Here is a 137,907-nt window from a genome sequence, read left to right as displayed (position 1 = left end):
CACAGAGCAGAAACCTGCCTAGTAACTTGACCTATCTGTCTTCTATTAGGAGTAACAATACCCCAGGGTTGCTCTCGAACTGGTGGATCAGTAACTCAAGCAATTCATTCGAATTCTTGGAACTTTTACTGTGAAAAGCCCACTCCAGGGGCTTTCGGACACTTTAATTAGTTCCTGATCTATTCTCATGAGGCACAGGAGTTTTTAAAGCAGGTTAAGTATGTGTGCAGGAGTGCTCCAAGGCCCTGCGCAATAACCTAGTGGCTTAAGTCCTCACCTTGCATGCGCCAAGATCCCACATGGGTGCCGGTTCTTATCCTAGCAGCCCCATTTCCCATATGTATCCTGGGAAAGCAGGAAATGGTTGTATCCTGGGAAAGCAGTCAAGGACTGCCCAAAGCCTTGGGACCCTGCACCCATATAGGAGACCCAGAAGCTCCTGGCTCCTGGCTTTAGATTGGCTCTGCTCTGGCCATTGCAGACACTTGGGGAGCATATCAGTAAACAGAAGATCTTTCTCTCTGTATCTCATTCTCTCTGTAAATCTCTCTTCCCAATAAAAATAAATACATCTTTAAAAAATCATTTCATGCTCATCAAAAAGTTAAAAAAAAAAAGTGCTCCCAACAATCACAAAAAACTTCAAAATTGTTTGTATCTTTGGCTGCCACATGCACAAAGAGCAGTCACAGAGTTCTTTATGAAAGTTCTTTATGCCTTCATTATTCAGTCCATATAAGGCTTTTACCCTACCCAAGCCTACAATCCTCTTTGTCCAAAGTCACTTTGTCCAATTCCTCTGGAAGCATCTGTCCCACTTACCCGAATATCTCCTAAGCTGCCCAATATCATAGAATCAAAAAATTTTGGAGTGACAGGAAACTTAAAGAATTAATAAGCTAGCATGTCTGTTACACATACATTCTTGTGAGGAATACAAATAAAAGGAACACATAATCATGCCTCTCAAAGAAAATATAAAGCAAGTCTTCCCATGGACAATTTTTCTTACTTATATATATACACCCACCTTCTCCAGCTCTGAATATGTGATCTCCCTTGGATTTAACTGGACTTTTGATTCAGCACTATTAAAAAAGTTACATACTTCTGGCACAAATTATAAATAACTGCAGGCAAAATAACATTCCTAGCAGCTATTCTCCTGGAAATGGTAAACAAACTCGGAGAAAACAGCCTTTTTAATATCTTAAAAGTAGGCAATATATCTTAGAAATTAGCTAAATTTCATTAGCTAAAAATGAAGCAATTAAGCCCTAAGGAATGATCCAGGGCTTCCACGGACTTCCATGGCTTAATTAGATCTGCATAACTGGCAAACCCCACACTGCAAATAATTCGGTTTTGAGGCAAATAAGGAATTTAGAGACATAAACCGTAATGCTTGGGCCTTTGAGTACACACTAAATCTTAGGCCTTGGGAATAAAACATAGTCCTTGCTCTCAAAACATTTGTAATCTAATGAGACACAAAAGCACACAGAAAATGACACTACAGAGCCGTGAAGACAGGAACAATCACTAGACACTGCATAAATTAAGAAGGATATTACCTAGTTGATATGGAGGCAATACTCTCTGACCTGAAAACTGTAAGGATGCGTGTGCCACTCAGGAAAAAGAAAAACTTTCAAACGGAAGCTCCTGGCTCCTCTTTCTGAGATGATGCTATACAGCCCAGAAACTCCTTGGGAAGGCTGAAGATACTGTGTTCACAAACGCATAGGAGGGAAAGTTGTTCAAGCCCCAGCTGCCTCACTTCTGATCTAGCTCCTGCTGATCCATCTGGGAAAGCAGTGGAGAACAACTCAAATGTTTGTGCTCCTGTAGCCACATGGGAACCCTGGATGAAACTCCTGCTCCTGGCTTCAGGCCCACGGGCTCCGCCCATTGCTGTTTTGTGGGAAGTGAACCAGGATAATTCTCTCTCTCTCTATAACTGATTTTCAGATAAATAAATCAAGAAAGAAAGAAAGAAAGAAAGAAAGAAAGAAAGAAAGAAAGAAAGAAAGAAAGAAAGAAAGAAAGAAAGAAAGAAAGAAAGAAAGAAAGAAAGAAAGAAAGAAAGAAAGAAAGAAAGAAAGAAAGAAAGAAAGAAGGAAAGAAAGGAAGGAAGGAAGGAAGGAAGGAAGGAAGGAAGGAAGGAAAGAAAGAAAGAAAGAAAGAAAGAAAGAAAGAAAGAAAGAAAGAAAGAAAGAAAGAAAGAAAGAAAGAAAGAAAGAAAGAAAGAAAGAAAGAAAGAAAGGGGACTGGCGCGGTGGCACAAGTGGTTAAAGGTCCTCGCCTTGCACGCCCGGGATCCAATATGGGCGCCGGTTCTAATCCCGGCAGCCCCGCTTCCCATCCAGCTCCCTGCCTGTGGCCTGGGAAAGCAGTCAAGGACAGCCCAAAGCTTTGGGAACCTGCACCCGCGTGGGAGACCTGGAAGAGGCTCCTGGCTTCAGATCGGCATAGTATCGGCCCGTTGCGGCTCACTTGGGGAGTGAATCATCGGACGGAAGATCTTCCTCTCTGTCTCTCCTCTCTCTGTATATCCGCCTTTCCAATGAAAAAATAATAAAAATAAATCTTTAAAAAAAAAAAGAAAGAAAGAAAGAAAGAGAAAGAAGGGGAGGGTGGGAGAGAGGAACCCTGGCATAATAGGTTAGGCTTCTGCCTGCAGTGCCAGCATCACTGTGGGTGCCAGTTCATGTCCTAGCTGCTCCACTTCCCTTCCACCTCTCTGCTTATGGCCTGGGAAAGCAGTTGAAAAAGCAGTACAGGATGGCCCAAGGCTTGGGACCCTGCACCCACCCACATAGGAGTCCTGGAAGAAGCTTTTGTTTCCTGGCTTCAGATCAGCTCAGCTCCAGTCAATGCGGCCATCTGGGGAATTAACCAGTGGATGGAAGATCTTTCTCTTTGAGTCTTTGCTCTCTGAAAATCTGCTTTTTCAATAAATGTTTTTTAAAAGCAAAATGATTGGGCCTGGCATGGTAGCCTAGCGGCTAAAGTCCTCACCTTGCACGTGCCTGAATCCCATATGGATGCCAGTTCTAATCCCAGCAGTCCTGCTTCCCATCTAGCTCTCTCCTTGTGGCCTGGGAAAGCAGTGGAAGATGGCCCAAAGCTTTGGGACCCTGCACCCGCATGGGAGACTCGAAGGAGGCTCTGGCCTCCTGGCTTTGGACTGGCGCAGCACTGGCCATTGCGGCCACTTGGGGAGTGAACCATCGGATGGCAGATCTTTGTCTCTCCTCTTCTTGGTATATCTGACTTCCCAATAAAAATGAAAATAAATCTTTAAAAAATAAATACGTAGATAAATAAAAGTGATTGTAACTGCGGTCAGGTTCCAGTGCTCACTTGTTCCCTTTAAAAAATTAAAAATTAAAAAAATAAGCAAAAATACTACCATCTTAATAGATGCAGAAAAAAAAGTCAACAAACTCCAACAGCTGTTCTTAAAAAAAGATTTGAACAAACTAGTTAAAGGTGAAGATATCTATGAAATCCACAGTTGACATAATTATAGAGACCAGGAATGACTGAACGAATTCTCTCTAAAATCAGCAAAGAGACAATGGTTTCTGTTCTCATCACCTCAATTTAATGTTGCCCTGGAAATTCAAGGAAATCTAGCTAAGCAAAAAAAATGGAAGAAATGGTCTCCGTACTGGAAAGGAAGAAGTGAAGCTGTCTCTATCTCAGCTCACCCTCACAGAACAAATGAGTTTAGTAAGATCACCAGACTCAAATACATGAGAATGAATTTAATTTCTAAATTCCAGTAGCAGACAATCTAAAAATGAAATTAAGAAAACAATTCCAAGGAACTGACCAAAATAAATATGAGAGCTTTACATAAAATATTGCTAAGAGAAAAACATAAATGCATGGAGAGACAGATCAGAAGAACAAAGATTACTTAAATAGCCATTTTCTTCAGCTCCACCAATACAGCAAAAGTAACCCCTGTTAACATGTAAGCTGCCTACAGCTTTTCATGAGAGATTTATATTAAATTTTATATGAAAATGCATAGGGTCCAAAATAGGTTTAAAAAAAAAAAAGCTTGAATTGGACTAGCTAACTCCCCTTCCTGGTTGTAAAAGTTAACACAAAGCTATAGTGGCCAACATGACATGACAATGTAATAAGGACGGTCACACAGAATGAGCAAATGGAGAGGCTAAAAGTAAATCCTGATTTCTGAAAAAGGCATTAAGGTGATTCGATGTGGAATGGATCGTCCTATCAACAATGGAGCCAGGACAATGGGATATACACATGCAAAAGATGAATTAATATCCTCATCTCATTCAAGACTCAAAAATTAATTCAATATGAATCATAGACCTAACTGTGCAAGTTAAAGCTATCAAGCTTACAGAGAATGAGACAGGCATGTGGACTGGCAGCTAAGCCGGCATTGGGAGACTATATTGGAGTGCCTGTCTCTGGCTCCTAATTATTTTTTAAGGTTTATTTATTTATTTGAAAGGTACAGTTAGAAAAAGAGAAAAAGAGAGAGAATCTTCCTCTGCTAGTTCACTTCTCAAATAGCTGCAATGGTCAGAACTGGGCCAGATTAAAGCCAGAAGCCTGGAGCTTCTTCAAAGTCTTCCATACAGGTGCAGGGCCCCAAGCAATTGGGCCAAGTTCCACTGCTTTCCCAGGTACATTAATAGGCAGCTGTGTTAAAAGTGGAGCAACTGGCAGCCATATGGGATGGTGACATCACAGGCAGTGGCTCTACCCACCACGCCACAATGCCAGACCCTATGGATCTTAATTCTAGCTTCCTGCTAATGCAGACCTTCAGAGGTGGCAATGATTGAGTCCCAGTCACTCACGCAGGAGACCAACTTTGGCCTGGCCCAGCCCTAACCACTGCCGGCACAGGGAGGGTAAACCAGCAGATAGCAATTCTCCATCTCTTTCTATTCACTCCTACCCAGACCACCTCTCAAATAAACCAATTTTTGAAACTTACAGAAGAAAATCTTCATAAATCAGGCAAATGTTTTTAAAAATGCAATCATAATAATATAACATCATCAAAAATATAATGTATGGGATCACTGCTGTGGCACAGCACATTAATTCACCACTTTCAATGCTGGCAACCCACATCAGAGCACTGGTTCATATCCCAGGTGCCTTGCTGCTCAGCTCTCCGCTGTTGCACCTGGGAAAGCAGTGCAAGATGGCCCAGCTGCTCAGGCCTCTGCCCCACAGCCATGTTTAAAAAGTATGACACTAAAAAATAATGATATTATAAGCCACAAGATAGAGAAAACACTGGCAGATCATGTACCTAATAAAAGACTAATGTCCAGAATTTTTAAATTATTAATTATTTTTTAACATAGTTGATTAGGGTGATTAGGGTCAAGGGCTACAGGAAGATGGGTGAGATCACAATTTCCATATTCTCTTTTTTTCCTTCCTGTATCTGTGGGAAACAGGGAGACAAGGAGAGAAGCCAAACCCAGCCTCCCAAACACCTCTGCAACCTGGAATGGAGGACAGCCACCCAACACCATCCCAGGATCCCCAATGTAGGGCATGCTCTGAGGGTCCTGCTCATGAGGAGGTTTCGATAGCTCAACAGTTCCAAAGTACTGCCACTCCAAAGCATGAAGAAATCTCTCCAAAATCCACTGACTGACATAGTGCACCTTACAGTCTCCATTTGCCCACATATTCACTGCCAACACATGGCTGGGGTTGTTGAATGATTTGTTTTGTCCTCCGTCCTCTGTTGTGGTACCAGGTACCAGGTGCCCTCTGCAGACTCCAATGTACTGCCATATCCTCCATGTGCACCTGGATATGCTGTCCACTGCTCCATCTGAGCCACCAAGGAAGCCCAGCTCTGACACATGCACTCCATGGTCAGACCACGGAATCTACAATTCTCTCCATGGTTGGGGTTCTGAGTCCAGCAATTCAGTTGGGAGGATCCCCACTGAAACTCCATCTGAGGTGATCCCAGAATTGATTTTTGTGTGTGCTTGCCAATTTAGGGTCCAGCACAGTCCATTGCCCCAATCAGTTCATGCATATGCTGGTGGTTGCAATTCCTGGGTCAGTTCTTTCTCCAGCCCTGTTTGCAATTACAGTGGCCCTGTTGCTGAGTGTCCCTCAGGATTCATTTCTCACCTACACATACTGTGGGCTTACCCATGAATGTCCCTAGGCAGTCATTTCAGAGCCCCCAAGACCCCAGAGCTCGCCACTGGACTGTTGTTGCTCTGGCAGCCCACAAGCCCAGGATTCATCCACTGTTTGGCAGTGGCGGATGGGGAGCTAGGATCCCCAGCAGGAAGCCTTGCCCGGCATGGGTTCTGCCAGCCACAGCCACATGGCTGAGAAATTCAGATGCCCTCACCTCTGAGCAGACTTACCTGGACTTCATCCACAAACATGGCCAGAATTTATCTTTAAAAAAAAAAAACTAATAGTTTAACAATAAAAACATCAGAATTTGGACCCGGCACAATGGCTCAACTGGCTAATCCTCCACCTCCAAGTGGCAGAATCCCACATGGGTGATGGTTTGCATCTGATTGCTCCTGTTCCCAACCAGCTCCCTGGTTATGGCCTCAGAAAGCAGTAAATGATGACCTAAAGCTTTGGGACCATGCACTTACATGGGAGATCCAGAAGAAGCTTCTAGTTCCTGGCTCCAGATCAGCTCAGCTCTGGCCATTGTAGCCATTTAGGGAATGAACCAGTGAGTGGAAGATTTTTCTGTCTGTGTCTCACTTGATCTTAGCCAAAAGGCCAAGAAGTGATTTCTCTCTGTGTCTCTTTCTCTCTGTAGATTTGCCTTTCCAAAAATAATAATAATAATAATAATAATAAATGAATCTTAAAAAAAATAAGCAGCACAATTTAAAATAGAAAAAATTGGTTATTTTTTCAAAGATATGTACATATAACCAATTACCACATAAAAAGATTCTCAGCATCTTTGGACATTAGGAAAATGGAAATTTACCTTCAAAGTTTACAATATAAGACACTCACTATTCATTAAGATGTCTATAATTAAAAATACAAAGTGTTGGAGAGTATGTGGAAAACCTGGAACCCTCTCACACATTCCCACTTAAAAAACAGTTTCATCACATGGCCCGGAAATACTAGTCCTTAGTATCTATCCAGGAGGAATGAAAACATATCCCCACAAACACTGTATGTAAATGTTCAATGCAGTTAATAACTAAGCCCTGAAAACAAGTCAGGTGTCCTCTTGTTAGTAAATGGACAAACAAAATGTACATCCATATAGTGGATGCTATTTTTTTTTAGTCATGCAGGTGGCCAACCCTCAGTTACAGATTGATGGTATTAAGGGGGTAGAAATTTGATCTAGTTATGGTGATGAAGAGAGAGCACAGTGGAAATTTCTAATGTTATTGGGGACATGGTCTTAGTTCTCTATGACTGGTAGAGAATTGGCTATAACACCTGAGCTAGTGGGGGCCTGGTGTAATAGCCTAGTGGCTAGATCCTTGCCTTTCCATGCACTGGGATCCCATATGGGCACTGGTTCATGTCCCAGCTGCTCCACTTCCCTTTCAGCTCCCTGCTTGTGGCCTAAGAAAGCAGTTGAGTATGGCCCAAAATCTTCAGACCCTGCATCCACATGGGAGACCTGGAAGAAGCTCCTGGCTCTTAGCTTCAGATTGGCTTAGCTCTGGCCATTTGGGGAGTGAACCAGCAGAGTAATGATCTTTCTCCCTGTTTCTCCTTCTCTCTGTATATCTGCCTTTCCAATAAAAATAAATAAATCTTTAACAAACAAACAAACAAACAAAAAAACCCCGAGCTAGGCCCTGTTGCTCCATCAGCATCCTATTTGTCATTAGATCCTTCCTCCTAACTTGTCCTACCACTATCATCCTCCAGCCTCACTACATAGCAATATCACAGGACCCTCCTGGTCTCATACAGTGAACCCTCAAAACTAGGAGCCCAGAATAGACCTTTTCCCTTTACAAGTAGCTTTTCTTGGGCTTTTGTGGCTAATACAATGGACTTTTATTAAGCAAGAAAAAGGAAAGCATTGATGCATACTACAACAAGGATGAGCCATAATACAATGATGAAAAGGCAAGATATAAGGTGAATATATGGCTTGATTTCATCTCTATGAACTGCTCGGAAAGGACAGGCTGTACAGATAGCGAGTACATCTGTAGCTGCCTCGGAACTGACACGGGAAGTAACTAAGTGGGCAGAAAAAGAAAACTTCTTCAGCGATAAAGCTATTCAGAAACCGAATTGTAGTGATGGTTGAACAACTCTACAAACTTACTAAAATCTTTGTTTTAAACTGTATACTTCAAGGGGGTATAGAATTATCAATAAAGGTGCTAAAAATAATTGCTGGATAACTGAATAAGGGACAGGAAATAGAGGAAGAGTCCTAAATCTACATATCAATAGTATAACCGCATCGACTGAAGCAGACATTGTCATATTGGGTTTAAAAATAACTATATGATATACATATAAGAAAACTACTTCAACAAAATACAGATCAATTACAGTTAAAATATGGGAAAATAAATACCACTGAAACTCTAGTCTAAAGAAAGCTGGAGGAGAGGGCCCTCAGCCTGGCAGTGGGATATCTGCACCTCACACTGAGGTGCCTCAGGTCCATTCCTAAACCCCAGCTCCTGACTCCAACTTGCTGTCGGTGCAGATCCTGGCAGAGAGGAAGATGGCTCAGGTAACTGTATTCCTGACACCTCATGGGAAACCCAGGTTGCATTCCTGACTCATGAGCTTCAGCCATTGCAGGCATATGCATCAGTACATGGAAACATTCCATTCCTCTCCTCTCTTCTCCTCTCCTCTCCCACCTCCCCTCCCCACCCCTCCCTTCTCCCCTTCTCTCTCTCTCTCCCTCCCCCCACCTCCCTCCTCCAACCCTCTCTGCTCCCATCCCTTTCTCTCCTTCAAACAAAAACTGACAAAGTAAGCCATAATGATTATATTAATATCAAAGTAGACTGCAGAACAAAGCCTATCACTACATTATAAAATAATAAGTAACTAGCAACACACTCCATATACATCTGACTATACAGATGCTTGAAAGTCATAAGTAAAAAACAGATTTAAAAAATAGTGTTACTGGAATCAGTGCTGTAGTGTGGTCAGTTAAGCCCCTGCCACTCATGGTGCCAGCATGCTATATGGACACCGATTCAAGTCCTGGACACTATACTTTTGATCCAGTGCCCTGCTAATGCTCCTGGGAAGTCAGTAAAGGTTGGCCCAAGTGCTTGGGTCTCTGAATCCACTCGGCAGACCCAAAGGTAGTTCCTGGCTCCTGGCTTCTACCTGGCTCAGCCCTGGTCATTGAAGCCAGTTGGGGAGTGAACTCGCAGATAGAAGATCTGCCTCTCTCTTCTCTCAGTGGCTCCGCCTTTCAAATCAATAAATAAATCTTCAAAAAGAAAAAAAGGGCAGTATTTTCAAAGTTCACAAGTGTGCTCGGAGACTAAATACTCCTCTCTCGGTAATCAGTAGAAAAAACAGAATATCAGTAAAAATATGGAAAACCTGAACCTGTTGGCCAATGTGACTAACAGCAGTCCCCTGCTTATGCTGTTTCATCATTTTTTAAAGATTTATTTCAAAGGCAGTTTCAGAGACAGACAGATCTTCCATCTGCTGGTTCACTCCCCAAATGGCTGCAGCAGCTGAAACTGAGCCAGGCCAGGAGCTTCTTCTGAGTCTCCCAAGTGCGTACAGGGTCCCAAGGACTTGAGCCATACTCTGCTGCTTCCCAGGCACATTACCAGGGAGTTGGATAGAAAATGGAGCAGCCAGGACTTAAAACTGGTGCCGATATGGGATGCTAGCTGCTGCAGACTGAGGCTTTTTGTGCTATGCCATGGTGTTGGCCCCTCTGTTTCACTATCAATTTACCCACAGTCAACCTTGATTTTAAAAATATAAAATTAAAAATTTCAGAAGTATTTAAATTTTGAATTGTACACTGGTATGACAGTGCATAATACATCACTTGGGCTTCCTCTATCCCATGTCAGAGTGCCTGGGTTCAACACCCAGCTCCACCCAACTCCAGCTTCCTGCTGATGTGCATCCTGAGAGGTAACAGGGAATTTGGTGCCTTCCACTCACCCTGGCTCCCAGCATCATCCTGGCCCAACCCCACCTGTTGTGGATATCTGAGAAGTGAGCCAGTGAATGAGAGATTTGAGACTCCCTCTGCATTTCAAACAAATGTTCACTCACATGAGAAATACAGATGGAGTTCCTGGCTCCTGCCTTCAGCCTGGCTGTTAAGGGCATTTGGGGATTGAACCAGCAGATGGAAGATCGATTTCTCTCTCTCTCAGTCTCTTTCCACTGGTTGGCACAGAGAGCTGAGGACAGTGAAGGGCCAAGACAGGCTGGACCACGAAACTCATGTAACAGGAGCCCACTTGACACTCGGAGGGGCTGTGGCTGGGAGAAGGCTGGGTAGGGCCAGGCTGCAGCATCTGACAGGGAAAAGGCTGAGGGTAGACTGTGTCAAGCAGGGCTGCTGCCTCCGCTAGCACACATAAGATCTGTGGCTGGGAGAGGCCTGGTAGGAGAATTTGGGGAATTCCTCTGCTAGACCACACTTCCCTCTGAGGAACACGGGAGCCAGGACTGGGTGGGTTGGGGGTGGAGGGCCCTGACCTTAGTACCTGATGGTAAGTACAAGAGCCAGGACAGGGTGTGGGTCATGCCCGGCTGGGCTGGGCTGGGCTGCAACACCCACCACTGAGAGCTGAGACTGCAGGTATGCCATACCAGGCTGAGTCAAAGCACCCATCAGCACACACAAGACCCAGGGTTGGGGATGAGCCTGGCATGGCAACTCTAGGGATGGCCCTACTGGGCAGCAGCTCTCACTGGAGAGTGTGGCAGGGAGGGGTACCAGGCCAGAACAAGCTGCCTTCACCCTGGATCTCACCATGGCATGTGATACGAGGCGGCTACCAGGTCTGGAGAAGAGGGTCTGGAAACATATTGCAATAAGGGCCATTGAGGGGATGTTTGACAGATGAATTGCTTCTGAGGGTATATTCATTTGAAAGGCAGATTTACAGAGAGAGGAGAGACAGAAAAATCTTCCATCTGCTGGTTCATTCTCCCAGTGCTCACAATGGAGCTGAGCCAATCCGAAGCCAGGAGCCAGGAGCCAAGAGCTTCTTCTAAGTCTCCCACATGAGTGTAGGGTCCCAAGGCTCTGGGCCATCCTCTACTGCTTTCTCAGGCCACAATCAGGAAACTGGATGAGAAATTGAGCAGCTGGGACATGAACCAGTGCCTATACGGGATCTCAGTCCTTGAAAGTGGAGGATTAGCCAATTGAGCCATTGTTCAGAGTCTCTTCTGAACCTGAGAACTTACTGCATTAAAAAAAAGAATTTGATTAATTTTGATAGTTTATAAAATGTAAATAGCTATGATAAGTTAAACAGTCACTATGCATTTTCCTTAACCAGGTACCCCCCTCCATGAAGTAATTTCTCTCCCTTTTAAGAACTTCCATGTTTTCATTCCTCTACTGAGAACAACTCATTTTCCGCTTTGTATTATAATTACGGTTCTCTGTCAGTGCCTGCCTCCTCTCTGAGATTATAGCTCCAGGAGCAAAAAGGACCAAGGCCCACGCATACTCACCCCTCCTTGTTCTTACAGCCATGTTTGGCATACTATAAATGCACAATAACCCCCCCCCCTTTTTTTAATGAAAGACGGTATTAGCCATCAGATTCCCATTGTGTTATATTACAGCCTCCTCTTGCAGCAGAAGCCTGTCAAACAGCCTAGAAACAAACACTTCTCACACCCCAGAGAACTCCATGAAACTGTCGGTGTGAAGTCATATTAGAGATTAGAGGGCCCTCAGATTATAAGGAAATCGGCCTTCTCTTTACTGTTAACGTCACACAAGACAAGTAAAGGACATCGGCTCCCAAGAAATACGCACACATCTTTGGAACACCATATATTGATTAACATCCTCTCCCTCTGCAGGGCCAGTATAATAAATAGGATCTTGGGTTTGAGGACAAAGCACCAGCTTTCATGTATCTTCCATCACACGTTAGTTTCAGGACCTCAGGGAAGTTAGGGAGGCTCTCTGTACCAGTAGCAGCAAAATGGAGTTGCCAACAGTGCAGGACTTTTGCAAGAATGGCGTGAAACAGTGACAACAAACACAATTAAGGCCTGGGGAAATGGCGTCTAGCACTTGGTATTGGGACGTGACGGCAATCCATAGTGCATTTACCGTACACGCACCACTGCACATGCCAGGACAAGCGCAAAAGACATTCCTTCCAAATCCCTGATAGCATCTAGCACAGTGGATGGCAAATGCTAGCTGTTCTGACAAGAGCAATGATGCTTGCGCTATAGAAACCGAGCCAGCACAAGAAAATGAACATAGTTAAAAAGTAAATGCGATGCATTTAAACGAAAAGGCCCTCTGGTCCTGCACCTATCCTCAGTTATTTTCTTCGAATCAGTTGCTAGGTGCCTTATGATTTGATCTCTGTTTTCTTGCTCTCTTCAAAACATGTTCTGTAGTTTGCTGTAACACGCGGTACAGCCCTGACAAGCTACAAGCTAGTCTCCTGACAAACTAGCTGTCTGGAGGCTGGGGGAGTTGAAGTTGCTGCAGCAAGAAGCGGGTTAGGCGACTTGCGGCTGGCGTGGGAAGGCTAATAGTTTCAGAGAACCGCACAGCGTATGGGGCAGCCTAGCACTTGCTGCAGGCTCATCTAGGCATTCCGGAGGCCAGTGAGGTGCGACCAAGGTGAGCGCCCCAACACCAGGGTCGGGAGCCTGCAGACCGGCTTGGGCAGCTGCTAGGGCCGGCCGGATGACTCATTCTCTCTACCCGGGGAATGCGCAGCTAGTGACCGAATCCACCTGGACCCTGCCTGCGCCGCGGCTCTAGCCCCAGCACCGGGCGGCCGCAGCATCCCCGGGGCGCCTCCGCGAGGCCAGCACTGACCTTCTCGCAGGAGGCCAGCAATGGCGCAGTCCCCGCGCCGCAGTGCCTCGGCGCCTCAGACCGCGGCTCCTCCGAGCCGGCTGCCGCCCCCCGGGCGAGGGGAAGCCGACCCGGGGCTGCCGCGGCCGGGCGCCGTGAGGGCGCGGGGTGCGGGCGCACGCGCGGCCGCCGCGCGCTGGGGGCGGGGCGGTGGGTGTGCTCCGGGCGCGCGCGCCGCCGCCTCAGCCGCCCGCGCCGCCCGCTGCCGGCGCTCGGCCCTGCACCTCGGCTCCAGAGCCGCCGTGGGCAGCGCGGGGCCGGCGGCGTAGAGTCCGCTAGCCCCAGACCCGCGTCCCGCACGCAGACTGTCCGGGTAAGCGGGGCCGCGGAGGGCGGGAAGCGGGCCGGCGCCCTAAGGTCAGGGGCTGCAGACAGTCCCTTTGGGGACTCCGGGGTGTTGATGTGTGGGGAATACTCCCCCCAAAGGGATCCCTGTATGTGTGGATGAATCCCGAATGACAGCTTCCTCCGTCTCCCCGCCCCGGGCGCCCACTGAGGCGGTGCGGGGAGCCGCCGCGTTGGGAGACCCCGGGTGTGGATGGAGACGCCCGGGGCGCTGCCTGCAGTGTTTAGGGCGCCGTCCCCAGGGAGACGTTCTGCGCGGCTCCCGGAGCCAGCGCGGAGGTGGTCGCTGGAGTTGGCTCAGTAGAAGGACCATCCCAGAACCTGTGGGAGACGCAGGAGCCTGTGTGGTGATGATGCACACCTCCCACTCAGGGAGACCCGCTAGATAACAGAGGACCTTGGCTTGTGCTCCAGCACCTCTGCCTGGGGACAGGGGATCCTGCTGCGGGCTGCAGGTTGCCAAATCCAAGTTCGTTGGACTTGACCTCCTGGGAGGGTTTCCTGTGCCCTGGCTTGTGTCTCCTCAGAAGAGTCAAGAGTGGGTGCCTTGTGGCTCCCTTTCCCCCTCCCTCCCTGTTAGGGCTTCCCTTCTCCAGTCTGGGAAGTGCAGTGGATGTACAGGGTTCAGGGGAGGGCTAGAATGGCAAGGCCTCTGAAGCACAGAGGAGATTTGAACCCTCATGTTTCATAACACACAAGGAAGCAGTAAGATGAAGTGAAATGACTGACTGGAAGGGAACTCCTTTGAAGGAAGGAATGCATGTGTGGGATTCCTGAGCAGCAGTGTGCCAGGCACTGGGTTTGCTGGAGTCCTCTGTGCAGCCCTTAAAACTGCCTTGTGAAATGATCCCTCTTTCACACAACGAAGTTCTTCAGATTCAGGGAGGTTCAGTGATTTGTTCAAGATCACAAAGATTAGAACGATGGAATTTGTTCTCCTTATTTCATCTGGGAAAATAGAGTATCCAGGCGAGGCAGCTGATAGAGTGGATGTCTGTTGATGGATGGCATTGAGGTGCCAGGCCTAGGACTTTGATTCAGGATATGCTCAATGAATGTGCTGATTAAACAGGGCAATGGGAACAGCTTAACTGGAGAGGAGAGCACCGCACCGGTTGCAGAGTGTCGCTGCTTGCCCTGGAAGCCCCAGTACAATGATGCCTTAGGGTGGTGGCTCTGGACCTACCTGAGGCCAGAGGAGTGGTGTTGGACAGGACTTACCCTGGTGAATCTGAGGGACATGTCAGGGAGCAGAGTGTCTGGAGCCCACATTCCCACCAGAGATGTTGAGAGAGAACCAGAACCGCTGGTAGGAAGCGTGATGCCAGCTGTCTTTATAGCCCACTGACTCTGTGCACCAGGCGACCCCAGTAATGGCCATGGTGATGACACTGAGGACACTCTGGCCTGCCTTGGCCCAAGGAGGAAGAGGACAGGAAAGGTGCAGGGCCAGAGCAGCCTTCCCAGGAGTGCAGTAGGTCTGTGCCTAACACGGTGAGGCCCTCTGGCCTAGCCCCACGTTTTCTTTACAGATGAATCCCGGGAGTTCAGCTTGTGGCCCAAGTGCTGACTTCCTGTCCAAAAATACAGCCGTGAGAAGGCCAAGCAATGGAAGCCACCATAGAACCATCCTGGAAGGGTTTTCCTTGTCCCCTTCCTCCCTTCATTGACACAGCCAAACCTAACGGAACCTTCGTTTAATAGAAGTACCCTCCTTGGGATCCCAGAGCTGCATTGTGATGAGAGAAACAAAGCTAGTTGACAATTGGCTAAATATTTTTAATTCGGTGATGGCTGGCTGAAGGATGGGTGTGGTACTTCAAGCTCAGCGGAGTAAACTGTGAGGAAGGCTTGTATTGGTTAACACATCCGTTGCAAAGGTGTTGATAATCCTCTCTCAACTCAAGCCCTTGTCCACCTCCATAACAGACTAAATCCAACCGGGGTCTAGATGAGTCTTAAAGAAGTCAGAAGAATCAAGCCTGCGAATAGAATCTCTGCTCCAATTCAGAGGTTGGCTGTTGAAGTTTTATTCCTTTTCATTGAGGGCTCTTGGCATCACACTCTCATCACGCTGGAAGGTCATGCTATGTGTATCTAGATGCTCTCCATTTCTTGGACCCTGAATATCATTTATTTGATGTCCAGCACTAGATGAAAACATTAAGGTTTCAGAAATCATAAGAATACTGCTTGTCTTGTCCCTTATCACAATATGAGCCTGAAAATCAAATTATTCCCGAATGTGCATAAAGGCATTTTACCAGGTGGCTTTAATCTAAAAAATGCTCTCCCAAGTGAAAGGAGAGGATGGCTTGCCCTGTTTGACTGGAATGTGTGAATGTGTCTAGATTTTACTGTCTGGATTTTCCAGCCTTTGATCTTGCACTTATTCTCTGATTACATTCCTGTGATTTTTCATCTTCCAATATTTGCCATGTTTTTTCCAGTGCTTCCTTTTCCTAGAACAGGAATTGTAAGACCCTCCCAAGCTCATTTTTTTCCAGTGCACCTGTTCATAAGTGGATCATATTTATGCAAATAGTTGCCTTCTTTTTAGCTACAGAATAGATTATCTTTCAATCCCACATGCTTCTCTCCAGTAGCGCTGCTCAGTTGCTGCTATCTTCATTCCCCAAAAGGATGTGTTCATTTCTGATGGGAATGTCATTATCTTAATAACCGGGAATTGCTTAGCAGCTTTGGACCAAGAAACCGAGACCATCAGAGTCCAGCTGGAGACATGTTTATTTCCCCCATTAGAGCATCCTGCTCCACTCCCCCCTCCCTTCCAGCAATCTCCTCAGAGACCCACATACATTTACTAAGTGTGCTTACTTGGCAGACACTATGCTGGCTAAATATGAGAGTTTCTTGCCCTTGAGGCATTCATATGGAATCAGTCTGCATTTCTTTAGACATTTATTGTAAAGCTTAGGAAAAGTAATAGGAAATGTACAGCGCTACAGCAAAATCAGTGTAGGATCTGCTTTTTCCCAAGCATCATTGGAACTCAACTGCTGGCCTGTGCCACCTTTGGCAGTCGTATGTAGGTAGCCCCCATGCCATTGCCCTGCCAACATTGTTTGTGCTCATATCTTTTGGGTGAACAAGCCACACACTTGCCTTCCTGTGATAGTAATAGAATTTGTGTTCTTCTATCTCTTTATGGAATATTATAGTTTGTGAAGCCTTTTACATCCATGATATGTTTGATTTGAGAATGTTTCGTCTTGCTAAGGTTTCACTGAAATGGCATTACACATGGCCCCTGGCGTTCTCTCTCTCTCCCTCTTCTCTCTCTCTCTCTCTCCCTCCCTCCCCCCTCTCTCTCTCTCTCCCTCTTCTCTCTCTCTCTCTCTCTCTCTGATTTTTGAGGTTTGTGAATCTCCCATAGGGAAAACCCCAGTGATTCACTGCAGGCACACCTACCAATGCCTGGGCTGTGGAGTAGAGTCTTCTCCTGGGTCATAAGGCCAAGCAATGCAGTCATCATCCCAGGACTTGTCAGGGCTTCCCCTCATCTTGGCTTCAGAACACAATTTTCTGGATTTTTTTTTCTTCCCTGAAATTCAAATACAAATTCCCTTTTAAACACAGGTTTAAGTGTACTATCTCAAACCAGTTCTTTGGGCTGATGCTAACTCAGATTTCCTCACCTATTTCTATCCAGCATCCAGGCTGGCTTCATACCATCTAAATTATGACGAAGTCTCCATATAGCTCTCTGCCTTGGCATGTGCTTTTACCTCTTCCTGGAATGCCTTTTTTCCCCTTATCTACTGGGGTAACTCCCACTCACATTCAAAATTTAGCTCAAGCAACACATTTTTTTTTCAATCCTACACTTATGCCCCCTACACATGAACATACTCACTGCTTTCTCACAGGCTGGGTGGGGTTCCATTTGTTCATTCTGCCAACAGATATTAAGCACCTGATTGTGCCCAACACACAGTAGGGTGAATTCAGCAAATGTTTGTAGACTCAACCAGCAAGTAAATGGAGGTGATTAAAATATAATAGCTGCCTTAAATGGGGCTGCATCTGTGCTTCAGGGTGCCAGAGCAGAAAAGAGGAGTGCCCTTCCATCTTGCTGAAGAGCTCTGTTTACTCAGTGCAATCACAACAGCCAGTCACGGCTGGCATTGATGTGCCTTCGCTGTCGCTCTGCTTCTGTGGGAGCTCAGCACTGTAGCTCTTAATGAAGACTCAGCCTGGGCCCCCCTGAGGCCAAAGATGATGCCATAATTTTGTTCTCATGTATATTAGAATCTTTTGAGCATTCTGTAAATATGAAACAGCAGCAGGACCTTCCTCATGCCTCAGGAGTCTTGAGCTGAAGCCAGGAAGACAGTTTTATTCCATCCTTAGTCCTGCTGCTCCTTGGAAAAACCCAGGAAAGCCATGTGCGGTTGATGTGACTGTGTCTTCCCATATAAACAGAGGTGAAGGGGCATGGGGAGGTACCAAGTAGAACCCCTGAAGAGGTTTAGACTTGAAAACTAAAAGTAGTCCATAAGCTACTGCTGGGTGACAAAATGGCTGCATAGGAACAAGCACCCAAGAACTCTGTAGTGAGACACTGCCAACAGCCAACTGCTGGAAAACAGTAGGACTGCTGGAGGCTTGGGCTTACTCAAAGGACGGTAGAGGATGAGAGGGTTCTTCTTGACTTTACAGTCCCAGGATTAATAGTGATGTGCACAGTGGACTCAAAGCCTGTGCTACGGAGTCTGCCTGTTTCACAGAACCCTGGTTCTGCTGACTTTCCATGGCCTTTGGCTGGTCACTGTCTCTTTTAGGGGCGTTCCCTAATGCCTTGAGATAATCCTTTAGACACATATTTTCAGGAGCCAGTTAGTGACCATATTGAACATTTTCACCTGCATGTACTGGTGCTGCTCATTCTAAGTTTCTCCAGTTCAAACCCAACACAGAGCAGATGAATTTTCAAGTTTCCTATTTGTGCCCTTGAGGGAGCCACCCTACTGTAGAGCCAGGACACATTCCACAGCCCAGTGTAAATGTAGGGGACTCTTGATTCGAGTAATATTGGTCCCTCTTATCATTGTGATTGAGGACACTGATTGAGTTTGAAGTTTCATTTCACAACTCCCCAGCAGATTGAGAAATCACCCATATTTATGGTATGGCTATCTGTTTTTATCCATAGGAAATGAGATGAAAACATAGTAGCTGAGGTGATGATGACTGTGGAGTTTCTAGAATTGCATTTTGCAAACAGTCTGAAGAGTTTCTGGCTAACTTTGATAAAGAGAAAGGGTATAGACATTGTGATCTCAAGTTATTATATTCTTATTAAAGGTATATTTATTTTACTTGAAGAGTTACAGGGATTGGTGAACAGATCTTCCATCTACTGAATTGCTCCCCAAATGGTTACAATTACTAGAGCTGAGCCAGTCCAAAGCTGGGAGTCAGGAGTTTTCTCCAAGTCTCCCAAGTGGGTGCAGGGGCCCAAGCACTTGGGCCATATTCCACTAGTTTCCCAGGCCGTAAATAGCAAGTTGGATCATAAGTGGAACAGCCGGGCCTCCACACAGTGCATATACAGATACCGACATCACAAGTGAACGACCTGCACTCTACACTACCATGCTGGCATCTCAGATGAATACTTTACATTGGGCCTGGCACAAGAGCCTAGTGGCTAAAGTCCTTACCTTGCATACACCAGGATCCATATGGGTGCTAGCTCTAATCCCAGCTGCTCCACTTCCCATCCAGCTCCCTGCTTGTGGCCTGGGAAAGCAGTCAAGCACAGTTCAAAGCCTTGGGACCCTGCACCCACAGGGATACCCAGAAGAAGCTCCTGGCTCCTGGCTTCAGAACAGCTCAGCCCAGCTCCAGTTGTCACGGATACCTGGGGAATGAACCACCAGATCAAAGACCTTTCTCTGTCTCTCTTTCTCTCTGTAAATCTGCCTTTCCAATAAAAACAAATAAATCTTAAAAAAAAAATCTTCCCATTGCCACGTCAAACGTTTGCAGTGTTCATTAGACATAGTGAGAATCCCCTAGACTTTTCCCTCTTCATCTCAGTGAAAAAGTGAGATTCTTTTTCCTTCCTATTCCACCCACTCTGGTCAGGTCCCCCTGTCCCTGCCAAGGCTTCACTGGCCTAGTTCCTGCTGGGGAAAGCTTCATAACCTCCAGGCTCTTTGTCACTGCCATTCCCGCCCGTGTCAAGAATCAGATTAAAGCAAGCACCTAGGATTTAACACACTGTATGAGGAGGACTGTTCCTCAGGCTCACACAGCCATGCATCTTCATACAGTGCTTGGGAAGAGAGGTCCCCTGCTGCCCTCCCCTGCCTTATTTCTCCACGAGCTTTTACTACTGAGCAACCCTCCTCCTGCTCCCCCCCACTTGCCTTTATAAACAATCCCTCCGCGTGGCTGGCAGGTACTGCGCTGAGAGTATGTGTGTTCTGCCCACACACATTCTAGGCTGCCTACATGTGTCTTAGTGCCTGACAGATAGCCTCAAGACAGCCTTCTCTTTACCTGGAGAAAAACTCTGGCTGCCCCTGTTTTCAGTGCTTGCTGTTCATAGAATCAAATGGCCGCCTTCTGCTTTCTTGTCTCAGTGTTTTGTAAGGACATTTACTCCTTTCCCCTAAGGGTTTTCACAACCCTTCCCTTGGTACCAGATTCCCTGACAATCACATGATCCATGGGACAATATTTTTTTAAAATCTTGTTTTCGCCCTTGTTAGGCAGGCAGAAAATCCCAGTCCCACCCATCAGCCAGAGAAGGAATCATTAGGTTTAATTTGTGGTCTCTTGGCAGCTGATTTCCTTTTAACTCACTCTTCTTCCTAGGACTTCTTCCAGCACAGGAGAGGCCAGGCTTTTCTCGCCAGGCATTTGTTTTTATCCTTCAGTAATCACTACCACTTGTTTCTCTAGAAATTAGAGCTGATTGTGTTAATTTTTCAAACACCCCAGGTGCACATCTTTGATATTCCAGCACACTCACTTTTAATCAAGGCATCTTTTCTATACAGATTTAATCCTGTTCATTAAGCATTAGGAGTTTTAGCCTCACTCTTAAGGCTCAATTTTACTGTCAAAATCAAAGCCAGGTCAGTTCAAAATTGTTTGAGTCTTACTTGGATTTTGATCATTTTCTTTTAATGATCTTGTTCTACATTTTCTGCCCTTACAGGCGTAAAGTGGTCTAGAAAATCGAACCATCTTCAGTGAAAGGAGTATCAGTTCTTCAAGTCATCTGGACTGAAAAGTGTTTTTTTGTTCAGTTGCATTTACATTTGTTTGAATTCAGTCTTCGTTGAAATCCCTGTAAGGATAAACTCAATCCTATTGCAATGACATCATTAACGTTTGAGATACCATAATAGCAGCTCTTGGGATCTTTACAGAGAATAATTGTATGCTTAGGCTGAATAATGGAATGTAGCAAAACTACAGTATGTTGAGCAGTGTCTGTGGTTGGTTGGCTGATGCATTATCAATGACTCAGTCATTTGCAGTGTAACCCTCCTTATTGGCTGGTCTTTGTTCAATAACTCCCGGTACATCCTCTGAAAAAGCCAATGCACACTATTGATTTTCCTCTAATGAATTATTCTTCAAATGTGAATCTGAAGATCTCCAAATAAGTATTTCTAAACTTTTTTTGATCCATACCTTCTTTCTGATAAACATAAGTATTATTGTTGTTCTCTAAGATTTTGGCTATAACTTCGGAGGGGATTGACAGCTAGTACTTTGTATCTCTAGAATCCAAGAGAATGCTGAGGAGCTGTGCTGTCTTGTGGTCTATGTCATACACACACACAAAATTCACAGCTTTTAACATTTGATTTATAAATATAACTATAGTGTTATTGATATGTCATTTTAACCCACTCATTTCTCCGCTCCTCCTGGAGTTTCTAGCACATACCCCAACCTGCCCCAGGATTCAGCCAGTTCACCATTTGAGTATCCTTGCTCCAGTCTTTGTGTTTTAAAAAATGGAATCCATTTTATTATTTTTTAAAATAACATGACTATATCACAAGTCATTATTTAGCCATTTCCCTGTTGAGATTGTTTCATCAGTGAGAAAGTCCCCCATTATCAGGGCAGACCTTAAGCTTAATGTGGTTAAGGCACTGCTTGGGATGCCCAAATTTCCTAGCAGAGAGCCTTGATTTGGGTCTCAGCTCTGCTCCTGGTTCTACTCCCTGCTAACGCACACCCTGGGAGGCAACAGGTGTCAGCTCAAGTACTGGAGTCCTTGCTACCCAAGTGGGAGACCCAGATCGAGTTCCTGGCTCCCAGTTTCAGCTCAGGCCCAGTCCCAGCTGTGACTGACAGGATATGAACCAAAAGCTACAAGGTTTTTCTCTCTCTCTCTTCCTCCCTCTCTCTCCCTTCCTCCCTCTCTCTCCTTCCCTCTTTTTTATTCCTTTTCTCTCCCTGTCTTCTGCTGTGTCTCTCAAATAAATAAAACTAGTTAATTATGTTTTGAGCACACCTAGCTCAGAGAAGATCTGCTGGTTGTGTGGAGTGGGTTTTCTCTAGTCAATGATGTTTAGGTGGCTGTCCATCACTACTACCCTCCAGCCACATGAATAAACTGCTCATCTTGCACTGCACCATACGCGAATCCTTCCTTAAACTCATCTTTTAAAGGTCATCATTTTTAAAGGTTAAAAGAAAATAAATATAGTTATTTAATTAAAAAGTTAATATGATTACAAGTCTGGATTTTTTTCAAATTTCAAATTCATGAAATCATTTTGAAGAGTCACTATCAGGGTTGTTTTAATGAAATAAGATAAGAAATATCAAGGAGAGGGCCCGGCGTGGTAACCTAGCAGCTAAAGTGCTTGCCTTGAACGTGCCTGGATCCCTTATGAGCGCCAGTTCTAATCCTGGCACCCCCACTTCCCATCCAGCTCCCTGCTTGTGGTCTGGTAGAGCAGTCAAGGATGGCCCGAAGCCTTGGGACCCTGCATCTACATGGGAGACCTGGAGGAGGTTCCAGGCTCCTGGCTTCAGATCAGCGCAGCACTGGCTGTTGCGGTGACTTGGGGAGTGAATCATCGGACAGAAGATCCTCCTCTCTGTCTTTCCTCCTCTTTGTATATCTGACTTTGCCATTAAATTAAATTAAATTTTTTAAAAGGAAAAGAAAATATCAGGGAGACTCTCATGGAGTATTGGTAAGGGAATGCTCTGTGAATCTTTGGTACAATTGAAGATCAGTAAACGTGTATATACAAGGTCACCACATAAAATGTTTATTCTCTAGATCACAGTCAAAATTTTATTTTAAAGATTCACTTAATTGAGAGAGGAGAAAGAGAGAGAGAGATAGAGAGGAGACCTTCTATCCATTGGTTCACTCTCCAAATGGCCACATATCTGAGCCAAGCCAAAGCCAGGAATCAGAAATTCCATCCAGGACTGCACCTGAGTGGCAGGGACCCAGGTCTGCCATCCTCCACTACCTTCTCAGGCACATAAGCAGAAAGCTGGATCAGAAGTGGAACAGCCTGGACTCAAACGTACTGTGTACCCCAACTCCAGTGTAGGATGCCAATGTCACAAGTGGTGGCTTAACCATCTGTGCCACAGCCGGTCTCCAACAGAAAAACTGAAAAGCTTCTGACTTAAGGTTTCTGAGGAAAACCTATTGATTCTGGAATATGTAATTTCTCATAATAATAATAAAAAAAGAATACAGTGACATTGTGTATCAGTTTTACATTCTTCCTCTTGATGTACCTCTCCACTGGAACAGAGATCTCACCTCACAGCTTATTCATAGCGCTCTCTTGTTGCTCATGAGGCATCTGGGTAATGGCTGAGAGTATAGGCCCACCTCTTCGAGAAACCCCTGGGGCCAGCACTGTAGCACAGCCAATTAAGCTGCCCCCCTGTGATGCCAGCATTCCTTCTATATGAGTGCCAAAGTCACAAATGCCAACTTCCAAACCTGTCTCTGTTGATGCTCCTGGGAAAATAGCAGAGGGTGGCCCAAGTACTTGGGCCCCTGCCATCCACATGGGACATCTGCATGGAGTTTCACTCCCATATGGGGAGTGAACCAGTAGATGGAACAGATCTCTCTCTCTGTTGCTATGCTCTTCTAAATAAATAAATGCATTTTTAAAATCTTTTTTAAAGATTTATTTATTTTTATTGGAAAGTCAGATATTCAGAGAGGAGAAGAGACAGTGAGAAAGATCTTCCGTCCGATGATTCACTCCCCAAGTGAGCACAACGGCCGATGCTATGCTGATCCAAAGCCAGGATCCAGGAACTTCTTCTGGGTATCCCACACAGGTACAGGGTCCCAAAGCTTTGGGCCGTCCTCGACTGCTTTCCCAGGCCACAAGCAGGGAGCTGGATGGGAAGTAGAGCTGCCAGGATTAGAACCAGCGTCCATATGGTATCCCAATGCGTTCAAGGCGAGGACTTTAGCTGCTAGGCCACGCCGCCAGGCCCAAATAAATGCATTTTAAAAAGAAAGAAAGACCATATGTTCCAACTACATTCATTAACTGATAAAGATCTGAAGCCCAAAGCAATAAAATGGCCATGTTCTAAGTCGCAGAATAGCAAATTCAAAATTGAAGTAAGTCACTAGGTTACCAAATCAGGGGTTTTTTAATTACAAAACTTTAGGGAAATTTTAAAGTACATAATAATAAAAGTGAAAACTATACATGCATTGTTTTTTATACAAATTTTGGGCCCAGCATGATGACTCAATTGGCTAATTCTCCATTTGTAAGAGCTGGGATCTGGTGCTGGTTCCTGTCCCAGCAGCTCCACTTCCCATCCAGCTCCCTGCTTGTGGCCTGGGAAAGCAGTCGAGGACGGCCCAAAGCCTTGGGACCCTGCACCCATGTGGGAGAGCCAGAGAAACTCCTGGGTCTTGGCTTTGGATCAATAGTTTTGGCCATTGTGGCCACTTGAGGAGTGAATCAGCAGGTGGAAGATCTTTCTGTCTATCCTCTCTATAGATCAACATTTCCAATAGAAACAAGTAAGCCTTATAACAAATTGATTACCAAATAAGCATTTTAAACCTTTTTTATTAATATATTCACATATTTTAAGCATCTTTCCCCATCAATAAATATGATTCTGCTTCAGTATCTTTCATATACGGTTATCCCCAGCACCATAATGTATCCATTCCTTACTGTCCAATATTTTATTTGCTTCTGTATGAAAAAAATAATAATCATAATTTTTATGAATATAGCTTTTATTTCTGGATTAAAAGATTTTACTTCTAATTATAAGCTGTCAGTTATCCACTGAAGTATGCTTTAGATGATTTCTTGAATTTGCTCAATAAATTCTTCCTCAGTGCATCTCCTTTGCCATCTCCTTGTAAGACAGGCACTTACTACTTATTGAAAGTAAATATTTCTAGGCAATAAATTTCAGTTTCACAAATTGACAAATATAGGGTGGTGGATCTTGCTGGTCAGGGTCTCAATTGTAGGATTTGGGTTTCCTTGGTAACAGCAAAATGACAGGGAAGAATTTGTGGTGTGTATTTGGAGTATTTCTGGAAAGCAGGCAAGACTGTCATCAGATAGCGTATGTATTAAGGTATAATTTAAAAGTCAAAAAGACTTTACAACTAATTAGTTAGGAAATGTGTATTAAGCATCTATTCTGTTCCAGACACATGGATAAGGCAATGGCAATAGGCATTGTGCAGAGTGAAACAATCTAATAGAGAAAACTGACATCAATCGGATAATCATCCTATTAATATGTAAGGACAGGGAGAAGCTCTCCAGATCAGAAGAGCGTGGTCCTGTGGGCTCTGTGAGCAACCTAGAGTGGAGTCGGCAGCAGCTTCCCCAAGGAAGTGATACTTAGCTGAGCTCAAAGGTGAATAGGCACTAAAGGAGTGGAAAGGGACATTTAGAGGTCCCAAAAATAGAAGAAGCGTGACAAATAAAGCCTGAAAGAATGCCAGTAACGTTAGAACAGAGAGAAGGGAGGACAGACCAAACAGGTTCCATGCAAGCTATGCAAAAAGAACTGGTTTGGGAGGTGATTTTAGGGGTGGTAGAAGCCACTGAAAAGTTAAGCAGGGGATCACATGGTGCTTTCATGTGTCAGGGACGTCTTCATTCAACATACATGAAACCCAACTTCAATATCTTTTTCTTTTTCTTTCTTTCTTGCCTTTTTGCTTTCTTGCTTCCTTTTCATTTGAAAGGTAGAATGACAGTTACCCACTGCTTCACTCCCCCAATGCCCACAACAGCTGGGGCTGAGCTAATTGGAAGCTGAGAGCCCAGAACTCAATCTGCATCTCCCACATGGATGGTGGGGACACAAGAACTTGTCTCCCTTGGTGCATATCAACAGAAATGAGGAGTTGGAAGCAGTCAGTGCCTTAACCCAGGCCCTCTGGTAGGATATGCAGATGGCTCCCATGGTACCACAACCACTGAAGTAAACACCGGCCTCTCTCCCTGTTTCTCTTCTTCCGGTTTTTGTTACTGGCACAACTGTTTCCCTAGTTATTCCACTTAAAACTGCCCTCTCTCCCTGTATGAGTCCAATCAGTTGTCAGTTTATTCCTGAATTTACCTTGTTCTATCTCCATGGCAGTAAATACATTCAGTGTTGTCCCTCTTGTCTATCAGCTCAAACCCTTCCCCTGGCCTGGACACTTACAGTCTTACACTCACTGGCACTGCATTGTCTCCCGTGCACTGTCACATTGCCCCCCAGAGACACTGAGGATATGTCCCTACCCACCCTTCAGGGTCCACTGTGACACCTGGCAGTGTCACCTCACCTTCCTCTAATACTCCAGCACTTTGATTTCTTTGAATTCTGATCTTAGGTAGCCTGAATGGTGAGCTTTTGATCTCCTGTTTTTCATTTCCTGTGATAGACAGTGACTGGCACATGGTCCTGCTCAGGAAAGCCTTGATTATGATGGATTGAGAGCAAGGCTAACATGGACTCATGGATCCACTTCGAGCTGACTCCCCTGAGGCCCCCAAGTGAGGAAGCAGCAGAACAGATTTGCACAGTGTTAGGCCCTCACTTCCGGGGTGCAACGGTCCAGTAGAGAAGGGCAGGGAGAACTTTATTGTTTAGCCTGTTAAAGACATGGACCTTTCGGGCCTGGCGTGGTGGCGCAGTGGTTAAGGTCCTTGCCTTGCACGCCCGGGATCCAATATGGGCGCCGGTTCTATCCCGGCAGCCCCACTTCCCTTCCAGCTCCCTGCCTGTGGCCCAGGAAAGCAGTGGAGGACGGCCCAAAGCTTTGGGACCCTGCACCCGCGTGGGAGACCCGGAAGAGGCTCCTGGCTCTGGATCAGCATAGCATCGGCCGTTGTGCTCACTTGGGGAGTGAATCATCGGACGGAAGATCTTCCTCTCTGTCTCTCCTCTCTGTATATCCGCCTTTCCAATGAAAAATGATAAAAATAAATCTTTAAAAAAAAAAGACATGGACCTTTCTGAACGATTTGGAAAATCAAAGCAGAAGATGTGAGTGACATTGGCAAGTACCTTAGAGGACTGTTAATAGGCAATGCGTTTATGATACGCATGCAGAGAGGCAACATCCCTAGTAATCCAGGAGAGCAAAAGAGTAGTTGTGATCTTGACTGCATAGATTGGGGTGTGGAGTTTCCTGACTACCTAATGGAGGAGTCCTCTAAAAACCAGAGTTCATTCTAACTTTAAAAGTAGATACTGAGTGAGGATTATCCATGGGTGGGTTGCACAAGGAACTTACTAACAGTGCTTTGGCCTAAGCTTTGAGTTTTCCTGTGGGGAAGAAAAGAAACTGTGGACCTGAGATCTCCAGTTATCTCAAAATAGCAGAGATGTGGGACTCCCGGGCCAGGTTGTCTTCAGGACAGAAAGGAAGACAGGATGCCTTTTTACTCATGTTGTGTTTTCCAGATCATTCAGCACCATTAATCCCAGTTTTTTTATGTTTTCCTCATGACAATCCTATGAAGTACCATGAGCAATAGGCCTCATTCTGTAGATGGGAAAACACAATCATGAGACCAAGTCAAAAGTCGAACAAGGGTAGGCATTGGTTTATTATTATTATTGCAAAGGCAGATTTACAGACAGAAGGTAGAGACAGAGAGAAAGATCTTCTACTCACTGGTTTACTCCCCAAGTGACTTTAACAGCCAGAGTTGAGCCAATTCGAAGTCAGGAGCCAGGAATTTCTTCTGGGTCTCCCACACGGATACAGGGTCCTAAGGCTTTGGGCCGTCCTTGACTGCTTTCCCAGGCCACAAACAGGGAGCTGGATGGGAAGTGGAGCAGCTGAGATATGAACTGGCGCCCATATGGGATCCCAGCACACACAAGGCAAGGATTCCTGCCTGGTCCCTGGCTCTGGCCTCTACCTAACCTGGCTACTGGGGAAGCGCAAATGGGTGCTTTGTCTTTTCTGTCTCTCTCCCTCTTAGGTAGATAGATAATCAATTCATGGTCTTATGACTCTTCAGTATATACTGTTTCTACTCCACCATGCTATTGAGTTCTAAGGGAGGAAGAAACTATTCAATCATATCTGCCACTTTGGAAAATAGTTGAAACTGATTGACCCAACATGTTTAGCCATTGGCTGAATCTGAGCTCCTCTTCTTTTCATGTACAGAGCCATGGGGGTGTTGATGTCCAAGCGGCAGACAGTAGAGCAGGTACAGAAGGTGAGCCTGGCTGTGTCTGCCTTCAAGGATGGGCTGCGGGACAGGCCTTCCATCCGACGTTCAGGTGACCTGCCGGGATCCCGCCGTGGGACCGTAGAGGGTTCTGTTCAGGAGGTACAAGAAGAGAAAGATGCAGAAGTCGGCACCATGGTGATCCAAGAAGAAAGCAGCGTCAACCGTGCAGCCTGGGAGAGGCTCCGACATGGCCGTGGGATAGAACCCGAGGAGTTGGTCAAAAGTCGACATTTCACACCCCCCGCCTTCACCCGCCCCACCAGGAAACTGGACGATGACAAGCCTCCAGACATCTCCTTAGAGCCCAGAGAGCCCGTGAGTGTTCCGGGGGGCGGGGTGGGGGAAGGAGCCTTGAGCAGCCCTCCTGAGAATCAGGGAGACCTGAGTGTGTGGATGAGGTGAGACTCAAAACCAGAGATGTGGAGCTGAGTCTAGAACAATTTTTGAAATCACTTCCACAAGAATAAAAGTCCTAATTACATCCTGGGGGAAGCCTTGGTAAAAATTGTGGGGCACTAAGTGATAAGGAGAGACACTATGGCAGGTCTTCTGTCAACCACAGGTTCTCAGCTACAGTACCAGTCCCTGTAGGAGGCATCTGGAAATTGAGGAGGGGAAAATACAGGGAGGTCAAATGCCTGGATTTCACCATTGGCATTTATTGCCAAGAAAATCAGGAATGCTACATATCTTGCAATGCCTGGGACCATCTCTCGTAAGAGATTCTTCCTCCCTCCACCCCTGCCCCCCAAATGCCAACAGTGTCCCTATTCAGGAACATGACCCCAAAACCTTTAGTAACTGGGAGAGCCCCCTGGTTCTTGTCCTGTGGAAAGAAGGCTCTGTCGTGCTAACCCTGCCTTCAGCTTCAGCTGTCCCTCCAGGCTACCCCAGGGACACTCAGCCCCATGCACGTAGCTCTGTGCTTAGTGGCCCTAGTTTCTGGCTGCCAGCCCTTCAATCTCATCGCCATTTACTCTCTTCCCAGGTTGTCAACGACGAGATGTGCGACATCTGCGAGGTCTGGACGGCTGAGAGTCTCTTCCCATGCAGGGTCTGCACCAGAGTTTTCCATGACGGCTGCCTGCGCCGCATGGGCTACATCCAGGGAGATGGTGCAGCGGAGGTGACCCAGATGGCCCACACGGAAACAGGCTGGAGCTGCCACTACTGTGTGAGCCTGCCCTGCAGGGTCCGCGGGCTGCTGCACAGCTGAGGCCTTGGCACTTGGCCTACAGGCCCAGGAACGCTTGCTTCTAGGAAGTGATCGCAAGAACTTCCTGATACTACAAGTACCCTGGAGGCAGGGTGGGGTTTCTCAGCCTTACTGTCGCTGACGTTTGAGGCTGGATGATTCTTTGTTGTCTCCCACAACACTGTAAAGTGTTTCTGTAGTGTTCCTGGCCTTTCTTCCACAAGGTGCCAGTAACACACTGCCCCTATTTGTGACAATCAAAAATATCTGTACAGAATACCAAATGTGCTCCAGGGCAATAGCAGGGAGTGAGGCAGAGGGCAGAGAACCACTGGGTTAGAGTGTCGAGGGGACAAAGTGGGGCTTATTGGACACACTCGTGAACAAGCAACCTGAGACCCTAACCAGGTTGCTTCCCACAGGGACACAGGCTGTCCCAGGGAAATGTCTCAGTCCTGACATCCTCACTTGACTCACCTCCTTGTAGAAGCATCTGTTCTTCATTTCTTAGGGATCATCATATAAATAGCAAAGTTCTGACTTTTAAATATGTCTGTGTTTGAAAGGTAGTGTTACAGAGAGAGGAGGAGACAGAGAACTCTTCTGCTGGCTTACACTCCAGATGGCCACAGGGCTGGATCAGGTCAAAGCCACGAGCCTACATGGGTGGCAGAGGCCCAGGCACTTGGGCCACCATCTGTTACTTTCCCAGGCACATTGGCAGGAAGCTGGATCAGAAGTAAATTGGCCAGGACTTGATCCACCACTCTGATATGGGATACTGGAATTATAGAGCAAGAAAGATCTTCCATTTGCTAGTTTACTCCCCAAATGACCGCAATGGCCAGGGCTAGGCCAGGCCAAAGCCAGGAGACAGGAGCTCTGTCTGGGTCTCCCACATGAGTTAGGGACCTGAGCACCTGAGTCATGTTCTCTGCTGCTTTTCCCAGATACATTAACAAGAAGCTAGATCAGAAGTGGAGCAGCCAGGACTTAAACTGGTACATACAGGATTTAGCACTTCATGCAGCAGCTTTAACTATGATGCTACAGCACTTGCCCCTGCCTTCCAGGTTTGGTTTATTTTTGTCATTGTTTTGGTGTTTTGTTTTCTTTTGTTTTGAGATTTATTAGGGTTTTTTTTTTTTTTTTGAATGGCAGATTTTACAGAGAAAAGGAGAAACAGATCTTCCATCTGCTGGTTCACTCCCCAGATGGCTGCAATGTCTGGAGCTGAGCAGGTTTGAAGTCAGGAACCAGGTCTCCCATGCAAGTACAGGGGCCCAAGACTTTGGGTCATCTTTGCTGCTTTCCCAGGCCATAAGCAGGGAGCAGGATGGGAAGTGGAACATCCAGGACATGAATCAGCCCCCATATGGGGTGCTGACGATGTAAGACCGGGGATTAGCCAATTCAGCTATCGTGCCTGCCCCTCCTCCTTCTCTTAAAACCTGTCCTTCCTCTGTTCTGTAACTGTTAATAGTAACAGCATTTCCCCCTTCCCATCTCTCAAATCTAGCAAGTCAACATGTCTACCGGTCCTACCTCTAATGGCTCTCACATTTTCCCCTTATTTCTTCTTATGCCTTACAAGCACATCATATCTTAGCTACATGATGTCTGTCTCCTGACTGGCCCTGCCCACAGACCATGCCTTCTGGCCCATTTTCCAACAAGCAGAGGCCTGACATGGCACCCCTCCCTACACACACACTTAAAAGTCCTTCAGTAACCTCCTTTGCCTTCATAATGAAAGCCTAATTGGCAGGGCTCAATGATGGGCATTTAAAGTGCTTCGAAGTCAGGCTTCCTCCTGTCCTTTATCACGCCTACCTCTGCTCCGCACACACACTCACTCATACCGTGCCCTCCACCACACTGAACTTGTCACAGTTCTTCATGCATGCCCTTGTGCTGCCCAGTATATACTAAAAGAATACAAAAGAATAGTTTGTATTCCTTATGATATTCACAAGTGAATACTCATGAAGTGTCAGTTCCTGTTTTTTACTGATGCTGTAAAGGAGGAAGGAGGGGGGCGGAAATCTGCTAGAGAGATGTGTGCCTTGAGGACTGCATAGTAATTTTAACAAATTATCAGTGCTCACTTGGAATTAAATCTTCTGTGGTACCATAAAAAAAAACCCTCACTTGGCAGGGAAGGCATTTGGCCTAGCAGTTAAGACATCAGTTGGCACTGCAGAGGGAGGCTTGCTGGGATTACCTGATGCCATGCACTCACAGCCTTCTACAGAGTTAAGCCTCTGACACCTCAGCGTCCTCCCCTGCTAACCCTATAGCCCCTTCAAGCTGTCAGCCGCTCAGCTGCTAGAGTTTCACAGATTAGGAACATGTGTTGGAATAAGGGTTGAGGGAGGGAGACGGCAGATTCCTGGTCCTGTGTGTGACAGGGGAGGTGTTGTGTGAGCCCTTACTGGAGCTGACGTGTCAAGGCTGGGTTGGGCTGGGTAGAGTAGCCAGTAGGCCTGCCCTGCTTTGGGGGTGGCTTAGTCATACCCTGCCTTGGACACATAGGAAAATTGCTGTCAAGCCCCAGGCCTGCCCACAGCCTCATCCCAGTGGTTCTGGCGCAGAATCCTGAAGCCTGGAAGTAGGACTTGAAGCAGTCACCCTCCCGCTGGAACTCCCTTAATGGAGTCAGGTCATCTCTAAATGGGCCCAACTTGGAGCCGTCGTGGACACAGGGACTGACGGCTGAGGGTGGCCTGGGGCCTGGCAAAGAGAATATCATAGGCCTAGGGCTGTAATGAGAGAGGACTAGGAATGTTAAGATCCACAAGAGTCTGTCAGAGAACCAGCAGTTAGCTAAATCTCTAAACTGAGTAAATTAGCTGGAAAGTACCCCCAGGTGGGCAGAGGGAGCAGTGGCTGAGCCACCTCCTAAGTGCCTAGGATGGAGTCTGGCACACTCCTGTTACAGCCTCCTGCCAGTGCCGCCCCCTCCTGGATGTGGCATGAAATGACCCACACCACTCACCTCTCCACATAGCTCCTTCCTGGCTTCAGTTCCCTCTGATCATTATGGGCTCTTGGGGCTACTGAACCAGCAGATGGATGCTCTCTTGAAACAGATTTTTTAAAAAGATTTATTTTTATTCTTACTGGAAAGTCAAATATATAGAGGGAGAAGAAACAGAAAGGAAGATCTTCCCTCCATTGATTCATTCCCCAAGCAGCCACAAAATCTAGAGTTGAGCCAATCAGAAGCCAGGAGCCAGGACAGGAGCCTCTTTTGGGTCCCCACGCGGGTGCAGGGTCCCAAGGCTTTGGGCCATCCTTGACTGCTTTCCCGGGCCACAAGCAGGGAGCTGGATGGGAAGTAGAGCCACCGGGATTAGAAGCAGTGCCCATATGGGATCCTGGTGCATGCAAGGCAAGGACTTTAGCCACTAGGCCACCACGCCAGACCCCCAAACAAAAAAATTTGTTTAATAAATTAAGTTGTTGGTTGGGACACCTGCATTCCATATCGTAGTAACTGGTTTTCAGTTCACCCTCCATGCCTGAGTCCAGCTTCCTGCCGGCACACCCTGGGAGATGGGGGGTAATGGCTCCTGAAGCTCGATCCACTCCTATAGGAGACTTGAATTGAATGTCTATCTCCCACGTTCTCCCTGGCCTGGCCCTGGTCACTGCAAGTATTTGGTGAATGAACCAGTGAATGAAGATCTCTCTCTCCCTCCCTCTCCTCCCCATCCCCCATGTCAAGTAAACACAATTTTTGCAAAATATCTCACTTGGGATTTGGAAGCTTGTCATGATGACATCTCTTTCAAACCATTCTGGGGTTATTTGAAGCGATCCAGTCCACCAGAAGCAAGGTAAAATTTTGGGTTCTAACTTTGAACACAACCTATTATCAAAGCCAGATACATAATGTGGACAGAGATGGAGCTGCTCTGGTGGACGGAGCGGGAGAGCCACAAGCTTGCCCACCCCTCATCCCGTAAAGCAGCTTCCCACGGCCCTTCCAGGAAGCCCCTAGACTGGCTTGGGGCCTGTGTCAGCTGGAGTCAGGGTAACTAGGTAGGTTCTGGGGGACATTCTATCCTAGAATTACCTGAGCAAGGCATGTCCCCCTCCTGGGGCCTCTGTCTTCTGAACATGAGCAGGGGACACGAATTCCCCCAGATTAGAACTGCCTTCCCATGGAAGTATTACGTGTTCCCATCCATCCTGGCACTTTGCCTTTCTTCCTGGTCTGCGTGGCCACTGACTCAGCTCTCCCTGTTTTCAGGACAACCTCAATTTGCTGCTGACTGAGGAAGAAATGTACAGCCTCACAGAAACATTTCAGCGGTGTAAAGTCATCCCTGGTAAGGCAGATGGTGCATCCAGGATGGAGCAGACCTGGGATGGTTCTCCTGGTGTCTGGAGGGACCAGGAAAGAGTTCAGGGGAGGAGAAGAAAGGCTCCTTGTTCCCAAGTTGCTGGCCAGAGGAGTCCCTCACCCCATCCTACCCCAACCCCTCAACCTGCACAGCCTGAGTCACCCTGGCTATGAGAGACAGGGACTTGAACAGAGCTATGGTTATTGGCCACTGAGCGTGTCCCAGAGGTAAGCAGAAATGCCCAAAGCTGAGCAAGGGTGGGCATGACCAGCAAGAGGCACTTCCCACAGATTGCTCCCTGACGCTGGAGGACTTCCTGCGCTTCCGTCACCAAGCAGCGAAGCACGGAGAAAGTGACAGGGCCCTGAGTGAGGAGCAGGAAGAGCAGGCGGCCCGCCAGTTTGCAGCCCTGGACCCTGAACATCGAGGCCACATAGAGTGGCCTGACTTCTTGTCCCACGAGTCCCTCCTGCTTCTGCAGCACTTGCGTCCTCAGGTGAGCCCCAGCTAGACTGAGAGCCCATGAAACACTGGGTGACAGAGGCCTGGGGATGTGCAGGGCAGGTGGGGGAGCATTGAGTGTTACCTGAGCTGGGGCCAATACCAAGAATGGGATCTACCTTCAGTCTATGCTACGGGACCCAGGGCCTCAGCTGGGGAAGCCACCCTAGGAGGAAAGATCAGCACTGGGCCAGGCGCTGCCAGAAAGACCCTGGGCAACTTCTAAGGGAGGCTGCAGTCTCACCTCGAAGGTCTTAACTCATCTCTTTTTGCCGCCCAGAACTCTCTGCTGAGGCTTCTGACCAGCAAGGAACGGGAACGAGCCCGGGCTGCCTTCCTGGCAAGGGGTAGTGGGAACACCATCAGCGAGGCTGAGTGCCGCCACGCCCAGCACTCTTGGTTCTGCAAACGCCTCACTCAACCTGCTTCCGGCAGTGTCAGGTCTGCTCTGCTCCATTCCCCTGCCTGCCCCACCCCAGCCTCTCCCAAACCCTCCTCTGTGCATGCCACAGTGGTCTCTCCCATAACAGCCACAAAAAGATCCTTTGTATGTATGAAGAACAGTGAGTGGTCCCAGCCAGGGCACAGAGCAGATGGTAACATCTTTGCTGATCTGTGGCAGAAGAGTCACTGGTTCACCAGCATTCAGAGGAATCAGACCTTTCCCTTCTGGGCTTCTAACCAATTGTCCTTGTGCCCAGCAGTGTCAGCCATGTGGGTCCCATTGCAGACAGCAGCCCTGCCAGCAGCAGCAGCAAGAGTCAGGACAAAGCCCTGCTGCCCACAGAACAGGAGGCCAGGTGAGTGGTCCCCTAACCCAGCAGGCTTTACCCCTGGCCCCCAAATGTGCACAAATCTAGGGAAAAGGAGACATAGTGCACCCCAACCCCAGAACTGCCAACATCCATCTCAGAATCCAGGTTCTGAAAGCCCACGGTCGGCCCCCTAAGTCTCAGGCCAGCCAGCTGATCTGCCGGCCTGCTGCACAGCCCACAGTAACCATGTCACACAGCACCCAGAACTTCCCCAAGCCCTGAGTAGCTGAGCCATGCTGCCAACAGAATCCTGTCTTGTGAGCCTTCCTGCCCTTTCCTTCCACCCCAGATACGTGGACTGGCCCACCTTCCTGCGAGAGAATGTCATATACATCTTGGCCGCCCGCCCCAACAGTGCTGCCATTCACCTGAAACCCCCGGGATAGCATGGAGTGGACAACGGCGTCCTTTCCCGCCTTTCCTCTCTCCCTGCCCCCCACCAACCTCTGGCGCTGACACCCACAGTGAAGGGGTACTGCCAGCCTCTAAATTTGTCACGAAGCTTTGCAGCACAACACATAACATAACCTGCCCCTCACAACAGAGGCAGGAAGTGCATTGCCACAGGAGAAGCCCCGGGAGCTGTGTGGCACCAGCTCTCCAGCAACCCCTCTGCCCTCACATCACAGACTGAACCTGCTGCCACATGCATATACACACATGTGCACACACACATACATTCACACACACACACATACCCAGCTGTCTACGACTCCAGAAAGCCTGGCTATTCTGGGTTTAGTAAGGATCAAAGTCCCTTTGTGAAGCCCCTGTCAGATTAGGGGCTCTCTACTCACCCCTTCTATTGACCAGTCCTGATTCCCAGTAGAGAGGTATCTGAACAAGGGGCAGGCCAGATCCACATGCCCTCCTGGAGATGCTCACAGGCTCTGCCCCCAGGGACGGCTTCACCCACTGGGGAGGGGTACTGTGGGGAGGAAGGATCTGAAGACCACTGCTGCACTTCAACCCGTGACTAAACTCCGATTCTTGGGACTTCTGAAAGAGAAGACTGTCAGTGTGTTGGCATCCCTTCCCAGAGCCCCAGATGTCTAGTAACCTTTCAGCCAGGCCATCCGCCATCTTGTAGTCCTTGGCAGGACATTCAGCGTGAGCCTTCCTGGTGTTCTGTCCCAAGTGGCAGCTCGTGGCCTGGAGCTCCTGGGGCCCGAGAGACCAGATGCCCTGGCAGGAGTCATGGTCCTCGACGTTAGACGCTTTACCCATGGAGACCAATGAGGACAAGATCTAGATGGAAGAGGAAGGGCGGGAGCTCCTTCGTGGCCATCGCTCCAGCTCAGCTCAGTTACAGTCCCAGAAAAAATGTGCAGAGAACAGGGCCAGCCTCTTGCATGGTCCATGAAAGCAGTTCTGAAGGAGCCCTGGGCATGGCCTCCATTCTGCCCTCTGAGGTGCAAGGTGAGCTGCTGGAGCCCAAAAGGAAGGTGTGCCACTCAGCTTCCACAAGCAGAAAAGATCCTGCAGAGTCTCACAGGAGAGGAAGGGTCCCCCTTCCCCATCACGGAGACCCCTGAGTTTCTGCCTCTTCCTGTGCTCCATGTCCTCCTCCAGCAGGCCGGCGCCTGGGCCACAGCTTGGGAAGGTTTAGGTGGCAAGCAGAGGTGGCCAGTGGTGGCCTTGCTTCCTCAGTCCTCAGGCTGTCACATCATTGTGTGTTGTGGGTCAGGGCTGGCCCTGGGCTGCAGGTTCTAGATTTTGGTTTCCAGTCTGATGACCCACAGCTCTCCAAGAGGAAGCTGAGCTCAGTCACACAGAAGCTGCTGCATCCAACTCCAGGGCTCCAGGCACTTGTGCTAAATTGGGAGCTTCCCGTGCTAGGAGGCTCAGAGCAAAGGGAAGCACTGCAGGCAGGGGCTTGGTTAGAGTTGGTGGCGGCTCCTCCCATCAGAATGCCTGACCTCGAAGAACAGCAGAAGCTGCCGGGCTTGGATTACTCCAGACTGGAAGGAAGCAGACAGTCAACAAATCTAGGTCCTTGCCTATGGCCCTGAGCAACGCATAACCCATGGCTTTTTGTAAATACTCAGCTATACTTCCAAAAATTACCAGTGAGGGGCAGTGATTCAGTCTAGAAGGAAGCATGGGCCTATGGACTGCGTCCAACTCAGCCAGGCCTTGATTTTGCATGGAGAATAGAAATGCGCATGGGCACACACTGACTTTGCTTACTGTCCCAGTGAAGGACCCTGCCCGCCAGGGGCCTTGCACAGCTTGCCTTCACGGACAGAGCATTCTGAATAGAGATAAGCCCTGAACAGCTCTTCTCTTTTTTGCCTCCCCCTCAGTCCCAGGGACATGAAGTTAGTCTCTCTCCGTCTCTGTCCATAACCCGTCACAAATCAAGGCAAGGCCTTTTGCTCCATAGTGGCTGCCTCTGGACCTCTATAGTGAGAGGCCATGGGTAGGTGGGGCCAGAGGAGCCCAGGGCCTGATGAAACAGACCGACCCTGAGGCTCCGTGATAGGGGCAGGCCCATTTGGGATCACCCCTTCCTATCGCAAGACAGCAGACCCTTGGAGGACAGGAGTTATTGCAGAACACCCAGGGGACACCAGGCTGCAGAGATGGAGTTCCCAGTCTGTGAGAATGCAAGAACAGCACAGCAGCCAGAGAGAAGCCTGCTATTTACCAAAGGGGGTTCCCATTGCTCACCCTGGCCTTCCTATCTAGGGTCTCCCTTTCAGTGTCCTAGCCCCCAGGATCCCCCTGCAGCAAGTGTGGGGACGCCTAGATGTCTGTGAACCCAGGAATGCCCATCTCTACTGATTCCCGAGCCCCTTCATCACTGTGAATGTCTGAACTTCTGCCAAGGACTAAGCCTAGTGGCTCTGGGAGAACGTTCACTATTGTCTTGGCTGCCCAAAACTGCGATCAGCACTTTTGTCAAGTACCCCGCTCCCCCAAGGGGGATCCTCGGGTTATATGTGTGCTCCCTTGAAGTGCACTAGCTCTACATGTGGTTGTCACTTGGCAGTCCTCTTTCCCCTGTTCAGATGCAAACAAAGCACCAGGTGGAGGGCACAGAGAGCTGCAGGAGCAGAGGGCTCACTAAGGGAGCGATTGTGGCAGGTAAGCTCTCCAGGTATGCCAGCCTTCCCCCACAAAACATTTGAGCTGCCCCTGCCCAATCCCAGGGATGGAGTGGTTACATTCCCAGGTACTAATCCAACTCTCAAGTGCTCTTCCTTCGAGGACAGCTGCAGCAGAAGCCATGAGTACATCGCCTCTTTCTGCCCTTAGCGCAAAAGACTGAGGCTTGCAAGGTGGACACTGTCCTTCCAGGCCTGCAGGTACCCTAGGAGGTGTCACCCTGGCCTTGTTTAAATGTTCAGCTCTTGGGGTTCTCCCATTCCTATCACCAATATGAAAAGCACAGACTCAAACTGCCTGGGAAGAAGGTATCACACTAAGAAGTGAGTCCCCAGGGCTCTGCCCAGGCCTCTTAGCCCAAAGCACAACTCCGGCCACTTCAGGTATCGGCGTCTGTAGAAATGATGACAGGCAGCTCAGCAGAAGCTGTTGGCAGGGTTCCAAGTCAACCATGTCCACCTCAGAGCCAAGAGTTACCACTGGGCAGGACTAAGAACTGACACAGGATCTAGCCATCCTGCAGCCACAACCCCTTCAAACCAGCAGAAGAACAGCAGATACACACTTGGCGTAAACAGGACAGCCTGGTGGAACCTGTAACCGTCATCCCATTCTACATTTCTATGGAATCGAGTTGCTGTGCTCTTCATGCCACTTGGTTTTGAGTTTGTCCACCAGTGAGGTGGAGTATGGAGTCATCTCTAATCAGGACCAGGGACTAAGAAACCCAGACTGATGCCAGTTGGTGAAGCCCTGGGGCTGATATAACCCCTAGCCAGAACAAGGCACAGATACCAAGGCCTTAGAGGATGGCTCATGATCCATGTCCCAGCCAAACACTGGCTGCACCCTAAAACCATCTGAGTAACAGTGGAAGACTCAAGGCCCTCTGTCCCGCCACCCCCCCCCCCCACGCTCATCCTATGAGCCCTTGCGGAAGGTAACTTGACAGGAAGCTGAGGGGAACATCCCCAGGCCCTGTCTTCCCATCCCTGCAGCTGCATGCTTACACCATGTGGCTCAGCCTCCACGGGCTCTCCAGTAAGAGCTGGCACTCCTAGAGGCTGGGCACAGTGGAAATCATAATAAAGAAATTGTCATGCTGTGTCACTGGCCTGTTTCCTGTTGTTTGGGGGTCTTCCCCTTTCTTTGTGGTTTCCCATCATCAACTAGTTCCTGACTAAGTGTAAGGGACAGATCTGGCCTCCAAGAACATAGCACAACACATGTGGCTTTCTAGAGCTCTCCTGACTCTGCACTCCAACAATCAAGTCATGGGTAGCACAGGTTCAAGCTGCAGCTGTCCCTGTGTACACCACAGGGATATAGAAGGGAAGTGGCAGGGGAGGAGGGAGCATAGAGAGATTAAGGAGGATGTCATAAGGTCTTGGAGCCCGCCATATGCTGTCTCCACCCCTCCCCAAGGCCCAGTATTAGACACTTCCTAGTCCTTGATGAGCTACAAAATAGGGAAGCTAGTTGACTAGAAGCTAGTTATCCTGGTCTTTTGGGTCCTCCCAGATCTGAGCGCTGAGCCCACTCCACCAAAATATTTAATGTTGTTTTAGCATACTAGGATAAGATTGGGAAAGCTGGGGTCTGGGGAAGCTTTTGAAGAACTGTGGAATCTTCATCCCTTCTATCTGGTCAGAACAGAGTCAGAACCTGCAGCCGGGAAGGGACCTCGAAGCTGCAGATGCTCTACCTCCCAAACCTCAGAAGGTCCCAAGTACAAATGATTAATGATTTAGGCACTCGACGTGTGCTGAGCAGTTCTGAGCCCTTAGCGCAGAGTAATTAATCTTGAACCCCATGAGATTTGTATTGCAGATGAGAAAAAGGAGGAAGGCTGTTTCTCAAGGGTACACAGTCACACAGCACACAAGTGGGAAGACCAGGAAGTTCACCTTCAGTGCCGATGTTCTAGGCACGTGACTGTTGCCTGCCAAAATTACGTCTCAAGGGAGCCTCTGCTGTACGGTCTGACACCTCCCCTTTCCACCTCTAGGAATAGACGCAGACAACCAGACCTGTAGTTATGTCACAGATTTTTAACAGCTGCAGAAAGCCAAACTACTCACTCTCCAGGTGCCCTAAAGTTTTCCCATGGGGATCTATCCAAGAGCTTGATGGTATCCCACCAGCCCTTTCTTGTCTCCACATTCATCAAAGGCGAACAAAGGTGAGTCTCTGTGTGTCCTGTGATGAACAAGGTTTCCCATTGAGCCCATTGGACCTTCAGGCCCTCCCAGTACTTCTCTTCCCACAAGCTGCCAGTTACTGCTAGAGCTGCCTGGAACCTCAGCTCTACAAAAATCTCCTCCCACAGGGGCCATTGCAATGGATCAGCTGGCTAACTCTCCACTTCCAGGTGCCAGCATCCTATGTGGGCACTGGTTCGTATCCCAGCTGCCCCACTTCCCACTCAGTTCCCTGCTTGTGACCTAGGAAAGCAGCAGAGACTGGCCCAAAGCTTTGGGAACCCCTGTACCTGCATGGGAGACCTGGAAGAAGCTCCTGGTGTCTTGCTTTGGATCAGCTCAGCTCCAGCCATTGCAGCAATCTGGCGTGACTTAGTGGATGGAAGATCTTTCTCTGTCTCCCCTTCTCTCTGTAAATCTTTATATGTAGATAAAACCCTCTGGCCACTCTGTCCTGCTCTGTCTCAAATGTGCTTCTGCCTTATCCCTGGGCAAAGTCATTTCCCAAAGACAGTCAGAGGCTGCTAAATGTGCTGAACATGGGCTAATTAGGTTTCTCTCTCACCTGAGCCTTTCCAAGGGTTGCTTGGAGTCTGACCTTGCTTGAACTTGTTTCTCAATTTGTAAAAATTACAAGGGGGAGTCCCTGTCCTGTTTACCTTGTGTGGTGGTAATTGAATGGGGACAGAATTACTTTCATAGGAGAAGAGAACTTACAAAACCATAAGGCAACAGAATCTCCACTCCGTTTGAAGGCTGCAAAAATGTATCATTTTCCACCCTCCCATGGCTGCGGTGCTGCTTGTGGCCTCTGTCCACAGTGCTGAAACCACAACCAAACCAGCTGAGACTCGTTCTTTGTCCCACCTTTAAGGAAACATCAAGTGCAGAGATTTCCAAGCTTAAAATCCAGAAAGTATTGTCAAACTGTTCTTTTGTTTCAAGTATCTCTTCCATATATATATATGGAAGAATATATATATATATATATCTGACATATATATATATATATCTCACTCCTTTCAAAACCATAGCAGACACAGAGAGGCAGGCAAGCAAGGAATGACTTCATAACACAGGGAGGGGCGGGGAACAGCCTGTAGTCTCACCTTGGTATGAAGCAGGTACCAAAACCAAATCGGTATGATCTCAGGCTATGTAGAAAAATGGAGAAATGAGGCATGCTGGCTCCTTTGTTTTTTATGATTTATTTATTTGTTTGAAAACCAGAGTTACAGAAAGAGATCTTCCATCCACTGATTCACTGTCCAAATGGCTGCAACAGCCAGGACTGGACTGGGCTGGGCTGAAGTCAGGAGCCAAGAACTTCCTCCAGATCTACCACATGTGAGTGCAGGGGTCCAAGGACTTGAGCCATCCTCCACTACTTTCCCGGGTATATTAGCAGTAAAGTGGAACAGGTGGATCTCAAACTGGTGCCCATATGGGATGCCAGCATCACAGAGGGTGGATGACTTCACCTGCTATGCCACAACGCTGGTCCCTATGTGCACACCTGGAGAAAGTTCATGAGAGCTAGGCACCACAAATCTGAACCCATCCAGAGAACATTGTCTTGGTGTGTGGACTTTTCCAAGGCAGAGGAGGTGCCCTGAAGGCAGCAGACCTGGAGAAGCACAACCTTGAGGGATACAGACATGGAGCACATGGGGCCAGTGAGGCTCGGGCGGCAGATTTCCACTCGGTAAGACCACAGAGAGCTGGCTACCAGGGAAAGAAGCTGCAGAAGCGTCCTGACGGCAACACTGATTTGGGGGTGGGATGCCTCCCTAGTTCTCCAGTCTCCTGGACACTTGAGATACAGCGGCCAGTTAAGCCCCTTCAGGTGAACCGTCCACCCCGATCCCAGATGAGCCAGGGGGAACAAATCTGCATTATGAGCAATGTTTTGTCATCAAAGGCCAGAGAACTTTTTAATCTCTTTGGGATCTGGAAGCCTGCATCCAGACCTTGATGTTGTGCACCCTCTGCTGGCCGTTTCCAACACAGTCCTCTGACCCCTAAGTAAGAGATCAGCTTTAAACCCTCATGGTGCTGCTGAGAAGTGTAGGTTCAGAACAGTGTACACAGGGGTGGGGAACCTGTTTTCTGTCTAGAAAACATTTGGACATTTGTGAAATCATTCAAGAATCATTCAAAATTATCAACTAAAGGGCCCAACACAATAGCCTAAATCCCCGCCTTGCATCCACTGGATGGGTGCCAGTTTGTATATTGGCTGCTCTGCTTCCCGTCCAGCTCCCTACTTGTGGCCTAGGAAAGCAGTCGAGGATGGCCCAAAACCTTTTGACCCTGTACCCATGTGAGAGACCTGGAAGATGTTTCTGGCTCCTGTCTTCAGATCAGCTTAGCTCCGGCCACTGCGGCCACTTAGGGAGTGAACCAGCAGATGGAAGATATTTCTGTATCTCCTTCTCTCTGTATATCTGTATTTACAATTTTTTTCAAAGATTTATTTTCTTTTTATTGGAAAGGCTGGTATACACAGAGGAGAGACAGAGAGGAAGATCTTCCGTCCGATGATTCACTCCCCAAGTGAGCGCAACGGCCGATGCTATGCCGATCCAGAGCCAGGAGTCTCTTCTGGGTTTCCCACGCGGGTGCAGGGTCCCAAAGCTTTGGGCCGTCCTGGACTGCTTTCCCAGGCCACAAGCAGGGAGCTGGATGGGAAGTGGAGCTGCCAGGATTAGAACCAGAGCCCATATGAGATCCCAGGCGTGCAAGGCAAGGACCTTAACCACTTGCGCCACCACGCCGGGCCCTGTATTTACAATTTTTAAAAAGTCCTTTAAAAATTATCAACTAAAAATCTTACACTGACATAGCAGGCTAAAGCCACAGCCTTTAGAGCCAGCATCCCATATGGGCACCAGGTCAAATCCTAACTGTTCCTATTCTGGTTCACTTCCCTGCTAATGCACATGGGAAAGCAACTGAGGACGGATCAAGTCCTTGGGCCCCTGCACACACATGGGAGACCTCGAAGAAGCTCCTGACTCGTGGCTTCAGTTTGGCCCAGCTCCTATCATTATGGTAGTAAATCACATTGGGGAGTGAATCAGTGGATAGAAGATCTCTCTGTTTTTTATTTTTATCTCATTTTTAATATTGTTTACATAATTGAGAGGGTTGTAGGCTTCCAAGTAGGGTGGGTATGGAGAAAGTTGAATGGGACACATGTTTCAATTCTTCTTTTTATTTCTCCTGTGTCCACTGATGGGATACAGGAGAGGGCCACTCCTTACTGCCAAACTACATCAGCACCCAGGGATTGGGGACAGTTATTTGATAATACCTTAGAGACCCCGATGCGGTAAAGAACGTTCCAAGGGTGTCACCTGAGTGGCTTTGACATTTGAGACATTGTCAGCTTCACTGCATCAGGATTGAGAAAATGTTTCCCATGTCTATTGGCTGGCCAAGTTCACCTTAATGAATCCACAGACCCACAAACTTGCTGCTAGCTTGGCCAGAACTGTCCAACCTGTTCTGCTCTTCATTCTTCTGACAAGCCATTTGACATCCTCTGCTGGCCTCGATGACCTGGCTGTCATGTCCCCCATGAGCATCTGGGTATGCTATGCACTGAACAGGCAAGGGCCACTGAGGAGGCCCAATCCTTACATGTGGACCACATATACTGCAATTTTCCCTGTGGCCAGGGATTAAGTCCAGCCATCCAGCAACAGAGTCTCCCAAGAAACCTCGCCTGACTCTTGTGTGTTCTTACTAGTGCACGGTCAGGTGCTGTCTGTCATCTGCACCAGCCAACACACATACCCTTGGATGTAGCTGTCTGGTTAGTTCTACCCCTAGTCTCATCTCATGTGAGCCAGCTAGTGCTGTGGCCTAGCCTGACATAGACCCAGTCCTCACAGACACCAGCAGCTGCAGTGGCCTAGTGGGGTGACCCCCAGTAACCCCCACCACTCACCCCGAGCCCTGGTTTTTGTGCATGCTGGCATGTGCTGCCTATCCCAGCCCTTCCTGCATCCTATCCAGCTCTCATACATACCCATGGGTGCTGCAGCTTAGCTCAGCTCAAACCACCCTCAGATCCGGCCCACATTTATGCCATTGGGTGCCACTGCCTTGTCCAGCCTGGTCCACCCAAAACCCTGGCTCTTGTGCTCACCAGTGGGAGCTGCAATCTAGCAAGGGCGTGCCCACAGATCCACTATCAGCCCCATATCTGGCCTCTTCTGGCAGGTTCCTTGACCCAGCCTGACATGTCAGCTTTCACCAGTGGGTGTTGCAGCCTAGCCCAGCCTGGCCAACACCCTGACATGTCTCTCACATGTACCAGTATGTACTGCAGCCTGGCCCAACGCAGCCTGCCCTCAGACCTGGCTCTCAGCATGAACTGTAGCTTAGCAGAGAAGTTCTCCAGGTTCCTCCAACAGGCCTACTCTGAATTCCGGTTTTCATACATGTCAGCAGATGCCATAGCTCTCCTTGGCATGGTCTGCCCTCAATCCAGGCCTTTGAATGTGCTGGGAGCACTGCAGCTTGGCTCAGCCCCAGCTCCCACACGTGCCAAGTAAGTTCTGCAGTTCTGCCTGACTCAGCCCCTCACCACCCCCAGCTCTCTATGCAAACAGGTGGATGCTACAATCCCACAAATTCCTACATATCTGATTCTCTGCCCACACATCTGATTCTCTCATGTTCCAGTGGGTCCTGCTGCGCAGTCTGATGTGGTCCATCCATCCCCTGCTTCGATACTCAGCAGATACTTTGGCCTAGCCCAGCCAGGCATACTTCCCAGCCCTAGCTTTCCTGTGTGCCAGTGGACAGAGGGCAGTGCTACTTAGCCCAGCTCAGGTCTCCTATGTGGGCAGATGCTTGGCCTGACCCAGACAAGCCGTGTGGCTCCCCCCTCTAAACCACCCTGTCTCTGTTCCCTCACTACCTGTCAATGCAGTGGCCCAGTCCGTGAAAGGCCCCAAAGTCAGTCCTCACCTACCAAACATGTCTTTAGCAGCCCCCACTGCAGCGAATCCCCAGACCCCCTTCTCAGGACAGCCTGTAGCACATCTCACCCTGTTGGTGCTGCACGGCACACGGCACACGGCACGCCTGGGTTCAGGGGTGATATATCCTGACCCAGCTTCCCCCAATCCCCATTGCAGAGTTCCCTTCATCTATGCTGGCACACTGGTATAGTTAATACAGAACTGGCATTAACCAGGCCCAGAATACCTATCAGGCTGCTTTTCTCCCAACAGTGCCACATTTGCTTAGGTACAAGGCAACCCAGGCAGTTGCCTACAGCAGGGGTCTCTCTGCTTCTCCCTCTAACTCTTTCAAGTTAAATAAATGAATCTTTTTATGAAAAATTGCCTTGCTACATGCATTTATTGAATTTTGAGTCCTGTTCATGATTGACTGAGCTGGGATGAATCAGATGGCCAGTTTAAACAAGGCAGGGGAACCGCAATGTTTCAGATTGAGGCCAAGGCTGGGATTCATTCGGGACAGGACCAGAGCCTGGCTCAGGAGTCAGCCCATAGTGTGTGTGGTGACCTGCTGTGGGCCTGACCACAAGAAGAAGCAAGTCCCAGACATCAAGTCAAGGTGGCCTTCTGGGAAAGCACTGGGTCCCTGGAGGACTTCAGCAGGGGACATCTCCCCCGGAGAGGGGCCCGAGGGACAAAGGACAGCAAGAGCATGTCACTGACCGTCTTGGCCCTCCAAATGTAAAAAATGAAGAAGAGGAGCCCTTTTCTTTGCAGGCAGAACCCAGTATTCCAATCTAGCTTCCTGCCAACCCCAACCTACCCCAGAGCCACCACACACACAGCATCAGTACACTGAAAGGAGTGCCCAAGGGCCAGCCATAGCCCTGGAGGGGGCTGGCAGCTGTGAGGGCAATCATCCCTCCACCCACCCAAGGATTCTCTGTTTCTATTGGCAACAGGGCCTGGCAGCTTCCCACACCCAGCTCTTGGCAACCGTGGAGACCCTAGCAACTGCTGCCATGGTGACAAGACAGCGCACTGAGAAGAGGCTGGGGGCACTTCCTCCCCAGCCTTGGGCTGTGTGCAAGATGCTGGCTCCCCCTCCCCTGCACAGTCTGGGAGGGAATGTGCACCCCTGTCTATAAACACCTCCTCTCTGGCTCCCACTCCTGCCGCTGCCCACAGGTTCCGGTTCCCTCAGGGTGAGGAAAAGAGGGACACCTAGGGTGATGACGTCTCCATGGGAGGGAGGGAGGGAGTTTCCAGCTGACAGGATCACAGATGTGCACGGACATGTGGCAGACATGGTGTCCACAGGGCCATGCCATTAACTTTGTCCTGTAGACACCTGCTACCACCACCACCACCCCTCCACCCCACCAGCCCTGACACTTAATCACACATACCGACGCACAAGATCACATTCCTATAGCAAACAACACAGAATGAAGCCCACAAAAAGAATTATGCAGACAGGCTCCCACTCACAACCATAGTACCAATACAATGGTGCAAGTGATTCCCCGACTTACACATCTACAGAGGCGCTGGCAATCCTGAATACCGGCCAACAGCCAGGGTGCTGGTTACTGTAGCTGAGTGGTAACCACATACCACGCTGCATGGTGACCCGTGTGACCACTCATTCTCTCAGCAGCTCCAGAGGCAGGGTTGTGACCTGTCCCCATGTACAGTGAAGCAGAGGTGGCAAGGATGGCAGGCAGCCTCCACTGTGGACAGTCTGAGTCCAGGTCCACATCCTTCCAGGCTTCACTGGGCAGTGTCCCTGGGTTCCTCACACATACACATACCTGGTGCCCGGAGGCAAGGGATAAGAGGTGGCAACAGTGGACCAGATGGCAGGCAGAGGCTGTGCCACCAAGGCCTTGGGAGGCATAACCCTGTACCTGCCAAGGTTCAGGCCTACATTTTGCCTCAGCAGGACCAGCTAAGAGCTGGTGCCTAAACTCTGTCCCAGGCTAGGCAAAGGCCAGGCTGGAAGAGGAGACAAAAGAGACCAACAGCCAGGGAGAGATGCTGAGCCAGCTACCACCTGGCCTCCAGGGAGCCTGGGGGTCCCTCCCCAACATTCCAACTCCACATCACACCATTCCCTTCCTCAATCCCCTTCACCCTGTCCCTTCCCACCCTGTGTCCTCACTCCATCTCCCCTCCTTCATTCCTTCCATCTCCCCTCCCTCCCTAACTTCATCTCCCCTCCCTTCCTAACTTCATCTCCCCTCCCTTCCTCACCTCATCTATCCTCCTTCTGCTGTTGGGCCACTCCATCCCCTTCCTTCCTCATCCTCTCATTTCCTCTGTCCCCTACTCTGTCTCTACCCCACTTCCCCTCCTCCAATCCCATGGCCCCATCTACCCCTTCCCCAATCTCTTCACAGTCTCCCCTCTCACACACATCCCTCCTTTGCACCAGCTGCCCTGTGAGTCCTGGAAGGAAGCGGGTCGCCATGGAGACGCCAGCATCCCGAGGACCCCTCTCCTACTCCCCCTGGGGCTCTGTCCATTCGGCAGGACCCTGTGTGTCCAGACTCCGAGCTTTGCCCAGGCCCTTCCTCTGTCACCAAGCTCTGCACCGCCACCTAGAACTCCCTCCTCCTCCCCTTCACCCCCAGATTACCCCCTCTCCACCCCCGCTCCCCGGAGCACAGATGGGCCTGGGAGACGGTAACGTGGGCGCCAGGCTCCGCGTCTGCCGGAGCGGCGGCTTCCGCCGGCGACCGCCTCCGCAGCCCCGCCCGCCCCGAGCGAGCGGCGGGGACACTGTGGCTGAGGCCTCAGAGTTTGGGGGGCGGGGGTGTCTGAGCAGAGACGCGGGGCTCTGCGGGTGCTGAGGAAGGGGAGCCAGGGGCAGGGGCGCCCACAGGTGTGGGGTGGGGGTGACCAGACAACCCTGGAGGGCCGGCGTGCGGGGACAGGCAGAGTCGCCAGGGCCCGAAGAAAGTCCTGGAAAGGGCGAGAAGGCGCGGGGCCTGGGGCCGGGAGGCAGAGGAAGCACAGGTCCACCGCGCGCCCACGCGCGCCCCGGGGAGGGAAGGGCACTCGAGGATTCCCGGAGGGACTGCATCTGGGGACAGCCAGCTCGAGCTCCGTCGGCAGATTCAGTTAGGGTCACCTCAGGTCAAAGCCACGGGCAGGGAGAGCTGAGCCAGGTCAAGCCGGCTCGAGGTTCGACCCCACACAGGTAAAGAAGGGGTGACTTTTTGGCCTGGCTCAGGAACTATACCACTTAGAGGGCACTGAGCTCGCACTCAGGCCAGCCTCCTGCCAGGAACACAGAAAGAGAAAGGACGCCCGGGGTTAGGGCCCACTGGTGGGTGCAGTTTTCCTTTAAGGCTGACTTTGACGTTGCACGGGTTCCAGAAGGTTCTCCCGGGATTCAAGCGGTGGCCAGTACGTCCCACCTTCTCAAACTGCAGATTGGACTCATATATTTGTCCCCAGCTCGAGTCTGAATCTCAGGCCACAACCAATAAAATCAAAGGGCAGACACGGTTACCGCCCACTGTCCCTTCCGCCAATGACGCGACGAGACGGCGAAGAGGTGTGGTTGATTGATTCCAGAGGGCACCAATCGCAGCCACACCAATCACTGCCCCGAATGTGTGCGCGTGTAGCCGAGTGACAGGGGCGGAGAAGGGGTGGGCCTTCGCCGAGTCGCTCGTTGAAAGTAGACCAATCACAGCAGAGGTGGAGCTGAGTGACGGGCCGACGGCGCAATGGGCGACGCGGAGGCGGAGCCCCGGGGGCGGGCTCCCGGTCCGGCTGTCGGCGGCCGGCGGGCAGGCGACTCCTGTCCCTAGTGGAGGCGGCGGAGCCGGAGCCGGGGGAGGGGAACAGCGGCTGTGTCTGACGGATCGCGGCAGCGTCCGCAGCTCCTCATTGGTGAGGGCGCCGCGTCCCGACTCGGGAGTCCCGGGGACGGGCGTCGCGAAGCCGGGGCCGGGTAACGGGGGGCACAGGGGCCATAGGGTTGGGACAGCGAAGGCCCGCCAGTCCTTCTGCCCCGGGGGGTGCGGGGGGTGTGCAAGGCGCCCGGTGTCCGCGCCCTGGCCTTGGCGCCCACCGAGGAGACCCGGGACGGGCTCGGAGGAGCCCGGGGTTGGCAGGCACTGGGTTCGGAGGCGGGGAGGCGGTTCCGAGCGGCCCGCCAGCCAGCGCCGGTGACATCACCGCCCCCTCCCCTCCCGCCGCGCCTTTTGTCCCGGCCGAGCCCGGCTCCGCCCCTCGGCGAGGGAGGACACTCCCCATCAGTGACTTCATTGAGTAGGTCCTCCCCGGAGGAGTTCCCTGCCTCTCGAGGCCCCTCACAGGCCACTGCACCTGTCACAGGTACCCACGCCGCCACTCTGCAAGCACACGCTGGCCCTGCCAGGCGCGCCCTCCCTTCGCCGCACCGCCACTCCCAGTCACCCGGCTCCCGGTGCCCGCGCCCGGGACCCTCTCTGCCTTCCCTCTCCTCCGCACCTCGGGGTGGGGGATCTGGCCCGGCTCCTGCTGCAGCAGACGGGTCTTGCTGGGCCGGAGGAGGCGGCTTCCAGAGCGGCCGCACGGCTAGCGGGCTCCCGCGGAGCGACCCGAGGTGAGGGGCTTGGGCTGGGCATGTTTAAGCGCACCGTGCTCTCCTGCCCACCCCCAGCAGCACCCCCACTGCAGGCCCGAGGAACTTCCCGGAGCTTCCCACACTTCTGGGGAGAAGACTTCTTAGCCAGCTTGATGTTTAAAATTCAGCTGGAGCCCTTAAAACTGCGAGCGTGGACGCTGAATGGGTTTGTGAAGTTTCGGTAAGTCCCTCTGGAGAAGGGCGCTCACACCCATGCCAAGTCCGGTTCTCCACGACGGCTCGCCCTCTCCATCGCCTCCTTGCCACCTCCATTTCATCTGCATGGCATCCTCATGACCCATATGCCAAGAAGCCCCTCTGGGTGAGTGGTGGCCACTTTGTCATCTCCTATCCCAGACCTTCCAGGCACCTGTCCTCTCTCCCGTGTTTCCATCTCCTCCTGGACCTCACCTCTGGCCATCTGTCCCCTCTTGTCTCAGCAGAGCCTCATCTTCCTTGACGGCCATCCCCTCTCTGCTCCCCGCACCTCCACAGCCATCTCTCCCCAGCTTGCCCTCCTGTCCGATATGCTTCTCCATCTCAGGCAGGGCCATGCCATGGGGCTCCTTTGTCATTGCAACACGTGCGTGTGGGGAGAGGGCAGGCGGGAGGAGAAGAGAGAGAGGAGAGGGCAAGGACAGATCCTGAACCATGCCCTGTGCCTGCCAAGGCCAAGGAATTCTGTTCTGGAAGAGCTAGCAGGTGAGGGGGCCAGGAAGGGAAGCCGTCGGGTGAAGGGGTAACACAGGGACAGCTCCGGGCTCAAGGGTACCAGCTGGCCACTCGCCTTTTCTTTTGCCTAGCAGCTGTGGCCAGTCCCTGGGGACACCTTCTTGGGGTGATAGGGTTCCTTCCCAATCTCAGGGGTGAAAGAAAGCGTGGGCGGAAGCAGCAGTGATGGGCCACCACCCCCGGCTCCCTCACAGACAGCTTTCGCTGCCGCTTCCGAAAATGGCTGCCTTCCCCCACATGCTCTTTCTTCTCTGCCTCCCCCAGCCCCACTCTCCCCCACAGGCATGACATGCTGGTGGGGGGGGGCCGTCGAGGGAGTACCCGCCCTGGTAGAGGCTTGTCTTCGTCAGAGGTGACTCCTAGAGGCGTGAGTCAACTCAGCCACCTGCGGCAGGCCCCCAGGGGAGAGCAGGAGGGTGGGAGTCAGGACTACTGTTCCTGCCCACCTGGGGTTTGACATCCCCTTACCCCACACCACCCCCTGTTGCCACCCTCATTGCTGTCAGGACCTCCTGCACCCCATGATGCTGTGAAGCAGTCCAGAGACAGGAGTGAGGAATCTCAGTTGTGACTGGCAACCCAGGTCATTGCTAGAGACGGCTTCCCCCAGCCCAACTGGAGTGCGTGTCAGAGGGGCTGTGGAGTGGATCCTTTCTCCTAGCACCCCTCACCCCTGATTTTTCTGGCCACAGGAAAGCCCCCTTCCCTTCTAATCAACCACAGGTCCTGAAGGAGGCAGACAAAAGTGGAAGGACTAAATCCCTCATAACAAGTGGCCCTGTTACAAAGCTTAGCAGGGAGCTTTCAGGGGATGGGGGACTGGCACTGAGCCAGATCCTAAACCGGAGGGGCAGGTGAAAGGGAGACAGCAGGTAGTGTTCATGTACTCTGGCAGCTGAAGTAAAGAAGGCCACTCCTTGCGGGCTTTTGTTCACTCCCCCCATGCTTGGGGGCCCCCAGCAGGTCTTTATGGAACAGTCTTGTGTGTAGACACTGGGAAATGAGTAAAGGCAGCTGCTGCTCAGGCTGGGGGAAGGACAGTGTCACCCCCAGCTAATGAGGGTGTTGGAAATGTCATGAGTCACCCTTAATCTGAGTCACACGTGAAGCTTGGCCTCATCTGGGGGGCGGGAGCAGAGAGGTGTAGGGTCTCCAGTGGCAGAGAGGACTCTAGATTCCCGTCCCTGACTCAGCCTGGCTGCCTGGACCCAGGCCTGTCACTAGTCCTGGGCCACTGCCCCAGCTGTGCTCAGCGTGGGCACCACGCCTGAGGTGTGGCGTAAGAGGCCACACCGCCCAGGTGACCTCACCCAGGGTGCCGACCTTCGCCAGCCCCTGAGTGTGGGCCTGCCAGTCTAGGCTGCCACCTCGCCCAGCAGGACTGCTCAGGGGTCCTCGGTCCAGCCTCAGGTCTGGGGCCTCAGCCCCATGAGGCAGGCCACAACCCTCAGCTACACGCTGGGAAGAGCCTGTAGCAAGCCAAGGAGGGGAGGAGGGGAATGCTAGCATGCCAGAGAGGGAAGAGATTGCCTGGGCAGCACCTTGCATTTCACAGATGGGGAGCCTGGAGGGCTGGGGACAGGCCTGACCTACTCAAGGTCACCCTGGGAGTCCAGGACCCACAGGCTCCACAGAGAGGCGCCTCCAAGGCCGGGCCTGGGTCTCTTTCAGGAACAAGGAGACCAGTGCAGGCCCAGTGGCCGTGATGGGGAAGGATTATTACAAGATTTTGGGGATCCCGTCGGGGGCCAACGAGGATGAGATCAAGAAAGCCTATCGAAAGATGGCTCTGAAGTACCACCCGGACAAGAACAAAGAACCCAATGCTGAGGAGAAGTTTAAGGAGATCGCCGAGGCCTATGATGTTCTAAGTGATCCCAAGAAGCGGAGTCTGTATGACCAGTATGGGGAGGAAGGTAAGTGGGCAGCACGCAGCCCAGCCCGTTCTAGAACAGGCAAACCTGTTCTCAGAAGCGGGACCTGCAGTGGAGGAGGGGCTGAGGAAGGTGAGGGGTCACAGCCCACTGCCCAGCCCCCAGCCACAGCTTACCATGATGCTCCCTATTCTCTCTGCCCCTCTCCCTCCTCAGACCCAGGCCAAGTGGGGAGCTGCAGCCAGAGGTCTCCCCCTCCCTGCTTCCCTTCCCAGCCTTATTAGTCCTGCCTGAGGTCCCTGCTGCTTCATTGGCTGAGGGAGGAGGCTGGGGAGGTGGAGTGTGTGAGCATTTACATTCAGCAGCTTAGAAGCCTGGCCCTTAGGCAGCTCAGGGAGCAGAACACCAGTTCCCCCCCCTCCCCCCGCCACACCTGCCCCCAGCTCTGAGCAGAAATGCATGGCCCCTTCCTTTTCACTCCATGTCTCCCTGCTCACTTTCGGTGAGGGACCCAGCCACCCAGAGGAAGTGGCAAGACTCCCAGGGTGGAAGGGGAACTGTTCCTAGCATCCCCCCCTTCTTCCCCTGGGGTGCCTGGGCACCAGGCCGGTGGCAGGAAAGGCCCAAATAAAGCTTCAGAGCGATGGCCCCTCCCAGCACATCCCACGGGCATGATGTAGCTGCTAATTCTGGGTCTGCCCCTCAGGGCCGCCTGCCACCGCCAGCCACAGGCACCTGTTAGGCTATATTAAGAGACATTGTCACAGCTGCGGACTCTCCTTCCTAGGAGAACTGCCCTTCCTCCCCAGAGGCATCCACCTCGATTTCACCGAGTAAAAGGGCTAATGCTATGCACCAAGCCTGACCCCAAGTGGGGCACAGGGCAGATTCCCCCTCCTCTCCTCCTGATCTGTGGCCCAGACTTTTCTGACCCCTACTCTCTTGGCACCCCAACCTCCCAAACCCCTCTCAGTCTCTGTACAATGAGTTCCTTCATGGCTTTCCTGCTCACCTCCTAGACTGGCCAATTCCCAGACTCACCAGGCCCTGCTGGCAGCACCAGCTAAGACTTTTTTTTTTGTTTGGGGCAGGAGAAAGTTGGGAGTAGGGGCAGTGCAGACACCAGAGCCATATGACCCATTTCTGAGTCGCATGCACTCATCTCCAAGGCCTTACCAGCATTTAGGTGCTCAAGAGAGCTACTTCCAAAGCACCAGCTCTCTGGCATGACCATACCTAAGCAAAGGGAACTTCCTAGATGCAGACACGAGGACCAGCCACTGATCCCCAGCCCTGCGCTAGGGAAGACAGCTTGAAGATGGCGGTTATGCGTCCGTCCTCGCTGCTCCCTCCCAGTGCCAGCCCAGGCAGTTGCATGCACAGACTCTAGTGTCTGGGGACAAGCTGTTCCCAGCTTGGAAAAAGAGGGTGGTGGTGGCAGAGCAGGAATCCCTGCAGTGAGAATTACCCCTCCTGGCATCATCCATTTCCCAGCCTGCCTGCCTTCTTTCTCTGGGCTCTGCCATGCTTCTTGAACTTGCTTGATAAGCAGCCCTTACCAGGAAGAAAGAATGAACCCCAAGTCTTGGTAGGGAGGGGGTGAAGAAACAGCTGCCCTAAGTCCCTGGACTCCTTGCCACTTGGCCCCTCTAATGAAATCCAAATCTTCCCTGTGGTCCCAGGAAATGAAAGGTTAATTTAGGCTCAGGCTGCCAATTGAAATTCTAGGGGGGAAAAGGAGGAGGGCCTCAAAGAGAAGGAACCCTGTCCTTGGGCAAGGCCCCACCCATCAGCAGGCAAATTGTGGGTCAGTTCCCAGCAGGAGTCCTTTCCCTACCCCTTCCACCTCCCCTCCACCCCCAGGCTGCCCCCTGGAATTTGAGCTCCACGGGCAGCTGGGGTCACCACCCACACAGCGCCAGCCCATTCATCTCCGTGGCTGCTGAGCGCTAGGCGGGCAGTGACTGCAGGCAGCTGCTCCTGTGTTCCTGTTGTGTTCCGTGGCTGCACAATGTGTGAATGACACTCCCCAGCATTGTGCGACTCTGTGGGCAGAGTGTGGGAACAAAGGATTTAAAGGCTTTTTACTAGAAAAGGAGCTCCTCCAAGTTCATGCGCTGTCCCACTCTTCTGAGCGTTCCTGGTTTCCCATTTAGGCAGGAACCAAGGAAAGCAGAGGGGCAGCAAGCTTTCTGGCTGTGCCCCCTCCTCAGTGGAGGCAGGTCACTTCCCAGCACGCCGCGTGGTCCAACTGCCTCAGGTCTGCCCTGTACTAGGACACTAGGCCAGCCCCTCGAGGCCTTGGGGCACATCTCCGGGCCAGGGTTCTGTGGAAAAGATGAGAGGAGTGGAGATCTCTTCCTGTCTGTCTCTTTCCCACCTGTTTGCTAACTCCCTTCTTTGAGTTTCAAGATGCTTGCTGTGAGGCTGACAGTGGAGATCCTGTGGAAAGCCTCTTATTCTGTCAGCCAAGCCCTCCCTATGGGAGTTCCCAGTCCCAGGAAGGGGAGTTGGGTGGGGGAGCACCAAGCGGAGCTAGGAGGAGCCACATGTCCTCACTTTTCCTCCCCTGCAGGCCTGAAGACTGGCGGTGGCACATCAGGTGGCTCCAGCGGTTCCTTTCACTACACCTTCCACGGGGACCCCCACGCCACCTTTGCCTCCTTTTTTGGTGGCTCCAACCCCTTCGATATCTTCTTTGCCAGCAGCCGCTCCACTCGGCCCTTCAGTGGCTTCGACCCAGACGACATGGATGTGGACGAAGATGAGGACCCATTTGGTGCGTTTGGCCGCTTTGGCTTCAATGGGCTGAGCAGGGGTCCAAGGCGAGCCCCAGAGCCTCTGTACCCTCGGCGCAAAGTGCAAGACCCCCCTGTGGTGCACGAGCTGCGCGTGTCCCTGGAGGAGATCTACCATGGCTCCACGAAGCGCATGAAGATCACGCGGCGGCGCCTCAACCCCGATGGGCGAACTGTGCGCACGGAGGACAAGATCCTGCACATTGTCATCAAGCGCGGCTGGAAGGAAGGCACCAAGATCACCTTCCCCAAAGAGGGGGACGCGACGCCCGACAACATCCCTGCTGACATCGTCTTTGTGCTCAAAGACAAGCCCCATGCTCACTTCCGCCGAGACGGCACCAACGTGCTCTACAGTGCCCTAATCAGCCTCAAGGAGGTGGGGTCTGGGTAGATCGTGTGTGTCTATGTGTATGTATGTGCACATGCGTGTGTGGGGAAGGGGAGGGGATGACAGGGGCCATTCCCTCCCCTCCCACCAACTAACTCAGTCTCTCCCCATTTCCATCTTTTTCCTTCCTTCCCACTCCCTGTCACCTCCTCACCCTCTTCCTTGTTCTCGGCAGGCGCTGTGTGGCTGCACCGTGAACATTCCCACCATCGATGGCCGAGTGATCCCTCTGCCCTGCAATGATGTCATCAAGCCTGGCACCGTGAAGAGACTCCGTGGGGAAGGCCTTCCCTTCCCCAAGGTGCCCACCCAGCGGGGAGACCTCATCGTTGAGTTCAAAGTTCGCTTCCCGGACAGATTGACACCACAGACCCGACAGATCCTTAAGCAGCACCTGCCCTGTTCCTAGGCTTAGTCCCCTACCCATCCAGAGTCTACCACAGCAATACCCTCCCCCCACTCACCCACCCAGTGTGCACCCAGTTTCCTGGTCACTGGACACTGGCAACATTTTTCTAACATGCAAAAAAAAAAAAAAAAACCCAACTACAAACAAAAACAAAAACAAACCAGCCACTGATCTCCAGGAAGATGCTCCTGTCCCTGACCCCTCTGGGAGCTGGGCTGCCTTGAGGAAGTGGAAGCCAGCCCAGACCGGGGGTCAGCATTTATGTCACAAGCTTTGAATCCAGCTCCCACGCTAGTGGCTGCAAAGTGAGCAGAGTGCTCCTTGCAGAGATAAGTTCCCTGTCCACGCCTGTAAATAGCATGTCCTTCCCCTCTCACCTTACCCCAACTGCCCCTCTGGCTTCCTCTGGTTGAAGGAGGAAGAAGCCAGAAAAGACGCTGCTCTCCCGCCCTGACCCCCGGGTTCACCACGTCTGAGGTTATTGCACACATTCACGCACAGGAAGGACTCACCTAGAGCTGTGGGTGCCTCTCCAGGAGGTGCGGGATGGGGAGGGAGGGAACAAGAGATAGATCAGCCAGGCCCACCACCTGTGGTCAGGGCCCCGAGCACAAGACACTTTGCATTTGTCACAGGGAGATGAACCGACCCTAGGCTGCCTCCCAGAGGGCTGCCCTGCCCTTACCTGACAGAGCTGGGAAGCCTGTCCTCCTTGCTGCTCTTGGGAATGCTTGATGGAAGTCAAGGAGGTTGGGGACTTGACTCATTTCCCAGCCTTCATCAGGAGGAAACAGGGCCAGGGGTCAGGTGGTAGCTCTTCCCCACCCCCACCACAGGAGATTCAGGGTCACAGGTTTCTCCCCACACCTCTGAACTCAGGGTCTAGCTACCCCAAACTTCCAACTTCCCACTTTTGTGATATGTGAAGCTACTTCTTTCTCACCCTCCTTGGAGGCCGTGTGGGGGGACTTCCAGCCCTTGGGTGCATAGGCGACCCCGCCCAACTCCCACTGTTGTACAAAGGGTCAAAGAGGGAAGGAGCTGAGGGAGGCCTGCTTCGGCCAGGTCCTGGGGTGGGGGCTTTAGGTCTTCTCACCTTGACAAGCCCTGAAGGTTTTTATAGTAGTTTTTTTTTTTTTTTTTGTATTTTTTGTAATGACAGTATTATGGAAAAAATAAAGTATTTTAAAAATATGGCCTCTGATAAAGAGCCACGAACCCTGGGGGGGGGCAGGGGGTAGAGGGAGGAGGCCGTGTGCAGTGCCTTTGTCCAACTCCCTCCATGGCCCTCGTCACCTTTAGAAAGCTGAGGTGATGGTCCTGGGCTATCCATAATGAGCTTGCCACATTTTCCCTGGCACACTCTGGGGCTAGGATGGTAAGATCCTAAAAGCCAAGCCTGGCACAAGCACAGGCACTTTACGGGCAAAGCCTCAAAGATGGCACTGTGGTTACCCTGACATCTGAACTGTACCCTTTTTAGATGGTCATTTAATGCCATGTAGCCTTACACACAGAGAATTGGGACAAAATTCTATACCTAGCATCACTATATCAAAAATGAAAGATTAGCAATGTGAGGTAGTGGGTAAAGCTGCTGCCTGCCATGCCAGCATCCCAAATGGTACCAGCTCATGCCCCAACTGCTCCACTTGTGATCCAATGCCTTGTAATGTACCTAGGAAAGCAGTGGAAGATGGCCCAAGTACTGGGGCCCTTGCAATCCACACAGGAGACTCAGATGAAGCTCCTAACTCAGCCCCGGTCATTGTAGCCATCCAGGGAATGAACAGTGGATGGAAGATCTCTGTCTCTCTGTGTAACACTGCCTTTCCAATACATCAATCGTTTTTAAAATTTTAAGGAGAAATCTAGATATTCTAGAGGAACAATATTGGAAGAATCTATTGCTGGCAAACATGCCCTACCAAAAATACTTCGAAAAGTGTCCTTCTAGCTGAAGTAAAGGAAACTAGGCAGTAATCCAAATTCATGTGACAAAGAGCACTGGTAAAGGCAACTACAGAGGGCTGGCGCTGTGGTCCAGCACATTAAGCTGCCATCTTCAGTGCCAGCATCACATATGAATGCCAGTTTGAGTCCCAGCTGCTCCATTTCCATTCAGCTCCCTGCTTATCCTCTGGGAAAGCAGTGGAAATGGCCCAAGTCCTTGGGCTCCTACACCATGTAAGAGACTCCTGACTCATGGCTTAGAATCAGCTCAGCTCCAGCCATTGCAACCACTGGTGGAGTGGACTGGCAAAAAGGAAGATATCTCCCTCTTTCTGTAACTCAAGTAAAAAATAAATCTTAAAATTTTTAAAGGCAAAATAAACTCACAAAAAGCACAAGGAAGAAAATAAAGACTAGATAAGAGATAGGAACTGGCACCATGATATAGTAGGCTAAGCATGATGTAGATGGCGCTGCGTCCTATATGGATTCCAGTTTGAGTCCTGACTGTTCTTTCAATCCAGTTCCCTGCTGATACATCTGGAAAAACAGTGGAAGATGGCCCAAAGTCTTGGGACCCTGCACCCGCATGGGAGAACTGGTGGAAGCTCCTGGTTCCTGGCTTCAGATCTACTCAGCTCTAGCTGTTGTAGCCATTTGAGGAGTGAACCAGCAAATCAAAGATCTCTTAAAAAAAAACTATATTTATTTACTTATTTATTTATTGGAAAGGCAAATCAGATGTATAGAGAGGAGAGACAGACAGAAAGATCTTCCATCCACTGCTTCACAATGGCCGGAGCTGAGCAGATCTGAAGCCAGAAGCTTCCTCCAGGTCTTCCACGTCGGTGCAGGGGCCCAAGGCTTTGGATCATTCTCAGTTGTTTCCCAGGCCATAGCACAGAGTTGGATGGAAAGTAGAGCAGGTGAAACTTGAACCAGTGCCCATGTGAGATCTTGGAGCTCACAAGGTAATAGCCATTGAGCCATTGCACTGGGCTTGGAAGATCTCTTTTTATTTTATTTTAAAAATAATTTCACAGATATGATACTAAGAGCATAGGCATAGGAGGAAAAGAAAGACAAAGTGGAATTGATCAGAAGTAACAGCCTTTGTGCTTCCTTACAGTGAAGACAGCAGTTGGGGTGTCCTCATCCTAGGTCTGTGTGCCTGGGCTCAGTGCTTGCCTCTTGTTCCTGGTTCCACATCCCGCCAACACAGACCTTGGGAGGTGAAGGCTGAAGCACACATGGTTGGTCTGCCTTCAGACAAGTGTACAGGCAATTCCCCCTTCCTTTTTTGCCTCTCATGTGTGAGACTAGGATTGGGGTCCCACCTCCCATCTCCAGTCTTAGCAAGGAAGTGTTGTAAGCATCTGGGGACAGGGGCAGCCGATAGGAATACTTGCCTGTTTCTATGACTCTCTTTTTTTTTTTTTAAGAAAAGAAATAGGGTCCAGCGTTGTGGCCTAGCGGCTAAAGTCCTCACTTTGAATGCGCCAGGATCCTATATGGGCACCAGTTTTAATCCTGGCAGCCCCACTTCCCATCCAGCTCCCTGCTTGTGGCCTGGGAAAGCAGTCGAGGAGCCAATGAGTATCAACAAAGTCCACTGATCCTGCACCCATGTGGGAGATCTGGAGGAAGCTCCTGCCTCCTGGCTTTTGATCGACTCAGCACTGGCCGTTGCGGTCACTTGGGGAGTGAATCATCGGATGGAAGATCTTCCTCTCTATCTCTCCTCCTCTCTGTATATATATCTGACTTTGCAATAAAAAATAAATCTAAAAGAGAAGAAATAATCCTTGAGGGGCTGGCATCATGGTGCAGTGAGCTAAGTTGCCACCTACAATGGTAGCATCTCACATTGAGGCTCCAGTCCTAATCTGGGCTGCTCCGCTTCTGCTTCAGCTCCCTGCTAATGATCCTGGAAGGCAACAGAGAAGGAACCAAAGACCTGGGCTCCTGGATGGACAATGAGGCCTGTGGCTTCAACCAAGGCCATTCCCAGTCACTTGACCATTTTGGGAAGTTAACCAGTGGATGACTTATTTCTCTTTCTCTCTGCTTTTCAAAGGCAGGATCTTTATTTATTTTATTTTTTTAAGGAACCTTGAAAAGACAACCTACAGAATGTTAGGAATAATTACAAATCAATGACCAGCACAGTGGTTCAATAGGTTAATCTTCAGCCTTGCACTGCCAGCATCCCAAATGGATTGGTTCAAGTCCAGGCTGCTCCACTTCCCATCCAGCTCCCAGCTTGTGGCCTGGGAAAGCAGTAAAGAATAGTCCAAGGCCTTGGGCCCCTGAACCCACATGGGAGAACTGGAAAAAGCTCCTGGCTTCAAACTGGTTCAACTCTGGCTGTCTGGCCACTTGAGAAGTAAACCAGTAGATCAAAGATCTTTCTGTCTCTCCTTATCTCTTTAAATCTCTCAAATAAAAATAGACAAAGAAATATACGAATAAATAAGTAAAAGCAAGCATAGAAGGGTGATACAATCCAGAAATTGTTCTGCTAGCTATACTCGAAGACCTGAAAACACACTTGAACAGATATTTACATGTCAATGCTCATAACAGCATTGTTCACAATTGTCAACAGCTACAAACATCCCAATGGATATCAACAGATGAATGAATAAACAAAATACAGCATACACATACAGAATATCATTTCTAATGTTTACATATTTAACTTATCTGAGCAGTAGACAGAGAAAGGCAGAGCTTCCATACGTTAGTCTACTCCCTAAACATCCACAGAACTCTCCTAAACATCCACCAATGGAAGCCAGGAGCTTGGAGCTTAACTTAAGTCTCCCATAGGAGTGTTAGGGAATCCAACTACTTGAATCATAGCCATCCATCTCCCAGGGCACACATTAGCAGGAAGCTGAAATCAGAAATCAAACTTGGACTGAAACCTAGGCACACTGATATGAAATGCAGGCATCTTAACTGGCAGCTTGACTGCTAAGGCAACTGTGTGTCTCCAAGCAGGTTCATTTATTCATTTACTTGAAAGGCAAAACATCAGAGAGGGAGAGAAACTTCCATCTGCTGGTCCTCTCCCCAAATGCATGCAACAGCCAGGGCTTAGCTAGGTTAAAGGCAGGAGTGAGAAACCCCACCCGCGTCTCTCACATGGGTGGTCGGAGCCCAAGTGTGTGGTCCATTTCCTGCTGTCTTCTCAGGCGCATTAGCAAGGAGCTGGAGCAGAAGCAGAGAGGCCAGGAGGTAAAGTAGCACTGGAATATGGGATTCCAGCATCATAAGCAATCAGTGCTAACCCCAAGATGAAATGTTTGATACACTGATGGACTCTGAGAATAGGCTATGTGAAATCAACCTGGCACAGGACAAATATTGTTATGATTCCACTGATATTAGATACTTAGAATAGGCTAATTCATAGAAACAGAAAAGAAATCAAAGGTTTCTGCTATGGTTTAAGTGTGGTCTGAGTGTCTCCCCAGGGTTCACTGTGGTTAAATGCTTAGTCCCTCAAAACACACATACACGAAAGTTTTCATGACCTTGGCAATGTATTATTAGATCTAAAGAAAGATAGGGCCTGGCACAGTAGCCTATTGGCTAAAGTCCTCCAATTGCACACTCCAGGATCCCATGTTGGCTCCGGTTCTAATCCTGGTGGCCCCACTTCCTATCCAGTTCCCTGCTTGCAGCCTGAGAAAACAGTTGAGGACTCACGTGGGAGACCCAGAAGAGGTTCCTGGCTTCGGATTAGCTCAGTTCTGGCCATTGCGGCCACTTGAGATCTTCTTCTCTGCCTCTCCTCCTCTCTGTATATCTGACTTTCCAATAAAAATGCATTTTTAAATAGAAAGTTAAAAATAAATAGATAAATTGAACTTCACAACATTTTTAAAGTTGATTCAGGGCCTGGTGTGGTAGCCTAGCCTTTAAAGTCCTCTCCTTGAACGTGCCGGGTTCCCATATGGGCACTGGTTCGAATCCCAGCAGCTCCACTTCCCATCCAGTTCCCTGCTTGTGACCTCGAGGACGGCCAAAAACCTCGAGACCCTGCACCCGTGTGGGAGATCTTGAAGACTCTTGGCTTCGGATTGGCTCAGCACCAGCCATTGTGGCTGCTTGGAGAGTGAATCATTGGATGGAAGATCTTCCTCTTTGTCTCTCCTCCTCTCTGTATATCTGACTTTCCAATAAAAATAAAACAAACCTTTAAAAAAAAAAAGTGGGACCCGGCGTGATGGCATAGTGGTTGAAGTCCTCGCCTTGCACGCCTGGTATCCCATATAGGAGCCAGTTGTAATCCTGGCAGCTCCACTTCCCATCCAGCTCCCTGCTTGTGGCCTGGGGAAGTAGTCGAGGACAGCCCAAAGCCTTGGGACCCTGCACCCACGTGGGAGACCTGGAGGAAGTTTCTGACTCCTAGCTTCAGATGGTGCAGCACCATTTGTTGCGGTCACTGGGGAGTGAATTATCGGACGGAGGATCTTCCTCTTTGTATATCTGATTTTGCAATAAAAATAAATAAATCTTTAAAATAAATAAAGAAATAAATCTTTTTAAAAAATGAATAGATAGGATCTGGCTTTGTAGCACAGCAAATTACTAGCAGGTTGAGACACCGGCATCCTGAATTGACTGGTGGTTAGAGGCCTGGCTTCTCCCATCCTGATCCAGCTCCCTGCCAATGTGCCTGGGAATGCACAGAAAGACGGCCCAAGTGCCTGGGCCGATGCCATTCACATGGGTGACCCAAATGAAGTTCCTGGATCCTGGGTTTGGCCCGAACCAGTCCAAGATGTTGCAGCTACTCTGGGAGTGAACCAGTGGATGACAGGGTTGTCTCTGTCTCTTTCTCACACTATCACTCTTTCAAAATAAATAAAAATTTTTAAGTATATAAAAGTTATATGAAAATAAAAAAAATAAGAAAAAGAGCAACGTGAGAAAGCTGGGCTGCAATTACAGGAAGGGAGACAACAAGACTTGGGTGCAGCAAGGCGTGCGACCGTGGGCCTCTGAAGCGTCTGCTGGTTAAGGAGACAAGCAGGCCAGTGTAGAAAAGCTGGACACAGACGCTGTCAGTTGACTCCACAGATGGTCTGCTAGTAAGAAGGATGCCAAAGGGAGGCAGGGGACCTAGGCACAGGAGCCATGGAAACCGAAGGGACATGGGGCAGGTGGGAGAAGCTGAACCTTCCCCAGCTTCTCCAAAGAGCAGGTCAGCCCTGCAATCAGTCACATTCTCCACAGCAGGAACTGGTAGCAGGCTGTCCTCATCAACAAGTCTGCTCTGGACTAGCACTGTGCGCTAAGCCTCCAACTACAGTTCCAGCATCCCATTTGGGCACTGGCTCGAGTCCCAGCTGCTCCACTTCCCATCCAGCTCATGCCTGTGGTCTGAGATAGCAGTAGAGGATGGCCCAAAGCCTTGGGACCCTGCACCCATATGGCAGACTCAGAAGAGAAGCGTCTCTGGCTCCTGGCTTCAGATCAGCTCAGCTCTGTACCACTGCGGCCATTTAGGCAGTGAACTAGTAGATGGGAGATCTTGGTCTTTCCCCTCTCTATCTGTTGTAACTGTATCTTTCAAATTTAAAAAAAAAATCCTATAAAAGAAGCAGTAGTGTGCCCCAAAGACAGGGTACAAGCTGCAGCCAGAGAACAGGCTTGAGAAGCTCAGCTGCTGTTTCCTCACAGGCCCTTTGATACTTCGATCCCTCTTGCCCAGGCTTTCTTTCACATTTCCTCCCCCAGGAGTTTCCCCTTCCGTGTCCCTCTTGGCTTGGTCTCTGGATTCATGCAAGTCACGCTTGGAAGAATGTAAGCTGAATCAATCCCTATTTTTCCAAACAGCAAGTTGGTGCAGTGTTACATGAGATCCTTCCTGGCAAGTTCTCCACACTAGGACACAGGAGACTTAGTCACCAGTGACAAAAGTAGAAGCAAAGGGATCGTGGAGGAGGGGGGCTGAGTAAAAAGTCCTGTGTGGCAGACCCCGAAAACCCGGCTCAAAGTCCACGCCTGGGGACACATACACGGTCAACTGGTCAGCCGCACTTGGCAGGCTCAAGTGTGTACCGACGGTTTATCTTCATATGGGCTTTCTCACACAAGAACATCTGCGTCTCATAACCGTCTCGTGAGGAACACAGGTCAAGAGTATCTTAAGGAATATGAGCCAGCAGAAGTTAAATCCGTAGACCTGTCCACGGCATCTTGCAGCGCCACCTGGTGGGCAATGCTCACCGACCGGCTGCAGGCTCCTGCGCCTCCCACGGAGGGCAGTTTCCTCCAAAGTTCTCTGCTGGGAGCCAGATTTCTGAGACTGCAGCAGCTGAAGCCTCGGAAACTGTGGCCCAGGGTCCTAATGGGACGGGGAGATAAAGGTTCAAGCTTTGGAGCTCAGGCGCGAGAAGGCAAAGCCTCACCCACAAATGCTGCCTCTCCTCTCTCCTCTCCTTACTGCACACACCAGAGGGTGCATGAAGGAGGCAGGGGCTGGGACCTGGTTCTCACTCTTCTCTCAAGTTGCAGGAGAGGAAAGTGTGGCAGGGCAGAAACCTCTAAGCCCCTGCAGAAGAGGACATGAGTCTCAACAGACCCCACAGATTTCTTTGGAAATCATACATATTTATAAAAACTAGATAATAGGGTCAAGCATGGTAGCCTAGAGGCTAAAGTCCTTGCCTTGAATGCGCCAGGATCCCATATGGGCACTGGTTCTAATCCCAGCGGTCCTGCTTCCCATCCAGCTCCCTGCTTGTGGCCTGGGAAAGCAGTCGTGGATGGCCCAAAACCTTGGGACCCTGCATCCACATGGGAGACCCGGAAGAAGCTCCTGGCTCCTGCCTTCGGATCAGCTCAGTTCCGGCCACTGCGGCCACATGGAGAATCAGCAGACAGAAGATCTTCCTCTCTGTCTCTCCTCCTCTCTGTATATACATCTGACTTTGCAATAAAAAATAAATCTTTTATAAAAAATACATAATAAGAGAATCATTTAGTATGGCAAGAAAAGCTACATACAAGAGGAGATATAACCAGCATACATTGTGTAAACCAGTCATCGTTATTGCATTGTCTCTTTAAAAGTTGAACATGATTTAACCACAAAACTGTAAGTATGAAATGAAAATGGAGCTAGTGGTCCAAAACTCAATCTTCACATTCTACAGTCAGAAGTCAACCTAGGGGCGGGCATCGGGCACAGCAGTTACGATGCCCTTGGAACGCCCCTGCCACATCAGAGTGCCTGGTTCCAGCCCTGGCTCCTGACAGACAGCAGATGAGGGCCTAACCACTTGCGTCTTCCATCATGTGAGTTTCTGGCTCCTGATTCCAGCCTAGCCCTGCCCTACCTGTTGTAAACTGTTGGAGGGTGAACAGGTGGCAAGTGAAAGCTGTTTCTTTTTCTCTTTCAAATGAAATGAGTAAATATTTAAAATGTTATTATAGGGCCCAGCATGGTAGCCTAGCGGCTAAGGTCTTCACCTTGCAGGCGCCGGGATCCTACATGGGTGTTGGTTCTAATCCCTGCAGTCACACTTCCCATCCAGCTCCCTGCTTATGGCCTAGGAAAACAGTCAAGGACTGCCCAAAGCTTTGGGATCCTGTGGCTGCATAAGAGACCCCGAAGAAGCTCCTGATCCCTGGCTTCCGATTGGCTCAATTCTGGCCATTGCAGCCACTTGGGGAGTAAATCAGCGGATAGAGTATCTTCCTGTCTCTCCTGCTCTCTGTATATATCTGACTTTCCAGTTAAAGTAAATCTTAAAAAGAAAAAAGAATTATAATTATACAGGGCCCAGTGCAGTGGCCCAGTGGTTAAATCCTTGCCTTGCAATAGCAAGGATTCCATATGGGTGTGGGTTCGTGTCCCAGCTGCTCCACTTTCCATCCAGCTCCCTGCTTGTAGCCTGGGAAAGCAGTAGAGGATGGTCCAAAGCTTCGGGACACTGCACACACTTGGAAGACCCAGAAGAAACTCTTGGAAGACCCGGAAGAAACTCTTGCTTCTGGCTCCTGGCTTCAGCTTGGCTTAGCTCCAGCTGTTGTGGCCACTTGAGGAGTAAACCAGTGGATGGAAGATCTTTCTGTATTTCCTTTTTTTCGTAAATCTACCTTTCCAATAGAAACTTTAAAAAAAAATCTTTTTTAAAAAATGAAATTGCATTTCTTGTGATCTAACTAAGCTATATGCCCATCACTGACATGCCCATCACTGGAAAACATCCAATTGCAGAATTAATTAATTCTAAATGCATTGCTGCACTCACAAAAACAAAGAAAGCTCTCAAAGATGAAAAAAGAAAGAAAGAAAAAAAAAAGAAAAGAAAAGAAAAGAAAAGAGGCAGGGGGAAAGAAATCGAAGGATGGAGAAGAGAGGAAGAGCCTGAGGAAGGCGAGCAGGGCGTGAGGGACTGAGAAATCAGGAAAGCCTAGAGCTGAAAGCAGACATCAGCGATACCTGAGAAACACGCTCCACTCAGCAGCGCTGCTGTTCACCAGCACCACTGGGGAATCTGAGAACTGCAAATAAAGCCAGGCACCAAAAAAAGGGCACATTTTTTGTCTGACCTGTGAAGGGAAAATCAACATGCTGGCAACAAACACCGACAAGCAGAGAGGGAGGTGTCCAGCCTGAGTTAAGATGTGGACATGGGAGTACGCAGTCTCAAGGCCCAGCTCTGGCTCTCTGTCTCAGGTTCCTGCTGACACAGCAGCAACAGCGCTGGAACCTGGGATCTTGCTGTCCTTGCAGGAGACCTGCATTGCTTTCCCAGCTTTGCCCCAGCCCTGCCCTGACTTTTGCAACCATCGGAGGGAATGAATTAGCAGACAGCTCAGTTCCCTCTTTGTCTAGTGCTAGCACTCTGTGTAAGTTTGCCTTTCCAATAAAAATAAATCTTTAAAAATATATGTATCAAGCATACCATGTGATAGATGAGGAAATACAAACTAAAAAAAATAAGACATATAAAGGCCACAGACATTGAAATTGTTACCAGGCTATGAAGTTTAAGCACACTTAAGGTGTTTCAATTGAAAAGCAAGATAAATGCCACTTACAGCAGAAAGCAATGACACTGGGCCCGGTGGCGTGGCCTAGCGGCTAAAGTCCTCGCCTTGAACGCGCCGGGATCCCATATGTTCACCGGTTCTAATCCCAGCGGCCCTGTTTCCCATTCAGGCTCTGCTTGTGGCCTGGGAAAGCAGTCAAGGACAGCTCAGACCCTGCACGTGTGTGGAAGACCACAAGAACAATCGAGAATTAAGGGTTAGTGTCATGCAAAGCAGGTTAAACTGTCAATTGCAATGCTGGCATCCCATATCAGAATGCTAATTTGAGTTCTGGCTGTTCTTCCAATTCAGCTTCCTATCAATGTTAGGAAAGCAGAAGATGGCCCAAGCTTGGCCACCATCATCCCTGTGGGATACCAGCACAGAGCTCCTGGACTATCAGTTTCGGGTAGGCCAAGACTTGGCTGTTGGGACCATTTGGGGGAATCAGTGAATGGAAAATATTCTCTTCTCCTTTCCTTTCTCTGTTTGAACCTCTCTGTCATTCTGCCTTTTCTCAAAAAAAAAAAAAAAAATAGGTACAAAAGGGCCTGGTACGCTGGTTCAATGGCTAACTCCTCACCTTACAGGTGCTGAAATCCCAAATGGGTGCCAGTTCATGTCCTGGCTGCTCCATTTTCCTTCCAGCTCCCTGCCTGTGGCCTTCAAAAGCAGTAGAGGATGGCCCTAAGCCTTGGGACCAGGAGACAGGAGCTTCTTCCAAGTTTGCCATGTGGGTACAGGGTTCCAAGTTTAGAGCCGTCCTCCTCTGCTTCCTCAGGCCACAAGCAGGGAGCTGGATGGGAAGCAGAGCAGCCAGGACATGAACTGATGCCCATACAGGATGCCAGTGCTTGGAGGCGTCAAGATTAGCCACCCATCCCCTGGCACCCCAGGCCTCATCTTTTGATATAACGAAAGTGAGAGTTCCTGACATCTCTTATCTTCTATCTCTCTGCCCTTCTTTCCAAGACACAAACTTTTTCAAAGGTTCCTCATTACATTAAAGATAAATTTCAAACCTCTTTTTTTTAATATTTATTTTTATTACAAAGTCAGATATACAGAAAGGAGGAGAGACAGAGAGGAAGATCTTCTGTCTGAGGTTCACTTCCCAAGTGGCCGCATGGCTGGAGCTGAGCCGATCCTAAGCCAGAAGCCAGGAGTTTCTTCTGGGTCTCCCACGTGGGTGCAGGGTCCCAAGGCTTTGGGCTGTCCTCGACTGCTTTCCCAGGCCACAAGCAGGGCGCTGGATGGGAAGTGGAGCTGCTGGGATTAGAACCAGCGTCCATATGGGATACCAGGCGCGTTCAAGGCAAGGACTTTAGCCACTATGCTATCGCGCCAGGCCCATATTTCCACCTTTTTAGCCTAGTATCCAGGGCCCAATGAAATTTTTTTTAAAAGATTTATTTATTTATTGGAAAGTCAGATATACAGAGAAGAGGAGAGACAGAGAGGAAGATCTTCCATCCGATGATTCATTCCCCAAGTGAGCACAACGCCGATGCTATGCTGGTCTGAAGCCAGGATCCAGGAACTTCTTCCAGGTATCCCACACGGGTGCAGGATCCCAAGGCTGGGCCATCCTCGATTGCTTTCCCAGGCCATAAGCAGGGAGCTGTATGGCAAGTGGAGCGGCCAGGATTAGAACCAGCGCCCATATGGGATCCCGGTGCGTTCAAGGCGAGAACTTTAGCCACTAGGCCATGCTGCCGGGCCCAGAAATTTTTTTTTTTTTAAGATTTATTTATTCTTTATAACAAAGTCAGATATACAGAAAGGAGGAGAGACAGAGAGGAAGATCTTCCATCTGATGACTCACTCCCCAAGTGACCGCAATGGCTGGTGCTGCGCCGATCCGAAGGCAGGAGCCAGGAACCTCTTCCGGGTCTCCCACGCGGGTGCAGGGTCCCTTAGCTTTGAAATCTTTTTAACTGCATCTCCTTCGGCCTCCCCCAGACTCAATCCTGCTGACAGACTATATACCTTCAGTGCCTGCAATACCACACTTTCTCTGTCCTAACACCTTTGCACCTGCTGATCTTTCTGCTTAACTGTCCTTTTCTTGCTCTCTGCACTGTAACCTAATTTTCTTGATTCCTCAAACAGCATTAATCCTTTCTTCTGGGAAAACAGCCCCCAACAAGTAACCAGTTCCCCAGGCTGGTAGAAGCTCCGCTCTGTCCTCCACCTCCACGGCTCTGTGCATATTTCTCTTTCCTCCAGCTGAAATGCGATGCACTCAGCTTTCAGACTGATAATTTTCTGCCACCTCAAGAGGGAGCATCCATCTGATCTCTATGTGTACTGTAAGCCAGCTTCAACTCCCAGAGTCAGCTCACGGCTTGTCAAGATCACTTGGTTAATCAGTGCTGGAGCTAGAGAACCTAAGCTGCTTCACTTTCAGTTCAGCTCTCTGACACCGCCAGCCTTTGGTAAGGACGAGACCAGTGCATTTTATAAAGGAGGTAACAACCATCACGTGGCCTGAAAGGAAGCAAGACAACACAGGGTGATGATTTTAGAGCAAAGAGGGGAGAAATGAGAAAGGCTCGCGTTGGACTTGTCATTTTTAGCATAAGTACTTCCTTAAGATATCAAAGTTGAATAAGACAGTTCACAGCTGACACAAGTATAAAAAAAGATGGGACAAACTCTATGAGGGGAGGAGGTCTGTAATCAGGAAACTTTAAAAGAAACAAATTACCATATAGGGTTCACTATGTACCACATGTTGATTGAAGACACACCAATTTTGTCACATAATCTTCGAAACAATCCCATGTGGCAATAATGGAAACTGAGACCCTTACAGGTTTAAGGGGGATGTGTAGGGTTCCACGGGTAGAAAATAGCAGCATTGGAGTTTGAATGAGGCACTTCAGTGTTAGAACATATGTTCCTGTCACAATGCCTAAAGTACGATCATGACTGTGGTAATGAACCCAAAAGGGACCACTCAGATGCCACCATGTAAAATATGAATCATGTGAAGGAAGCAATCTCTAAACTCAGGGAGAAGGCTGTTAGGCCTGCCATCCTCCTACCCCCCTCCCCCAAGGGGATGGGGGTTCTATATTCTATGATGTAGCGAAGACCTCAGGGTTAACTGCCACTTGGCTGAGAAATAATGCAATGGCTGCTGGAGGACTTGTTTGGGGCTGGAGGAGACATGGGGCCTCTCTGGGACCAGCTAACACACGCCCTGGCCTGCAGACACTGTGGCAGCAGCTGCCTCCACAGCCCGGGAAGCCTGGTGACACTATTCTTGTTCATGGTCTGGCAGATCCGGAGGTGGCACCATCTTGGGAAGTGGCAACAGCTTCAGCCCTGGTGGTCTGGGGACAAGGTGCAAGGCAAGGTGAGTGATCTCAGATGTGCAGCCATGTCAATGACTGCTGGTAATGTGTGAGATCAGATGAGGGGTTGCTGGAGCAGAGATGGACCCAGTTGAAGGTCCCATCCCTCCCCTTGAGGGAGGTTCACTGGGAGACCAAGTCCTCCCTCGGCCTGAATCCCAGATAACCAAACCCACCAAGTTCTCATCTGAGGTGCAGGGAGCGGTGTCAGGGGACCCCAGCTTCCACCAGCCCAAGCCAGATTCACTCCTTGCCACTGTGTTGTGTCCTTCCAGCTCTTTGGGAGTCCCAGTTAGGTGTGAGGCCCAGTGGAGCACCACAGTCCAAAGGGGTGGCTGAGTGACCACTGGCCCGAGCTTTGTAGTCGATGAGACACATAGGGTTATGTGAGGAAATGGTGCTCTCCACATGGCTCGGGTTGAGCGTCTACTCAGCAAGGAGATCAGAGACTGAGGGCTTCGTGACACTGCATCTCCCCAAAGGCTTCCTTCCAATGCCTGATCACAGTTTTCTCTTCTCCTAGGGCCTATCGCTTCTGCACCATGTGGCTTTCCTGGATTGCCTGTGGAAGCATAAATCAGAAGAGGAAGAGGAGGAGGAGGAGGAGGAGGAAGAGGAGGAGGAGGGGATGGAGGAGAAGGAGGAGGAGGAGGAGGAGGAAGTGTCTCTAGACCCTGTGGAACCACGTTCTTCTGCCCAAGGAGCTTCCATAGAAGAGCAAGTCACTACTGCCCCTCCTCAGCTATCCTGTCGCTCAGTGGGCCTTCCCAAGGCCACAGGGACATCAGAAAAAACATTCACCCACCCCGTAAGTGCTTCAGGATCCTTCCCCACCTTCCAGATCCTAACCAACCTACCCCCAGAGCACAAGACCACAGCAGGAAGCCACTTGCCACAGAGGAAAAGCCAGCTCTTCTGGGGTCTGCCCTCTCTGCACAGCGAGTCTTTGGAGGCCATTTTCCTGGACAGAAATGGCTCCTCTCCTCTTAAGTTTTATGTTTGTCCTTCTGTCTTCTTCAACAGGCTTGCCTTCCTGCCGAGGTATAACTTGCTCCTTCCTCAGCATCACTCCCCAACTCCGTTTCCCACTGATGAAGCATGTACTTTAGATGTGGAAGGAACAGGCCCTGATCCTCCCCTGCTTCCATGTCCATCCTCCCTTCCTGGCCCCTCAGCACCCCTCTGCCTTATGCCCTTGGCTGTGGACCACAAGGGAATCCTATCCAGTGCTGAAGGGCAGTGGCCTACACAGCAGGGAGAGGTTCACTGGGGAGACCAAGTCCTCCCTCGGCCTGAATCCCAGATAACCAAACCCACCAAGTTCTCATCTGAGGTGCGGGGAGCGGTGTCAGGGGACCCCAGCTTCCACCAGCCCAAGCCAGATTCACTCCTTGCCACTGTGTTGTGTCCTTCCAGCTCTTTGGGAGTCCCAGTTAGGTGTGAGGCCCAGTGGAGCACCACGGGGCAAAATGACGACCCGAAACCCTTAGAGTTGGCAATGCCAGCTCCTGGCTCAGCCCCAGCCTCACTGCCAGGGCTCCAGGGAATGAACCCCACAGGGGGCCTGTCTGCTTCCAAAGTCCTCCGGGATACTAAAGGGCAAAAAGAGAACACTCAGGTCTCCAAGTTCCCAACCCTGGCACCTTGCCAATCCCCAGCTCCTGCGACAGAAGTACAGCGAACCAACCCCTTGAGAATTCCACCTGGCTATGAGACTCACTGGGGAATCGCACAACAAAAACTGAGTCCCATGACCCTTCAGTCCCTAATGACAAGCAACTATCAACATGTAGCTTCTCTGTCAGAATCCTCAGTGAGTCCCGACAGAGGACACTGTGCACCTTTCTTGGGACCTAGAGGCTATCGAGAGGCCCCGCAGACCTTTGAGGCTCCAATGCCACCCTCTTGCCCTCTCCTAAAATCCCTGCCGGAACGCCACAGTCAGCATCCCCTAGCATTTGAGGCTCAGATGGGAAGGAGAGAAAATTCAGGAAACAGGGCAGAGCCCTCAGGCTTGGCCCTCAACCCAGCACTTCAGGGATCCAGCCCAGCATCTGAGACTCACAGGGCAGACATGCAGAGTAGACAAAATTTCCCAGTTTCTGTAGAAGCAGCTTCTTCTCCCGGCCTGCCCTCCTCCTCAACACTAGAGTCTCTGGTGACAGCTCCCAAGGGAGCCCTATCCGAGCCCACAGCTTTTGGGGAGATCAGTGTGCAGACAGAGACTCTCTGGGCCTCTGACGCCCCATGCCCCGGGCCCAGTGCACCATTAGCCCCCTTTACAGAGCATGTACTCAGTACTGTGGAAGGCCTCCCTGGATCAGAAGCCACACAGAAGGTTGCTGGATGTTCCAGGAATTCATGGGTTTCTGAAACCCCATTTCTGGCCCTCAGGACACCCCCAGATATTATACTAGAGCCCCCTGGGGTTGGTCCCAGTGGGGGATTATTGAACTGCGAGGCTGGACATGGGGATATGGGAGCGAAAAAGAACCCCTGGGATTCCATGTTCCCTGCTTGCGGCTTACCCCAAGGTCTACCAGGAGTCCTGTTTGACTACAAGCCTGGTGCAGGGGACAGGGGGCAGAAACAAAACCATGTTCCTGTGGCCCCCGTTTGGGATCCCAAACTACTCCCAAAGTCTGTTTCAAAGTACCAGATAAGCAGTGCATCTTTTGAAGATCAAAGTAACTGTAAACCTGAGGGTGAGGTAGTGGAACAGAATGAAAACAGCTGTGCCATCCAGCTCCCAGCTCCCAGCTCCCACTCTGTCCCTCTGCCACTGTCACACACTGACCTTGAACCTGTATGTGAAAAAGTGCAACCAAGAGAGGTCCCCCAGGACCCCAGCCCTCAGACAGTGGATGCCTTGCAGTCCACAGTCTGGTCTCCCTCCACAGCTGAAGTGCTGAGGATTGAGCCTCCTGAGCCTGGCTTTTCCAGCCAGGTTCCAGGGACCCAGGTGGAAGCCCCAACCTCCCAGGGAATGGTGGTCCCACAGGTGCTCACTCAGAGCAACACCCAAGCCTGGCAATGGAGTCGAGAGTTAGAACTCACCCTAAAGAAACTGCAGCAGAGCCCTGCTTCCAGATCTCCTGGTCCAAGCGAACCAGGGTGCAGCTCTCCTGTCCCGAGCGCCACAACTCCAGACTCTCAAGGATTCTTCTCCTACCCCCCAAGGCAGACTCGTCTCCCTGGGCTGTGCCCCAACTCTTCAAGTCATCATTCTCTAACAGAAGCTAAGAGCACAGCACTTCAACCTGTCCAGGCTTCCCCCAGCTTCTCCTCCCAGACTCAGTCACAAGGGTCTGACAAGGCAGAGCAAGGGCCCCACAGAGAGGAGAAAATAAAGAGGAAGATGGTGGCCCAGGTCTTGTCCCAGGGCCCATGTGTTCAGAGGGAAGCTGGATGGGACTGGCCAGGTCTGGGAAAACTCTCAAACCCAGTTCTGGCTTCAGGCAAAAGACAGGACCAAGCCTCAACCCTAACTCCAGCCAGAAAGAGAGAAGGCCCTAAAAAATGTCAAGCAGGAGCGCATGGAAGAGGAAGGATGGGATCATCCACAGTCACAGCAAAGAGCCACCCTGTCCAGGCCCCATGTGTACTGGAAGCCTCTGGGAACTCTCAGCACCAAAGCCAGAGACCACAACCCCCAACCCTTCCCCAGCAGCTCCCCACCAAGGCTGTGAGCATCCAGTGCCTGAGAAGGGATATGCACAACCTTCACCAAAGTAGGCATTGTCCCTGGGCCCTCCCAAGGACACACATCACATCTCTGCCCTCCCGCACCCCAGGCTCCCCTCACCTAGGATCTTCAAAAGGCATTAGCCATGGTCCTAGGTTCCCAAGGAACCCCTGCCCACTAAATCCAATCCAATAAAGGCTGGTGGTAGTGCTGGCACCCAGTTCCCCAAGGCCTGAAGCCAAATCAGGCAGAAAGCAAGAAATTCTAAATAAACTAGCTACACCGAGATGAATCATACGTTGTCTTTGGAGTTCAAGGTCCTGGGAATGTCAGGTTCCTCTCAGCTGCTGTAGCAACCACACCCTCTCAAGCAAAGCTCAACATTTTTCAAGCTTCCCTTCCTGCTCCAGACTACACCGGTGACCACCTCTCAAATTCACAGATCCCTACTGTACAGGGTGAGGCTGTAGAGTCAGGGGAGCACATTTGAGGTGGTGGTCCCCTGTCATGGCAAGCAAACAGAAAAAATACATCCACTTTCATAAACGTAACTAGTGTGGATCAAGATAGTGGTCCTTGGTCCCAAGTAGGGCCCCCTTCTTTATCCGCCGTACTCAAGATCTGGAAACACAGTTCCTTGTCATGTAAAGGAAGCATTAGGAATTTTAACAAATCACCACAAAACTGACTAAGCCAAAGTGTTGAGCAGGATTGTTCCATCTGTAGGCTTTGGTTAGGTTCACCCTTTGGCCATTCCTGGCTTCTGGAGGCTGTATTCCTTGGTTACAGGCCCCTTTTATCACCCTCAAAGATGTCAGGGCAAGTCTTCACATCTCATCTGGTCTCTTTTTGCTCCTTCCACTTTCAAGGACACTGCTGAGTACAATGGAATCATTCAGACAATCCAGGGACTCTGAAGTTGGTTGATGACCAACCCAAGTCCTCTTGACAGGTATATTTACACAGTTGGTGTTGCGGCTCAATAGGTTAATTCTGCACCAGCAGCATCAGCATCCTATATAGGTGCTAGTTCCTGTTCCAGCTGCTCCACTTCCCCTCCAGCTCCCTGCTTATGGCCTGGGAAATAAAAGATGGCCCGAGTCTTTGGGCCCCTGCACCCACGTGAACCTGGCTTCAGATTAGTTCAGCTCTGGTTGCTGAGTCCCAACTCTTCCGCTTCTGATCCAGCTCCCTACTAATGTCCCTGGAAAAACCATGGAAGATAGCCCAAGTGTTTGGGACCCTGCCATCCATGTGGGAGAGCTGATGAAACTCCTGCTTTTGACCTGGCCTAGGCCTTGGAGCACTGTGACCACCTAGGGAGGGAAACAGCTGAGCCAGATGCTTGCTACTAGTTTCACACTGTGAGACAATATTCTGAACTCCTATTCCCAATGATATCCAATTTTCACTGTAACACGTTTTAGTATACTGAGCACATTTCATAAGTCGGACCACGGCCAGTTCAGTGGCTCAACTGGCTAATCCTTTACATTCAAGTGCTGACATCACTTATGGGCTCTAGTTCATGTCCTAGGTGCTTCACTTCCAATCCAGCTCCCTACTCATGGCCTAGCAAACCAGAGCACAATGGGCCAAAGCCTTGGGACCCTGTAACCATATGGGAGACCCAAAAGCTTCTGGCTGTAGATTGGTTCAGCTTTGGCTGTGGCAACCACCAGGGGAGTACACCAGCAGATGGAAAATCTTTCTCTCTATAAAAATGCCTCCCAATAAAAATAAATCTCCCCCCCCCCCCAAAAAAAGTGGTCTATTGCCAAACATTTAAAAACCTCTAGACATCAATGCAACATTATCAATAGTCCATGGGCATTCTCAACTAGTCCAAAACCTTACTCATTACTCATTTTCTTAATAACCTTTTCCTCCAATATGCATGTTTCTACAGAAGGTTATACATTCATCTAATACTTAGGTAAAATCTGCCATCTTTGACTTTTTCTTTGCCCTCCTCCCTGATCCACCATGTCAATTGTAGCTATGCAACATATTTTAAAACCATCTTTACCTCTCAGTGTCCACCATCACTGTCTTAGTGCCATCACTTCTTACTCGATCACCTTTTGCATGGCTACAGCAATCTGGAGGATTGCTTCAACAGATTCAGGGTTCTAAGTTTGGCAGGATAGAACTGGCGCCGTGCTCAGGACATAGAGCCACTGCCTGCAGTGCCAGGTCCCACATGAGCACCAGTTTGACTTCTCCCTGCTCTACCTTAGCCAGCTCCTTAGCTAACGCACCTGAGAAAGCAGCCTGGTCAAGCCCAGGCAGCCATTTGTGAACGAGCCAACAGATGGAAACTTGCACTTCACTCTGCCACTCCCTCTGTAACTTTTTCAAATAAGTTTGGTATGATACTGGTTTGCTTAAAACAGTTATGAACATAATCTCTGCTACTCAGGGACTCTGAATATGCTATGGATATAAATTCATCATGCTTTCAAGCTTGTCGAAAAGGAGAGATTAACAGCCTTTTAAAAATACAGAGCCCGGCCCGGCGCGTTGGTGCAAGTGGTTAAGGTCTTCACCTTGCACGCCCGGGATCCCATATGGGCGCCGGTTCTAATCCCGGCAGCCCCGCTTCCCTTCCAGCTCCCTGCCTGTGGCCTGGGAAAGCAGTCGAGGACGGCCCAAAGCTTTGGGACCCTGCACCCGAGTGGGAGACCCGGAAGAGGCTCCTGGCTTCAGATCGGCATAGTATCGGCCCGTTGCGCTCACTTGGGGAGTGAATCATCGGACGGAAGATCTTCCTCTCTGTCTCTCCTCTGTATATCCGCCTTTCCAATGAAAAAATAATAAAAATAAATCTTTAAAAAAAAACAGAGCAATATGATCTCAATTTAGAAAGGAATACCACATCTACAAACATTAACATACACAGAAGAGACCCAGAAAAATATACACTAAAATTATCAAGACGGTGATCTCCGGTATTGGAAATAACTTTAAAATTTTGCTTATATTTCTTCATAATACAGATTAATGCTTTTATAAAAACATTAAGAATCAGTTGTCTATGCATAACAATTTGCGAGAGGCAATACTATACTACACACTTAAAAATTCTTGTGTAAAATTTTCTGCCACTCTTAAAAAAAAGCAATGGTCTGGTGGAATGGCTTAACAACTAAATCCTCAACTTGCAGGTGCCAGGAGCCCATAACTGTACTGGTTTGTGTCCCGCTGCTTCACTTCTCCAGCTCCCTGCTTATGGCCTGGAAAAACAGAAGACAGCCCAAAGCCTTGGGACCCTGCACCTACCTGAGACCTGGAAGAGGCTCCTGGCTCCTGATCAGCTCAGCTCTTCCTGTTGTGGCCATTTGGGGAATGAACCAGTGGATGAACATCTTTCTGTGCCTTTCTCTCCATTAATCCAATCTGCCTTTCCACTAAATAAACTTAAAAAGCAAGCTGTGTAACATTGCCCGGCAAAAATTCCCCTCACCTTTGACAGAATTCATACTTGGCATTTGAGGTTCTCTACAAATGGTCCCTGACTGTTCCAGTCCTTCCTATACTCTCCCACTAGCCTAACTTTACATTGGTTAAACCTGTCTTGTTCAGAGTCCGGCACAGTAGCCTAGTGGCTACAGCCCTTGCCTTGCATGCGCCAGGATACCCATATGGACGCTGGTTTGTATTCCACCTGCTTTTTCACTTTCAGCTCCCTGCTTATGGCCTGGGAAAGCAGTGGAGGATGACCCCACACCCGTGGGGGAGACCTGGAAGATGCTCCTGGCTTTGGATCGGTTCAGCACAGGCTGTTGTGGCTACTTGAGGAGTGAACCAGCAAATAGATCTTCTCTGTAAACCTTACTTTCCAATAAAAAAAAAAAAATCAAATCTTTAAAAAAAAAAAGAGAAACCCATCTTGTTCAAACCACACTTTCCCACCTTCAAGGCACAGCTTACACTACTTCAAGGCTTCCTAGAGAACCCTAATCTTAGCATGGTTTCCCCTTGCTTATAGCCACACATGCCCTGGTCCCCGTTTCCTGAAAGTAAGGTGTTAGATAGTGAGGTGCTGTAAGGTGAAGTCCACACTAACCAATCTAATGCTCTTTCCACCTCTTACCTATACAACTGGAAGAAAAGAACAGGTCAGAACCCATGCTTCCTTTTTAGTCACACTTAAGCTTCAACTCAAATTTACCCACAGAGGCTGAGTACAAAACGCCACCTGCTGGTCAAAACTGGAACTGAATGGTCTCGCCAGCGCCTATGCAACTTGAATTCCCATTTGACAAGGGAAGTTAGTAATTTGTCCTTGCATTGACAGTTTCTCAAAAGAAAAAAATAAAAAATCCTATGGTCTCAAATGGTTGAAAGCCTTCAACAGGCTGCAAATACGGGAAAGGGTAACATACCACTCAACATTTGCCACTGTTGAGTTGAATTAATGATTGGACATGCACTTCGTACCCTACAAACTTTCTATGCAATTTATTAGATAGTTATCTGGGACTATATACATGTGTGTATAATATATACATACGATGTGAGCTCTTATTTCCATCGTTGCTTTTCCTTTTATGACATAGCTTGATGTTACCATACTGGCCAAAACCCACCTTGCATTCAGAGCACTTATCATACATACACAAACCTTCAGCTTACTGTAGTAAAATTGTATCTCGAATTCTTCTGGAGGGAGAAAGGTGATCCAGCCTTATCATTTGCCTCTTGGGGTTAAACACACAGGTTTCTGAAGTGTTACACTAACACTTACAGTGCCAGACACTGCTTTCTGGAGTTTAAAAACACATTTTTATCTGATGAAGAAACTGGCTACCGAACAACCAAGCACTTCATGCACAATTACACTATTACAAACCACAAGTACCAGGAGTGGACCTCCCGACTAAGGTCTCTCTTGGAAGAGGAACTTCCGAAAAGACTGGTTGGCTTTAACTAGCCACACAATCATTGTGAAAAAATTTCTATTACCTATCAACTTACTATGTCCACATTTCCGGGATATTTGTCTTCTGGTAATTCCCAGACTCGATGAAAAGGATACAAAGGGCTTTCCCCAGTAATCTTGGTTTTAATCATCACTTCTTAGGTTGTCACCCCACAGAAATGACGCTGACAAAATGAGAATGAAAAGACCCAAGGCTAAGCCGTCGAATCTTCTAGCTAAGACAGCATACCAAGACACAACCTGGTAGGAAACATCTGAATCCCGTAAGTGCTCTTCTCACAGCATATGAACTCAAGAGAAGCTTGTTTAATCAAGCAACGTAGTTTTTTCCCTTGTACATTAGCAAATCATATACACCAGACCACAGCCTGGTCTCTTTTTTTTTTTGCCTAGTGTAAGTATCACAACCAAAACTCCAGAAATACTGAGGGATTATTTTGGTTCTGGTTCAATACAGAAGATGCTCTAAAGCCACTGTTTGGACAAAACATTTAACAAACCATCTGAACAATCTGTGAGCAGAGAAGGGTATGTACCTCAGAAAAAAACACTCCAATTCTAGAATTATGTAACAGCAAAAGCTGTCCCTTTTAATACAACCACTACTATTTACATGAAGTGGAATATACTATATGTGATCCTCAGTCAGGATGCTTGGGGTTCTCAGATATATCCACCTGCAGCAAACCGCATCTTTTTCTTAATATTTATTTATTTTTACTGGAAAGGCAGATAAGATTTATAGAGGAGAGATACAAAGATCTTCCAACCGCTGGTCCAGTCCAAAATTGGCCGAAATGGCCAGAGCTGAGCTAATCTGAAGCCAGAAGCCAGAAGCCTCTTCCTTATCTCCCACATGGATGCAGGGTCCCAAGGCTTTCAGCCATACTCCTCTCCTTTCCCAGGCACAAGTGGGAACTAGGAGGGAAGTGAAGCAATGGAACATAAACTCGCACCTACAGGATCCCAGCGCTTGAAGGGGGAGGATTTAGCTAAGCCATTGAGCTAGGCCCATGATCTTCAGAGGACACCCCAGTCAGGTCCTCAGTCAGGATTAACGAGCCCTTCAGGTGGAGTGATCCCACATTCTTCGTATGAGCTCCATCAGGATAGCCCCTCCACTGCTGTCCTGTTCACTGATGGCACAGATGCAAGCTGGGGCAGCAGGAGATGATGGTAACCAAAAGGCAAGAGGGTATAACCTTACTTCCAGGACTGCACACTGGAACTATGCTGTGGTGGCGAGAGGCAGCCCAAGGCCCTTCCCAGGCAAAGAAGCAGGCACAGGGGCCACCACTCAGGCATCATTTTGACCCAACATTTATTGTCCTTTTATAACATGTCATATTTTTGGTTTAGAAACTGCTTGTGATTAGTTTTCCAACAGTAACTCAAAAGCATGTAAAATAAAAACCTACTCTCTATATAAACACTCAGCAACTGTGGCCCCTCACACACCTACCCAAATTGGATAAGGGGAAGGGAGAGCTTGGGCAGCCTCGAGTGAAGGGAAGATGCCTACTGTGGGGGCAGCACTAGTGCCTGGGTTTGCATCCCACACAGGTACCCCGCACTGCTTCAAACTATGAAAGAAATGGCCTAGGCCCAAGGCCCAATCCCTGTTGGTAACTCACTCTCCACCTCCCAAATGAAAATTACTTTTATTTTTATCGTTTTTGTATTTTTTTTGCAACAGAAACCCCATGTCCAGAGTCTGACTGTAGCCGAACTGCTCAGACTGAAGAATGAAGCAGGCCGTGGGCGCACCCCTGGTCCCTTCTGGGCAAGCGCCCCCACCCCTGGGAACAAGGTCCAGCCAGGCCAGCTTGTTGCATGCTGGCTAGTGTCACTTAACCATACAGGTCATCATCATTGTCTTCTGTATACACACTGCCGCCTGTGCCGCCTCCACTGCCCTGACTGGGGCCAGCTCCACCCTGGTTCCCTGAAGGGAATCTGTGTACAAGAGCAGAAGCAAAAAACAAAATTAGGAAAGGATAGGAAAAAGAAAATAAAATCTGTGTAGGATTTTCAGAACTATCCCTCCAGAAGCCTTAAAACTCCAACAGCTAGTTTGAAAAGGTACCCAAGACACCTTAGGCACCACCAACTACCCTCAGTTACCTGAAGCTGCCAAAGCCTCGACTCTGCTGCAGGGTCTGGGCAAACATCTCGTATTTCCGAATGTCATTGTCACTGACGGAACGGCGGGCAAAACGCATGGCTTCCTCAAAGTGGTCACGGCGAATCTCTGGCACTGGATCATCCTCTTCTACTTCCTGCAGTGTCAGTAACAAGACCATCAGGGCTAGTTTTAAGGCTCAGTCTAAACTCAATTCCTGACATCCCTAAGGTGGCTTGAGTTTATCAATTTGCCTGTCCCTCCAAACCCAACCCACACTTCCTCCTAAGACTGAATCACTGCTCTCCTTAATGCATCAATGCATTCTGGAAAAAAGCAAACCAGAGATATGAAGATCGTTATCAGTGGTTTCCGAGGGGCTTAGAAGGGGAAGATGTTGACTGAAATGGCTTAAAGGAACTTTCTAGAAAAGAAATTTCTGTGCTTCAACTGTGATAATAGACTCTAAGAAGCATGGAAATTGGGGATCAGCATTGTTCCCTAGAGGGCTAAGCTATCATGCCAGCACCCATTGAGGGCCGATTCAAGCCCCATTTACTCCAGTTTGGATCCAGTTCCCTGCTAATGCACCTAGGAAAGTAGCTTGAGATGGCCCAAGTCCTTGGTCCCTATATTCATGTGGGAGACCCCGAAGAAGCTCCAGGATGCTGGCTTCCAATTGGCCCAGCTTCAGCTGTTGCAGCCATTTGAGAAGTGAACCAGTGGATGGAAGATCTCTTTCTGTCTCTCCTCTGTAAAATCTGCCTTTGAAATAAAAAACAAATCTATATAAAAGCTTAAAGCATGAAAATTGTTACATGACAGAGTGTATTTTACTGATATGTCAATAAATCTGAAACTTAAGTCTAGGACTTGAGCAAGCCATGCAACTGCATTTCCCTTTATCCATGTCCCAATATTTTCTTCAAAGACAGGCTCAAACATTATCTCTTGCACTGAGGCCCCCTCAAAATGCTTGCAATTATGAAATGGCTCCCTAGGATTAGAGCTTCTATTTCTAAGCTCCCTGCAGGAGGTGGGAGGCAGGACACACATCATAGGTGCCTTCCAAAAGGTAAAGAAAGCCATTTACTCACTAGGTCCTAAAGATAATGTCAGCATACAATTAGAAACTAGTGAAATGATGCAAGTCCTTTCCTTCTCTCCCTCTCTCTCATCATTCAGGAGGTGCGTGGATCCCATCCCCACCACCCAAAGATGGATCTACAGATCCCAGGCCTGAAGCTCTGTGCTCCCCCACCCTCCGCCCCACTGCTTTTCTGCTTGCACTATCACATTCTGATCCCTCCAGGACCTAATTTGAACTGAGCATACACAGCGGCCTACCCATCTCAGCCTTTTTCCAGATTAAACAGGTTCAGCTTAGTGCTTTCTTTGGTGCTCCAATAAACATCTTATCAGAGGCGCTTCCCAATACCATGCTCTCTCAATTCCAGGGCATGGTGGCAACTGTTGCCTGACTCCCCAGGTCTGAGAAAACTGGGAAAAAGATGCAAACTTACCATGGCTGATGGGTTTGTCTGCCTCTCCCGTTCTCGCCTAATTTCACTCTCGATGGATTCACGGATGGCCAGTTTACAAGCACGTTGGCAAATCTCTGTTAAATCAGCTCCAGAGAAGCCATTAGTCATCTTAGCCAGGAATTCCAAATCCACATCCTAGTAACAAGCAAAACAACAGCTAACTTAACATTTAGCCTTTCCTTCCAAGGAACACAGGATCTTTGGGGGTACCCAAGCACTCAACTCCAGTTCGCCCATGTTTTGCCAATCCATTTTATTCCTTTAGATAACTGTATTCCTTCAGATATTTCACTTTTCGCTGACACCAACTCCAACCTCAGAAACCCCGTTAGAAGCTCAATGGTCTGGGGTCCCACACGTGCCTTGGCAACAGGAGACTTGCGCAGGTTGGCCTTGAGGATAGCAACACGGGACTTCTCATCAGGAAGTGGGATGTAGATAAGCTGATCAAGGCGGCCAGGTCTCAAGATGGCAGGATCAATGATATCAGGCCTGTTGGTAGCGCCAATGATGAACACATTCTTTTTCGTGGACATGCCATCCATCTCTGTCAGGATCTGGTTGATGACTCGGTCAGCAGCCCCACCACCATCTCCAATGTTACCACCACGAGCCTTGGCAATTGAATCAAGCTCATCAAAGAACAGTACACAGGGAGCAGCTTGGCGGGCCTGTGGGGTGAACAGACTCAATTACCAAAGTGCAGATCTTAGATGAAAAACAAAATACCCTTCATTGCCCCTGCTCAGTTACCAGGAGTAAGATGGTTTTGACTCTAAAAGAAACTGCCTCTATCCCTATGCTGCCCCAAGCAAGAGAAAGGATAATCCACCCTCTTATAGCTTACCTTGTCAAAGATTTCCCTAACGTTGGCTTCAGATTCCCCAAACCACATGGTGAGCAGCTCAGGACCCTTGATGGAGATGAAGTTGGCCTGACATTCATTTGCAATGGCCTTGGCCAGCAAGGTTTTACCACATCCAGGAGGCCCATAGAAGAGGACTCCCTTGGAGGGTGTCATGCCAAACTTGAGGAATTTGTCAGGATGCTCCACAGGATACTAGAAGAAAATAAAACAAATGATTCAAGTGCTAACTCCATAGTCTGTAAGAAAACAGAAGCAATTTTCAAATATTTCTCTGTGATATAAAATATAGGTTCTCTAGCAATAGCTAAACTTTTTACAGCCTGAAATTCTAAGAGGGGAAGCTTCACAGCTGTGACAACTCCGCAACATGCTGACACTCTGAAACCACTCAGGTAAATTTCAATGAATGGGCAGTGATTCACTCTGGACCAAGTCACTCTACCTGGACCAACTCCTGAAGTTCACGTTTGACATCTTCCAGGCCCCCGATGTCTTCCCAGGTTACTTGTGGTACTTCTACCACAGTTTCCCGCAGTGCTGATGGGTTGCTCTGACTTAAGGCCCACTAAAGAGGGAGGAAAATGGAAATGAGACCAATGAGCAGACGGATCAAAGTATGTATGAGTGTCCCTGAGGCAGGGGCATGACCCTTACCCGGAAATCATCCATAGTAACTGCCAGGGAGTTCATGACCTCAGCGTCGATGGTCTCATCCTCCAGGTCAATGAGATCCATCTTCTTGCGGATGGCCTGCAGAGCAGCCTCGGAACACAGGGCTGCTAAGTCAGCACCCACGTGCCCATGAGTCTCATTGGCTACCTGCAGAAAGAAGATCCACTCAACTAATGCTGTCTCAGAGAATGAGCTGCCTTAGTAGGCTTGAAAACAACAGAATCCTGGCCACTTCCCCTGGGTCATCCCACATCCGTAACTAGCAGATCCTATGCTAGCTAAAGTTTAAAAACTCAAAAAGTCTGGGACTTGAGGCATGGAAATAAAACTGCCCCAACAATTCAAGTTTACTTTCAACATACAAGCTAACTTCAATTCCCTGAATTCAATCTCCTTTCTCCTGCCCGTAACTCAAAAAAGAATCTAATCATATCTTAACTTCATGTCCCCAGCCACTTCCCTACAAAATGCCCAGGAAAAGATATCCTAACTCTTGGTCAGCTCTCATCAGCACTCCACCTGTTCCAGGTCCACATCGTCTGCGAGCTTCATGTTCTTGGTATGGATCTGAAGAATTTCCAAGCGTCCTGTAGCATCAGGGATTCCAATATCTACCTCCCTGTCAAAGCGACCTGTGGAACAGTGTGTAAACACACACAGGACTCATTTCTGGACCAGAGCGAAAAAGGAGACACTAAAGTGATTGATCATCAGTTAACCCAGACCCACATTGGCAGTAGCACTGAAAGTCCCCGAGTCTCAGGCCAACCAAGACAGGCAGTCACTCTACACAGGACACAGCACAGACCCACTCATTGCAAAGAACAAGAAATCCTTAGAATGAGGGGACTCATTTGAAGGATAGACTAAACTCAGTACTACCATCTCCACAGGAGCAAAGACAGGGTTGAGAAATACCAGGGGTCCTTACCAAATCGCCGCAGGGCCGGATCAATGCTGTTGGGTCTGTTAGTTGCTGCCATAACTATTACATGTGCTCTCTGCTTCAGGCCATCCATAAGGGTCAACAACTGTGACACAATACGCCGCTCTACCTCCCCATGAGTCTGTCAGGACAGACGTCTGGTCAGAAGCAATGTCAGGATCTCTTATCCCCCCACCATTCCCTCAGGTCAACTCCTCCTACTTTCTCTCTTTTGGGAGCAATGGCATCCAGTTCATCAATGAAAATAATGGCAGGAGCATTCTTCTCAGCTTCCTCAAAGGCTTTACGAAGGTTGCTCTCTGACTCGCCAGCCAACTTGCTCATGATCTCAGGACCTGAAAGAATACAAAATGAAGACAAGCACAAAATTACATTTTCCAATCCAAAAAACCAATCAGTCGTTTCATCTGCCCCCAGATTAGACAAATTTTGGGTGAGAAGATATTAGCTCCTGTCTGCTCTCCCACAATCTCTGCCAGGTATTATGTTGATACACCCAGGCTGGAGAGATCAAATACACTATTACAAAGTATACAGATTGGGCCCAGCACTGTGACCTAGCGGCTAAAGTCCTCACCTTGAACATGCTGGGATCCCATATGGCCGCCACTTGTAATCCTAGCAGCTCCACTTACCATCTAGCTCCCTGCTTGTAGCCTGGGAAAGCAGTTGAGGATGGCCCAAAACCTTGGGACCCTGCACCGGTATGGGAGACTTGAAGGAGGTTCCTGGCTCTAGGCTTTGGATTGGTGCAGCACTAGCTGTTAGAGTCCCTTGGGGAGTGAAGCATCAGAACAAAGATCTTCCTCTCTGTCTCTTCCTCTCTGTATATCTGACTTAGTAATAAAAATAAATAAATCTTTAAGAAAAAAAAAGTATACAGATCACAGAAGATGCTCTGAAACATCTAGCTGCAGTGGGAGAAAACATACAAGCTGGATCTCCAGAAGCTTAATATTTTAAAAGACATGTGCTCTCAGATCAACTTCCCTAAAGCTTTCAAATAGGCATGTACCATTTGTATATAAATGTGGTGCACTGTGGCACTACCTGCAAGGCCAACATCCCATATGAGCACTAATTCATACCCTGGCTGCTCCTTCTGATTCAGCACCCTACTAATGGCCTGGTAAAGCAGCATAAGATGACCCAAGCATTTGTGTCCCTGTCACCAACAGTGGGAACCCAGAAGAGGTTCCCAGCTTCAGCCTGATCAACTTGGGTCACTGGGATATTTGAGGAGTAAATCAAAAATGCAAGATCATTCTCTGAAACTCAAATAAATGAATAATTAAAAAATAAGATACACAAAGCCAATATTCCACATGGGCACCGAATCACATTCCAGCTGCTCTGTTTCTGAGTCCACTCCCTACTAATGAACCCAGGAGAATGACAAAGGATGGCTCAAGTGCTTGGGCCCTTATGCCTATATAGGAGACACAAATAAAGCATCTGGATTTTTTTTTTAATATTTATTTTATTACAAAATCAGATACACAGAGAGGAGGAGAAATAGAGAGGAAGATCTTCGTTCTGATGCTTCACTCCCCAAGGGACTGTAACAGCCAGTGCTGCGCCAATCCAAAGCCTAGAGCCAGGAACCTCCTTCAAGTCTCCCATACGGGTGCAGGGTCCCAAGGTTTTGGACTGCCCTCAACTGCTTTCCCAGGCTACAAGCAGGGAGCTAAATGGGAAGTGGAGCTGCCGGGATTAGAACTGGTGGGATCCCAGCATGTTCAAGGTGAGGACTTTAGCTGCTAGGTCACAGTGCTGGGCCCAAGCTTCTGGATTCTGCCTTGCCTAGCCCTGTCTCTTGTTATCATTTGGAGAGAGAGCCAGAGGATGAAAGATCTCGTTCCCTCTCTCTAATCTTGCCTTTCAAATAAATAAACTCTTAAAAAGAAAAAATCTTCCACTTGCTACTGACTGCTCTACAATGTAGCCCATAGAACAAAGATATTAAAGCATGCATGAGGGGTGGCTACAAATGGATGTGTCATGGAACTGTGCAGATTAGAGCTGGGTCTAGACAGATACAAATCAAAATCTCTTACCATTGATCAAGAAAAAGAAGGCCCCAGTCTCATTTGCCACAGCTCGGGCAATCAGGGTCTTCCCTGTTCCAGGAGGTCCATACAGCAGGATTCCCCGCGGTGGCTAAGGACCAAAAGAATAATTAGATTTACTGTCTCCTGATATCTCAACTCCATTCACCCTAAAATGGATTAACTACGTCTCTAGGAATCAGTGTTCAATCTTGACATCATTAAGAATAAAACTGAATACAGCAATAAGACACCCTTTTGGATGCCTGCATCCTATATCATAGTGCCTGGGTTAGAATCCCAGCTCCACTTGTAGCTTCCTATTAATCTGCACCCTTAGACAGCAGATGACGGCTCAAGTACTTGGGTTCCTGCTATCCATGTGGCAGAGCCACCAAATTCCTGAGTTCTAGATTCCTTGCTTCAGGCTGGCCCAGCTGAAGCAGGCATTTAGGCAATAAATCAGAAGATGGGAAATATCTCTTTGCCTTTTAAATAAAATGGAAACAAATATTTAAACTGATTTACTCAACTCAATTTAAAAACAAGAATAAGCCCTTAGTAACAAAGGACAGGCAGACCTTTTGCCTTAGGCCATACTTTCTCCTATTACCAGCAGGTTACTCACTACCAGGAAGTTGTTAACATTTATTGACTAAGTTTGTAACTTGCCCAAAATACAGAGAATCACCTTAAGAGACTTTTCTCTGAGAACCTGAAAAGCTTGGGTCTAGAGAAAATCAAGAGGTCTTTTATGCCAAGGATTCCATCTTAGAAAGATGAACAGACAAAAGATTGAAGCCATTTAAGGCAGGCAGTGGAGGACAGTCCAGGTACTTGGGCCCCTACACCCACGTGGGAAACCTGGAGGAAGTTCCTGGGTCCCTTCAGATCAGCTCAGCTCTGGCCATTCGGAATGTGAAATAGCAGATGCAGGATTTTTCCTCCTCACTCTGACTTTCAAACAAAAAATAGGTAAAATATTTTTTAAAAAGCAGGCAAGCAGGCTCTCTTCACTGCCTAAAGCTTCCTCACTGCCGTAATCATAGCCTTCTAATTACTATCATGCTGGAACACCACTCCGCAGAGTCAACTGCGGGGTTCCAGATTATGACATCACTTGTGTGATACTTACTAGGCAAAGCAGTAATTTCAGCCTCAATGTGTGCTATGACAGAGAATCAGGAAGCTACAGTGCAGACAAAGTAGTTTTCAAATATCTTAGACTCAAATCCCTTTACATCGCACACTTCTATTGGTGGCCATACTATAAAAACAGGTATAAACTCTGAGTTTTAGTAGGATCCATAACAATAATTGCTACATTTTTTTAAAGATACAAAAGACAATTTATGCAACAGAGAACTCAATCTGCTCTGTTCTAGACCATCAGTACCTTTAATGAATTTAGAGCCTTCAATAAGCCCAGACCATATTATTGCCTCTAATCGAGACAAATAATGAAAGGCATGTATGAAAACTTCCCAGGATGAGACACAGAAGTCATTAATCACCACCTGAGACAGGATCCAGAGCCCAGAACGCTCACCTTCACACCAATTGCCTTGAAGAGGGCAGGATGTCTCAAGGGCAGCTCCACCATCTCCTTTATCTGAGCTAGCTGCTTCCTGCAGCCACCAATGTCATCATAGCCCACTTCATTCAAGGATTCCTCCTCATCCTGAACATGGAAGAGACAAAGAAGGCAGGCAGGAACACTGTATTATTAGAAGTTGAGTACCTCCAAATTATTCCACTAGATGAAGATTTCTTTGTGGCATAGTGCCTTAAGCCTCTGCCTGTCGTCATATTTCATTATCGGCATGGCTGCTGTTTCTGATCCAGCTCCATGCTAAGGCTGCTAGGAAAGCAGCAAAGAATGGTGCAATTCCCTGGGCCCCTAAACCCATATGGAAGACCAAAAAGCTCCAGTTTCCTGGCCTCACATTGTCCCAGTTCTAGTCACTGCAGCCATTGGGGAGTAAGCCAGCAAATGGAAGCTCTCACTCATGCTCTATAAACCTGCCTTTCAAATAAATAGTCTTCTCTAAACGTATTACACTTCAAAGAACAGCTAAAACATCCAAAGATTTCTAACACAACCTTCCCCTTTCACATTGCCTTTAGTCCTACTGGGAATGGTTCCTTGAAGCCTGAAGCTATAAACCTTAGGAATAAGGAGAGCTCCACAGCATCATAGCTCTCTATTTCAACAATGATCCTAGTGACATATATCTTTAGGGCTCATTTAGATTTTAAAAATTCCTGGTATTAGGCCTGACGTGGTAGTCTAATCGCTAAAGTCCTTGCTTTGCATGCTCCAGGATGCCATAGGTGCCAGTTCGTACCACGGCTACACCACTTCTCTTCTTGCTCCCTGCTTGTGGCCTGGGAAAGCACAGACGACAGCTCAAAGCCTTGGGATCCTGCACCCACGTGGGAGACCCAAACAAGTTCCTGGTCCCTGGTTTCAGATCACCGCTGTGGCTATTTGGGGACTGAACCAACGGATATAAGATCTTTCTCTCTGTAAATCTGCCTTTCCAATATAAATAAATAAATAAATATAATTCCTGGTATTAAATACCTGGTAAAACACTCAACTCTGAGTCTCAGAATAAAGAAATAAATCAGATTTAAGCAGATAAACAAATGGGAAATTTCCCTACCACTAGAAAAACACTTAGTTCCAGAAAGTACCCACTGAGTAATAACAGAATTAGTGATGGAATCAGGGAGAAACCCACCTCTCGTTTGATAGGCTCCCCTTCACAGTGGATCACTGTGTCTGGAGCAACAATGCAGTAAGGGCTGGGATCCGTCTCTACTACTTTGAACTCCACAGCACGCATCCCACCACGGACAAGGAAAATATCTCCTATATGAAAACAAGCAATACAAGCACAGCTAGAGGTATCAATTACGAGGATAGGTGAAAATTTCTCAAGAAACTCTGGGATCTAAAATATAAAGTTCATAACCTATCATTCTTATCTCCTTACCCTCTCCCTACAGTCTCAGTATAAACACACAGCAAGAATTAAAAAGCTGAAAAGTCCTGGTGATACTTAAGAATGAACAAAATCTAATGTGCCATGAGTCAGTTTTGGCTTCTGAAGTACAGATAACTCATGTTCTTACTACAATCACTAACTACAGATACACACTTTGGTCTGTGTGACACAGCCAAAATGCAAGATTTTCTTAAAGGAATAGCTTTTACAAACACAGGAAAAGACAGAAACATTGCAAAGATGCGTATGTGTGCCCAACTCTATGAAAACATCCCAGTGTTTACTTTCTAAGTTTCCCTATAACCATCCTTACACTCAATCCCCCCAAATTATCTCTTACCTTTCCGGATGGGTCGATAAGCTTCCAGGAAGTATGGTTTAAGGTATACCTCAAACAGATTGCCAGTGATGCCTTCCACTGTGTCATCAATGGGCAGCACATGGATGCGTTTGCCATATTTCACATCAGGGCATGGCTGGATGCTGAGGATGACAAGCAGACTCCACATTACCAACCACACTGCAGCCCCAAGTACTGCAACTCCAAAAGGGCCTGGCAGAGACAGCTGATGGCAATTCAAAGAGAAATGCAGAGATGGACTGAAGTGAACAGAGGAAGGAAAACAGGCAGGAATAAAGGCAAATAAACAGCAAAGCAGAGCTAAGACAACTCACATTCAGCAGGAGAAGCCTCAAGCGCAGCCAACTCCCAATCAGTGAGCCAAAATCAAGAACATTTTAGAATATTCATAAAAAAAGACATGTGGGGCTTACAATGAAGGAAATCCAGACAGTCCTCCTAGCTAATACTGGTAACCCAGTATTATACACAGACTTCAATCTAGTCTCAAGAGTCAAGAAAATAAAGCAAAAAAAAAAAAAAAAAAAAAAAAAAGGAATGTAAGCCAGAAAATCAGAACACCTTGATAGAGTGCCTAGATCCCCATCCTTCCCGCCCCCGGAAGAAACTCCACGAAAAACAAACACTTTAGATAATACCAGTCAAGAGGTGAGTGGTTAGGGAAAATAAGGAGGCAAGAGAGGATTCAAAGATGCGAGGGCCTCTTGCCTACAGTTACACAAAAACGGGGAGGGGCAGGGAATTCGCGCTTGAGATATACCTCTACCCTAGGAAAACCTGGATTCCTAAAGACCTGATATGGGGCCAGCATTATGGCACACCAGCTTAAGCTGCTGGCATCCCATACAGAAGCCAGTTCGAGTTCTGGCTACTTCATTTCCCATCTAGCCTGCTGTTAAGGTGCCTGGGAAAGCAACAGAGGACAGCCTAAGAACTTGAGCCCCTGAACCCATGTGAAAAAACCTGGAAGAAGCTACCGATTCAGCAGGGCACACTCCTAGTCACTGTGGCTTTCTGTAGAATGAGTCAACAAACTTAACACCTCTCTCTATTTCTCCCTATCCATCTTCCTAATCCTGCCATTCAAATAAGTAAAATAAATATTGAAGGGGGGTGGGGGGGAACCTGTTTCTCAGAAGTTAGAGCTAGTATTAAGAAGAAACAAGTGCAGGTTGAAACATCAACTGCTCCACTTCAGAACCAGGGCCCTTTATGTGTGCCTGGAAAAGCAGTGGATGATGGGACAGGTACCTGGCTCCCAGTGTTGGCCCAGCCCAGCTCAGGCTCTGTCCCTGTCACTCTTTCAAATAAATCTTAACAACAACAAAAGATCTGCTAGGCACCCACCCATCCTCCCTGTACCACATCCCCATTCCATTCCAAACACTAACACAAACTATTAATCGAACACAGCAATAAGGAGATTTGGCAGATACTCTCAAATGGCATTCAAAACCACTGTCTAAAAGCGAGTTAACACTTCTAGTACAAAAAAATAAAGCCGTCAAGAAAGTCACAGAAATGTCAACTTGTCCTAAGGGGTCATGCAGCTGTGATTTTGAAGTCCCAGGAAGGCAGAATAGAGACCTAAAGACAACAATGAAATAGGAGTCTTCCCAGGGCCAGTAGGTTTCCTACAGGGTTACTCTCGTTAGAATGCAGGCTGTCTCTGGCCTCCCATCCCGGAGGGGCCAAGTAACCCACACACACACCTGATGACATCCCCTAGGCGTACGCGCAGGTTATTCCGAACCACTCTATTCATTCGAATCTTCTCATCAGAACATGTGTCATCAGAAAGCACAATGCACACAGCTTCCCGCCTCTTCTTTCCTTTCAGCAACACTGTGTCACCTCGGAACAACTGCAGTTCATCCATCTTGGGCTGAGGAAAGAAGGTTAAGGCCTGTGGGTCACTGGACAGAAGGGGGTAAGCAGCAGCCCTGGAGGCTGGGATTCCCAGTAAGCCCCACTCTATCTGCAGTCACTGCAAGAAAAACAGGAGAGGAAACCAGGAAGTTCCTCAAGTAAGTGTGATAAGGAAGCAGGCCTGTGAACCCAACTTACCTGGGATAAGGACACCACGCTGTTGTCCTCATTAATGGCTTCATCAACAATTAACCGATTAGGACGGTTCTTCTGCTTGAGAATGGCTGTTGATAAGTCATCACCCTTTGAACTAGAAGAGAAAATGAAGTCAGTGCTAACAGACAGCCCAGCCTGAAAAGGACCCACTAGTCTCCAAACACCAGTTAAGAGTGGATGGGTAAAGCCATCCCTGCACCAGAAAGGGCATTCTGCTAAGGTTACAAGGAGCAGTATCTAGTACAGATCACAGTCCTCGTTCCAGCAGCTCCTGGTGTTTTCAGTACTAGTGGCCCAGCTGCAAGGTCCAAAGTACTCCTGCCCCAGGTTCAAGGAGCGAGGGCCCAAGAATAACTGGAGGCATAACAGAAATAAAGGTTGCACAGCAATTTTTAAAAGGTGGGAAACATTTTTCCCCAACCAATGGCCTTTCAGACATTTATGATATCATTCACAGTCCATACAAGAACATCAACTTAAGAATTAACCTTCTGGGCCTGGCGTGATAATGTAGTGGTTAAAGTCCTCGCCTTGAACGCACCAGGATCCCATATGGTAGCTGGTTCTAATCCTGGTGGCCCTGCTTCCTATCCAGCTCCCTGCTTGTGGCCTGGGAAAGCAGTCGAGGACGGCCCAAAGCACCCACATGAAAAGCCTAGAAGAGGTTCCTGGATCCTGGCTTCGGATTGGCACAGCTCCTGCCGTTGTGCTCACTTGGGGAGTGAATCATTGGACAGAAGATCTTCCTCTCTGTCTCTCCTCTCTCTATATGACTTTGTAATAAAACAATGAGGGGCCAGCATTGTAGCACAATAGGTTAAGCCACCACCTATGATACCAGTATCCTATGTGACTGCCAGTCCTAGTTCAACCTTCTCTGCTTCCAATCTAGCTCCCTGTTGCTGCATCTGGGAAAACAATGGACGATGCCAGTACTGAATCCCAGGCAACTGGCTTTGATCTGGCCCTGCCCTTGCTGTTTAGGCCATCTGGGAAAAAAGCCAAACAGAAGACTTGTCTCTCCCCCATCTCACTCTGCCTTTCAAATAAATAAGTGAATCTTTTTTTAAAAAATTATTTTAAAAAGTATAGAACGGGGGCCTCAGGACTGGGCATCTCATGCCTGGATCTCAGACACCAGCCACCATGTGCACATGGTGAGCTGTCCCCGGGCCTGCCTGGGCTCCGGGGGCTGCTCCCTTTGGGATGAGGGGGCCGGAGTCTCCATGACTGGGCAGGTCCCGGGCCCACCCGCCGCCCTCATTGGGTGGTGAATGGGATTGGGGAGGGGCACGACCTTGGGCCTGGGGGGTTTAAACTTCCAGCAGCCTCTCGGCTGCGGGAGGGTCTCGGGAGGGTCTCAGGACCAGGCATCTTGCTTGGATCCCCAATCAAAATGCTGGACTCAGAAGCCTAACCAAGAAAAGGCAGAACAGGTCAATCAACCACCTCAGCTATATGTTGGCAGTGAAATATGGGGCAAAAGGAGACTCTATGATGGACTATGTCAATTAGTGGATTCTTCAAAGACCTCATCATGCTCGGAGTGGCAAGTGGTGAACTATCAAAACCACGCAAGAACCTCAGAGCACGGCCTACGTTCGGGACCTGGGGTAGGTGGGAAACTGGGTGGGCCTTCTCCCTTAATATCCCCCTTTACACATGAAGGAAACAATATGGAAACAATAGTCTTACCCACTTTCCTATAGCCCTTGAATCTTTTTACCCTAATTAACTATGTAAAGATTGTCACAAAAATATAATAAAAAAATAAAAGGATTAAAAAAAGTGTAGAATGTTCAATACAATGCATGACACATTATTTATTAATAATCACTATGATTAGCAAAAGCACTGAACTTTTCTTCCAATGAAATGAGTCAGCAACTTCCCTCAAAGCCCAGGGAGGTAGTCTGGGGTCACAATGGGGCCAAATCATTGGCATTACCCTACTCAGAATAAAGCCTTTGAACACCAAGCACAAACCCAGCATAGCCAGGAAAACCACCAACAGTGCTGGAACCCTCAGAAAGATGTTCCAATTCAAAATGTACTCCAGAGTGGAATTGCAAAGGCACAAAACTCCAAAAACTGGAAAACACTAAAGCATGGGGTAAATCCAAATCCCTCCTATCCAAAACAAGGTCGCATGACTATATACTATTTCCATCACTTTCCAGAAGATACCTCCTGGCTAGCTCACCTCCAGCCTCCACTCTCAGTGGGCCCTCCTTGGGAAGCACTTGCTCCCCAGTAAGGCTCCCGCCAGCCTGAGCATTAGCCAAAACAGGCCTGACAGTACAGAAGGCAACAGGAAAAAGCACTTCTCATTCAACAAACTGAGCGGGTGTCATGTGTCATGATAGGCACTGCTCTAGGAGCTGGGGAAACAGGACAGAATGGCATTTCCACTAGAACTATTCTCGCAAATTGCAGCAAGAAAGGGGGAAGATGCCTATGTTCTACAATGCTGGGGAGCTACCCAAGATTTAATATCTTCTATTCCTGACACAGCCAATCAGAAAAAACTCCAAATTACCAAGGAAATAAAAGATGGGTCCAATTTAAGAATTACTTCTCACCAAACCCCACTCATCCAACCGAACTGTGAAGGTTCAGCAGATGCTCTGGCCAGGCGCCGTCCCCTTACCCCACTGCCTTTAGCTAGATTCTAGGGGTAAAGTCTCCTCAATTCAAACTGGCCTGCTTCCTCAGAGATGGCACTAGTGGCCAAGGACACCAGCCCAGCAATCAACCATCAACAGAGTCCTAGGTGCTCCTGCTCCCTGACCCATCCAAATACCCTGCCAGGAACTTCTCTGCTGCCTCCCTGAGGCAGAGGGCAGGGGCAGACAAAAACACCACAAAAACACCAATGTCTGGGCAATATGATCTGTACTCTAGCTTCAAAGCTACATTCCAAGCAAACTTGCAACCTGCCTACTACTACCTATCCTGGCTCTGAGTTGTCAGTGCAATGTCCTCACTTAATCCCAAGATCAATAATCCCTGACCCATCAAGAGCCCTAAAGGAGCAAATGCAGTCTCCCAGGGGCCAGCCATCACGCTGGCCATCACTCACCATCTGCAGAGTCAGGCCCTCCTCAGAACAGCATCAGCCCACAGAGGACTTGGAGGGGTTTCAGGTAAGAGTCAGCAACATGACCTCGTGCTTTGCAAACTGCCTATGATGCCAGTTGCCAAGAATTTCAGGTTCTTATTTTTGAAAACAAAAGAGCCTATTTTAAGAACTCATTCGTGGTTCTTTTATGAGGAAGCAACTTTATCCTGACTCAAAACTGTGAGAAAAAGGAACACACCTCTAAATGCTGGACTCTTAGAAGCAGTTTCGGTAGGCTGCCTGTGACATGTGGGTTTTCCCCCTCCCAGCCATCTAAACCGGAGTGAGCTGAGGTGGCCAGGTTTTACCTTACGTTTTCCTAAGGGGCCCAAAGTCCTAGGGACGAGACAATTTCTCAATCTGGCTGCCTGGGGAAAGGGCTGTACGTATGTGTGTCTTTGAGTGCACTGGGCAACCTGCCTCTGTGTGTGAGAAAGCTGAAACTCAGGTAGGCTTCTGAAGTGTAAGAACGGGGATCCGAACTTGAGCGGGGAGCTACAAGGGTGCAGACACACTCCACCTCGAGGCCCTCACATCCATCCAGGGAAGCTGCCTGCACAACATCGCGCCTCCCGGAGAAAAACCCAAAAAGGCCGTGAAGGTCCCGTCCCCACCCCGGGGCCTCCGCCGTCCCGGGGCTCCCGCCGCCTTCACGTGGCCCCGAGTCCACGCCCACCGGGCCGGGAAGGAGGCCTGAGGCGCGCCGGGCCTGCTCTGCCCGGGCGGCGGAGCGTCGGGGTCGGCAGCCCGGGCCCAAAGCCTCGAGGCCCCGCGCCGGCGGTGGGCAGGCCCGAAGTCCGGACCCGGGCTAGCAGGCCTCGGCCGCCCCGAGGGCGGGCCCCATCGGGCCGGCCGGGGCCTGCATGACACAGCACGATCCGGCCCGGGCTCCGGCCTAGGGGGCGCGCGGGCCCGCAGCCCGGCCCCGCCGCCTCGGCAGCCCCCCGCCGCCCCTCACCCTCTCCTGTTTTCCCGCCCTCGCTCTCTCGCGTCTCTCTCTCTCTCCTCAGGCCGGGCCGGGCCTACTCGGCGCGGCGGAGCCCCGCGGTGCGCGCCCCCGCAGCGAGCGCGCGCCCGCCCGCACTTACTCGGCTCCGGAGGCCATGGCGCGCGCCTCTCCCGGTCGGCGGCTGTGGCGGCCCACGGGTAACGGCTTCGAGGACTCGGCCGGAGCTTCGGCTCTCCCAGGCGAGAGACGAGAGAACGGGCGGCAAGCTGGCGGGCGGCCTCCTTCGCCTCACGCTTCCTCCCGGCGGCGGGCGGGAGACGCTGGCTCCTGGTCCGCGAGGGGGCAGAGGCAGCGACGAGGACGACGACGGCCGCAGACGCTTCGCCGAGACTGAGCTGAGAAGAGCCGAATCATCGGAAGGAAAGCTGCCCTCGCCTCAGCCAATCGACGCTGGCCCTGAGGCCTTCCGCCCGCCCCTCCGCGCCTCTTCCCCAGCAACCCGGCGGTCGGAGCCAATCAGAAGAGCCGTTGAGGGCCGGGCTCCCGCCTCAAGACGACAACACGCCTAGTAACGCCACGTCAATTGGCCGCAAGGCTACGCTTCCCCGACGGACTGGGACTCCCGGCCAATCAGAGGAAAGAATAGGGGCCCAATCGGTTGGAGAGAAGGGAGCCTTTAATCTCTCGGGGGCGGACTCTCCCACCTGGCTGCAGTTCATTGGCTCCTGAGCTTGTGCCCAGGAAGAACCTCGCACAATGGCTTGAACCTTGTGTTGGTCTCGTCCTGTGGCGGCGATAACCTAGACGTAGTTTCTCTTCCAGCCTGGGGCGCCTCCGATTCCCAGCTCTCCTCCCCCACACCCTTCATCTTGCTCCCCGAAAGCACAGGTCCGGCACCTCTGCTCCACTCACTGGCACCCCCTGCCCCGTTCGTGACACCCTCGGGTAACACTAATGCCACAGGCTTGACAGTGTTCTCCGTGTTTGGCGGTGCACGCGCCCCTTACCATACAGTATGACGTGCCCGGAAGCGAGGGCATGCAAGGCTTTTAGGGATCAAAGGGCAGGGCAACCACGTAACGCAGCAGGTTCAATAGAGCCAAGGGCAGCAAGGAAACTGCATGCTGGGACTTGAAGTCCCGGGCCCCAAGCACTGCAGTCATTCATGACCCTAGCTAACAGGTAAGCTGTTAGTGTCTTGTCGACTCATGCACCTTCGCCCTGGACTGACCTCAGGTCGTTTCCAGAATTTAGGATTAGGCAGAAGCTCTGCCTGTCCGTTGTAACTATGAAGTAGCTGCCCTCATCTAGAGAGGTCCCATCGCTACACACAGCCTCTCTCACCATTTGGAAGAAATAAAGCCGCTGCTTGCTGCATTTGTGTTTCGCCAGCCTTTTCCTCATGCCCCGATGGTGAGAGAGCACCTTGTGCACTTGGCAGCCAAGAGCCACCCCATGCCAGTAAACCATTGAAGACAAAACAAGAGATCAATATGCACTTTTACTCCACACAAGGGAGGGGAAACCAGAGCAAAGTCCATGCGTGCATGGCAGCAGGGCATGCCTCGTTTAGAAACACAATGGCAGTAAGCAGGCCAGGTTCCAGAGCACCACCACCGACCTGGCTGGTACAGAAGTTGCCCGGCACTGCCAGCGCCAGCCACATCATCTCCTGGGGGGGCGGATAGCAAGCCCTCCCCACAAGGAGGCGGTCCACGGGGGGCCCTGCTCAGGTCCCTGGAAACATTGCAGCTACAGGTCACAAGATTCCAGAGATGACGTCTGAAACTTTTCCAGGAAGGTTTTCCGGTCAGGGGGGCGGATCCAGCTCAAACAGATTTCTAGGTACAGTGGGAGAGACCTAGAGAGCAGGAAGAGGGGTGTGAAATGTAGGACAAGAGATTGGGCAGCCTCCCTCCCTCTCATGCCCCATCACCCTCAGTAAGCCTGAGGACACCAGGGTTCCAGCTGCCCCTCAGCCCCAAGCCAACAGGCCTCACTGGCTCGCATCTTCCTGGGGCAACTCTGGCTGGGCCTCCAGCTGCCGCCAGAGGGCAGTGGCTTCATCTCTCCGGTCCAGCCTCCACAGCGTCTGAAGCAAGTGAAAGGAAGCGTCTGGATGACCTGTAGCCAAGCCCCCAGAACACAGGGCCTTAGAACTTGACGCAGCACTCAGTACTATTTTATTACAGGGAAGCAGCACTCAGTACTATTTTATTACAGGGAAGCAGGTCTAAAGGGGGAAGTGTGCTGCCCACACTCCCACAGGGCACCAGGGGTAGATCACCATTCCTAGCCCAAGCTCTGTGGTCTTGGATCGGCTGGCCCTTTTCCTGCACCACTCACCTCTCTTGGGGCAGTCATGATCTGTGTGCCAGCATACAAGGAAAACAGGGAACTCTTGGGGGGAGGGGGGGGGGGCAGGGCGAGCTGCGCACAGACTTGTGTATGCCTGTGCATCTGCACGTGAGTAAACCCCCTATATACACAGCACGAGCCCACTCGCCTTGGTCTGGGAACACTATCCTATGCCCAGGCACCTCCCCCGTGGGCTTCTCTGCCTAGCTCATGTCACGCAGGTATACATACCTGGGCACATCTGTACACTGAGGAGAAAGTCCTGTAGGGCTTTGGCATCCTGGCCACTGGCTATCCATTCCAATCCCCGGCTGATCAGGGCAGCCGTCCGAAGCTGCTGTAGTGTCACATCTGACATACACCCCTGCTCACAGTTGGAAGCTGTCCCTGGGGATCAACCCCAAAGTCAAGAAGTGTCTTCAGGGCAAGCAAAATGGTATAGCAAGCTAATCTGCCTGTGACACCAGCATCCCATATGGTCATTAGTTCAAGTTCCTGGCTGTTCTACTTCCCATCCAGTTCCCTGTCTGTGGCTTGGGAAAGCAGTGGAGGATGGCCCAAGGCCGTGGGACCCTGAATTCACATGGGAAACCCAGAAGAAGCTCCTGACTCCTGGCTTCAGACCAGCCCAGCTCTGCCCATTGTGACCACTGGACAGTGAACCTGCAGATGTAAGATCTTTCTCTCTCCATCTCTCTCTCACTCTCTCTGTAACTCTTTCAAAGAAAAAAAAAAAAATATATATATATACATATGTATTCTTTTTTTTTAAAGGGGGCCTTCCCAGCTCCATAGTCACCAAACTCCAAGTCCCCTCTATCTTTTCATGTGTTTGGAGTCCCATTTTCTTAAGACTCCTAGTCTGTTAGCCTAAGACGCATAGAAAGGAACCCACTCCAATACCACCACTTCCAGAAAGTTCAGAAGAAAACTGAGAGTTGAAATCACCTTGTCCTTTATCCTCAGGCACAGTCCGGAAGAGCAGCTCAAGGCACCTGGCGTAGGACATGGAGTAGGGTTGAAAAGGAATCAACCTCAGGGACCCAGGCGGTGGGTAGGTGAGAACAGAGCTCCCCAAACCCCCATCCAGAACATCAATCCTCCCCACCTTCCCTTCCCCCCTGGCTTTCCCAGCTGAGGGCTCACCGGCTAAAGTCACTAATTGCTTCTTTTGAGGCCTCCAGCTTTGCCCAGGCTTGGCCCTCAAGCAGGTGAGTGGCAGAGACCCAGAGTGGACAGTACGGCTGTCCCTTGGTTCCTTTTCTGACATTTTCAGACAGCCGAGGCATCTTGGGACGCAGACAAGATGTGCGTCTGAGCAGCTCCTCGCAGACTGTCAAGGCATCCTGGGCTCGGCCTGCCTGGATCAGCGTTGCTGCTGCCTCCAGGAACAGCTCGGGCACGCAGGGCCCTGGGGGACAAGGGGGTGGAGAGAACTGGGGTGGAAGGAGGATGCGGTGTCTTCCAGAGGCTTGAGGAGCCACCAGCCCCTGACACCCTTCACCAGGCTCTGGTACCACACAGCACCCTTGCTCCCAGAACAACAGCTCCATAGAGAGAAGCACAGACACTACCAGCCTAGCTGTACCTCAGAGGGGCTCCCGACCCCTCCGTCTCCCTGCAGGGAACCTTAACCACACACCTACCCTCGACTCCAGACCATCCAGCAACAAGGCCAGCAAGTCCAAGTAGTGCTCTGCTGCATCGTCTGCCCTGAGGAGTCACAAGCCACGAGCCTCATCTTAGGCCCCAGCATCTCACTGCATTGAGAATGTTCTCTCTCAGCTAACAGAGAGATGCTCAGTACCCCTTAACAATAGTGGGAGCTGGGGCCATGGGGCTCTGAACCAGGCTAATGGGCTAATCCTACCCTTGCAAAGCACCGGGATCCCATATGGGCACTGGTTCATGTTCCAGATGCTCCACTTCCCATCCAGCTCCCTGCTTGTGGCCTGGGAAAGCAGTGGAGGATGGCCCAAAGCTTAGGGACCCTGGATCTGCATGGGAGACCTGGGGGACACTCCTGGCTTCAGATTGGCTCAGCTCTGACCATTGTGGCCACTTGGGGAGTGAAACAATAAGCAAAGATTTCTCTCTTTCTGTAAGTCTGTCTTTCAATAAAAATAAGTAAGTCTTTAAAATATATTATCTACATGGGATCTATACTGCTTTTGATGATCTGGGAGGGCTAGTGTTGTGGTACAGTGAGTTAAGCAGCTGCTGCAAGGCCAGCATCTCACGTGAGCATCAGTTTGAAATCTACTAGCTATACTCCAATCAAGCTCCCTGCCGGCACACCTAGGAAAACAGCAGAAGCTATCACCCAAGTATTTGGGCCCTTGCCACTAGTATGGAGACCAGCATAGAACTCCTGACTCCTGGCTTTGGCCTGGCCCAGTCCTGGCTATTGCAGCAATTTGGGAAGTGAGCCAGTGAATGCACCAGGCACATCAGCAGGACATTGGATTGGAAACAGAGCAGCTAGGACTTGAACTGGTACTCATATGGGATGCCATGTGCAGGTATCAGCTTGGCTCACTACACCACAACTCTAGCCTTAAGTTGATAGCGTTACATGGGCTACAAATGTTATTATACATATCCAGATGGCACCAGTTACCCCACAAAAGTTCCCTGTTCCCAGTCTAGAGTCCTCAGAATGAATCTAGCAGTAAGGCCCCTACAGCTACCTTGGTTATTCACTCAACTCACAAAAGGAAAAGCAGTGTCACACTGCAGGTAGAGGAAGACAAGCTCAGGTGGGCAAGGAGGAATCTCACCTCCCTGTCTGCAGGCATCGGCTTGCTAGCAGGTGCTTGGCTTGGCCCTGCGAGCCACAATAAAGGGGCGAGGCTGGGTCAGGTGGTGGAAGTAATAATTCTGCCTCAATGAGAAACAGAGGGGCTTCAGAAGGAGGTACAACACTCAATGCCTAAAGGGGACAGAAAGAAAGCGATCCATCACCGCCGAGAGCCACACTTCCCCATGTGCCTGAGTCCGTCATGGCCGCATGAGCACCTCAGTCATCCTGCACTGGGCAGTTCCTCACCTCCACCAGGAGTTCCAGGCTCTCGAGCTCTGCTGCTGTGTCTCCTAGCTGCCGATACAACCTGGAGGCCTCCAGGAGCGGAGGACCCAAGGCCGAGCCCTCTTTCAAGGCTGTGATCAAGTAGAGCAGCGCGCTTTGAGGGTGTCCCTGGAGGAGTAAGGGGACGCAGGCCTCAGTGACTCTTACCACACAGAAGGCTGTCCCCATGGTCCCCCGGGGCCACCCTAAGACCTTTTTTTACCATCTTTCGCAGACAGGTCCCCACTGCCGTGTACACCTGGACCAAGAGAGCCCGGGAACACAGACCAGAAGCAGCTTCGTGCAGGCTGCTCAGCGCCCTGGGCAGGCTCCCTGAGGTCAGCTCCTGCAGGCCTAACAGCCATCAAGTTGTGAGTCAGGACAGGCCCTTGGGCAGGGGGCATGATGAGGAACAAGAGCCCAGAATCCTGAAGGGGCTGTGCCAGGGAGCACAGGAGCCCAGAAAGCCCTGGAAGGGAGGAATGCATGAGTCAGGCTGCTCGCTGACCTTGGCTGTAGGCAAACGCTGTCAGCACGGCATCCCTTAAGCTCCGTGCATCCTGCAGGATCAGTGGGCCGTTGGATTCCTCAACCGGGGGGGTCCAAGATTTTAGAAGTAGCAGCAGATCCTCATGGGACCCACTCTGGGGTCCCTCACTCCTGGGAAGGGAGTTTCCCGTGGTCGAGCCTGGAGCTCCAAGGTTCCTCTGATCCTAAGAGGAAAGGAGCAATGCCATGTGAAAGACCTAAGCTGCAGGAGGATTACAGCAAGGTCACAAGAGCCCAGATCCTACCCAGATTCATTAAGCTATTTTTTAAAAAAAATGCTCTGGGGCCCTGCGCAATAGCAGTGGTTAAGGTCCTCGCCTTGAACGCCGGGATCCCATATGGGCACTGGTTCTAATTTCAGCGGCTCCACTTCCCTTCCAGCTCCTTGCTTATGGCCTGGGAAAGCAGTTGAGGACGGCCCAGAGATTTGGGACCCTACACCCACAAGGGAGACCCGGAAGAGCTCGTGGCTCCTGGCTTCGGATTGGCTCAGCTCCGGCTGTTACGGCCACTTGGGGAGTGAACCATCGGACGGAAGATCTTCCTCTCTGTCTCTCTTCTTCTCTTTATATCTGATTTTCCAATAAAAATAAATAAGTCTTAAAAAAAAAAAAGTAAACCACATAAAAAATGCTCTGGTGGTGGGGTGGCTGGCAGTGCCTCAATAGCTTGTGGTACCAGCATCCCATATGGAAGCAGGCTCAAGTCCTGGTTGCTCCCTTTCCCATCCAGCTCCCTGCCTATGACCTGGGAAAGCAGTGGAGGATGCTCCAGGTCCCTTCCCCATTACCTGGCTGCCATTCAGAGTCTGGAGCAGCAGGGCTAGATCCCCAAGGCGGTCCGTCCTCAGCCAGAGTGCAGCCTGCAGGCCGAGCAGTCGGTGCAGAGCAGGGAGCAGCTCCGGCACGAGGGAAGAAGTGTGGAGTACAGCATGCCACAGTTCCAGGAGTTCCCTCTCCAACCTGAGCCCAGGCTGCTCCTGTGTCTCCAGCACTACGGAGGACAAATACGCAGGCGGCTGAGGGGAGACTGCATGCTCCATCTCCCGTTCCCCTGCTTTCCACCTTGCTCTTCTGTAGAAGCCCAAGGGTTACCACGAAAACATCTTGGTCTGGTCTGAGGAGCACACAGATCAGAGAAGGGCCTCTCTCCCCACTGAGGTGACAGCCTGTGTTGCTCTTCCCATCCCCACTGCCCTGAAGTTGAAGCAAGGGAGACAACCTCAGCCCTCACCTCTCTCTAGGCCCTGCTGGATATCCTGGGCCTGGTCTTGGGAGAAACTCTTGGCCAGGTTCACCTTCAGGATAAGGAAATTGCAGATGACAGTCAGCTCCAGGCGGAGAACAAGGACAGTCGCTGGGAGTCCTGGGAAACAAATGCTGGTGTCACAGACCCTTGTCCTTCGAGATTCCCCAGAGAAGATCTCAACCTACAGATGCCTCACTAAAATGGTCTCAATAAAGTATCCAAGCTTTGGACAAAGTGTCTGGAACTTTCCTCACTTTCTTCTGGAAAGTTCTAGAAACCGTTTATTCAGATGCCTAAGTATGTGCATGTAGGAGTCACTGGTCCAAAGACTATTCCACCCGAGAGCCTGAGGCTTATTGGACTCCCACTCCGCACCCCCTGCCAATCATAGGAGCCAAGGAGGATCTCAGCATCCCAGAGGGAAGGACCTTACCTACCTTGCAGGCTGTGGAGGAGCTCTCGGAATCCTTCCACTGTGTCCTGAGCCAACCGCAGCCGCTTCAGAGATGACCCAGAGCCCTGAGCCACCTGCCAAAGGTGCAATGCATGTCACGGCGGGGCAGTCTTTTTCTCTCTCCTTGCAGGAGCAAGGGATGCGTTCGTTTTCGGGCTCAGCCACTGCCCCACCGGCTACAGTACATTCCCAATGGCTGCAAACCCGTTTTGTATGGTCTTGGGGTCGCAAAACGAGGCTTCTGGCAACTGTTACCTTGACCTGCCGAACCAGTCGGTTGTTCTTCTCCTTCCATAGATCCAGACAGCTGGTGCGCGGCTCTGAGGAGTCCAGACCGGTCGACGGAGACTCAGCGTCCGAGGCTGGACTCCCGCAAGGAGAGGCAGGGGCGGCCATGGCCCCGGGCGCTTCCAGACCCAGCTGGGTCGCCAGCACGCCTGGGGGTCCCACAGCCTGCTAGCCCGGGGGTCCCATAGCCTACCTGCCCGGGGGTCCCGGCTCCTGCTCGCCCGGGGGTCCCGGCCTACCTGCCCGGGGGTCCCACAGCCTACCTGCCCGAAGGTCCCGGTTCCTGCTCGCCCGGGGGTCCCCGCCTACCCGCCTGGGGGTCCCGGCTCCTGCTCGCCCGGGGGTCCCGGCTCCTGCTCGCCAGGGGGTCCCGGCTCCTGCTCGCCCGGGGGTCCCCACCAGGCCCACTCAGCCTCACCCAGAGGAACACCTTCTACGCGCGGCCCTCCCTGGCTCCACCCTCGCCTCTGATTGGTCGGATCTGCAAACCTCTCGGCTGCGATTGGTCCTCTTCAAGAGCCGACTCCCGCGGGAAACTAGGAAAGGGACAGGCGGGCGGAAGGGCGGGCGGAAGGAGCCGCGGGCGGCCCGAGGCCGGGGGTCGCGCGGCTCCTGCTTTGGGGCAGGCTTCGGCAGTGAGCCGGTCCGGGTCCGCGGTCGTGGCGCCGTCCGCCTCCATCCCCGAGTTGTCAGGGTTCTCCCAGCGCGGCCGAGAAGGGTCCCAACCAGGACTGGCCTCCACCAGCTGGGTCTTTCCTCGTCGTCACGCTCGCTCTCCCTTGGGCTCACCCACCTGGACACCAACCTCCTCGCACACCACCCCCCAAAACAGCCTTGACCTTACCAATACGAAATCAACTCAGGATGAATCTCAAGCTAAATATGAGCTAAAATAGGGGTGGTCCTTCTGGAAGAAAACGTAAGGGAACATCTTCCTGACCTTGGGCTGGGCTTCAAGTAATCAAACACAGTGAAAACATTAACAGAAAAGAAAAAATTGGATTTATTAAACATTAAAATTCTGCTACAAAGACATCAAGGAAATTCAAAAAGGAAAGTCAGAAAGCGGGAGGATTTGTACATCATACACCTTGTGAAGGAGAATAAATGTACAAAAACCTGACCTATGCGGGAAGCCGGGATGTTATTGTCAGGAGACTCCTAGACTGGCCTGGCTCGGCTCTAGCTCTTGTGAGTTTGGGGAACGAATCAGAGGACAGAAGATCTCGCACTCACTCTCTCATTCTTTCAAGTATATAAACTTTGTTTAAAAGATGAACAGGCCAAAATTGTGGCACATAGATTAAGTTTTGCATGAAATGCTGGCATTTCGCAATTAATGAATATTTCTGTAATAAAACAATCATTTCATACACAAAAGGTAAGAACACAGGGACCACATCGGGGCCTGACAGGTAAAGTCAATGCCTGCAAAGGCAGTTCAAGTCCCAGCTGCGTCACTTCCCGTCCAGACCCCGTTAATGTGCCTGGCAAAGCAGCGGAAGACGGCCCAGTGCTTGGGGTCCTGCCACTTGTGAGGCAGCACAGAACAGAGTGGAGGTCTTGGCTCCGAGGGTCTGCCTTGCCCAGCCCTGGCCCTGGCAGGTATCCGGGGAGTGAACCGGTGGATGGAAGATAGATCTGTGTCTCTTCATCTCTCTATTTTCAAATAAATAAATCTTGAAAGCACACACAGAGGTGTTTCAGCATCATTAACCTGGCACAGCCCCATCGGTTGCAGACATTTGGCAAGTAAACAAGCAAGTGGAATATCTTTCTGTGTAATTCTGCCTGTCAAATAAATCAATCTTAAAAATAAAGCGGGCAGTGCCATCGCACAGCAAGCTAATCATCCCATAGGGATGTTGGTTCCTGCCATGGCAGCTCCACTTCGAGTCCAGCTCCCTGCTATGTCAGCAGAGGATGGTCCAAGTTCTGCTCCCGTGTGGGAGACCCAGAATAAGCCCCGGGCTCCTGGCTCCAGATTGGCCCCACTCTCTATTGCGCCATTTGAGAAGTGAACCAGCAGACAGAAGATCTTTCTGCCTCTCCTCTATAACTCTGCTTTGCAAATAAAAATGAAAACTAAGTAAACTTAAAAAAAAAAAAACACTGGGCCCAGTGCGGTGGCCTAGTAGTTAAAGTCCTTGCCTCAAATGCCCAGGGATTCCATATGGGCGCCAGTTCTAATCCTGGCAGCTCCACTTCCCATCCAGCTCCCTGCTTGTGGCCTGGGAAAGCAGCTGAGGACGGCCCAAAGACTGGGACCCTGCACCTGTGTGGGAGACCCGGAAGAGGATCTGGGATCCTGGCTCTGGATCAGTGCAGCACCGGCTGTTGCGGTTTCTTGAGGAGGGAATCATCAGATGAAGATCTTCCTCTCTGTCCCGCCTCCTCTCTGTATATCTGACTTTGCAATAAAAATGAATAAATCTTAAAAAAAAATTAAAAACAGGAAAGGGGCCAATGTGGTGGCAAATGAGGCTAATTTTCTGCCTTACCACCAACATCCTATATGGGTATTGCTTCATGTTCCAACTCCTTCACTTTTATCTATTTTTATTGAAAAGTCAGATCTTCTGTCCACTGACTCACTCCCCAAGTGGTGGCAATGTCTAGAGTTGAGCCAATCAGAAACCAGGAGCCAGGAGCTTCTTCCAGGTGTCCCACATGGGTGCAGGGTCCCAAAGCTTTGGGCTGTCTTTGACTGCTTTCCCAGGCCGCAAGCAGGGAGCTGGATGGGAAGCAGGGCTGCCGGGACACCAACCTGAACCTATATGGGATCCCAGCACCTGCAAGGCTACCGTGCTAGGCTCAAACTTCTTCACTTCTAATCCAGCTCCCTGTTTAGGCATCTGGAAAAACAGCAACAGATTGCTTAAGCACCTGGGTGCTGCCACCGATATGGGAAACCCAGAGGAAACTCCTGGCTTTGACCTGGCCTTACCTCCAGAATGAATTAGGGAATGGAAAATCTCTAATTCTGCCTTTTAAATAATATTTTTAAGAAAAAAGTTTTAAAATCTGTGTTGAGGGCCCGGCGCGGTGGCGCAAGTGGTTAAAGGTCCTCCCCTTGCACGCCCAGGATCCCATATGGGCGCCGGTTCTAATCCTGGCAGCCCCGCTTCCCTTCCAGCTCCCTGCCTGTGGCCTGGGAAAGCAGTCAAGGACGGCCCAAAGCTTTGGGAACCTGCACCCACGTGGGAGACCCGGAAGAGGCTCCTGGCTTCGGATCGGCATAGTATCGGCCTGTTGCGCTCACTTGGGGAGTGAATCATCGGACGGAAGATCTTCCTCTCTGTCTCTCCTCTCTGGATATCTGCCTTTCCAATAAAAAAAAATAATAATAATAATAAAAATGAATCTTTAAAGAAAAAATCTGTGTTGATTATACAACTCTGAATATATAAAAATCATTTGATATATTTTAAGTGAATTAATTTTATGGTAAATTATATATTCTGATTCAAAAATCATTTAAGGCAGGGAGAGAGAAAGTTCTCTCAACTGCTGATTCACTTCCCAAATCCCTGAAAAGGTCAGGATCGAGCCAAGCCAAAGCCAGAACCCAGGACCGCCTCCTGGCTTCCACCAGGGCGACCACTGAGCCATCTTCCGGCTGCCCTAAGCAGTATATATTTTGCTTCAATTTATTTGAGTGCTGTAACAGTAGGCATTATTGGCTGTTAACAATGTGAGTTCTTCCCTAAGAAACCTACCATTGCAGTAAAGGCTTTTCACCTCATGACCACTGCTTGCTGACTTAAGGTAAGTGCTATCCCATGGTCATCATCACTTCTAAACATTTACTTTACCTCAAAGGCAGAAGTACACAGGGACAGAAAGAGAAATGGAGGTCTTCCATTTGCTGGTTCACTCCCACAATGGTTGCAATGGACAGGGCTGGGCCAGGATCAAGCCAGGACCTTCTTCCTGGTCTCCTTGAGTATGATGGCCTCTGATCCTCTGCTATTTTTCCAGGAGCACTAGCAGGGAGCTGGATTGGATTGGATTGGAAGTGGAGCAGCTAAGACTGGAACTGGTGTCCTGCAGTTTTACCTGCTGCACCAAAATGCTGAGCCCATTCCAGGGCTGTTTCAGTAGTCCCATTTCCTCATGACCTGGCAAGACTTAAACTTCAAACTCCAGTACTATTCCTTCTCTTCAGAATGTTATCTACTTACACACAATAACAATTTTAGGTGCCTTTACCACAATTCACACGCTAATCCTCCATCCTCAAGCGCCAGCATCCCCTACTGTCATAGTTTATGTCCTGGCTACTCCATTTTCTATCCAGGCCCTTGCTTGTGGTCTGGGAAAGCAGCAAAGGATGGCCCAAATCCATGGCCCCTGCACCCATGTGGGAGACCAAGAAAGCTCCAGGCTCCTGGCTTTGGATCAGCTCAGCTCTAGCTATTGTGGAGGATTTATTTACTTAAAGAGCCAGAGTGACAGAGGGAGAACAGATCTTCAACCCACTGATTTACTCCCAAAACATCTGCAACAGGCAAGGCTAGGCCAGGCTGAAGCCAGGAGCCAGGACTCTCTCCAGGTTCCAAGCTTGGCCGGGACCCAGGTGCTTAAGCCATCATCTGCTTCTTAGAGTTCACTGACAGGGCCTTGAAGAGGACGTGGGGCTGGAACCCAGGCACTCTGGTACAGGTTCTAAGTGTCCCAAATGGTGACTTAACTGATGCGCCAAGTGCCTGCTACTTCCCAACTCCTTTGTTACACATCTCTGGGAGGACCCCATGCTGACAGTTTCAAGTATGCCATGACAGTGCCGGGGTGGACAAACAGCACCTGCTCCCACACTTGGGAAGGGCATTAGAGTCACTCCGTTTGGTTCAATTAGGAATAATCGATGGGCCATGTTACAGAATGCTCTGTAAGGTTAGGGAGGTCTGACAGAAGGCAGCACAGCACAGCCAGGAAGCCAGCAAGGTTCCCACACCAGTGAAGGGCAAAGGCTGTTGGGCAGCAAAGACCCAGCAGAGGAGGTTACTCAGTGCTGTTCCAGACAGTAGAGCTTGTGTTCCATGACGCCTGAGCTGCTTCTCATTCTCAGCAATGTGTTGCATGGCAAAGGGAGAGACTCTTACAGGACACGGAGGTTTCCCCTACATCTCTCACACACATTTTACATCAACATTTTATTCTTCTTGGGAAACCAAATTCTTAGTCCCTCAGATGCATCCAAGCCCAAGGTCATGGATCATTCTCCACTGTAACTCTCCACCTGATCTTAGCCAAAAGGCCGAGAAAGCGATCCACTGTAACTCTGAATTATAGTGAAGTCCCAGAAGCCAGCAGCCCCTGGCTGCATGGCGGTAAGAGATGGTGTGGCCAGGCGTCTGCAGCAGATCATCCAGTGCCTGGATGGGCCAGGCTGATTTGTCCTCCAGCTCCCACAGAGCCAGCAGCCACGATGGCCTAGGCTACCTCTGCTGGGACAGAACTAGCTGCCTGAACCAGGAGCTCACAGCACCATCCACTCGCATCACCAGAGCTATGCCCAGGAGAAGTCCCACGCTGCTCACAATGAAGCCCAAGGCTTCAAAAATGAACCTGCAATGAAAAGTGCAGACTCTCAGGGGACGGTCAGCGGCCTCGTCCCTCCTCCTTGCGGAGGCCAAAGCGGCTCAGCCTGCACGTTCACACTCCACTCCAAAGGTCCCCACCCCACCACGGTTCCTCCTCAAGCACACCCACTCACTTGGGAGCAAACACCTTCCAGACCATGAGATGCCTGCGGAGGATGGAGGCTGCCAAGGCACAGGCCAGAATCTGAGGGAGGAAAGCCGGGGCCAGGTTACTCAGGAGAATGGGGAGGGAACAGGGAGAGTTACTATAGTCACCTGCATAAAATGCAAGGGGGTGGGAAGTTGTGTGTGTGTCACTAAAAACAATGACAACCAAAACCGTGGACTATGGGTTGAGACTCAATTCTTTTTTTTTTCTCCTGGTTAACACTGATTTGGCACATAACCTGGGCAGTCTCCATTCATCTGTGATGTGACAGTCGGGCCCTGCTTCCCGAGGTGGAAGATGTTGGCGTATATTCCTTGCCCCAGAGAAGGGCAGAGACCTCACTGCAGCGTGGAGGAAGGAATTCTGGCCATCAGCTCATGCTGCCAGCCTGCCCACTAGTGAAAATCCTCTCATGCAACAAACAGGGTCCAGATTAGGCTGCGAGAGGGAACTGGCCCAGGACTGGGATTAGGGAGACTCAGTAAGTTTCCACACTACTATCTGAGGTCACTGAGCTTATCTGCCCCTCGGGGAAGACTCCCAAGGTTTCAAAATTCTCTAAGGACACACATGGGGAAAGGTGGCCAACTCCCTGGTCTGTCCCTTACACTCACCTGGATGCCAAGGACAAAGAGGTATTTGAGGCCCAGCTGCAGCAGCGCTGCGTTGAAGTGCTGAGGGGCATCCCGGAGCCTCATCTCCATCAGTGGCTCCTCCCCATCCTCCTCCTCCTCCTCAGGCCTGACTTTGGTTTCAGTCTCCTGCCCTGGGAGGTGACGTCTCTTCTTTGGTCCCTGACGCTCACACAGGAAGGGCCAGAGCAGGAGCAGTGGACAACCTACTGCCCGGGGGAGTAGAGCTGCTATCAACAGAGGACCTTGGTGGACCAGCTCACCCCGTCCCCAACCTGCCTCAGTGGCTCAGTGTTCACTGAGCCTAGACCTAGGGGTACCAATGATCTAACAAAAACACATCTCCCCACTAAAATCTGGAGGCAGGGGGCCTCCCTTTCTTTTCACACGTTCAAAGTAAACAATGGAAGCTGAGGAGGGCTAAGGAGGTACCTGCAAAGAGAAGGTGGGAGGCGAAGGTGTTGGCTCCCACTAGCAGAGCAGGAAGCCAAGTAGAGGACCCATGGCCTTCTGGGAATCCCACAAAGGCTGCATGCCAGTGGATGGCAGGGAAGACAGGCTGGTGGCCCGTGGAGTAAAAGGTCTGTGTGGCCATGAGGGCCCAGGCTGAGACTGCCCGCCAGGGCACAGTGAATGGGCCTGAAAGGAAAGATCCAGTGCTTGACAAATGCCTCATCCCCTCTCTGGAGCCCACTGTTGCACATCAGTGCCGATTCTCTCACTCTCTCAATTACATGTTCACTGCTCCCATGGAAAAATCAAAGTGTGCTCAGGAAGAAGCAACATTTCAACACACAAGGAAATCTTGGAGGACTCCTTGCCTCATCCCCCCCATGAGCTCTGTCAGCCAGCAGGAAGAATCAACTAGTATCACAGGGCAGAGAAAAAATCAGGAATGCCTTCTCACTCCGGGGTGTGGAGTGAAAGTGAGGATGAACTGTTGGAACATCAGGCACCGGGCTCGCGTCACCCCGGTTCTGGGCTGGTCCAGAACTGGGATGTGCACTCACCAGGGGTTGTGACAGGGCTCCCGGCAGCAAGCAGGTGCAGGAGGAGGAAACTCTGCAGGAACAGAAGCAGGAACACAAGACTGATGCGCTCTGCATGCAGCAGCAGGAGTGGGAAGGCCAACAGAGTAAGGGCTGTGACCATGGCAGCCGAGTAGACGCTCCCCAAATGATAGGCTGCCACTGTCAGCGGGCCCTGAGACCTGGCCCTCTCGAGCCGGCCCCGGAACTCCTCCTGCATGTGCCGGTAGATTTGAGGGACCACATAATCCAGGTCGGCCTGAGAAGTAGGGGGGCCTGAGAAGGGAGTGAGGACAGTCCTGGTCCCTGGGGCACTGGCTCCAGCCTTCACCAGCACCGTCACGGGCCTCCAGAGCAGCAGCAGGAGCCCAGAAGCGGCCAGCCCCACCACTGCCCGAGGCAGCACAGCCGATGCCCCCGAAACCAGGGCCCTGAGCCGTGGCGGCGCTTCATCTGCTCCTGAAGCCAGCGCCCAGTAGGCAGCAGTGCCCAGTGCCATCAGGGGCAGCCCCCAACGCACAAAAAGAACGGGGGGCTCAGGGCTCTTGAGGTTCCCATAGTGGCGAAGCCAGAGGCGCACAGAGGCTAACAGGGCCACCAGAGCCCCGACACAAGCTCCGTACCACAGATTCTTGGCTCGACCACCCACCATGGATGCCAGCGGACTCAACCACGGAGAGGAGTGGCAAGCTGGTGTCTCTTCAGGGCAGCGATGGAAAAGCCCAGCTAGCCTTGTACACAAAAGCAAGCCAACTCCGAGCCCCAGGGCATATGTGCCACTGTGCCGTGGGGGGCCTGTTGGAGCAGAAGAGCCAAGGCGGGGTACTGTGAGCTGCTTGGGTGGTAGCATCGGGCCCTCCCAGTGAAGCTGCACCACGAGCAGCAAGATGAGCGAGCCCAGAAGGAAGGGGGTGGCCCTGGCTTCAGCTACAACAAAGCTATCAGAGAAGAATGCAGCCAAGCGAATGAGCAGAAGCAACAGGATGGGCACTGGGATGGGAAACAGGGTTGTGAGCGGCTTCCTGGTCCCCCAGCTGGCCCAGGCTTTCCACAGAGAAGGCAGGAGGGAGCCCATTGCAGCCACTGCCATTAGAACCACCAGGTCCAACTTTAGCCCAGAGGCCACCAGCAACCCAGCAGACACAATGGCCCCAGTCAAGCCCCAGGCCACAGGGACCAGAAGTAGGGAACGGAAGGGGAAGGCTGGGGATGTTGCCCACTGAGATGCCAGCATGCAGAGAAAGCAGGCAGCAGCCAGGAGGATGGCACCCCCCGCCATGCGGACCAGAGAGAAACGTGCCCAAGACTCGAGGCACAGGGCCCGGGCTCCCCGCAGGAACTGCTGCAGCTCTGCAGTCACAGTCTTCAGTGCCGCCTCGGTCCCCAGCGGGTCCTTGAGAAGCCGCTGGTAGTCAGCAGAGGCCTTGGAGAACAGGTGCTGCAGCTGATGGAGCTCCTTCATGTGGAGGTCCTGTGTGGCTGCTGAATAGGTGTGAAGAAAGCGGGACACCTGGCAGAAAGCAAAATCAGAAGCCACAGTAAACAGAGGCAAAGACAGGGATCTTAAGAAGGTCTACCTGGGAATCAGCTCAAACTGTCCATGATGGGGGAAGGGTAGGTTAACAAAACAGGAACAAGGGGATGGCAGATGGCAGGTGGAATTAGCAGTGGATAATGGACAACACAGTGGGTCACTGAGCTTCTCTCCTGGCCACCCCAACTTTGTCACATGAAAGCCAGTCCCCTTCCTTCCCTACCTGCTGGGCATTGATATGGAGGGCTGAGGCTTGGGCTAGAGCAGAGGAGAGGGGCTGGGCATCCTTGCCCCCTGAGAACAGCTCGGCCATCACTTCTCCAATGTTCCCGAATGGGATGGGCAATCCCAGCAGCAGGGCCAGTGTGGGCACAAGGCTGATTTGAGGAATCACCTCTGGTTCCTAGGAGGAAGGAAAAGTACAGAGCCCAATGGGCTCATCACAATGCTGAAGTTGGTATTTGGGATGGAAAAGTTAGTGGTGTGGGTAGGAAACGGGAACAGGATCTACCAGGAGCAGGGATCTGGGGCTACATCAGGGATGTTGTCATCGCAGTGTGCGCTGAACACTGGCAGACGGCATGAGGAGCAGCACAAATCTCACCTCTGGTGGAACGCTAGCGAAAAGGGCCGTGGGGCTGTATACAAAGAGTGCAGCTGAGACCTCCAGCTCACTGTCCCCGCCGTGGTCACCAGTCATGGTCATCCCGTGGTCCCCAGCCACCACCAGCAGTGTGTCATTTTCCAGACGCTCCACAAGTCCCCTGTGAGCCAAGTGAGGTGTTACAGATAAGGGATGGGTAAAGACTTTGCTCAGGGGTCCACTGACCTCCAGGAACCCTCTATACCATAATCCTGACACCCAAAACTATACACTGTTACTCAAGACGGCCTAGACCCCTGGAGTCACAAACAGCCGAGAGGATAGCATTCAGCCAGGACAAAGAGACTATGACGAGGACTTACTTCTTCTGGAACCTTGGATCCCAAGCTTCTCAGACACACACCCACCCACTCCCTCAACCAGTACCCCACACTCACTGGATCACCTGGTCCATCTGGCTCAGTTTCTTGGCCATTTCAGGGTGCTGAGGGCCATGCTTGTGGCCACAGTGATCCACACCCAGGAAGTGGGCGATCAGCACGTCCCATTCACTGCTGTCCACTGTGAAGGGGAGAAGGCTGAGTACAGGGTGCCCAAGGCCCACACCTCAGCCCCAGCCAGCCTGTGACATTCCCCAGGTGCTGCTCCCACAGAAGGCTCTGCGCACCCGTGTATGTGCGTGTGTGTTCCCGTCTGTCCCACAGTGGCCCTCCTCGCCTTGCAGTCTTGGTCACAGACAGAGGCTGCCGGCCCCACACTCACTGGTTGAATAGAGGTGCTCCAGGATGCCGTGGTCCACGGTATGAAGATCTCTGACGTTGAAGGACGAGAAGAAGAAGGCTTGGGAGAAAGCTCCAGGGAAAAGGTCTTTCCAGGTGTCATCTCCCATGAAGACGACACGCTTTCCTGAGGGGACACGAGCGGGGGGCCAGAGAGGAAGACCCACAAAGACCTCACACCTGCAGCTCACCCACCAGCTCACACTCTCCTGAGCCTAATGTCTGCAGGGAGTTTCCCAAGATACCCATGCTCCATCGAGGCTCCTCCCTCCTGCTTCCTAATCACCTGTCAGCTCTCAGGGCCTGAGCATTTTGTCAAGGCCTTTCCCCACCCTGTGAACTGAGGCCCCATCTTCCCTCACTCCTGTCCCTTTACCCAGAGCTCCCTGCTGCAGACTTCAGGCTTCACCAAGAACACAAAGGCCAGACCCACATCTCTTTCTCCTCCCCAACCCTCCACTCCGTAGCCAAGCCTGTAGCCCAATTCCTGGCTCCCTGACTTCTCAAGCAATTTGCCAAGACCTCCCACGGGGCACAGACTGACCTGCATCGTTGAGCTGCTTAATGAGATTGTCTTCTACTATGGCGTGACTGGCAAAGTTACTGCCAGCGTCGATAAAAGTGGGCAGGGAGCCAGTGGTGAGGGCCTTCAGGCGCTGCATAGTGGTGGTGGGGGGATCAACCAGGGATCGGTAGAGCCGGGCATGGTGGGGCTGGGTCTCTAACAGCCTTTGCAAAGAACCTAGTTTACCCAGAAAGGGCACAGGTGGCTCCACAGACGTAGGCAGACGCTGGGGCTGGGCAAAGTCAAACCGCAGAGCGTCTATCAGCACCAACACCACTCGGGAGAAGCGGGGAGCTATCCAGCAGGTCCCCGGCTTTCCTAGATGCTCCCCCGACAGGGGCCCAGGGCCTGGGGGCTCTTGGCAGCTGCTGCGATTAGTGAGCTCCAGGCGGGTGAGCAGGAAGCCACTGGTGAAGAGGGCAATGCCAGCATAGAAGAGGAAGCTGACCCAGGCCAGGAAAAGTAGCACCGAGACCTTCCGCATCCTGGGAAGGGCAGAGGAGGGAACCGGTCATTGAAGGACAATCGCTCACTATCACGCTCAGCTAGAACCACTTGTGCTCGGAAGCCTGTCTGGGCAGAAGCAGTCCTGTGGCTAGCCCATCGCCTCGTTCCATCGGGCCCTCGAGGTCCCCAGCCCAGGGGCGCGTCCATCGGGAGCTGCAGAGCCACCTGCGATGCACTCAGCCAGGGGCAGAGGAATCTAAGAGTACATTCAGGACGACCGAAAGCTGGCAGCTCACAGCCTGCCAAGCTAACTTGTGCCAGGTGCAGGGCTGGGTGGCCAGGCCGTCCGCGCCGCCTGGCGGGCACCGAGGGGACGGCGGGCAAGAGTCGCGCTCCGCTTCCGGGCGGCCCGGTCCGCCGGGGGGGACGAGGTGCGACCTCTCTTGTGCCCGGGGGCAGGACCGACAGGTGGAGCGGCCAGCTAGGAATGGCAGGGCGCCGGGCCCGCCTCCGCCTGGACACGCAGGGCCCCGGCCTCGGTACCCTCGGCAGCGCGTCGGGGCCAGGGCCGCTGCGCCCTTCCTTGGGGATAGAGGAGCGTGAGGAGTTCGGGGGAGACCCTGGCTCACCTGCAGCGGCGCCCGGAAGTGCGGCAGCGGCGCCGGGGGCCTGGCACCATCAAGGTGCGCGTGGCGGACAGAGCGGCCCGCAGGGGCCTCCGTCGCCCTCTGCCGGCACCTCGGTGGAAATCCAGCGAGGAGCGTTAAGGGATTGGCCAGCTTGACCACACTTGTTAAGGTAGAAGGGATGAAGGGCCCAGGAACTTAGCCAGCGGGCTTCAGGGCCCATTCGTGGTGAAGCGTACAGGGTGTGGAGTCAAACATGGCTCCAGTCCTAGCTCTGTCCCTCATTATCATGATTTGGCTTTGCCTAGTAAAATGAAAATAATGCTGCCCTCTGCTTTGCTAACTCTGATTGATTGGATTTCTATCAATAGGTGACACACAGAGATGCTGAGTCCATTAGCCATGAGGCAGGTGCTGGGAAGAACACTGAAGTCCACCAGGATGGCTAATCATTAAAGACAACCAAATTGAAGCCTTCATTCACTGCGGCTGGGATGGTAAAAACGGGGCAGTGGCTTTGGGAACCACACCAACAGATTCTCAAAAGGCTAAATAAACACTAGTAACTCAACAGCAGCACTCCTGGGTGCAAACACCTGTAACCAAACAAGGCTGTATCCATGAATGTTCACGTTTGTATTCTCCATGGTGGGGCCCCCCGCACAGTAGCCTGGTGGCTAAAGTCCTCGTCTTGCATGTCCAGGATCCCATATGGACACTAGTCCGTGTCCTGGCTGCTCTGCTTCCATCAGGCTCCCTGCTTGTTGCCTGGGAAAGCAGTTGAGGACAGTCCAGAGCCTTGGGTCACTGCACCCACATGGGAGACCCAGAAGAAGCTCCTGGCTCCTGGCTTCAGATCAGCTCAGCTCCAGCCTTTGTGGCAGCTTGAAGGAATGAACCACTGGATGGAATATCCGTTTCTTCTTCCCACCGTAAATCTGATGTTCCAATAAAAATAAGTAAATCTTTAAAAAAAAAAAAAAAACACTATCTTGCATGGTAGCCAAACAAGGCTGTATCCATGAACATGCGTTAGCATTCTCCATGGTAGCCACAAGTGGAAACTCAAGTGTCCAACACTGATGAATAAACAAAACATGGTTTACCAGTACCCTGGAAAATTTGTATGTGGCAGGTAGGGTTGAGGAAATGTGTGACAGAATCATTCTAAATTGGATGGGTGTACAGCTCTGAACATGTTAAAAAAGTGCTGAATTCACATTTTTTAAAAAGACTTATTTATTTGTATTGGAAAGGCAGATATACAGAGAGGAAGATCTTCCATCCAACGATTCAGTCCCCAAGTGACCGCAATGGCTGGTGCTGAGCCAATCCGAAACCGGGAACAAGGAACTTCCTGCAGGTCTCCCACACGGGTGCAGGATCCCAAGGCTTTGGGCCGTTCTCGACTGCTTTCCCAGGCCACAGGCAGGGAGCTGGATGGGAAGTAGAGCTGCTGGGATTAGAACTGGTGCCCATATGGGATCCTGGGTGCGTTCAAGGTGAAGACTTTAGCCACTAGACCATGCTGCCAGGCCCTTAATTTACATTTTTTAATGGAGGAATTCTGTGGTGGTGGTGGTATGTGAATCTTAGGCTATTAAAAATCAAACTTTTCAATTTCTCATGATAAAAGCCCGGGCACAGGCTCAGAAGGTAAGATGCTGCTTAGAAAGCTTGGGTTCAATCTCAGCTGCACTCCCAGCGGGCTTCCCGCCATGTGCCCCTGGAAGGCAGCAGGTGGCAGCTCAGCTCCTTAGGTCCTTGCCACCTAAAGGAGGCCCAGAGGTAGTTCTGGGCTTCCACCTTTGCCCTGACCTGGCCTCCCACTGTCGCATGCATTGAAGTGAGCCAGTGGGTGAGAGGTCTTTACCTCTGCCTATGAAATAACAAACAAAAATTAAGCCAGCACAGTCTTTAAAAACCCAGCCTAAATTTTTGCAGTGGCCGAGTCTTTCCACAAGCCCCTCTTCCCCCATAACCCACCTCCAGGTGCCGCTTGGCTTCTTTAACTGGTGTATCCCCAGCAGCTCCTCTGCGCTCACATACACTCCCACGACCTCTGCATTTACAACCTGTCAGCCTCTCCCCAGATACCCCCGGTCTATCTTGCCTTTACCTCCTTCCTATCTGTGCTCTAACCAATTGGTGAGGCCTCCCGGAACACTCTTGCTGGTATCACAGCGCATCCACCACAGCCTGGGTCATCTTCCACCACTGCTTCTTACCTGACTCTGGGACGGCACGATGTCTGGGTGTGGCACTTTCCTAACTCTGGCGTCTAGGGTGAAGGTTGTCACATGGCAGACACAAGATATGTTTTTGAATGGATGTCCATGAAATGCCCTCAGTCTTTGAAGACTAAGCATCCAGCAGTACTACCCTGCCAGGGAAGCCCTTGTTCCCATGAACAACCTCCCACACCTGCCTCTAACACTTAGTCTTAACCTGGCAGGAAGCGGACTACACGTGGGCAATGCAGTAGATGCGTGGTTTGTATGCTCCATCACATCTCACAATTTCTCTTGAAGACAGCAAAGATGCATTCACTCTAGAAGCTCCTGGAACCATCCCAGCATCTGCCAAGACTGCAGAGCGGGAGCGACATCCAAGGAAAATGGCAGTGACTTTCCTAACTTCACTCCCCAAAGAGGACAGTTTCTGGTTTGCTACTGGTGAGTTTATTACATGATTAAAGTTCAAATAAAAAAATAAAAACTGAAATCTTCACAGAGAAGCCACATGCAGAATCCACAAGTGTTGCTTCCCTGGCTACCAGAGCCCGCACGGCCTCCACTAACTCAGCTTGACTCGATCCAGTTCCACATCTAGACCCGCGTCTGTGCCTTGGGCGTCTCTGCTGTTTCCACGGGAGATGGAGTCCTGGGCCGCAGGTCCTGGGGCTTTGGTGAGGGCCCCATACACACCCATGGCCTGAGAGGGACAGAGAGACAGAGAGAACACGGCGATTTCAGACTGCACAAGGCACAGCCCAGCCTAGCAAGGCCCATAAAGGCAGAGGGGTGACGACTAGGACTAGTGAGCTTGCTTTGTCTTTTTCCTTTTTCCAGTCCCAGACAACAGCTTTGTGGAGCTGGTTCCAGGAACCTGTAAGCCATCAGGGCATGGGGCTCTGGGAGCACTAGTATAGTTTATCCTATGCACAGGAAATAAAGGCCAGCCCAGGGCCCCAGTCCCCCGAACGCCTCAGTCCCTGGCACTGGTGCTCTAACCTGAGCTACCATGCTGGTGACATCGCCAGGATTGGAAGGCAGCAGGATGGTATTGGAGTCCTTGGCCAGTTTGGAGAAGGCGTTGACGTACTGCTCAGCCACGGTCAGCGAAGCTGCTGCATTTCCATTCTGGTGACACAGGGGAGAGAAAAACAGCACGGCTTTGGAGAAGGGGTGGCGCAGAAGAGAGGCAGGATGCCTACACAAACACGCTAGAGAGGGCATGCAAGTCATTCTGCGCGACACCAGGGAATCTGGCTTCACAGAGGCCACCAAGGAAAGAACGCACCCCCCCCCGGGGGGGGAAGACGAGAAAATGCTTTCGTGATCCACTCTTGTCCCGCACTGCCACCCAGGGGCCTCTCACGTGTTGTGTCAGAGCCTCAGCCAAGATACGAATAGCTTCAGCCTTAGCCTTAGCCTTGGCTAGAACAGCACTGGCTTCTCCTGGAAGAGAAGAGACGAAGGCTGACCCACAAAACCACAACATCCTAAGGTTCCCAGGCCCAGTCCCACACCCTTCAAAGCCCGGATCCTGCTCCTCCCTCTGCCTCTACCTGCATCTAACCTGCTGCCTGATTGATCTGTTCAGCCTTCTCTGCCTCCGAGGCCAAGATCTGGGCCTGTTTCTTCCCTTCTGCCACATTGATGGCCGACTCCCGGGTCCCTTCCGACTCAAGGACGGTGGCCCGCTTCCGCCGCTCTGCCTCCACCTGCAAGCCCCCAGCAGCTTCCAGTTAGAGCCGCAGGGATATTCTTATGCACCCCCAACAGGGCAGGGAGCCCAGGACCTCCTCCTCCCTCTTCTCTGGCCCCACCTGCATCTGCATGGACTCCTTCACCCGAGGAGGCACATGGATGTCCTTGATCTCATAGCGGAGGCAGCGGATGCCCCAGCAGTCCGCGGCCTGGTTGATGGCATCCACAATGCTGGCATTCAGGGACTCCCGCTCCTGAACGAGGAAACAGTATAAGCACTAGAAGCCTCAATCTACCTGTCAGAGCGAGACCGAGCTGCGAAAGGCCTAGTAAACACAGACTGCACCGGACTTTGGGCCTTCAAGCCCTAACTCTGGCTCAGGTCACTTACCCGGAAGACTTTGTCCAAGGAGAGTTTGCCGAGCTCGGACCTCATGGTCGTCTGAGCTAGTTGGGTGACAGCATATTCAGGATCCTCCACGCCGTAGCTTGCCTGGGAGGGGACATGGAAGGTGTGTAGTTAGTCTGGGTGCACAGATTTTGGTGAGAAAGGTAACTAAGCAGAAAGGAGGCCGATACCTTGTAAGGGTCCATGATGCGCAGGTAAAGGACTCCATCGATTTGCAAAGTTACATTGTCTTCAAGAGTGAGAGGGGAGAGAAAAGCAAAAAGGTCAGGCCCTCAGCCAAGCAGCAGGAGTCTGCAGACATCACAACACCCCTTGCTCCCTGCACCCCTCACCCAGAGTCACAGCTGACTGCTCCGGTACATTGATGACGATTTCCTTGAGACTCTGCACGTAGCGGATTCGATCTAACACCGGGATGAGGATGTTCAAGCCCTGGGAAGAGTGGTCAGGGGTCCTCAGAAGGGAGTCGGGGGGGGGGGGGGTCCCCGGATGACACATGCTGGGGGAAGAAGCCCTAGCCAAGCCATGTGTCATCAAGAAGCTACAGGAGGGCTGCTGGGGGAAAAACCAAGCACACTGGAAGGTAAGATGAGGTCTCATAGCGCAGGACAGTCTAGGAAACAGGAGCCGCAGACAGATGGGGGTAGGAAAGTAGGCCGGCACCAAGATCGGGGGGCTTTAGGAGCAAGGGCGGTCACCTAGGGATGGGCAGCCCGCTCCTGCTGACACTGGCCCCAGAAAGACCCACTCCCACAAGCGAGGGGACCAGGCACCCGGCGGGCCACAAGGGGTTCTCACAGGCTCCAGGATCCGGTGGAATCGGCCCATTCGCTCCACCACCCAGGCCTCCTGCTGAGGCACAAAGAGGACCACGGTGTTTCGGGGCAATCCGGAGGAGGCGCGGTGCGGAGCGCGCACAGACGCCTGCACAGAGCCCTGAAAGACAGACAGCAGTCAGCAAAGCCCCCGCCAGGCGGGCCCCACGCCCCGCGAGTCCCCAGCGCCTTGCCCTAAACCACGACCCTCAGCGAAGGATCCTGGGGGAGAGACTCACGTGGGGACCATGACCTCCGACCCCAGGTCTCTACCAAAGTTGGAATCCCGCTCCTTCCCAGCTGGGGGAACCCAGCTCGGACTCTCTAAGTTCTGTGACGACTCTAGAGAAGGATGCCTCGCTCTCACCCTCAGCAAAAGGGCTCCGGTGCCCCGCGCCGCGCGCGCCAGCATTTCCCACCACAGCGACGACCTCCGGAACCAACGAGACGAGGGAGCAGAGCGGCCGTTCCCGAAGGCCGAGCCGGAGCCTTTCCTGAGGCAGGACCACTCCCCCCCGGACGTCCTTCCGCCCTCCCTGTCCCCTTGCCACGCTCGCCCAATCAGCGTGACTCGGCGGAGCGCGCCCGCAGCTGGCCCCTAGCGCGTTCTTTCCTCGGCGTGCCCGCTGGAGCGTCTAGACTCGCTGCCCTGCGGTTGCCATAGCGACGTTCTCTGGTAGTCCTGCGGTGCGGCTCCCAGATCTCCCGCTGGGGACTGACCCCCCCCCCATCCTCGTTGCCGTGGTGACTGAGCCTCCCTCAGCCCGGCGATGGGGCTCAGGTCTTCCCCTCCCCTCCCCAAGGCACCACACAGTTCTTTCTGCCTGTTTCCCAGTCGGGGGCCAGTCGGGGGCCAGTCGGGCCGGGTGTCCACGCTTCAGGGTCCAGACAACCTGTCCTGCAGCTTGTCACCTAGCAGACAGCCCCGAGGCTCTGACCTGCTCGTCAGCCTCACTGTACACTATGGCACTGGAATTCTGAGCAAGTGAACAGGGGCAGAACCAGCGTGAGAATTCGGATCCACAAGCAAAGCCTTAAAAAAAAATTTTTTTTTTTTAATTTGAAAGAGTGACAGAGAGATGTGTTTGCTGGTTCATTTCCTAAATGGCTGCAACAGCCGGGGCTGGGCCAGGACAAAACCCTCAGCACCACCAGGCCAGCCCCAGAGAGTTGAGCTTCCCCCACACCCACCCCCTGGTTCAGAGGGAGACCAGGCCTGGAGCGGCAGCGCCTGCGCTCTAGCCTCTGGGACACAGTGCTGAGTCCCCCTCCCACAGCCCGCCTTCCTTCTCACATCCCCCAAAGAGAAGGAAGAGGAGTTCAAGTTTCCAAACAAGAATTTATTCTTTCTCTTAAATTTTTTTCTCTTAAAAAAAGTACCAGGTATAATTTTTTTCCTGTTTTTGTTTTGTTTTGTTTTGTTTTCAAGTTTCAGCAAAACATTTGTTCCTCTTAGCCCAGCCCCACCAAGTCTGAGCTGAGGCTGGGTCTGAGTGTGGAGTGGGGGGTCTGGGGGAGTTGGGGACCATGTGACTGAGTCTGAGGGGGGCTCGCTCACCCCAGCTGAGGTAGGTGGGTCAGAGTCTGGTCAGGTGAGAGAGGCACCCCAGTCTTTTGCCCTGACTCTGCCCCTGGACACCTTCCTCAGTCAGGACCCCAAAGCAAGGAGACACAGGCAGAAGGAGAAGGACCTGGGGTCAGGGGTCCTAGCCCGCGGGTGGCTAACCCGTGTGTGTCTGCGTGCGTGTGCTCTCCCTCTGTCTGCCAGACACACAACCACAAACACAAACTTGTGCACATGCGCGCACATGTGTGAGTTGGCTTTCAGAGATGGGTCAGAGGTGAGGGAAAGTGAAGGGAGTGGGTGAGGTCAGGGGACGCTGAGTCTCTGGCTAATGACTCAGTCTCTCTGGAATAACCCCTCTGCCTGCTGCAGAGGGCAAGCATGTCTCCTCCTGCCCTCCCATCAGCCTCTTCTACTCCTGAGATTGGAGTGGTCCTGGGAGTGGGAAAGGAGGAGGTGGGGTATGTGTGGTGATGACAATGATCAGGTGTGGGAGGTTACCAAGGCAATCCAATTTGAATAAATTATAAGTTAAAAAAATAAATAAAATAATAAGTGGCCCCTGCCCAGGACAGGGAGGCAACGCTGGCATTGACTTGCCTGGGAACTTGGGACAACCTCAGGGTAGCTCCGGTTTCTCCCTACTACTGCCTAAGACGGCCTGGGAAACCCAAGAGAGGGGCAGGCACACCAAGTCCCCGGAGTAGGGCAGGGTGTGGATGGATCAGAAGCTTTGAAACCCCCAAAGAGCTGACCTCGCGGGGGCACGGGCATGGTGAGAGCTGTCACACAAGCCTGAAGGGTCTCTCGCCATGTCTCCGTGTGTTTACTAGGTCCCGGGTGGAACAGGAAGGGCAGCCTGTGGGCTTGCTTGGGCTTGGAGCGCCTGCCCTCAGGGCAGAGGTGAATAACGTGGATTGTGGGGGGCCTCGGTCACAGCCTGCAGCTCATACGGGAGCCCCGTGTCCAGCTCCAGGCTCCGGCGGGAGAAAAGCAGGCGGATATCTCCATGTAGGCTTACACGGCCTGAGCGGGAACTCCGGAACCTGAGGGAGAGCAGTGTGATCAAAGGAAGAATCCCAAAGGTGGAGCGGCAAGGGGAGATCCTAATCAGGGTAGGGCTGGCTGGGCCTCCTGGGGGCTCCCTCTCTGCTCCCAGCTCGGGGTCTCACCTGAGGTGCAGCAAGTAGCAGAGGAGGCGGTGGGCGGGGCTAGCATCTCCCTCCTCACCCACAGGCACCAAGAAGAGGCGATGGCGCAAGAAGGTCACGTGGGCAGCAGGCATGTCCGAGAAGTCGAAGGTCACGAGGAACATCTTCACCACAGTCTGGTTGGGGTTAAATAAGGTCTGGGGACAGGACAGTACTGGTTGGTGAGGCCCACAGGCTGTTACCGTCTCCCCATCTGTCACCCCATCCGTCACCCCCTTAGGGCAGACTCACCACTTGGATGGTGCCCACCTTGGGCACGCTGTAACCCTTCCTCCCCAGGGAGTTCAGATCCACGATGCCCTGGGAAGGTCATGGAGCCATCAGCCAATGTGGGGGACTAGGGAGAAGCCTGAGCTCTGAATGCCCGTCCCCCCCCACCATCTCTCCATCTCCACTGCTGCCAGCTGCATTCCCCAATGGACTGTGCCTCACTTCTAGGTGAGGAGTTATTCTTGCCCCTTCTTCTTCCCCCACTACTTCTATCCTCTTCTAGCTCACTTCGGGTTGGGGTTAGGGCCTACCAGGAAGGGGGCCGGGGCATTTTGCTCAGAAATATTGAAGAAGGTGACAGTGACAGGCAGCGTGACATGCTGGGGGCAGTAGGACCCACTAGCTCCAATCTCCGCTGTGTAGCCCTCGATGTGGCCAGAGGGTGCCAAGCGTCCTCGCAGCAAGGATTCCTGGGGTTGGGGTGAGAGAAACACCAGTTCTTACCCACTCACAGCTCATCCCACTGGCCCACTTCTCCCACGAGCCCTCCCTCCCTCCACCCTAGCTGCCAGGCCTGGGGAGGAGGGAGCTACCTCAAAGTTGCCCAGCAGGGCACGGCTGACAGCAGGGGTAGGAACAGGGGAGGCACTGGGAGGGCTCAGCAGGCTTGGGCTCTTCCGGAGGCTTCGAAGGGAGCTCCTGGTAGAGGGGGGATACATTCGTAACAGGAGACATTCTGGGATTTCTGCCCCCTGTCCTTGGCTCCCACTCTTTGCCATGGCCTTAGAGCTCCTGCTCTGGGGTCCCCTGGTTTCCCTGATGTTAGGAAAAGGATAACAGGTTGTCACCCCCATTCTCAGGAACGGGAGAGAGGGAAAAGCTGGTTACTTACAGCTTCAGACGACGGGCACCTCTCAGCCTCCGCCCTACAGGACTGCAGTCTGTTGAGTCCTGTGGAGATGAAGGATTAGCAAGAGGAATCGTGGAGACCAGGGGCCTCATCAAAAGCTTTCAAAGAGGTATCACCCCAGTCCTCCACCCTCCCCCACCCAAGTACCCCTTTGGCAGGGACATTGACTTACTACCAAAACGGGCTCCTTGGGTCCGGGCAGCAGGTGGTTCCAGAAGGGTGTGACTTTGGCATCAGAACTGTTGGCAGCAGGAGGGTGGCCCAGGGTTCCCCGGCGCCTCCGAGGTGCGGGGCCCTCATCCTCAGAGCTGACATCCAGGGCTTCTCCAGCAGGAAGCAGCCTTCGCTTGGTGGGGCAAGGGCCTGGAGGGCCAGGGCCAGGGGGGGTGTGCTCGGGACTGTGCCCATTGGCAGGGCCAGGGGACTCCCTAGGCCAGGGGCTGCCCCCATTGCCCACCCCAGCCACGGGGCTCTTACCCCCTGTTTGTGCAAGACTGTGCAAATCAGTGTCAAGTGTGTGCAGCTGGCCCGAAGGGGCTGGCCCTGGGGACTCCCCTGGGGAGCGCTGTGCCCCTGGGTCGGGGGAAGCCCAGTCTCTGGTGTGCAAAGTATTGCAAGAAGCATTTGACAAGGACCAGGGGGGAGGTGAGGTGGCACTACCTCCCTGCTCCACAACACAGAGGCCATGATGGGAAAAATGCTGGCTGGCCAAACCCAGTCCCAGGCCAAGGCCCTCTGGGCCCAAGAGCCTCACAGTAGACGGTTCTTCAGGGGGTCGTCCCTCTCTAGTCCCCAGCCCAGGGCCTCTCTTCAGCTCCCGTGGACCCTCAGTGGGTGGGGCTGCTCGCTTCAGGGCCCTGTGTGTCTCAGAGGCACCAGCTGGAGGGGCAAAGATGGATACCTGGTAGACCCCGGGGGATGCTGCCCCCCCTGCCGGGCTGTAGCCCATGAGCAGGCCACCCTGGAGGGCCCCCTGTCTGACTGGAGGCTGCGAAGGGCCTGCCTCTGGCTCTGAAGATGAAGACGGCTCCGCCTGCACGTGGCGCATGAAGCCCCGCCTTGGGTCAGGGGGGCCCCCCTCCACGGCCTTTACACTGGGCCTGGGCTGGGGGGCCTGGGGACATCTGTGCAAGAGAAAAGAATAGATGGTCAGAGGAAATCCAAGAGTCTTTTTCCTTCCAGCTGAATTTCAGAGCCTCCCCGGCCTGAAGAAGTTGACCTCAAGGGGCTCCTGGGGAATGGGTGCAGGGGTGATATGACAATGTACAAAGCCCAGGAAGGGTCCCTAGGAATCCCTGGGAGTGTGGCATGTTTCCCTGGGATTTCTTATTCAATTGATACCACCCTCTCCCTCTCTTCAGTTCTTACCCCGATGAAGAGGCTTCAGGCCTAGCTGTGCGTCCCTTTTTTCTGATGGATACCTTGCTCCCCTAACTTGCAGTCTGGTCCATGCCCGCTGCACTGGCAAGGTGACTGCCACCATTCCGTGCAGCTCCTGGGCTCAGCTGGACCCTGAAGAGAAAAAAGCAGATATAGGTCAGGGTTCCTGGAACCTTTGGTAAGGCCTCAGCCTGGTCGTGAGCTAACAGAGTTCACTCCAGTATGTCCTCCTCCTGCCTCGGAACTCTCTGCAGAAACAGAAGGGCCCACATGTGGTGGGCAGTGGCACAGTGGTTAACAAGCTGCTTGGTACCTGCATAGTTGAGTGCTTGAATTCAAATCCCAGCTCCAAGTTTGAGTTCAGCTTCCTGCTAATACATGCCCTGGGACATAGCCATGATGGCTGAAATACTTGGATCCTCGCTGTTCACATGGGAGATCTGGATCAAATTCCTCGCTCCCAGTTTCCACCTGACCCTGTCTAGCTGTTTAAAAAAAAAAATGTACTTATTTGAAGGGCAGAGTTACTGATAGAGAAGAAAAGACAGACACCTTCCATTTTCTAGTTCACTTCCCAAGTGGCCGCAATGGCTAGGACTGAGCCAGGTCAAAGCCAGGAGCTTCTTCTAGGTTGCCTATGAGGATGCAGGGGCCCAAGGATTTGAGCCATCTTCTGCTGCTTTCCCAGGCCATTCACAGGGAGCTGCATTGAAAGTAGCTGGGACTCAAAACAGGCAGTGGCTTTACTTGCTATGCCACAATGCCAGCCCTAAGTCCCAGCTATTGTGCAGGGCATTTGGGGAGCAAATCAGTAGATGGGAGACCTCTGTCTCTCAGCCTTTCAAATAAATAAAATTAGTTTAAAAAAGGAGTCGGGCAGGCATTTAATTGCACAGCTAATTAAACTGTCATCTGTGATGTCTGCATCCCAGATCAAGATGCCTGATCAAGTCCCAGCAACTCTACTTCCAATCCTGCTTCCTGTTTATGCATCTTGGGAGGAAGCAGATGTTAGCTCAAGTGCTTGGACTCCTGTTACCCACATGGGAGACCCAGATAGAGTTCTGGGATCCTGGCTTTGGTCTGGCCCAATCCTGCCTATTGTAGGCATCTGAAGGAGTAAACCAGGAAGCAATCCCTCTGTCACTTTGTTTTTCAAGTAAATGGAGATAAAGTTTTTAAAATGTCTAACTAAATACAAAGAGTGGAAGGAGGGTTCCTACTTGTCAGGGCCACCATTTTGGAAGAGGGATGAAATAACTCCAAAATGCAAGAGATCATCCCAGCTATGAGGGCACAGATTCTGCTCTCTTACTCAAAGCCACTCGGGTTGTACAACTTCACGTATGTCTCTCCCTAGAGGGGTAACTGCAAAGGCAGAGGTGTTACAGTCACACCTAACAGACCTCAGGCACTTCTGGCTGGCTCTTGGGCATGCAGTGCCTACTTGCCTCGGGTAATCTGTCTCTTTAATAAGAGGCAACAAATCTTACCAAAAACAAGCAGGTGGGGGAGGGATGGAGGAATGCCAGAGAGCACTTTCCAAGGCCTACCCTTCCCCCAGGCCCTGCAAGCCAGAGATAAGGCCACACCAGTCAGTCAGCTGGAAACAACCAGGCATGCCAGGCCCCTCCCCCAGCTCTCACACACCCAGTACACTACAACCACTGCTCTTCTGTCAGGGTACAAAGTGGGCTCCACCGACAATGAGTCTACCCTTAAGAGGCCTTCCTATGGTGGGAAGACTATTAAATTGATATACCTATCCTAGACCTATGCTTCCTCCCTGGCCAAATGCCAACCCCTCCAGAAAGTTCGTTCTGTCCACCCCCACCTCCAACCTCTAATCAAAATGATCCCTCCCTCCTGAGACTTCCCTTACAGCAGTGGGTCTACCTCCTGTAACCAGTGCCAGTTCTGCTCTCTCCTGGGGGGGCATGGCATCCTAGATTAACCATAGGGTTCCTTAGGAGGTATGTGCACAGCTCCAAGCCTGGGGCAATGCACACAGCAAGGCATGGGAGAGTGGCACTCCAACCCCAGAGGTCTGGCAGCTGTCCTGAAAGCATAGGGGAAAATGCCCCCAGGGTGAGATGGGAGATTCCGCCACAGACATGGAGGCAGAGGTAAAGGGACATCTGTGCCCAAGGACGGAAAAGCTCACCCACATCCAGATCCCAACATCACACCCCACACTTTTCCATTCTCTAGGCTCTCATGAGAACTAAGATTCCCTAAGAAAATCCTGGCTTGCTAGTCGTGGGTGGGTTGGCTGGAAAGTACAGAATGCAGATGGCAGCTCACTCATCTCCACCCCTCCCCTCTGCCTGGTAAGCCATACAGATCCTTTTCCCTAGCACCTGCACTTCCGGGTCATCCCAGTCGCCTGGGGTGTGGGGGAGCCGGTTGATGACAGGATGCCCTACTTGACCCCGGCGTGCCTAACATCTGCTCATTACCCAAGCATCCTCTCATTCCCGCCCCATCAATTCGCTGTTAAGACTCATTCCTCTGCCACCCAGCCAGTGTGGCTCTAGACTCTGGCTTCAAGCTGACTCACGGGGCAGGACTGCAGAGGGGTAGGGGGTTTAGGGCGAGGTAGGCCAAACCTCACTCAGTGCAGGGGATGGGCAGCAGCTGGCATCAAGCAGCTGTGCCAGGAGGTGGCTGGCAAGGACTACAGCTCCCAACATGCCCAGGGAAGAAGGCCAGCAAAAACAACAAGTCCCAGAATACCATGAGGTCTGTATCCTCAGGCACCTGCTAGGCCAGGAAGGTGGGTGCGGGTAGAGGGAAGAGCCTCAGGTTCATTCTTCCCTTCCCCTGAGTGCTACCATTTCTACCCTGTAAAGGAAGGAAATTTCCCCGTAAAGGGAAATTCCTTTCCCTATGCCTGTTTTCCACCCCCATTCAGTGCAACCAGAACTATTGCTAGTTGCTACACATTTTGTCCCTACAGATATCTACACTAAATTAAGGGACCACCACCGCGGGTAGGAAAGTCAGCCTCTAGGTCCTCATCTAACAGGCAACAGACCTCCAGAACCCCCAGACTCATCTCTACTCCCGGACTCCTTGTTCTGGCCCTTCTCCCACCCCTGGCTTAATCTCCCAGGTTCTTTTCCTTCCCGCACAGCCTGGGACAGCCAACTGGGGCCGTCAGACATATGCTCTTTCCCTCCTAACATACAACTCACCCGGCTCCCAAACTGGTTCCACTGAGGCGGCCGCTGCTCCAGACCCTTCCGTCCCGGTCCCCTCCCCTTGGATCCCGGGTCCTCCCCTGCCACGGGCCCCACAGACAAAGGGTGGCTCAGGCTGAGTCCTGCTCCGCTAGGCTCTTCCAGGATCGGCTTCGTGGGCAACACCAGCAGGCCCTCAGCCGCTGCCGCGCCCCTCCCCGCGACGGTCCCTCCCCGGGGCCGGCCCGGCTCCGCGCCGCCGACTCCACGGCCCCTCTGACTCACAGGCCATTTCCTACCAGCTGATGGGGCCGCCCGCCCCGCCCAGCGCCCCGCCACCCCCGGCGGCGCCACGCCCCCTCCCAGGCCACGCCCCCGGGGCCAGCGGCCGTGCTCATTGGCCCGTAGGAGGCCAGCCTCCCCGCGACCGCGGGAGTGAGGCACGCCCCCTCCAAGAGGCGGACGCCTATTGGTCCACAGGGGGGCAGGCCTTCTCTGCGTCGCTCCTCCCACATCCTTAACCCTTCATCTGCCCGAGGCCAAAGCAATTCCGGGCTCTGCCTTGTAACACTCCCCCTCCACATACAAGCACTTCTCAACACTCTCTCCTCCACTCTTTTCTGAGGCTTGTTCATAGGGTTTTCATAGGCACAGTTCGAAAACTCCCAAAGTCATATTGCCTTTATCGTTCCGGATCCCAGACTCCAAATCTGCCCATCTGCCCAACTCCACTCCTGCCTGCCCACCTTCTGTACGGGAACTTCCCAGCCAAGAGGACAGCTAGGAAGCTTCCTGCATGCCAGGCAGAAGAAAAAAGAAACAAAAAAAAAAAACCCTGCGATGCGATGAGATCCTGTCCTCTTCCAGGCTGAGATCCTGTCCTCTTCCAGGCTGACCAATGATCTTTTGCTTCCTCCATATGGATGTTCTGGGCCACACTGTGGCACAGTGAATGAAGCGGCCACTTGGGACTCTGGCCAATGTGGGTGCCCATTTGAGTCTGGCCTAAAGCGTGACCCAGACCTGACTGTAGCAGCCGTTTAGGGAGTGGACCAGCATATGGAAGACCGCTCTCTTTCTCTGACTCTGTAGCTCTTTCAATTAAGTAAATAAAATACACCAAATAGATCAATAGATGAAAGGGACCCAAGCGCTCCTGAAGGGGTGACATTGTTATCTCTGAACTCCCAAATAAGATGAGGCGTCCCTATTCCTCCAGCCAGCCCTCTTTCTACTCAGAGCACAGAGGGGCAGAGCGCCCACGAAGTGCGCTAAGAAGGCAACTGGTGAGAAGGAGCCCAGCTGTTGGGAAGGAACTCACCCCTTGATTCCAGGTTCCCTCCACACTCCCCAGGTCCGGCCCAACCCCTAGCAAACCAAGGGCAGGCAGCACCAGCTTCCTAACACCCCCCCTTGGGCGGGAAGGAAAAGATACTTCTCAGAGGGGCTGCTCCAGAGGAATCTGAGAAAATAGAGTTCTACAGAGAGCTGCCCAGGAAGCAAAAGGCAAACAGCTGAGTCACAGAGGGAAAGTCCACCAATCCTTCTGGAGCTCCGAGGCCACCTAAAGCCCCAGGTATTTTTCCCCAAGCCTGTGTACAGGTTGGGGGAGGGAAGCAGGGGGCTCCAAGGCCCTGAGGCTGTTACTGGAAACTAAAAAGAGGCTTTCCTTTTACTTCCTCCTTGTGATGCCCGGGGCTGAAGTGGCGCAGCAAACAAGTCACAGTTCTTCCAAGCGTGCTTTTCCTCCAGTCAGTTCAGCGGGGTGGGGGAATCTGTTACCAAGAAGATGTTTTAAAAGCTGAGCTGGCTTCCCTTGGACTGAGGTCCTTGATGGTTCTCCGAATGTGAGGGAATAGGAGAGATACCCTGATCCAAACTGCAGAGCAGTCCTGGTGAGAGCCTACGCACCTTTGTAAGAGCTAGCTGGGAAGACAGGCCGAGGTAGAGAACAATGGAAGTCGGTGGTAATCCCCCAGCAACGCCATGCTTTTCCATCTTCCTGCCACCTTGGAGGCCCAGATCTCTGTCCCTTACAAAGGTAAAGGGTCCGCAGAAGGGGAAGCAGCCCAGTGCTAGTCAGAGACCTAACTGTCCTCTGCGATCAGCTGGCTTTGCTCTGTGTGTTTTGATCAAGGTCTGTCTATCTCTCTGGGACAAGTACACACAATTTTCTCCCCTGATTTAGATCACCAGTTCGGATGACAGCATCCACTTTGCTCATGGTCCTATGATGGCAGGTGCCATCCGGCCCGGCACGTGATAGCTGCTCAGTAAACTCAGGTGGAGAAAGCAGTGGGCCTGGGGCAGTAAATGGCGATCTGGAATGTTCCTAACTCCTGCTCTTTGGCAGAGTAGGAGGAACTCACAGTCTTCAGTTTCTATAAAACAAGGGGTCTGTATAAACAACACTCCCGGGGCGCCTTGGGAAGCCCAAAGGCAGGGCACTGGGGCCTCAGCAAAGTCGATGCCTTTCTCTCCACGCCCCACCCACTCACAGAAAGCCGCCCAGGTCCTGGGGAAGCTGGAGGGAGGCTGCCCTAAGCTCGCCCTCTCTCAGAAACTGTCTGGGAAGCAGTGTTGCCATAGCAATCAGCTCCTCCTCAAAAGGCTTCAGCGGCTCTCCTCTACCCCACCCTACCCCAGGGCTTTGTCTGGCTTCAGCAACCTCCCCCCCACCCCCACTCCAAAGCCAGTCTCAGCTACCAGGATGACTGTGTCAGGAGGCTGGCTTGGGGCCCCTTTCAGCAACGCTGTCACACTCATTCAAACTGCTGTGTGGAAAGCGGGCCTTTCCCACCCTCTCCTAGTCAAGAAAAACCTTGGCACAATATCAAGTCCCCTCTGGAACCAGAGGTGCGCCCAAGAGGGTTAGTTCCAGCCCGAGGAGGGGAGACACTTGCTCCTCCCAACCCCTCCCGCCCCCGTGGGGTTCAGCTTACCCTGGGGCTCACCTCTCCCAACCTGAGCCCTCACGTGCCCCACCGCTTTCCCCTCTCCTGTACTGTCCTAGGATTCCTCAGCCCAGGGGAGGGAACATGTTTGTGGCAGGTGTTACCATGTGGCCACCGGTCACTAGAGGGTCCACTGGGAGACACCCTATTGGAGCCTTGGGGGTGGGGTCTGAGCCCTGCTGCTGGTTACCAGGGTCCCTGTGGTCCCGGAGTACAAAGTCTCAGGCAGGGCACAGCTCCTCACGGGGCAGGGACCAGGCCAGGCCCCAGGCAAGGAAGGAAGTGGGAAATGAGCACACCCAGAACATAGGGCAGGGCAAAGAGGGGGAGGGGGAGACCGAGGCCAAGACAAGGCTTCTGGGAGGAACAGGAACTAGGGTGGGGAGTTGACAGGCACCCAGTGGGTGAATGGTCCTCGGGGACATCAGCCAGGGGCAGAAATCTCCATCTCCACTAAGGAGGCAAGGCCGGTGGGGCTTGGCTCCCTCTCTGAGTGCCCAGGTCAAAAGTTGGAGGTAGCAGCCGAGCAGACAGGAGCACTACAGGCCAGCTTCTTCACCCCATTAATTGCATCACCCTCGCTCCTGGTACACAAAACACAAATGTCTTCCTGGAGTCCCCACACTGCCCTGGACTGCTACTTTCTCAAAGTAGCGGCCTTCTCCTTCCGCTGCCCTCCTCCTTCCCACGGGCCTCCGACCCTCCCACCCTCAGGACCACCAGCCCATCTCCGTCACACAGCTCCCCCCACCCCCAGCTCTAAATCCCCTCCCCCTCACAGATCGCCTCCCCCCTCCACAGCAGACAGCAACCCCGCCCCCTAACATTGTGCCTCGCGTCCCCACAAAGCACACCCGCCCTGTCCCCACAAGGGCCCACGGAGAACGCAACTCCCAGCCCAGACACCAGGAGCCCTCAAGTGCCCCCTCAACTCCGGCTTCCCCCTCCCCCTACAAGTCTCCAGAATCGCTCATCCCTCAAGGCGTCCCCTCCTCCTCCTCCGCCTCGGTCTGCCCAAGCGCACCGCGGCCCTTCCACGCGCACCCCGCCCCACACCTGCACTTCCGAGGGTCCCGTTGCACTGGAGGACTGGGGCAATTAGACCAGTCCCGGCTGCAGCCTCGGCCTGCAGACCTCGCCCCTCCGGCCCGAGCCCCGCCCCCACGGCGCCCCGGCCCACCCCCGCCTCGTCCCACCTCCCACCTCCCCCCGGCCGGTCCCCTTTCCTCGTTTCTGTGATTCCTCAGGCTCCGCCTTCCGGAGCCCAGGTCCCGCCCCGGCCCCGCCCCCTCGGCTCGGCGCCCGCGTTCCCCAAGATCCTCCGCTTTTCCCGGGCTCCGCCCCTCGGGTCTCCCCGCCCCTGGCCCCGCCCCCTGGCCGAGACCCCCGAGTCCAGGGCGCGCCCCGTCCCTTCCCGCAGCACGCCCGCCGCCCCCAGCCTCTCCCCTTCCCCCGTTCGCTTCACCCGGGCGCCCGCGCTCCAGCCCCGATCCGCCGGCTCTGATTGGCGGCGGCGGCCCCAACGGATGACGGTGCAGACAAAGTGAGGGCAGCAGGTCGCCCGAGGTCCCGCCCCGGCCACGTGCGGCCTCTGTGATGACAGGTCTGAGGGGCGGGGCGGGCCCGAGCCGGCCGTGCCTTCCCGAAGCCTCGGCGCCGCCGCGAGCCAGCCGCCCGAGGAGCGCAGCCGCGTCCCTCTGTGCTCGGGACGTCTTAGGTCAGCAGGTGCACAGGCCCGGATGGGGCAGGGCAGCAAGGGGGTGCTCGCAGCCTCGGGGCTAGGGCGGTGGGCTAGGGCGGTTTGGAGGCCTGTGTATCGGGAGGAGGTCTGTATTCCGGGCTGGGCAGGAGGACTCGGGGCTGTACCTTGTGGAGTCAGCGGCACCGGGAAGGCCCTTGCTTTGTCCGGTGTCGGGGAGTTGGCGCTGGCCTGAGCCCTCCCTCCCCGAGAGGGAGAACAGGGCGCTGCTTCGCACGCACCGCTAGATGGCACACAGGACACGTGCAGACCTGACCCGAGCCGGGGTCGCTGAGGAGCTGGCGCGGTGAGACCCTTCAGCAGGTTTACTCAGGGTCCTGGGTGTGCTAGGCACGCACAAAAAAACACGCAGCGTTTTCCTGACCTTAAGGAATTTGTTTAGATAGTGTAAAATACTTATGTAATCCTTGATGAGTTTTATAAGCTGTACGGATTTGGGTAAATTATTTTAAAAATGAATAGATTTGTATAATTATTTTTTAAATTTTTATTTATTTATTTTTGGATAAATTATTTTAAAAATAATTTGAGGTTGATGCGATGGCTCAACTGGCTAATCCTCTGCCTGCAAGTTCCAGCATCCCATATGGGCATTGGTTTGTGCCTTAGCTGCTCCACTTCACACCCAACTCCCTGCTTGTGGCCTGGGGAAGCAGCAGAGACTGACCCAAAGTATTCTGCACCGACCCGGGAAACCTGAAAGATGCTCCTGGCTCCTGGCTTTGGATCAGTTTAGCTTCACCCATTGCATTTGTGTGGTGAACCAGGGGATAAAAAAATCTGGACCTCCGGGTCCGGCACGATTGCATAGTGGTTAAAGTCCTCGCTTTGCACGCGCTGGGATGCCATGTGGTCTCCAGTTCTAATCCCGGCAGCTCCACTTCCCATCCAGCTCCCTGCTTGTAGCCTGGGAAAGCAGTTGAGGACGGCCCAAAGCCTTGAGACCCTGCACCCGTGTGGGAGACCTGGAAGAGCTCCTGGCTCCTGACTTCAGATCGGCGAGTACTGGCCGTTGCAGTCACTTTGGGAGTGAATCATCAGACGGAAGATCTTCCTCTGTCTCTCCTCTCTGTATATCTAACTTTTCAATAAAAATAAATAAATCTTTTTTAAAAAAAAAATCTTGTCTCGGGTTGTTATTGTCCCGCAGCGATACACTTGGTGCACGGAGCGGATAATAACACACGTGGACCCTGACTGAAGGTCAAAGCCGAAGTTTATTAGTGGCATCAGACTTTATACACTGAGGGTCATATGGAGTAAGGGAGGAATTATTGAACTCATCAACAAAACCCATCAACTCTCCATACTCTTGTTTGGAACTCCTTTTGTTTTGTATATTCTACCAAGTGTTCTCATTCACATGTGGTCCACTCAACTGTTCTCATACAAATGACATCCAGTCAGGTATACAAAAGGTAGCCATTCAGTTGTTCTCATGCAAATATTATCCAATCAACTGTAATCCTGTGCTCGCTGATCTTCTAGGGTCACAACATCCTCCTATATCCGGTCTCTGCAAATCTGCTTTTCCAATAAAAAATAAATGAATAAATCTTTTAAAGAAAAACTTTTAATTTTAAAATAATTTTATTTTTTGTTTTTTTTATTTGATTTTTTTAAAAAGATTTATTTTTATTATTTTTTTATTGGAAAGGCAGATATACAGAGAGGAAGATCTTCCGTCCGATGATTCACTCCCCAAGTGAGCGCAATGGGCCGATACTATGCCAATCCGAAGCCAGGAGACTCTTCCGGGTCTCCCACGCAGGTGCAGGTTCCCAAAGCTTTGGGCCGTCCTCAACTGCTCTCCCAGGCCACAGGCAGGGAGCTGGAAGGGAAGCGGGGCTGCCGGGATTAGAACCGGCGCCCATATGGGATCCCAGGCGTGCAAGGCGAGGACCTTTAACCACTTGCGCCACCGCGCTGGGCCCTATTTTTTGTTTTTAAAGACTTATTTTTATTTGAAAGGCAGAGAAAGGTCTTCCATTCACTGGATCACTTCCCAAATGGCTGGAAACCAGCTGCAGCTAAGCAAAACAGGAGCCAGGGCCAGGAGTTTCCTCTGGGGCTCCAATGTGGCTGCAGACACCCAAGAACTTGGGCCATCTTTTAACTGCTTTCCTAAGCCATAGGCAGGGAGCTGGATGGGAAGTGGGAACAGCTGGGACATGAACGGGGACCCATACAGGATTCCTTTGTTACAGTTTCCTTTGCTACTGCTGTACCAGAGCATCCACCCTTTTAAGTATTAATTATATTTAGAATAAGTTTAGATTTGCATAAAACTTATAAAGGTAATATTGTTTTCACTCATATAACCAAGACCCAATTTCTCTAGTGTTAATATCTTACGTTATATGGCTCATCTGCTACAATTAGTGAGCTGATGTTGATACATTATCATTGATTAAAGATCACACTTTATGGAGACTCTTTAGTTTGGACTTTAGTTTCTTTTCTGTTCCAAGAAACCCACCCAGGCTAATACATCACATTCAGTCATCTTGTTTTTTTGGCTGTGACAGTTTCTCACACTTTTGTGTTTGTCATGACCTTGACAGGTTTGAGCAGTGTTGGTCAGGTTTTTTTTTTTTTTTAAATTTATTTTTTATTGGAAAGTCAGATATACAAGGTATACAGGGAGGAGAGAGAGAAGAAGATTCTCCATCCCCAATTGGCCATAGTGGCTGGAGCTGAGCCGATCTGAAATGAAGAGCCAGAAGTTTCTTCCGGGTCTCCCATGAGGGTGCAGGGACTG

The 137,907-nt window shown here is 51.0% G+C and overlaps 8 protein-coding genes across 24 annotated transcripts; 3 read left to right on the top strand and 5 right to left on the bottom strand.

Annotated features, from left to right (window-relative positions):
- The first annotated feature begins 28,103 nt into the window (after positions 1-28,103).
- Positions 28,104-35,489, top strand: PHF24 (PHD finger protein 24). 3 transcript variants are annotated; one of them, XM_040963690.1, is made up of 8 exons: positions 28,108-28,155; positions 28,267-28,485; positions 29,159-29,344; positions 33,624-33,702; positions 34,008-34,213; positions 34,499-34,659; positions 34,923-35,018; positions 35,323-35,419. In XM_040963690.1, exons 1-8 carry the CDS (start codon positions 28,108-28,110, stop codon positions 35,417-35,419), a joined length of 1,092 nt encoding a protein of 363 aa, XP_040819624.1. The 3 variants fall into 3 exon arrangements, with proteins under 3 accessions (XP_040819621.1, XP_040819624.1, XP_040819622.1); XM_040963687.1 differs by having other exon boundaries at positions 28,104-28,485; positions 34,920-35,018; positions 35,323-35,489; XM_040963688.1 differs by having other exon boundaries at positions 28,108-28,485.
- Positions 35,490-49,632: 14,143 nt separating this feature from the next.
- DNAJB5 (DnaJ heat shock protein family (Hsp40) member B5) lies at positions 49,633-56,571 on the top strand. The gene is made up of 4 exons (XM_040962816.1): positions 49,633-50,129; positions 52,352-52,596; positions 55,130-55,731; positions 55,919-56,571. Exons 1-4 carry the CDS (start codon positions 49,948-49,950, stop codon positions 56,150-56,152), a joined length of 1,263 nt encoding a protein of 420 aa, XP_040818750.1. The 5' UTR covers positions 49,633-49,947; the 3' UTR covers positions 56,153-56,571.
- Positions 56,572-70,298: 13,727 nt separating this feature from the next.
- Positions 70,299-79,148, top strand: CUNH9orf131 (chromosome unknown C9orf131 homolog). Its single transcript, XM_040963594.1, has 4 exons — positions 70,299-70,529; positions 71,051-71,766; positions 72,922-74,258; positions 79,015-79,148. The coding sequence occupies exons 1-4, from the start codon at positions 70,299-70,301 to the stop codon at positions 79,146-79,148; spliced, it is 2,418 nt and encodes an 805-aa protein (XP_040819528.1).
- A 1,313-nt stretch (positions 79,149-80,461) lies between these two features.
- LOC121172410 (valosin containing protein) lies at positions 80,462-97,269 on the bottom strand. The gene is made up of 17 exons (XM_041004282.1): positions 97,027-97,269; positions 92,800-92,911; positions 92,445-92,617; positions 90,712-90,854; positions 90,105-90,235; positions 88,907-89,038; positions 87,367-87,469; positions 85,511-85,644; positions 85,295-85,430; positions 84,883-84,995; positions 84,346-84,510; positions 84,134-84,256; positions 83,671-83,883; positions 83,186-83,494; positions 82,803-82,958; positions 81,282-81,436; positions 80,462-81,113 (listed from the first exon to the last, which is right to left on the bottom strand). Exons 1-17 carry the CDS (start codon positions 97,041-97,043, stop codon positions 81,008-81,010), a joined length of 2,421 nt encoding a protein of 806 aa, XP_040860216.1. The 5' UTR covers positions 97,044-97,269; the 3' UTR covers positions 80,462-81,007.
- A 1,108-nt stretch (positions 97,270-98,377) lies between these two features.
- FANCG (FA complementation group G) lies at positions 98,378-105,066 on the bottom strand. 4 transcript variants are annotated; one of them, XM_041004514.1, is made up of 14 exons: positions 104,819-105,066; positions 104,547-104,637; positions 104,095-104,226; positions 103,652-103,854; positions 102,821-102,956; positions 102,536-102,666; positions 102,295-102,441; positions 102,026-102,177; positions 100,888-100,958; positions 100,392-100,656; positions 100,194-100,240; positions 99,477-99,626; positions 98,888-99,011; positions 98,378-98,748 (listed from the first exon to the last, which is right to left on the bottom strand). In XM_041004514.1, exons 1-14 carry the CDS (start codon positions 104,957-104,959, stop codon positions 98,640-98,642), a joined length of 1,899 nt encoding a protein of 632 aa, XP_040860448.1. In that variant the 5' UTR covers positions 104,960-105,066; the 3' UTR covers positions 98,378-98,639. The 4 variants fall into 4 exon arrangements, with proteins under 4 accessions (XP_040860448.1, XP_040860446.1, XP_040860447.1 ...); XM_041004512.1 differs by having other exon boundaries at positions 99,477-99,632; positions 100,392-100,681; positions 100,892-100,958; XM_041004513.1 differs by having other exon boundaries at positions 100,392-100,681; positions 100,892-100,958.
- A 4,299-nt stretch (positions 105,067-109,365) lies between these two features.
- Positions 109,366-116,700, bottom strand: PIGO (phosphatidylinositol glycan anchor biosynthesis class O). 3 transcript variants are annotated; one of them, XM_040963226.1, is made up of 11 exons: positions 115,727-116,700; positions 115,166-115,309; positions 114,841-114,964; positions 114,404-114,563; positions 114,023-114,202; positions 113,551-113,775; positions 112,248-112,299; positions 111,670-111,876; positions 111,220-111,446; positions 110,571-110,641; positions 109,366-110,422 (listed from the first exon to the last, which is right to left on the bottom strand). In XM_040963226.1, the coding sequence occupies exons 1-11, from the start codon at positions 116,229-116,231 to the stop codon at positions 110,293-110,295; spliced, it is 2,025 nt and encodes a 674-aa protein (XP_040819160.1). In that variant the 5' UTR covers positions 116,232-116,700; the 3' UTR covers positions 109,366-110,292. The 3 variants fall into 3 exon arrangements, with proteins under 3 accessions (XP_040819160.1, XP_040819158.1, XP_040819159.1); XM_040963224.1 differs by having other exon boundaries at positions 112,248-113,775; XM_040963225.1 differs by having other exon boundaries at positions 111,670-111,807; positions 112,251-113,775.
- A 2,785-nt stretch (positions 116,701-119,485) lies between these two features.
- STOML2 (stomatin like 2) lies at positions 119,486-122,491 on the bottom strand. Of its 4 annotated transcripts, none has more exons than XM_040963247.1 (10): positions 122,460-122,491; positions 121,960-122,097; positions 121,494-121,593; positions 121,332-121,390; positions 121,144-121,245; positions 120,872-121,006; positions 120,622-120,766; positions 120,421-120,500; positions 120,054-120,182; positions 119,486-119,754 (listed from the first exon to the last, which is right to left on the bottom strand). In XM_040963247.1, the coding sequence occupies exons 2-10, from the start codon at positions 121,987-121,989 to the stop codon at positions 119,617-119,619; spliced, it is 918 nt and encodes a 305-aa protein (XP_040819181.1). In that variant the 5' UTR covers positions 121,990-122,097; positions 122,460-122,491; the 3' UTR covers positions 119,486-119,616. The 4 variants fall into 4 exon arrangements, with proteins under 4 accessions (XP_040819181.1, XP_040819178.1, XP_040819179.1 ...); XM_040963244.1 differs by lacking the exon at positions 122,460-122,491 and adding an exon at positions 122,344-122,452; XM_040963245.1 differs by lacking the exons at positions 120,872-121,006; positions 122,460-122,491 and adding an exon at positions 122,344-122,453.
- An 804-nt stretch (positions 122,492-123,295) lies between these two features.
- FAM214B (family with sequence similarity 214 member B) lies at positions 123,296-134,947 on the bottom strand. 7 transcript variants are annotated; one of them, XM_041004312.1, is made up of 10 exons: positions 130,449-130,689; positions 127,240-127,383; positions 126,349-126,995; positions 126,044-126,234; positions 125,854-125,912; positions 125,555-125,660; positions 125,273-125,431; positions 124,983-125,051; positions 124,713-124,888; positions 123,296-124,586 (listed from the first exon to the last, which is right to left on the bottom strand). In XM_041004312.1, exons 3-10 carry the CDS (start codon positions 126,917-126,919, stop codon positions 124,433-124,435), a joined length of 1,485 nt encoding a protein of 494 aa, XP_040860246.1. In that variant the 5' UTR covers positions 126,920-126,995; positions 127,240-127,383; positions 130,449-130,689; the 3' UTR covers positions 123,296-124,432. The 7 variants fall into 7 exon arrangements, with proteins under 7 accessions (XP_040860246.1, XP_040860244.1, XP_040860243.1 ...); XM_041004310.1 differs by lacking the exon at positions 130,449-130,689 and adding an exon at positions 134,853-134,947 and having other exon boundaries at positions 126,047-126,995; XM_041004309.1 differs by lacking the exon at positions 130,449-130,689 and adding an exon at positions 134,444-134,517 and having other exon boundaries at positions 126,047-126,995.
- Between the last annotated feature and the right edge of the window lie 2,960 nt (positions 134,948-137,907).

Source organism: Ochotona curzoniae, unplaced genomic scaffold (assembly GCF_017591425.1).
Source record: "Ochotona curzoniae isolate NIBS_2020 unplaced genomic scaffold, NIBS_Ocur_1.0 scaffold_3208, whole genome shotgun sequence".
NCBI lineage: Eukaryota > Metazoa > Chordata > Mammalia > Lagomorpha > Ochotonidae > Ochotona > Ochotona curzoniae.
Note: the sequence above shows the minus strand (reverse complement) of the source record. Positions and strands in the feature narration are given on the sequence as shown.

Coding starts and splice junctions, on each gene's coding strand:
- CUNH9orf131 (XM_040963594.1), top strand. CDS start 70,299: ATGCAATGGCTGCTGGAGGACTTGTTTGGGGCTGGAGGAGACATGGGG. Junction 70,530..71,050: donor GGGACAAGGTGCAAGGCAAG/GTGAGTGATCTC, acceptor CTCTTCTCCTAG/GGCCTATCGCTTCTGCACCA. Junction 71,767..72,921: donor CTATCCAGTGCTGAAGGGCA/GTGGCCTACACA, acceptor TCTGGCCCTCAG/GACACCCCCAGATATTATAC.
- STOML2 (XM_040963244.1), bottom strand. CDS start 122,388: ATGCTGGCGCGCGCGGCGCGGGGCACCGGAGCCCTTTTGCTGAGG. Junction 120,183..120,420: donor CTGAGGCTCTGACACAACAC/GTGAGAGGCCCC, acceptor CTGTGTCACCAG/AATGGAAATGCAGCAGCTTC. Junction 119,755..120,053: donor TCACCAGCATGGTAGCTCAG/GTTAGAGCACCA, acceptor TGTCCCTCTCAG/GCCATGGGTGTGTATGGGGC.
- PIGO (XM_040963224.1), bottom strand. CDS start 116,231: ATGCGGAAGGTCTCGGTGCTACTTTTCCTGGCCTGGGTCAGCTTCCTC. Junction 114,564..114,840: donor CAGATGGACCAGGTGATCCA/GTGAGTGTGGGG, acceptor CTTGGCTCACAG/GGGACTTGTGGAGCGTCTGG. Junction 114,203..114,403: donor TCGCTAGCGTTCCACCAGAG/GTGAGATTTGTG, acceptor CCTTCCTCCTAG/GAACCAGAGGTGATTCCTCA.
- PHF24 (XM_040963687.1), top strand. CDS start 28,108: ATGGGGGTGTTGATGTCCAAGCGGCAGACAGTAGAGCAGGTACAGAAG. Junction 29,345..33,623: donor GCTGGAGCTGCCACTACTGT/GTGAGCCTGCCC, acceptor CCCTGTTTTCAG/GACAACCTCAATTTGCTGCT. Junction 34,660..34,919: donor CCTGCTTCCGGCAGTGTCAG/GTCTGCTCTGCT, acceptor CCTTGTGCCCAG/CAGTGTCAGCCATGTGGGTC.
- LOC121172410 (XM_041004282.1), bottom strand. Junction 84,511..84,882: donor ACGATGTGGACCTGGAACAG/GTGGAGTGCTGA, acceptor TTCTTTCTGCAG/GTAGCCAATGAGACTCATGG. Junction 81,114..81,281: donor CGAGGCTTTGGCAGCTTCAG/GTAACTGAGGGT, acceptor TCTTGTACACAG/ATTCCCTTCAGGGAACCAGG.
- FANCG (XM_041004511.1), bottom strand. CDS start 104,959: ATGGCCGCCCCTGCCTCTCCTTGCGGGAGTCCAGCCTCGGACGCTGAG. Junction 100,241..100,391: donor GCAATTAGTGACTTTAGCCG/GTGAGCCCTCAG, acceptor GTCCTACGCCAG/GTGCCTTGAGCTGCTCTTCC. Junction 98,749..98,887: donor CCCCAGGAAGATGCGAGCCA/GTGAGGCCTGTT, acceptor CCTGCTCTCTAG/GTCTCTCCCACTGTACCTAG.
- DNAJB5 (XM_040962816.1), top strand. CDS start 49,948: ATGTTTAAGCGCACCGTGCTCTCCTGCCCACCCCCAGCAGCACCCCCA. Junction 52,597..55,129: donor TGACCAGTATGGGGAGGAAG/GTAAGTGGGCAG, acceptor CCTCCCCTGCAG/GCCTGAAGACTGGCGGTGGC. Junction 55,732..55,918: donor CCCTAATCAGCCTCAAGGAG/GTGGGGTCTGGG, acceptor TGTTCTCGGCAG/GCGCTGTGTGGCTGCACCGT.
- FAM214B (XM_041004307.1), bottom strand. CDS start 126,919: ATGCGCCACGTGCAGGCGGAGCCGTCTTCATCTTCAGAGCCAGAGGCA. Junction 125,052..125,272: donor ATGCCCCGGCCCCCTTCCTG/GTAGGCCCTAAC, acceptor TGACCTTCCCAG/GGCATCGTGGATCTGAACTC. Junction 124,889..124,982: donor AGGTGGGCACCATCCAAGTG/GTGAGTCTGCCC, acceptor TCCTGTCCCCAG/ACCTTATTTAACCCCAACCA.